The sequence below is a fragment of the Oncorhynchus mykiss genome, chromosome Y (assembly GCF_013265735.2).
Source record: "Oncorhynchus mykiss isolate Arlee chromosome Y, USDA_OmykA_1.1, whole genome shotgun sequence".
Classification (NCBI taxonomy): domain Eukaryota; kingdom Metazoa; phylum Chordata; class Actinopteri; order Salmoniformes; family Salmonidae; genus Oncorhynchus; species Oncorhynchus mykiss.
Genome location: NC_048593.1, coordinates 20,207,524 through 20,351,702, shown reverse-complemented (window position 1 = coordinate 20,351,702; position 144,179 = coordinate 20,207,524). Strand labels below are relative to the sequence as shown.

Sequence of the window (144,179 nt, the reverse complement as noted above, 5' to 3'; positions counted from 1 at the left end):
GAGGGCAGCTCTCAGCATGTCTCCCACATAGTCTGTAATATGCAGGGCAGCTCACAGCATGTCTGGCACATAGTCTCCAATATGGAGGTTAGCTCTCAGCATGTCTCCCACATAGTCTGTAATATGGAGGGCAGCACTCAGTATGTCTCCCACAAAGTCTGTAATATGGAGGGCAACTCTCTGGATTTCTACCACAGTCTCCAATAAGGAGGGCAGCTCTCTCCATGTCTCCCACATAGTCTGGAAATTGGAGGGCAGCTCTCAGCATGTCTCCCACATAGTCTGTAATATGGAGGGCAACTCTCAGCATGTCTCCCACATAATCTGTAATGAGGACGGCAGCTCTCAGCATGTCTCCAACATAGTCTGTCATATGGAGGAGAGCTCTCAGCATGTCTCCCACATAGTCTGTAATATTGAGGGCAATTCTCAGCATGTCTCCCACATAGTCTGTAATATGGATGGCAGCTCTCAGCATGTCTCCCTTAAAAAAGTCTCTCATATGGAGGGCAGCTCTCATCATGTCTCCTACATAGTCTCCAATATGGAGGGCAGCTCTCTCCATGTCTCCCACATAGTCTTGAAATTGGAGGAGAGCTCTCAGGATGTCTCCCACATAGCCTGTTATATGGAGGGCAGCTCTCAGCTTGTCTGCGACATAATCTCCATAATGGAGGGCAGCTCTCTCCATGTCACCCACATAGTCTGGAAATTGGGGGGCAGCTCTCAGCATGTCTCCCACATAGTCTGCAATATGGAGGGCAGCACTCAGCATGTCTCCCCCATAGTCGGCAATATGGAGGGCAGCTCTCAGCATGTCTCCCACAAAGTCTGTAATGTGGAGGGCAGCTCTCAGCATGTCTCCCACATAGTCTCCCATGTGGAGGGCAGCTCTTAGCATGTTCCCACATAGTATCCAATATGGATGGCAGCTCTTAGCATGTCTCCCATGTAGTCTGTAATGTCGAGGGCAGCTCTCAGCATGTCTCCCACAAAGTCTGTAATATGAGGGCAGCTCTCTGGATTTCTACCACAGTCTCCAATAAGGAGGGCAGCTCTCAGCATGTCTCCCACATAGTCTGTAATATGGAGGGCAGCTCTCAGCATGTCTCCCACATAGTCTGTAATATGCAGGGCAGCTCTCAGCATGTCTCCGACATAGTCTCAAATATGGAGGGCAGCTCTCAGCATGTCTCCCACATAGTCTGGAAATTGGAGGGCAGTTCTCAGCACTTCTCCATAATAGTCTGTAATATGGAGGGCAGCTCTCAGCATGTCTCCCACATAGTCTGTAATATGGAGGGCAGCTCTCAGTATGTCTCCCCTATAGTCTATAATATGGAGGGCAGCTCTCAGCATGTCTCCCACATAGTCTGTAATATGGAGGGCAGCTCTCAGCATGTCTCCCACATAGTCTGTAATATGAAGGGCAGCTCTCAGCATGTCTCCCACAAAGTCTCTAATATGGAGGGCAGCTCTCATCATGTCTCCCACATAGTCTCCAATATGGAGGGCAGCTCTCTCCATGTCTCCCACATAGTCTTGAAATTGGAGGAGAGCTCTCAGGATGTCTCCCACATAGTCTGTTATATGGAGGGCAGCTCTCAGCTTGTCTGCGACATAGTCTCCATAATGGAGGGCAGCTCTCTCCATGTCACCCACATAGTCTGGAAATTGGAGGGCAGCTCTCAGGATTTCTCCCACATTGTCTGTAATATGGATGGCAGCTCTCAGCATGTCTCTCACAAAGTCTGTAATATGGAGGGCAGCTCTCAGCATGTCTCCCACATAGTCTTTAATGTGGAGGGCAGCTCTCAGCATGTCTCCCACATAGTCTGTAATATGGAGGACAGCTCTCAGCATGTCGCCCCCATAGTGTGGAAATTGGAGGGCAGCTCTCAGCATGTCTCCTACATAGTCTGGAAATTGGAGGGCAGCTTTCAGCATGTCTCCCACATAGTCTGTAATGTGGAGGGCAGCTCTCAGCATGTCTCCCACATAGTCTGTAATGTGGAGGGCAGCTCTCAGCATGTCTCCCACATAGTCTGCAATATGGAGGGCAGCTCATAGCATGTCTCCGCCATAGTCGGCAATATGGAGGGCAGCTCTCAGCATGTCTCCCCCATAGTCTGTAATGTGGAGGGCAGCTCTCAGCATGTCTCCCACGTAGTCTGTAATATGGAGGGCAGCTCTCACCATGTCTCCCACATAGTCTGGAAATTGGAGAGCAGCTCTCAGCATGTCTCCCACATAGTCTGCAATATGGAGGGCAGCACTCAGCATGTCTCCCCCATAGTCGGCAATATGGAGGGCAGCTCTCAGCATGTCTCCCACAAAGTCTGTAATGTGGAGGGCAGCTCTCAGCATGTCTCCCACATAGTCTCCCATGTGGAGGGCAGCTCTTAGCATGTCTCCCATGTAGTCTGTAATGTCGAGGGCAGCTCTCAGCATGTCTCCCACAAAGTCTGTAATATGAGGGCAGCTCTCTGGATTTCTACCACAGTCTCCAATAAGGAGGGCAGCTCTCAGCATGTCTCCCACATAGTCTGTAATATGGAGGGCAGCTCTCAGCATGTCTCCCACATAGTCTGTAATATGCAGGGCAGCTCTCAGCATGTCTCCGACATAGTCTCAAATATGGAGGGCAGCTCTCAGCATGTCTCCCACATAGTCTGGAAATTGGAGGGCAGTTCTCAGCACTTCTCCATAATAGTCTGTAATATGGAGGGCAGCTCTCAGCATGTCTCCCACATAGTCTGTAATATGGAGGGCAGCTCTCAGTATGTCTCCCCTATAGTCTATAATATGGAGGGCAGCTCTCAGCATGTCTCCCACATAGTCTGTAATATGGAGGGCAGCTCTCAGCATGTCTCCCACATAGTCTGTAATATGAAGGGCAGCTCTCAGCATGTCTCCCACAAAGTCTCTAATATGGAGGGCAGCTCTCATCATGTCTCCCACATAGTCTCCAATATGGAGAGCAGCTCTCTCCATGTCTCCCACATAGTCTTGAAATTGGAGGAGAGCTCTCAGGATGTCTCCCACATAGTCTGTTATATGGAGGGCAGCTCTCAGCTTGTCTGCGACATAGTCTCCATAATGGAGGGCAGCTCTCTCCATGTCACCCACATAGTCTGGAAATTGGAGGGCAGCTCTCAGGATTTCTCCCACATTGTCTGTAATATGGATGGCAGCTCTCATAATGTCTCTCACAAAGTCTGTAATATGAGGGCAGCTCTCTGGATTTCTACCACAGTCTCCAATAAGGAGGGCAGCTCTCAGCATGTCTCCCACATAGTCTGTAATATGGAGGGCAGCTCTCAGCATGTCTCCCACATAGTCTGTAATATGCAGGGCAGCTCTCAGCATGTCTCCGACATAGTCTCAAATATGGAGGGCAGCTCTCAGCATGTCTCCCACATAGTCTGGAAATTGGAGGGCAGTTCTCAGCACTTCTCCATAATAGTCTGTAATATGGAGGGCAGCTCTCAGCATGTCTCCCACATAGTCTGTAATATGGAGGGCAGCTCTCAGTATGTCTCCCCTATAGTCTATAATATGGAGGGCAGCTCTCAGCATGTCTCCCACATAGTCTGTAATATGGAGGGCAGCTCTCAGCATGTCTCCCACATAGTCTGTAATATGAAGGGCAGCTCTCAGCATGTCTCCCACAAAGTCTCTAATATGGAGGGCAGCTCTCATCATGTCTCCCACATAGTCTCCAATATGGAGGGCAGCTCTCTCCATGTCTCCCACATAGTCTTGAAATTGGAGGAGAGCTCTCAGGATGTCTCCCACATAGTCTGTTATATGGAGGGCAGCTCTCAGCTTGTCTGCGACATAGTCTCCATAATGGAGGGCAGCTCTCTCCATGTCACCCACATAGTCTGGAAATTGGAGGGCAGCTCTCAGGATTTCTCCCACATTGTCTGTAATATGGATGGCAGCTCTCAGCATGTCTCTCACAAAGTCTGTAATATGGAGGGCAGCTCTCAGCATGTCTCCCACATAGTCTTTAATGTGGAGGGCAGCTCTCAGCATGTCTCCCACATAGTCTGTAATATGGAGGGCAGCTCTCAGCATGTCGCCCCCATAGTGTGGAAATTGGAGGGCAGCTCTCAGCATGTCTCCTACATAGTCTGGAAATTGGAGGGCAGCTTTCAGCATGTCTCCCACATAGTCTGTAATGTGGAGGGCAGCTCTCAGCATGTCTCCCACATAGTCTGTAATGTGGAGGGCAGCTCTCAGCATGTCTCCCACATAGTCTGCAATATGGAGGGCAGCTCATAGCATGTCTCCGCCATAGTCGGCAATATGGAGGGCAGCTCTCAGCATGTCTCCCCCATAGTCTGTAATGTGGAGGGCAGCTCTCAGCATGTCTCCCACGTAGTCTGTAATATGGAGGGCAGCTCTCACCATGTCTCCCACATAGTCTGGAAATTGGAGAGCAGCTCTCAGCATGTCTCCCACATAGTCTGCAATATGGAGGGCAGCACTCAGCATGTCTCCCCCATAGTCGGCAATATGGAGGGCAGCTCTCAGCATGTCTCCCACAAAGTCTGTAATGTGGAGGGCAGCTCTCAGCATGTCTCCCACATAGTCTCCCATGTGGAGGGCAGCTCTTAGCATGTCTCCCATGTAGTCTGTAATGTCGAGGGCAGCTCTCAGCATGTCTCCCACAAAGTCTGTAATATGAGGGCAGCTCTCTGGATTTCTACCACAGTCTCCAATAAGGAGGGCAGCTCTCAGCATGTCTCCCACATAGTCTGTAATATGGAGGGCAGCTCTCAGCATGTCTCCCACATAGTCTGTAATATGCAGGGCAGCTCTCAGCATGTCTCCGACATAGTCTCAAATATGGAGGGCAGCTCTCAGCATGTCTCCCACATAGTCTGGAAATTGGAGGGCAGTTCTCAGCACTTCTCCATAATAGTCTGTAATATGGAGGGCAGCTCTCAGCATGTCTCCCACATAGTCTGTAATATGGAGGGCAGCTCTCAGTATGTCTCCCCTATAGTCTATAATATGGAGGGCAGCTCTCAGCATGTCTCCCACATAGTCTGTAATATGGAGGGCAGCTCTCAGCATGTCTCCCACATAGTCTGTAATATGAAGGGCAGCTCTCAGCATGTCTCCCACAAAGTCTCTAATATGGAGGGCAGCTCTCATCATGTCTCCCACATAGTCTCCAATATGGAGAGCAGCTCTCTCCATGTCTCCCACATAGTCTTGAAATTGGAGGAGAGCTCTCAGGATGTCTCCCACATAGTCTGTTATATGGAGGGCAGCTCTCAGCTTGTCTGCGACATAGTCTCCATAATGGAGGGCAGCTCTCTCCATGTCACCCACATAGTCTGGAAATTGGAGGGCAGCTCTCAGGATTTCTCCCACATTGTCTGTAATATGGATGGCAGCTCTCATAATGTCTCTCACAAAGTCTGTAATATGGAGGGCAGCTCTCAGCATGTCTCCCACATAGTCTTTAATGTGGAGGGCAGCTCTCAGCATGTCTCCCACATAGTCTGTAATATGGAGGGCAGCTCTCAGCATGTTCCCACATAGTCTCCAATATGGATGGCAGCTCTGAGCATGTCTCCCACAAAGTCTGTAATATGGAGGGCAGCTCTCTGGATTTCTACCACAGTCTCCAATAAGGAGGGCAGCTCTCAGCATGTCTCCCACATAGTCTGTAATATGGAGGGCAGCTCTCAGCATGTCTCCCACATAGTCTGTAATATGCAGGGCAGCTCACAGCATGTCTGGCACATAGTCTCCAATATGGAGGTTAGCTCTCAGCATGTCTCCCACATAGTCTGTAATATGGAGGGCAGCACTCAGTATGTCTCCCACAAAGTCTGTAATATGGAGGGCAACTCTCTGGATTTCTACCACAGTCTCCAATAAGGAGGGCAGCTCTCTCCATGTCTCCCACATAGTCTGGAAATTGGAGGGCAGCTCTCAGCATGTCTCCCACATAGTCTGTAATATGGAGGGCAACTCTCAGCATGTCTCCCACATAATCTGTAATGAGGACGGCAGCTCTCAGCATGTCTCCCACATAGTCTGTCATATGGAGGAGAGCTCTCAGCATGTCTCCCACATAGTCTGTAATATGGATGGCAGCTCTCAGCATGTCTCCCTTAAAAAAGTCTCTCATATGGAGGGCAGCTCTCATCATGTCTCCTACATAGTCTCCAATATGGAGGGCAGCTCTCTCCATGTCTCCCACATAGTCTTGAAATTGGAGGAGAGCTCTCAGGATGTCTCCCACATAGCCTGTTATATGGAGGGCAGCTCTCAGCTTGTCTGCGACATAATCTCCATAATGGAGGGCAGCTCTCTCCATGTCACCCACATAGTCTGGAAATTGGGGGGCAGCTCTCAGCATGTCTCCCACATAGTCTGCAATATGGAGGGCAGCACTCAGCATGTCTCCCCCATAGTCGGCAATATGGAGGGCAGCTCTCAGCATGTCTCCCACAAAGTCTGTAATGTGGAGGGCAGCTCTCAGCATGTCTCCCACATAGTCTCCCATGTGGAGGGCAGCTCTTAGCATGTTCCCACATAGTATCCAATATGGATGGCAGCTCTTAGCATGTCTCCCATGTAGTCTGTAATGTCGAGGGCAGCTCTCAGCATGTCTCCCACAAAGTCTGTAATATGAGGGCAGCTCTCTGGATTTCTACCACAGTCTCCAATAAGGAGGGCAGCTCTCAGCATGTCTCCCACATAGTCTGTAATATGGAGGGCAGCTCTCAGCATGTCTCCCACATAGTCTGTAATATGCAGGGCAGCTCTCAGCATGTCTCCGACATAGTCTCAAATATGGAGGGCAGCTCTCAGCATGTCTCCCACATAGTCTGGAAATTGGAGGGCAGTTCTCAGCACTTCTCCATAATAGTCTGTAATATGGAGGGCAGCTCTCAGCATGTCTCCCACATAGTCTGTAATATGGAGGGCAGCTCTCAGTATGTCTCCCCTATAGTCTATAATATGGAGGGCAGCTCTCAGCATGTCTCCCACATAGTCTGTAATATGGAGGGCAGCTCTCAGCATGTCTCCCACATAGTCTGTAATATGAAGGGCAGCTCTCAGCATGTCTCCCACAAAGTCTCTAATATGGAGGGCAGCTCTCATCATGTCTCCCACATAGTCTCCAATATGGAGGGCAGCTCTCTCCATGTCTCCCACATAGTCTTGAAATTGGAGGAGAGCTCTCAGGATGTCTCCCACATAGTCTGTTATATGGAGGGCAGCTCTCAGCATGTCTCCCTTAAAAAAGTCTCTCATATGGAGGGCAGCTCTCATCATGTCTCCTACATAGTCTCCAATATGGAGGGCAGCTCTCTCCATGTCTCCCACATAGTCTTGAAATTGGAGGAGAGCTCTCAGGATGTCTCCCACATAGCCTGTTATATGGAGGGCAGCTCTCAGCTTGTCTGCGACATAATCTCCATAATGGAGGGCAGCTCTCTCCATGTCACCCACATAGTCTGGAAATTGGGGGGCAGCTCTCAGCATGTCTCCCACATAGTCTGCAATATGGAGGGCAGCACTCAGCATGTCTCCCCCATAGTCGGCAATATGGAGGGCAGCTCTCAGCATGTCTCCCACAAAGTCTGTAATGTGGAGGGCAGCTCTCAGCATGTCTCCCACATAGTCTCCCATGTGGAGGGCAGCTCTTAGCATGTTCCCACATAGTATCCAATATGGATGGCAGCTCTTAGCATGTCTCCCATGTAGTCTGTAATGTCGAGGGCAGCTCTCAGCATGTCTCCCACAAAGTCTGTAATATGAGGGCAGCTCTCTGGATTTCTACCACAGTCTCCAATAAGGAGGGCAGCTCTCAGCATGTCTCCCACATAGTCTGTAATATGGAGGGCAGCTCTCAGCATGTCTCCCACATAGTCTGTAATATGCAGGGCAGCTCTCAGCATGTCTCCGACATAGTCTCAAATATGGAGGGCAGCTCTCAGCATGTCTCCCACATAGTCTGGAAATTGGAGGGCAGTTCTCAGCACTTCTCCATAATAGTCTGTAATATGGAGGGCAGCTCTCAGCATGTCTCCCACATAGTCTGTAATATGGAGGGCAGCTCTCAGTATGTCTCCCCTATAGTCTATAATATGGAGGGCAGCTCTCAGCATGTCTCCCACATAGTCTGTAATATGGAGGGCAGCTCTCAGCATGTCTCCCACATAGTCTGTAATATGAAGGGCAGCTCTCAGCATGTCTCCCACAAAGTCTCTAATATGGAGGGCAGCTCTCATCATGTCTCCCACATAGTCTCCAATATGGAGGGCAGCTCTCTCCATGTCTCCCACATAGTCTTGAAATTGGAGGAGAGCTCGCAGGATGTCTCCCACATAGTCTGTTATATGGAGGGCAGCTCTCAGCTTGTCTGCGACATAGTCTCCATAATGGAGGGCAGCTCTCTCCATGTCACCCACATAGTCTGGAAATTGGAGGGCAGCTCTCAGGATTTCTCCCACATTGTCTGTAATATGGATGGCAGCTCTCAGCATGTCTCTCACATAGTCTGTAATATGGAGGGCAGCTCTCAGCATGTCTCCCACATAGTCTTTAATGTGGAGGGCAGCTCTCAGCATGTCTCCCACATAGTCTCCCATGTGGAGGGCAGCTCTTAGCATGTTTCCACATAGTCTCCAATATGGATGGCAGCTCTGAGCATGTCTCCCACAAAGTCTGTAATATGGAGGGCAGCTCTCTGGATTTCTACCACAGTCTCCAATAAGGAGGGCAGCTCTCAGCATGTCTCCCACATAGTCTGTAATATGGAGGGCAGCTCTCAGCATGTCTCCCACATAGTCTGTAATATGCAGGGCAGCTCACAGCATGTCTGGCACATAGTCTCCAATATGGAGGTTAGCTCTCAGCATGTCTCCCACATAGTCTGTAATATGGAGGGCAGCACTCAGTATGTCTCCCACAAAGTCTGTAATATGGAGGGCAACTCTCTGGATTTCTACCACAGTCTCCAATAAGGAGGGCAGCTCTCTCCATGTCTCCCACATAGTCTGGAAATTGGAGGGCAGCTCTCAGCATGTCTCCCACATAGTCTGTAATATGGAGGGCAACTCTCAGCATGTCTCCCACATAATCTGTAATGAGGACGGCAGCTCTCAGCATGTCTCCCACATAGTCTGTCATATGGAGGGCAGCTCTCAGCATGTCTCCCACATAGTCTGTCATATGGAGGGCAGCTCTCAGCATGTCTCCAACATAGTCTGGAAATTGGAGGGCAGTTCTCAGCATCTCCCCAACATAGTCTGTAATATGGAGGGCAGCTCTCAGCATGTCTCCCACATAGTCTGTAAAATGAAGGGCAGCTCTCAGCATGTCTCCCACATAGTCTGTAATGAGAAGGGCAGATCTCATCATGTCTCCCACATAGTCTGTAATATGGAGGGCAGCTCTCAGCATGTCTCCCACATAGTCTGTAATGAGAAGGGCAGCTCTCATCATGTCTCCCACATAGTCTGTAATATGGAGGGCAGCTCTCAGCATGTCTCCGACAGAGTCTCCAATATGGAGGGCAGCTCTCCCATGTCTCCCACATAGTCTGTAATATGGAGGGCAGCTCTCAGCATGTCTCCCACATAGTCTGTAATGAGAAGGGCAGCTCTCATCATGTCTCCCACATAGTCTCCAATATGGAGGGCAGCTCTCTCCATGTCTCCCACATAGTCTGTAATATGGAGGGCAGCTCTCAGCATGTCTCCCACATAGTCTGTAATGAGAATGGCAGCTCTCTCCATGTCTCCCACATAGTCTGGTAATTGGAGGGCAGCTCTCAGCATGTTTCCCACATAGTCTGTAATATGGAGGGCAGCTCTCAGCATGTCTCCCACATAGTCTCTAATATGGAGGGCAGCTCTCAGCATGTCTCCCACATACAGTGCCTTGCGAAAGTATTCGGCCCCCTTGAACTTTGCGACCTTTTGCCACATTTCAGGCTTCAAACATAAAGATATAAAACTGTATTTTTTTGTGAAGAAAAAACAACAAGTGGGACACAATCATGAAATGGAACGACATTTATTGGATATTTCAAACTTTTTTAACAAATCAAAAACTGAAAAATTGGGCGTGCAAAATTATTCAGCCCCCTTAAGTTAATACTTTGTAGCGCCACCTTTTGCTGCGATTACAGCTGTAAGTCGCTTGGGGTATGTCTCTATCAGTTTTGCACATCGAGAGACTGACATTTTTTCCCATTCCTCCTTGCAAAACAGCTCGAGCTCAGTGAGGTTGGATGGAGAGCATTTGTGAACAGCAGTTTTCAGTTCTTTCCACAGATTCTCGATTGGATTCAGGTCTGGACTTTGACTTGGCCATTCTAACACCTGGATATGTTTATTTTTGAACCATTCCATTGTAGATTTTGCTTTATGTTTTGGATCATTGTCTTGTTGGAAGACAAATCTCCGTCCCAGTCTCAGGTCTTTTGCAGACTCCATCAGGTTTTCTTCCAGAATGGTCCAGTATTTGGCTCCATCCATCTTCTCATCAATTTTAACCATCTTCCCTGTACCTGCTGAAGAAAAGCAGGCCCAAACCATGATGCTGCCACCACCATGTTTGACAGTGGGGATGGTGTGTTCAGGGTGATGAGCTGTGTTGCTTTTACGCCAAACATAAGGTTTTGCATTGTTGCCAAAAAGTTCAATTTTGGTTTCATCTGACCAGAGCACCTTCTTCCACATGTTTGGTGTGTCTCCCAGGTGGCTTGTGGCAAACTTTAAACGACACTTTTTATGGATATCTTTAAGAAATGGCTTTCTTCTTGCCACTCTTCCATAAAGGCCAGATTTGTGCAATATACGACTCATTGTTGTCCTATGGACAGAGTCTCCCACCTCAGCTGTAGATCTCTGCAGTTCATCCAGAGTGATCATGGCCCTCTTGGCTGCATCTCTGATCAGTCTTCTCCTTGTATGAGCTGAAAGTTTAGAGGGACGGCCAGCTCTCAGCTTGTCTGCGACATAATCTCCATAATGGAGGGCAGCTCTCTCCATGTCACCCACATAGTCTGGAAATTGGGGGGCAGCTCTCAGCATGTCTCCCACATAGTCTGCAATATGGAGGGCAGCACTCAGCATGTCTCCCCCATAGTCGGCAATATGGAGGGCAGCTCTCAGCATGTCTCCCACAAAGTCTGTAATGTGGAGGGCAGCTCTCAGCATGTCTCCCACATAGTCTCCCATGTGGAGGGCAGCTCTTAGCATGTTCCCACATAGTATCCAATATGGATGGCAGCTCTTAGCATGTCTCCCATGTAGTCTGTAATGTCGAGGGCAGCTCTCAGCATGTCTCCCACAAAGTCTGTAATATGAGGGCAGCTCTCTGGATTTCTACCACAGTCTCCAATAAGGAGGGCAGCTCTCAGCATGTCTCCCACATAGTCTGTAATATGGAGGGCAGCTCTCAGCATGTCTCCCACATAGTCTGTAATATGCAGGGCAGCTCTCAGCATGTCTCCGACATAGTCTCAAATATGGAGGGCAGCTCTCAGCATGTCTCCCACATAGTCTGGAAATTGGAGGGCAGTTCTCAGCACTTCTCCATAATAGTCTGTAATATGGAGGGCAGCTCTCAGCATGTCTCCCACATAGTCTGTAATATGGAGGGCAGCTCTCAGTATGTCTCCCCTATAGTCTATAATATGGAGGGCAGCTCTCAGCATGTCTCCCACATAGTCTGTAATATGGAGGGCAGCTCTCAGCATGTCTCCCACATAGTCTGTAATATGAAGGGCAGCTCTCAGCATGTCTCCCACAAAGTCTCTAATATGGAGGGCAGCTCTCATCATGTCTCCCACATAGTCTCCAATATGGAGGGCAGCTCTCTCCATGTCTCCCACATAGTCTTGAAATTGGAGGAGAGCTCGCAGGATGTCTCCCACATAGTCTGTTATATGGAGGGCAGCTCTCAGCTTGTCTGCGACATAGTCTCCATAATGGAGGGCAGCTCTCTCCATGTCACCCACATAGTCTGGAAATTGGAGGGCAGCTCTCAGGATTTCTCCCACATTGTCTGTAATATGGATGGCAGCTCTCAGCATGTCTCTCACATAGTCTGTAATATGGAGGGCAGCTCTCAGCATGTCTCCCACATAGTCTTTAATGTGGAGGGCAGCTCTCAGCATGTCTCCCACATAGTCTCCCATGTGGAGGGCAGCTCTTAGCATGTTTCCACATAGTCTCCAATATGGATGGCAGCTCTGAGCATGTCTCCCACAAAGTCTGTAATATGGAGGGCAGCTCTCTGGATTTCTACCACAGTCTCCAATAAGGAGGGCAGCTCTCAGCATGTCTCCCACATAGTCTGTAATATGGAGGGCAGCTCTCAGCATGTCTCCCACATAGTCTGTAATATGCAGGGCAGCTCACAGCATGTCTGGCACATAGTCTCCAATATGGAGGTTAGCTCTCAGCATGTCTCCCACATAGTCTGTAATATGGAGGGCAGCACTCAGTATGTCTCCCACAAAGTCTGTAATATGGAGGGCAACTCTCTGGATTTCTACCACAGTCTCCAATAAGGAGGGCAGCTCTCTCCATGTCTCCCACATAGTCTGGAAATTGGAGGGCAGCTCTCAGCATGTCTCCCACATAGTCTGTAATATGGAGGGCAACTCTCAGCATGTCTCCCACATAATCTGTAATGAGGACGGCAGCTCTCAGCATGTCTCCCACATAGTCTGTCATATGGAGGGCAGCTCTCAGCATGTCTCCCACATAGTCTGTCATATGGAGGGCAGCTCTCAGCATGTCTCCAACATAGTCTGGAAATTGGAGGGCAGTTCTCAGCATCTCCCCAACATAGTCTGTAATATGGAGGGCAGCTCTCAGCATGTCTCCCACATAGTCTGTAAAATGAAGGGCAGCTCTCAGCATGTCTCCCACATAGTCTGTAATGAGAAGGGCAGATCTCATCATGTCTCCCACATAGTCTGTAATATGGAGGGCAGCTCTCAGCATGTCTCCCACATAGTCTGTAATGAGAAGGGCAGCTCTCATCATGTCTCCCACATAGTCTGTAATATGGAGGGCAGCTCTCAGCATGTCTCCGACAGAGTCTCCAATATGGAGGGCAGCTCTCCCATGTCTCCCACATAGTCTGTAATATGGAGGGCAGCTCTCAGCATGTCTCCCACATAGTCTGTAATGAGAAGGGCAGCTCTCATCATGTCTCCCACATAGTCTCCAATATGGAGGGCAGCTCTCTCCATGTCTCCCACATAGTCTGTAATATGGAGGGCAGCTCTCAGCATGTCTCCCACATAGTCTGTAATGAGAATGGCAGCTCTCTCCATGTCTCCCACATAGTCTGGTAATTGGAGGGCAGCTCTCAGCATGTTTCCCACATAGTCTGTAATATGGAGGGCAGCTCTCAGCATGTCTCCCACATAGTCTCTAATATGGAGGGCAGCTCTCAGCATGTCTCCCACATACAGTGCCTTGCGAAAGTATTCGGCCCCCTTGAACTTTGCGACCTTTTGCCACATTTCAGGCTTCAAACATAAAGATATAAAACTGTATTTTTTTGTGAAGAAAAAACAACAAGTGGGACACAATCATGAAATGGAACGACATTTATTGGATATTTCAAACTTTTTTAACAAATCAAAAACTGAAAAATTGGGCGTGCAAAATTATTCAGCCCCCTTAAGTTAATACTTTGTAGCGCCACCTTTTGCTGCGATTACAGCTGTAAGTCGCTTGGGGTATGTCTCTATCAGTTTTGCACATCGAGAGACTGAAATTTTTTCCCATTCCTCCTTGCAAAACAGCTCGAGCTCAGTGAGGTTGGATGGAGAGCATTTGTGAACAGCAGTTTTCAGTTCTTTCCACAGATTCTCGATTGGATTCAGGTCTGGACTTTGACTTGGCCATTCTAACACCTGGATATGTTTATTTTTGAACCATTCCATTGTAGATTTTGCTTTATGTTTTGGATCATTGTCTTGTTGGAAGACAAATCTCCGTCCCAGTCTCAGGTCTTTTGCAGACTCCATCAGGTTTTCTTCCAGAATGGTCCAGTATTTGGCTCCATCCATCTTCTCATCAATTTTAACCATCTTCCCTGTACCTGCTGAAGAAAAGCAGGCCCAAACCATGATGCTGCCACCACCATGTTTGACAGTGGGGATGGTGTGTTCAGGGTGATGAGCTGTGTTGCTTTTACGCCAAACATAAGGTTTTGCATTGTTGCCAAAAAGTTCAATTTTGGTTTCATCTGACCAGAGCACCTTCTTCCACATGTTTGGTGTGTCTCCCAGGTGGCTTGTGGCAAACTTTAAACGACACTTTTTATGGATATCTTTAAGAAATGGCTTTCTTCTTGCCACTCTTCCATAAAGGCCAGATTTGTGCAATATACGACTCATTGTTGTCCTATGGACAGAGTCTCCCACCTCAGCTGTAGATCTCTGCAGTTCATCCAGAGTGATCATGGCCCTCTTGGCTGCATCTCTGATCAGTCTTCTCCTTGTATGAGCTGAAAGTTTAGAGGGACGGCCAGCTCTCAGCTTGTCTGCGACATAATCTCCATAATGGAGGGCAGCTCTCTCCATGTCACCCACATAGTCTGGAAATTGGGGGGCAGCTCTCAGCATGTCTCCCACATAGTCTGCAATATGGAGGGCAGCACTCAGCATGTCTCCCCCATAGTCGGCAATATGGAGGGCAGCTCTCAGCATGTCTCCCACAAAGTCTGTAATGTGGAGGGCAGCTCTCAGCATGTCTCCCACATAGTCTCCCATGTGGAGGGCAGCTCTTAGCATGTTCCCACATAGTATCCAATATGGATGGCAGCTCTTAGCATGTCTCCCATGTAGTCTGTAATGTCGAGGGCAGCTCTCAGCATGTCTCCCACAAAGTCTGTAATATGAGGGCAGCTCTCTGGATTTCTACCACAGTCTCCAATAAGGAGGGCAGCTCTCAGCATGTCTCCCACATAGTCTGTAATATGGAGGGCAGCTCTCAGCATGTCTCCCACATAGTCTGTAATATGCAGGGCAGCTCTCAGCATGTCTCCGACATAGTCTCAAATATGGAGGGCAGCTCTCAGCATGTCTCCCACATAGTCTGGAAATTGGAGGGCAGTTCTCAGCACTTCTCCATAATAGTCTGTAATATGGAGGGCAGCTCTCAGCATGTCTCCCACATAGTCTGTAATATGGAGGGCAGCTCTCAGTATGTCTCCCCTATAGTCTATAATATGGAGGGCAGCTCTCAGCATGTCTCCCACATAGTCTGTAATATGGAGGGCAGCTCTCAGCATGTCTCCCACATAGTCTGTAATATGAAGGGCAGCTCTCAGCATGTCTCCCACAAAGTCTCTAATATGGAGGGCAGCTCTCATCATGTCTCCCACATAGTCTCCAATATGGAGGGCAGCTCTCTCCATGTCTCCCACATAGTCTTGAAATTGGAGGAGAGCTCGCAGGATGTCTCCCACATAGTCTGTTATATGGAGGGCAGCTCTCAGCTTGTCTGCGACATAGTCTCCATAATGGAGGGCAGCTCTCTCCATGTCACCCACATAGTCTGGAAATTGGAGGGCAGCTCTCAGGATTTCTCCCACATTGTCTGTAATATGGATGGCAGCTCTCAGCATGTCTCTCACATAGTCTGTAATATGGAGGGCAGCTCTCAGCATGTCTCCCACATAGTCTTTAATGTGGAGGGCAGCTCTCAGCATCTCCCCAACATAGTCTGTAATATGGAGGGCAGCTCTCAGCATGTCTCCCACATAGTCTGTAAAATGAAGGGCAGCTCTCAGCATGTCTCCCACATAGTCTGTAATGAGAAGGGCAGATCTCATCATGTCTCCCACATAGTCTGTAATATGGAGGGCAGCTCTCAGCATGTCTCCCACATAGTCTGTAATGAGAAGGGCAGCTCTCATCATGTCTCCCACATAGTCTGTAATATGGAGGGCAGCTCTCAGCATGTCTCCGACAGAGTCTCCAATATGGAGGGCAGCTCTCCCATGTCTCCCACATAGTCTGTAATATGGAGGGCAGCTCTCAGCATGTCTCCCACATAGTCTGTAATGAGAAGGGCAGCTCTCATCATGTCTCCCACATAGTCTCCAATATGGAGGGCAGCTCTCTCCATGTCTCCCACATAGTCTGTAATATGGAGGGCAGCTCTCAGCATGTCTCCCACATAGTCTGTAATGAGAATGGCAGCTCTCTCCATGTCTCCCACATAGTCTGGTAATTGGAGGGCAGCTCTCAGCATGTTTCCCACATAGTCTGTAATATGGAGGGCAGCTCTCAGCATGTCTCCCACATAGTCTCTAATATGGAGGGCAGCTCTCAGCATGTCTCCCACATACAGTGCCTTGCGAAAGTATTCGGCCCCCTTGAACTTTGCGACCTTTTGCCACATTTCAGGCTTCAAACATAAAGATATAAAACTGTATTTTTTTGTGAAGAAAAAACAACAAGTGGGACACAATCATGAAATGGAACGACATTTATTGGATATTTCAAACTTTTTTAACAAATCAAAAACTGAAAAATTGGGCGTGCAAAATTATTCAGCCCCCTTAAGTTAATACTTTGTAGCGCCACCTTTTGCTGCGATTACAGCTGTAAGTCGCTTGGAGTATGTCTCTATCAGTTTTGCACATCGAGAGACTGAAATTTTTTCCCATTCCTCCTTGCAAAACAGCTCGAGCTCAGTGAGGTTGGATGGAGAGCATTTGTGAACAGCAGTTTTCAGTTCTTTCCACAGATTCTCGATTGGATTCAGGTCTGGACTTTGACTTGGCCATTCTAACACCTGGATATGTTTATTTTTGAACCATTCCATTGTAGATTTTGCTTTATGTTTTGGATCATTGTCTTGTTGGAAGACAAATCTCCGTCCCAGTCTCAGGTCTTTTGCAGACTCCATCAGGTTTTCTTCCAGAATGGTCCAGTATTTGGCTCCATCCATCTTCTCATCAATTTTAACCATCTTCCCTGTACCTGCTGAAGAAAAGCAGGCCCAAACCATGATGCTGCCACCACCATGTTTGACAGTGGGGATGGTGTGTTCAGGGTGATGAGCTGTGTTGCTTTTACGCCAAACATAAGGTTTTGCATTGTTGCCAAAAAGTTCAATTTTGGTTTCATCTGACCAGAGCACCTTCTTCCACATGTTTGGTGTGTCTCCCAGGTGGCTTGTGGCAAACTTTAAACGACACTTTTTATGGATATCTTTAAGAAATGGCTTTCTTCTTGCCACTCTTCCATAAAGGCCAGATTTGTGCAATATACGACTGATTGTTGTCCTATGGACAGAGTCTCCCACCTCAGCTGTAGATCTCTGCAGTTCATCCAGAGTGATCATGGCCCTCTTGGCTGCATCTCTGATCAGTCTTCTCCTTGTATGAGCTGAAAGTTTAGAGGGACGGCCAGCTCTCAGCTTGTCTGCGACATAATCTCCATAATGGAGGGCAGCTCTCTCCATGTCACCCACATAGTCTGGAAATTGGGGGGCAGCTCTCAGCATGTCTCCCACATAGTCTGCAATATGGAGGGCAGCACTCAGCATGTCTCCCCCATAGTCGGCAATATGGAGGGCAGCTCTCAGCATGTCTCCCACAAAGTCTGTAATGTGGAGGGCAGCTCTCAGCATGTCTCCCACATAGTCTCCCATGTGGAGGGCAGCTCTTAGCATGTTCCCACATAGTATCCAATATGGATGGCAGCTCTTAGCATGTCTCCCATGTAGTCTGTAATGTCGAGGGCAGCTCTCAGCATGTCTCCCACAAAGTCTGTAATATGAGGGCAGCTCTCTGGATTTCTACCACAGTCTCCAATAAGGAGGGCAGCTCTCAGCATGTCTCCCACATAGTCTGTAATATGGAGGGCAGCTCTCAGCATGTCTCCCACATAGTCTGTAATATGCAGGGCAGCTCTCAGCATGTCTCCGACATAGTCTCAAATATGGAGGGCAGCTCTCAGCATGTCTCCCACATAGTCTGGAAATTGGAGGGCAGTTCTCAGCACTTCTCCATAATAGTCTGTAATATGGAGGGCAGCTCTCAGCATGTCTCCCACATAGTCTGTAATATGGAGGGCAGCTCTCAGTATGTCTCCCCTATAGTCTATAATATGGAGGGCAGCTCTCAGCATGTCTCCCACATAGTCTGTAATATGGAGGGCAGCTCTCAGCATGTCTCCCACATAGTCTGTAATATGAAGGGCAGCTCTCAGCATGTCTCCCACAAAGTCTCTAATATGGAGGGCAGCTCTCATCATGTCTCCCACATAGTCTCCAATATGGAGGGCAGCTCTCTCCATGTCTCCCACATAGTCTTGAAATTGGAGGAGAGCTCGCAGGATGTCTCCCACATAGTCTGTTATATGGAGGGCAGCTCTCAGCTTGTCTGCGACATAGTCTCCATAATGGAGGGCAGCTCTCTCCATGTCACCCACATAGTCTGGAAATTGGAGGGCAGCTCTCAGGATTTCTCCCACATTGTCTGTAATATGGATGGCAGCTCTCAGCATGTCTCTCACATAGTCTGTAATATGGAGGGCAGCTCTCAGCATGTCTCCCACATAGTCTTTAATGTGGAGGGCAGCTCTCAGCATGTCTCCCACATAGTCTCCCATGTGGAGGGCAGCTCTTAGCATGTTTCCACATAGTCTCCAATATGGATGGCAGCTCTGAGCATGTCTCCCACAAAGTCTGTAATATGGAGGGCAGCTCTCTGGATTTCTACCACAGTCTCCAATAAGGAGGGCAGCTCTCAGCATGTCTCCCACATAGTCTGTAATATGGAGGGCAGCTCTCAGCATGTCTCCCACATAGTCTGTAATATGCAGGGCAGCTCACAGCATGTCTGGCACATAGTCTCCAATATGGAGGTTAGCTCTCAGCATGTCTCCCACATAGTCTGTAATATGGAGGGCAGCACTCAGTATGTCTCCCACAAAGTCTGTAATATGGAGGGCAACTCTCTGGATTTCTACCACAGTCTCCAATAAGGAGGGCAGCTCTCTCCATGTCTCCCACATAGTCTGGAAATTGGAGGGCAGCTCTCAGCATGTCTCCCACATAGTCTGTAATATGGAGGGCAACTCTCAGCATGTCTCCCACATAATCTGTAATGAGGACGGCAGCTCTCAGCATGTCTCCCACATAGTCTGTCATATGGAGGGCAGCTCTCAGCATGTCTCCCACATAGTCTGTCATATGGAGGGCAGCTCTCAGCATGTCTCCAACATAGTCTGGAAATTGGAGGGCAGTTCTCAGCATCTCCCCAACATAGTCTGTAATATGGAGGGCAGCTCTCAGCATGTCTCCCACATAGTCTGTAAAATGAAGGGCAGCTCTCAGCATGTCTCCCACATAGTCTGTAATGAGAAGGGCAGATCTCATCATGTCTCCCACATAGTCTGTAATATGGAGGGCAGCTCTCAGCATGTCTCCCACATAGTCTGTAATGAGAAGGGCAGCTCTCATCATGTCTCCCACATAGTCTGTAATATGGAGGGCAGCTCTCAGCATGTCTCCGACAGAGTCTCCAATATGGAGGGCAGCTCTCCCATGTCTCCCACATAGTCTGTAATATGGAGGGCAGCTCTCAGCATGTCTCCCACATAGTCTGTAATGAGAAGGGCAGCTCTCATCATGTCTCCCACATAGTCTCCAATATGGAGGGCAGCTCTCTCCATGTCTCCCACATAGTCTGTAATATGGAGGGCAGCTCTCAGCATGTCTCCCACATAGTCTGTAATGAGAATGGCAGCTCTCTCCATGTCTCCCACATAGTCTGGTAATTGGAGGGCAGCTCTCAGCATGTTTCCCACATAGTCTGTAATATGGAGGGCAGCTCTCAGCATGTCTCCCACATAGTCTCTAATATGGAGGGCAGCTCTCAGCATGTCTCCCACATACAGTGCCTTGCGAAAGTATTCGGCCCCCTTGAACTTTGCGACCTTTTGCCACATTTCAGGCTTCAAACATAAAGATATAAAACTGTATTTTTTTGTGAAGAAAAAACAACAAGTGGGACACAATCATGAAATGGAACGACATTTATTGGATATTTCAAACTTTTTTAACAAATCAAAAACTGAAAAATTGGGCGTGCAAAATTATTCAGCCCCCTTAAGTTAATACTTTGTAGCGCCACCTTTTGCTGCGATTACAGCTGTAAGTCGCTTGGGGTATGTCTCTATCAGTTTTGCACATCGAGAGACTGAAATTTTTTCCCATTCCTCCTTGCAAAACAGCTCGAGCTCAGTGAGGTTGGATGGAGAGCATTTGTGAACAGCAGTTTTCAGTTCTTTCCACAGATTCTCGATTGGATTCAGGTCTGGACTTTGACTTGGCCATTCTAACACCTGGATATGTTTATTTTTGAACCATTCCATTGTAGATTTTGCTTTATGTTTTGGATCATTGTCTTGTTGGAAGACAAATCTCCGTCCCAGTCTCAGGTCTTTTGCAGACTCCATCAGGTTTTCTTCCAGAATGGTCCAGTATTTGGCTCCATCCATCTTCTCATCAATTTTAACCATCTTCCCTGTACCTGCTGAAGAAAAGCAGGCCCAAACCATGATGCTGCCACCACCATGTTTGACAGTGGGGATGGTGTGTTCAGGGTGATGAGCTGTGTTGCTTTTACGCCAAACATAAGGTTTTGCATTGTTGCCAAAAAGTTCAATTTTGGTTTCATCTGACCAGAGCACCTTCTTCCACATGTTTGGTGTGTCTCCCAGGTGGCTTGTGGCAAACTTTAAACGACACTTTTTATGGATATCTTTAAGAAATGGCTTTCTTCTTGCCACTCTTCCATAAAGGCCAGATTTGTGCAATATACGACTGATTGTTGTCCTATGGACAGAGTCTCCCACCTCAGCTGTAGATCTCTGCAGTTCATCCAGAGTGATCATGGCCCTCTTGGCTGCATCTCTGATCAGTCTTCTCCTTGTATGAGCTGAAAGTTTAGAGGGACGGCCAGCTCTCAGCTTGTCTGCGACATAATCTCCATAATGGAGGGCAGCTCTCTCCATGTCACCCACATAGTCTGGAAATTGGGGGGCAGCTCTCAGCATGTCTCCCACATAGTCTGCAATATGGAGGGCAGCACTCAGCATGTCTCCCCCATAGTCGGCAATATGGAGGGCAGCTCTCAGCATGTCTCCCACAAAGTCTGTAATGTGGAGGGCAGCTCTCAGCATGTCTCCCACATAGTCTCCCATGTGGAGGGCAGCTCTTAGCATGTTCCCACATAGTATCCAATATGGATGGCAGCTCTTAGCATGTCTCCCATGTAGTCTGTAATGTCGAGGGCAGCTCTCAGCATGTCTCCCACAAAGTCTGTAATATGAGGGCAGCTCTCTGGATTTCTACCACAGTCTCCAATAAGGAGGGCAGCTCTCAGCATGTCTCCCACATAGTCTGTAATATGGAGGGCAGCTCTCAGCATGTCTCCCACATAGTCTGTAATATGCAGGGCAGCTCTCAGCATGTCTCCGACATAGTCTCAAATATGGAGGGCAGCTCTCAGCATGTCTCCCACATAGTCTGGAAATTGGAGGGCAGTTCTCAGCACTTCTCCATAATAGTCTGTAATATGGAGGGCAGCTCTCAGCATGTCTCCCACATAGTCTGTAATATGGAGGGCAGCTCTCAGTATGTCTCCCCTATAGTCTATAATATGGAGGGCAGCTCTCAGCATGTCTCCCACATAGTCTGTAATATGGAGGGCAGCTCTCAGCATGTCTCCCACATAGTCTGTAATATGAAGGGCAGCTCTCAGCATGTCTCCCACAAAGTCTCTAATATGGAGGGCAGCTCTCATCATGTCTCCCACATAGTCTCCAATATGGAGGGCAGCTCTCTCCATGTCTCCCACATAGTCTTGAAATTGGAGGAGAGCTCGCAGGATGTCTCCCACATAGTCTGTTATATGGAGGGCAGCTCTCAGCTTGTCTGCGACATAGTCTCCATAATGGAGGGCAGCTCTCTCCATGTCACCCACATAGTCTGGAAATTGGAGGGCAGCTCTCAGGATTTCTCCCACATTGTCTGTAATATGGATGGCAGCTCTCAGCATGTCTCTCACATAGTCTGTAATATGGAGGGCAGCTCTCAGCATGTCTCCCACATAGTCTTTAATGTGGAGGGCAGCTCTCAGCATGTCTCCCACATAGTCTCCCATGTGGAGGGCAGCTCTTAGCATGTTTCCACATAGTCTCCAATATGGATGGCAGCTCTGAGCATGTCTCCCACAAAGTCTGTAATATGGAGGGCAGCTCTCTGGATTTCTACCACAGTCTCCAATAAGGAGGGCAGCTCTCAGCATGTCTCCCACATAGTCTGTAATATGGAGGGCAGCTCTCAGCATGTCTCCCACATAGTCTGTAATATGCAGGGCAGCTCACAGCATGTCTGGCACATAGTCTCCAATATGGAGGTTAGCTCTCAGCATGTCTCCCACATAGTCTGTAATATGGAGGGCAGCACTCAGTATGTCTCCCACAAAGTCTGTAATATGGAGGGCAACTCTCTGGATTTCTACCACAGTCTCCAATAAGGAGGGCAGCTCTCTCCATGTCTCCCACATAGTCTGGAAATTGGAGGGCAGCTCTCAGCATGTCTCCCACATAGTCTGTAATATGGAGGGCAACTCTCAGCATGTCTCCCACATAATCTGTAATGAGGACGGCAGCTCTCAGCATGTCTCCCACATAGTCTGTCATATGGAGGGCAGCTCTCAGCATGTCTCCCACATAGTCTGTCATATGGAGGGCAGCTCTCAGCATGTCTCCAACATAGTCTGGAAATTGGAGGGCAGTTCTCAGCATCTCCCCAACATAGTCTGTAATATGGAGGGCAGCTCTCAGCATGTCTCCCACATAGTCTGTAAAATGAAGGGCAGCTCTCAGCATGTCTCCCACATAGTCTGTAATGAGAAGGGCAGATCTCATCATGTCTCCCACATAGTCTGTAATATGGAGGGCAGCTCTCAGCATGTCTCCCACATAGTCTGTAATGAGAAGGGCAGCTCTCATCATGTCTCCCACATAGTCTGTAATATGGAGGGCAGCTCTCAGCATGTCTCCGACAGAGTCTCCAATATGGAGGGCAGCTCTCCCATGTCTCCCACATAGTCTGTAATATGGAGGGCAGCTCTCAGCATGTCTCCCACATAGTCTGTAATGAGAAGGGCAGCTCTCATCATGTCTCCCACATAGTCTCCAATATGGAGGGCAGCTCTCTCCATGTCTCCCACATAGTCTGTAATATGGAGGGCAGCTCTCAGCATGTCTCCCACATAGTCTGTAATGAGAATGGCAGCTCTCTCCATGTCTCCCACATAGTCTGGTAATTGGAGGGCAGCTCTCAGCATGTTTCCCACATAGTCTGTAATATGGAGGGCAGCTCTCAGCATGTCTCCCACATAGTCTCTAATATGGAGGGCAGCTCTCAGCATGTCTCCCACATACAGTGCCTTGCGAAAGTATTCGGCCCCCTTGAACTTTGCGACCTTTTGCCACATTTCAGGCTTCAAACATAAAGATATAAAACTGTATTTTTTTGTGAAGAAAAAACAACAAGTGGGACACAATCATGAAATGGAACGACATTTATTGGATATTTCAAACTTTTTTAACAAATCAAAAACTGAAAAATTGGGCGTGCAAAATTATTCAGCCCCCTTAAGTTAATACTTTGTAGCGCCACCTTTTGCTGCGATTACAGCTGTAAGTCGCTTGGGGTATGTCTCTATCAGTTTTGCACATCGAGAGACTGAAATTTTTTCCCATTCCTCCTTGCAAAACAGCTCGAGCTCAGTGAGGTTGGATGGAGAGCATTTGTGAACAGCAGTTTTCAGTTCTTTCCACAGATTCTCGATTGGATTCAGGTCTGGACTTTGACTTGGCCATTCTAACACCTGGATATGTTTATTTTTGAACCATTCCATTGTAGATTTTGCTTTATGTTTTGGATCATTGTCTTGTTGGAAGACAAATCTCCGTCCCAGTCTCAGGTCTTTTGCAGACTCCATCAGGTTTTCTTCCAGAATGGTCCAGTATTTGGCTCCATCCATCTTCTCATCAATTTTAACCATCTTCCCTGTACCTGCTGAAGAAAAGCAGGCCCAAACCATGATGCTGCCACCACCATGTTTGACAGTGGGGATGGTGTGTTCAGGGTGATGAGCTGTGTTGCTTTTACGCCAAACATAAGGTTTTGCATTGTTGCCAAAAAGTTCAATTTTGGTTTCATCTGACCAGAGCACCTTCTTCCACATGTTTGGTGTGTCTCCCAGGTGGCTTGTGGCAAACTTTAAACGACACTTTTTATGGATATCTTTAAGAAATGGCTTTCTTCTTGCCACTCTTCCATAAAGGCCAGATTTGTGCAATATACGACTGATTGTTGTCCTATGGACAGAGTCTCCCACCTCAGCTGTAGATCTCTGCAGTTCATCCAGAGTGATCATGGCCCTCTTGGCTGCATCTCTGATCAGTCTTCTCCTTGTATGAGCTGAAAGTTTAGAGGGACGGCCAGGTCTTGGTAGATTTGCAGTGGTCTGATACTCCTTCCATTTCAATATTATCGCTTGCACAGTGCTCCTTGGGATGTTTAAAGCTTGGGAAATCTTTTTGTATCCAAATCCGGCTTTAAACTTCTTCACAACAGTATCTCGGACCTGCCTGGTGTGTTCCTTGTTCTTCATGATGCTCTCTGCGCTTTTGACGGACCTCTGAGACTATCACAGTGCAGGTGCATTTATACGGAGACTTGATTACACACAGGTGGATTGTATTTATCATCATTAGTCATTTAGGTCAACATTGGATCATTCAGAGATCCTCACTGAACTTCTGGAGAGAGTTTGCTGCACTGAAAGTAAAGGGGCTGCATAATTTTGCACGCCCAATTTTTCAGTTTTTGATTTGTTAAAAAAGTTTGAAATATCCAATACATGTCGTTCCACTTCATGATTGTGTCCCACTTGTTGTTGATTCTTCACAAAAAAATACAGTTTTATATCTTTATGTTTGAAGCCTGAAATGTGGCAAAAGGTCGCAAAGTTCAAGGGGGCCGAATACTTTCGCAAGGCACTGTAGTCTGTAATGAGAAGGGCAGCTCTCATCATGTCTCCCACATAGTCTCCACTATGGAGGGCAGCTCTCTCCATGTCTCCCACATAGTCTGGAAATTGGGGGGAAGCTCTCAGGATGTCTGCCACATAGTCTGTTATATGGAGGGCAGCTCTCAGCATTTCTCCGACATAGTCTCCATAATGGAGGGCAGCTCTCTCCATGTCTCCCACATAGTCTGGAAATTGGAGGGCAGCTCTCAGCACGTCTCCCACATAGTCTGCAATATGGAGGGCAGCTCTCAGCATGTCTCCCCCATAGTCGGCAATATGGAGGGCAGCTCTCAGCATGTCTCCCCCAAAGTCTGTAATGTGGAGTGCAGCTCTCAGCATGTCTCCCACATAGTCTCTCATGTGGAGGGCAGCTCTTAGCATGTTCTCACATTGTCTCCAATATGGATGGCAGCTCTCTGGATTTCTACCACAGTCTCCAATAAGGAGGGCACCTCTCAGCATGTCTCCCACATAGTCTGTAATATGGAGGGCAGCTCTCAGCGTATCTCCTACATAGTCTGTAATATGGAGGGCAGCTCTCAGCATGTCTCTCACATAATGTGTAATGAGGACGGCAGCTCTCAGCATGTCTCCCACATAGTCTGTAATATGGAGGGCAGCTCTCAGCATGTCTCCCACATAGTCTGGAAATTGGAGGGCAGCTCTCAGCATGTCTCCCACATAGTCTGTAACGAGAAGGGCAGCTCTCATCATGTCTCCCACATAGTCTGTAATATGGAGGGCAGCTCTCAGCATGTCTCCCACATAGTCTGTAATGGGAAGGGCAGCTCTCATCATGTCTCCCACATAGTCTGTAATATGGAGGGCAGCTCTCAGCATGTCTCCCACATAGTCTGTAATGAGAAGGGCAGTTCTCATCATGTCTCCCACATAGTCTGTAATGAGATGGGCAGCTCTCAGCATGTCTCCCACATAGTCTGTAATATGGAGGGCAGCTCTCAGCATGTCTCCCACATAGTCTGTAATATGGAGGGCAGTTCTCAGCATGTCTCCCACATAGTCTGTAATATGGAGGGCAGCTCTCAGCATTTCTCCCTCATAGTCTGTAATATGGAGGGCAGCTCTCAGCATGTCTCCGACATAGTCTCCAATATGGAGGGCAGCTCTCAGCATGTCTCCCACATAGTCTGTAATATGGAGGGCAGCACTCAGCATGTCTCCCACATAGTCTATAATATGGAAGCCAGCTCTCAGCATGTCTCCCACATAGTCTGTAATATGGAGGGCAGCTCTCAGCATGTCTCCCACTTAGTCTGTTGTGAGAAGGGCAGCTCTCACCATGTCTCCCATATAGTCTGGAAATTGGAGGGCAGCTCTCAGGATGTCTCCCACAGAGTCTCTAATATGGAGGGCAGCTCTCAGCATGCCTGCCACACAATCTATAATATGGAGGGCAGCTCTCAGCATGTCTCTCCCACATAGTCTGTAATATGGAGGGCAGCTCTCTCCATGTCTCCCACATAGTCTTGAAATTGGATGGCACCTCTCAGGATGTCTCCCTCATAGTCTGTAATATGGAGGGCAGCTCTCAGCATGTCTCCGACATAGTCTCAAATATGGAGGGCAGCTCTCAGCATGTCTCCCACATAGTCTGGAAATTGGAGGGCAGTTCTCAGCACTTCTCCATAATAGTCTGTAATATGGAGGGCAGCTCTCAGCATGTCTCCCACATAGTCTGTAATATGGAGGGCAGCTCTCAGTATGTCTCCCCTATAGTCTGTAATATGGAGGGCAGCTCTCAGCATGTCTCCACCATAGTCTGTAATATGGTGGGCAGCTCTCAGCATGTCTCCCACATAGTCTGTAAAATGGAGGGCAGATCTCAGCATGTCTCCCACATAGTCTATAATATGGAGGGCAGCTCTCAGGATTTCTTCCACAGTCTCCAATTCGGAGGGCAGCTCTCAGCATGTCTCCCACATAGTCTGTAATATGGAGGGCAGCTCACAGCATGTCTCCCTCATAGTCTGTAATATGGAGGGCAGCTCTCAGCATGTCTCCCACATAGTTTCCAATATGGGGGGCAGCTCTCAGCTTGTCTCCCACATAGTATGTAATATGGATGGTAGCTCTCAGCATAGTCTCCCACATAGTGTCAGGATTTGGCCAGGGTTGTTCCGGTTTTTGGTCACTAGATGCCCCCATTGTGCTTTTTGACCTTTTGTTTTCCCTTGATCCCCATTATTATTTGCACCTGTGCCTCGTTTCCCCTGATTGTATTTAAACCCTTAGTTTTCCTCAGTTCTTTGCTCTGTGTTTGTATGTTAGCACCCAGCCCTAGTATTCTGTGAACTCTTGTTGATCCCGGTAGACTCTCTTGTGGAATTCTGTTTTTGTTCTTGTTTATTTATTTTTTGAGTATCTTTTGAGGCTTTTTATGCTATTCCTACCACCTTGTGGATTTACCTTTTTTGTCTTGGAGGATTACCTTTGTTCTTGTGGAATTCCTTTTGAGTTTGTGGAGTTACATGTTTTCCTGAAGGACTTCTCTTTTTACTTCATTAAATACACCGTCTCAAGTACTGCTGTGTCTGCCTCATCTTCTGGGTTCTGCCGACTATTCGTGGCTCAGTAGGTTAAGTGACTGTTTCTCACTCCGGAGACCCGGGTTCGTAACCGGGCCCTGACACATAGTCTGTAATATGGATGGCAGCTCTCAGCATGTCTCCCCCATAATCTGTAATATGGAGGGCAGGTCTCAGCATGTCTCCCACATAGTTTGTAAAATGGAGGGCAGCTCTCAGCATGTCTCCCACATAATCTGTAATATGGAGGGCAGGTCTCAGCATGTCTCCCCTATAGTCTGTAATGTGGAGGGCAGCTCTCAGCATGTCTCCCACATAGTCGACAATGTGGAGGGCAGCTCTCAGCATGTCTCCCACATAGTCGACAATATGGAGGGCAGCTCTCAGCATGTCTCCCACATAGTCTTTAATATGGAGGGCAGCTCTCAACATGTCTCCCCCATAGTCTGTAATATGGAGGGCAGCTCTCAGCATGTCTCCCCTATAGTCTGTAATATTGAGGGCAGCTCACAGCATGTCTCCCTCATAGTCTGTAATATGGAGGGCAGCTCTCAGCATGTCTCCCACATAGTCTGTAATATGGAGGGCAGCTCACAGCATGTCTCCCTCATAGTCTGTAATATGGAGGGCAGATGTGATCGGGGGTCTGAGGTGTTGATCCAATTCACAGGCCCCTGTGTTGACAGAACAGAGGGAAAGCATTGAAACATGCTAACAGGCCCTCTCCTCCCCTTTCCTCTTTTCTACGTAAAGGCAGATAGCAGAACATTGGTACACCACACCATTCCAAGCACTTGACATATAATCAGTGACAACATGCCAATGGAATCAATGTCTGGGACTAATCACGCAGGCTGTCTCAAATTTAATGAGATTATTCTGAGTGGCACTGTCCCAAATCAAATAAAGATATCACAAGATTAATGCATCCAGTGTCAAATAGAAGAACACACACACTCAAAGGGAATTTATTTGTCAAGAGTTTTAATAATTTACTAAAAAAAAGAGTGTAAAAGTCACAGATCTCTTCTCCAAGATTGATCTGTCTCATATTCAAAGTGATGGCAGATGTAACAAATTTGCAAACTTGTCCTCTTTTGTACTTTAGTGTACAAGTATTGGCATTACACCCTTGGCTGTATTTGAATGAGACTTCATATGCATATATTTATATTTGAAAATACTTCATAGGAATCACTTAATATAAAGTAAATCAAACCGGCGTGAAATGTACAGCCTTGAGAAATTCCCAAAACACAGCTGAAAATTGTATACAAACATGCTAGGAATTGTACAAATAGCAGGGCTATTTGAGTGGAGGGGCTCAAGGAATAGGCTTTTCTGATGGTTTGCTTGACATCATTTGGGACCACCACTGAAGTAAAGCATATTAGTTAAATATACAACACCCAAGTAACTCTCAAATACATAACATTGAAGTCTATTGCCTATTTCAAGTTTATTTAGCAGGAGAAGAGAGACACTTTATAAATATATCTTTGCAGTATTGAGAACCTTAACTGAAACGGATTCAATAAAAAGGCTAAAAGTCAACATTTCAATAATTGAAAAAGTTTAAAAGTATAGAACTAAAATGCATTGTCTTTAATAAAAGATGTATACTGTATTTGCCTCTTCAAAAAGAAAGTTATGTATAAACCCCCACCACCATCACCATCATGTGGTTGTTTTAGAGAGGTAATATATATATATATATATTTATATACATATATATATTTGAATTTATATGCATTATATACTATATATAAATATGGCATTTTAACAATTTTTGTTACAATTTCCTTTAAAAGGACAATTTCCATTTCCGACCCAAAGGCGATTGATATTAAATTTGGAAAGGGCCTTGATCATTTTTCTGTGTTCAAAATTATGTTTTAAATATTAAAAATAAGTCTCAATTCTTTGCAAATCATTTTTTTTACACTATAAAGATTTGTCAACTAGTATTCAGTGTGTTCATATCTACAGCAATACAACTGTCACTTCCAAAAGTAAGGAAAAAGTGTCATTATCAAATGCTTTTCCCCTCATAGGAAATGTTTGTGTTCTTCACCCTCTTATGAATGTTGGTATGAATTTCATTACTAAACTTTGAGTCATTACAACCACAGTTCTATACAAATGTGTCAAATCGAAGGTAAGAAGCTGCTGTGTTGCTGTGGTCATTTGGTTCCCTGGTTGTGCAGTGTGGGGCAGATACAGGACTTTTATGCATGTGACTCCCAGGCTCCCATCCTATATGATTTTGGCTTTTATAGCTCCCAGGGTATCACTGTCATGGCTGGTAAGGGACAAGGTCCAATTCTTCATGCAGGACCATACTGTAATTCACATAGTCCACCCTTTAACATGTCTCCTCCATGGCTTCAAAACATCTTCAGTCTCACAGGAACAGGGTGGAAAGTCCTCCTGTACAACAATGCTGATCTGATAATGACAAGTGTAACACTGAAATGTCCTATTATGACAATAAAAAGGGCATAGTTGGATATCTCCATCTTCTCTCTCAGGCTGTATGTGCCTTTTCAACGTACAATGGTTGTTGGCACATCACCACATCTTACAAGAGACGTTTTCTAAAGGTAAGAATTGCACTAGGCTGGTCTCACGGCTGACCATACTGTTCATGTTCAAAAGTCTCTGTACTGTACATAGGCGTTTGTTTGTTTTCCCAACCAAGGACCATCTGTTGTTCTCCTGCCACCATTTTGGCCATCAATCCCCTGAAATATGGCCACGATTCGATCACAGATCGCATGATAACACCAGGTGTAAAAGGGGTCCATAAATCTCGTCCCATGCGTTCATTCATTAAAAGAAAACAGACCTCCAGCGCTCTCTGGTGTCCAGGCAGAGGCATTGCAGGCAGGCAGGCACACATGACCTCAGAGGCCATGGATTGTACAGTACTCAGTTTCCTCAGCTGTCTGTGGGTAAGTCCCATCGCTAGAGCATGTTGAGGATGGCATTGTACATCTGTGTGAGCACGGCCAGGTGGACGGGCAGGCAGGAGCGGCGGTCCTGGGTGGCAGGGTTACACGTCAGCCACGAGAGGGCGTTGTACTGCTCCAACACAAACCTACAGCAGGATGCAAGACATGAGCACCAGGGTTTGGGGTTAGAGAACACATAACATGAACATACATCATAGTAGATCAAGTGTTGTCCTCAACAGCCTACACATGATGCAGGCATACAGCTACTACTTCACCATAGAGGACAAGTCAGTGACAATGACAACCTATGTGTCGGAGTGAGAGAAGAGGAGATGTTGGGGTGTTACACAGTAGGAGAAGGTAAGATGGGATGGGCAGTGGGTACAGGGCATACAGCAGAGACCTACTAACCTGAGCACGTCAGAGGTGGTCTTGGAGTCCAGAGGGTGAGGCGTCCTCTTAGCGGTCTTGTCTGAGCTCGTCTGAGTGGGCTCGTCTGATTGGGCTGTGGCGATGGAGATGTGGTGGTGTAGCGATGCCTGGAGGGAGAAAACACACAGTAAGTGGCTAAACACACACAGACGTACACACACAAAAGAATGAATGCACACGCCCCCCACCGGCACAAACAAAATCAACGAGTTCATGGATCCCTTACCTTGAGGAAGAGTGGACACTGGTTCTGAGCCTGAGGGCAGGAGGCCCAGAACCAGTGAGGCAGGCTGTCGGCCTGGGCAGTGGAGACGTAGTATCCCAGGGCTAGAGGCTGCTGCTTCAGCTCCTCCGGAGGGTTCTCCCTGGACAGAAGCCTCTCTCCCTGACTCTGGAGGAGCACATGGGACAGACGGAACATTAATACTGGGGGCAACATGGCTGCCAAAGACCAGACCACACAGCTGCTCTATTTTCGACTATAACAGATGTCTGTGTACTGAACATTACAAGTACACCATAGGATTTTAGTTATGGACCATAGTGCCACACCATAACACAGGCGAAACTCACCCCGCTGAAGAGTAACAGGCTGACCACGTGGTTCTAAGTAAATGTAGAAATCTATGTTATTAAATTATTGCACCCACACTGCTCGAGCGCACCAAAGAGCGTCTGAGTTGCCAAAGGCTAAAATAGAAATCAGTTCTATTTCTGACGCATATCGCGCTGCAAGTCCTGCCTCTCCCATCTCCTCATTGGTTTATAGAAGCAGGTACCCACGTGCCATCTCCTCATTGGTTATACCCACGTGGGTGACTGAAAGACGAATGAGGTCTGTGGTGTTAATGCACCTAATTTATGAAAGTTGTCAATTGCAATATAAAGTCAAGAGAAGAAAAGGCCTGGAAGGAAGAGAGATGACTAGAAACGATTCGGTTGATCATTTTATGTGTGGATTAATTGGTGGAGTAGAGGACCTGCATTTCAGGTAAAATAACAACTCAATGTTTATATCCCAGGACAAATTAGCTAGCAACAGCAAGTGCAAGCTAGCTAGCTAAATTGCCATACATGTTTAATGCTTTTCGACCTGTCCCCAAATTAATATAATTGGTTCAGAGTTTGTTTTGATATTTTAACCTGCGTGTCGTGATCACGTTTGATGTGGGGGGACAAAATACATTTATGCACAATGGCGCACAGCCGGTTTGGGTTCCGTGTAACAGATTCCGTGATAGAAATGTAAGGTCATTTCCAATTGAGCCTGCATTCGCAGTGTTTCCCGTGAATGCAATCTCTGCTAAAGCGGGAACATTGCCTTCAAATTTGAATCACACTCTAAAGCTGATTTTCCACGATACAGATTAAATAGGGCCCTCACTGTTATTTTAAAGCAGGATTCTAGAACATTCCAATATTCTAGAATCCACCAACAGTATCAGGAAAAGTTCTGCATAATTCACATGAATCGAGTCCCAGCCTGGTTCCTGAACTCACCCTGTTATGCTGGAAATGTGAGCTTCCCCCCATGCCAGAGGGGGAGCCAGGGGAGGGTACTGGGGAGGTGTTGGGGGAAGGGTGAAGGTTGAGAATGTCATGTCCTATGTCATTCTCCAGCTCATCAGGGAAAGGCAGGTCGAACATGTCATCTGGAGACAAACACAGTCAGCTATAGACGTACACATGTAACTTGTCATACACAAGAGGTGTAGACTACACTGTGTAGTCCAGTGTATCTTCTTCTGAAACCATTAAGGCAGTGACAGTTCCAAAGGGAGCATGCAAACAATCCTTAGACAATTGTGCACCCTGGTGGGTTTTCATTTCTTTTTAAATCAGCTTTTTGCTTTGGTGGACGTTATTTTTACATTGACATTTGTCTATAAAACTCACGAATGCAGCTGTTTATGTCAAATGATTTTGTTTCGTACTTGTAGCACTGTTTTTCCTGAAAATAAAATGGCAAAACACTTCATTGTGAGGCTAACTATAAGGGCTGGTCATGCGGATAAATGAAGGTTTGATAAATGAAAAGCCTTTTTTTGCTGGGGCCTCGGGACTGACAGGGATAAAAATAGATAAATAGGTAGGCACTTATGTGTGAACTGCATAGAATAATAAATCCAGCAACAGCTACTGTAAGATACTGAGTACACAATACCTAGTTACTGATATTAAACCTTGCGATTTCCAGCTCAAGTATATAGTTTTAGATATTTTTATTGTCTCTAACATCTAGGTTGTATTGATTAACCTTGCATCTAAATGCACTCTGCACTATGCTCCAGTATGACACTCCCAGTTAGGGAGTGCAAACATGGAGGTCTAATGTGGAGCCCTTACCAGCGTTGTCCTCTGTGGGGTAGGAGCTGGCGGCCAGCTGGGTGGTGGCGGAGGTGGGGAATACCAGGATGTGGGTACAGGAAGCATCCTGAGGGGTGTTCAGCTGGGACGTCTGCAGGTTGAGGGCCGTGCTGCGACCAAACACCGAGCCCATTGTAACCGCATCTGCACACACAAACAATTTATTATCAATATGTTATGTAAGGTTGCATTGTGATTTACCTCAATAGAGCTTGTGGTGTGTCGGCAAAGAAATCAGTTGAGTGTGCTAAAGTTTCTATTGCTGTGCACAATGTCTTGCAGTGCAGAGTGTCTGTACTGTAAAATCCACTTGGCAGAACCTTGCAATCTCTATTATGTCTGCATTACCGTGTGCTGTGAAGTGAGTGTGGCAGAACAAAGTGCTCCTTCAATGTGTGGAAGTGTAATGTGTTCCCTGAGCGCAGTAATGTGTCTGCTCCTTGGTGTTGTGCAGAGCTAACCCTCCACGCATTACTACTGCCATCTCTATTAAGATCGTACAACCTCTGTACTGTACTGTGCATTGGGGCTAAACACACTATTACACTGTTCACCTCTGGGTCATAACATGGTGTATCTGCAACCCAAGGGCTCTTAGAGTGAGCTTCTAAAACATGTATTAATTATGTCTATTCCATTTTTAGATCTGAAAGGTACATTAAACACATCATCAATGGGCCGGCCCAGCGTGCTGATGCTGCTGTTGCTAACCTGGCATCACCACGATGGAGCCCTGGGGCTCCATGGCAACCAGGCAGGCGCTGAGGACGGAGGGGGAGTCCGCTGAGGAGATGCCGCACATACGACACGCCTCCTTCAGCTGGCGACTGATGGAGTGGAGGGAGTGCTCCCCCAGGAGAACGCTCCAGTCTGGAGGGAGGGAGGCATGGGAGAGGGGGAGAGAATTAGGTCAATACAGGGAATGGTTCTACAGTCTACTGTCATCTCCTCTGGATCAACTGAAATGATGTTGCTGAAAATATAGAGATTTAAAAAATCTGCCCTAAACAATATCAGTAACAATACCACCAGCTTCAGCTTAATTTAAAACGTTGTCATGATCCACCTTGGAGATTTCTACAGCAAACAGCAAGGGCAATGAGACAGAGTTAGGCATTCTATACTGTTCTTTACTGAACTCACCTTTCAGTTCCCCGTGTCCTAGTCTGCCCAGCCGACCAATCACGATCCTCCATGGCAGTGAGGTCATCTGGATGATGCCGACACACCAGTCCCATAACTTCTGCAGCCCCATCTTCCTGGCCGAGACCTTGGGCCGCCGCACTCTGAAGAGGAGCAGGGAGAGAGGAGAAGAACATTTGGTAATGTCTGCATAGCATTACCATGGCATAACCTGTATTAATTCAACAACCAAATAGGTGCATGCTATTCTCCTGCAGATTGTGAAATGCTACAATAGTGTCTGACTTTACTCAATTTAATATAGCCTAGCATACTATGAAGACACAATGAAGGACAAAAAAGCCCAGGGTATGTTTCACATTATCACAACTAGCACATTATCACAATTAGCACACACCTCTCCATAGATATCCTCCACTCTCCCAGGCCCTGAGTAACTGAGTGACTGACTGATTGACTGACTGTACCTGTTGGGCACGTCGATGTTGATGATGCAGGTCTCCAGTAGCTCTCCCTGTTGGTCGGTGCAGGAGACCAGGATCCAGCGCTGGTCGTGGGACAGGCAGTAGCCCACAAACAGCACGTTGTACCTAGGAGGGATCTCTGCCCACACCTCCCCTGGCTCCGGCATCTTGGCACGGGTAGGACCCAGAATGTACGGGGGAGAGTAGCCCTGTAGAGGGCTGGGGTGCTGGGGAGGGGACAGGGGGAGAGAGAGAGAGAGAGAGAGAGAGAGAGAGGTAGAGAAAGAGAGTAGGATTGTGAGAGAGTTGAAGTGTTTATTTACAAGTTAACACAATGAGTCCCACCGGATTTCTAACCCCTTCTAAACATTGTGTGTGATTGTCACGTTCGCTGGAATAATTATCGGACCAAGATGCAGCGCGATATGGTTTCCACATATTATTTATTAGAAACGCACAAACAACAAAGCAAGAACGAAACAAACAACGAACCGTAACAAAGAGGTATAAAACACAGGTGGAAAAAATTGCTACTTAAATATGATCCCCAATTAGAGACAACAATAGCCAGCTGCCTCTAATTGGGAATCATACCAAACACCAACATAGAAAAACTAAACTAGAACCCCACATAGAAAATAATAACTAGAAAACCCCCCAGTCACGCCCTGACCTACTCTACCATAGAAAATAAGGGCTCTCTATGGTCAGAACGTGACAGTGATACCAATCATAAGTCTGTGTGATTACCGGGGACTACGCTAGAGTTGTGAGAGAAGGGCTGATCATGAAGGGGCCTGGGGCCGAGTCTTTTATACTAAATCTGTAGAGTCCAAATGGTTTGAGCTACAAACTACTAAAAGCTGAGACTCATGTTCAACATGTTCTACTCTATGATGCTCACAAGCTACACAAGAGTGGTTAAAATGTAAGGAAGGGGTTATTCTACATAGATCATAGGAAATCCCAGGACATAGTGTCTATAGTACTGTAATTAGCTCACATAGTTGCTGTCAAACTCCAAACGCTTGTCACTGACTAGTTGGACATTCCTTTCCCAGTGAGCAAACAATTTCTGTACTTACAGCATTCATATACATTCATTTTTATCATGTTTTTGCTTTGGCGAACCTTAATTTTATATTGACATTTGCCATTGAAACTCATGAATGCAACTGTTTATGTCAAGTTGTTTGGTTTTCTACTTGTAGCCCTGTTTTTCCTGAAAATAAAATCGTAAAAAACACTTAATTGGGAGGCTAAATATAAGGGCTGGTAATGTAGATAAATGAAGGTCAGGTAAAAACGAAAAGCCTATTTTTGCTGGAGTCTCGGGACTGATAGGGTTAAAAATAGATGAGAGATGTATAGATAAATGGTTAGGCACTTATGTGTCTAAAGCCTGTGTCTGTTTAAATGGGTGTCCATGTCTCAGCCCCCCGGTAATCAGCCCCCAGTAATCACACAGACTTATGGTTGGTCTCACACACAATGCTTAGAAGGGTTTGGGGGTAGCAACACATCTACCACGCTGATCCTCAATACTGGAGCCCCTCAGGGGTGCATGCTCAGTCCCCTCCTGTACTCCCTGTTCACCCATGCCTGCATGGCCAGGCACAACTCCCACACCAGAAATTACGTTTGCAGACGACACAACAGTGGTAGGCCGACAACGACGAGACAGCCTATAGGAAGGAGGTCAGAGACCTGGCCGGGTGGTGGCAGAATAACAACTTCTCCCTAAACGTAATCAAGACAAAGGAGATGATTGTGGACTACAGGAAAAGGAGGACCGAGCACGCCCCCATTCTCATCGACAGGGCTGTACTGGAGCAGGTTGAGAGCTTCAAGTTCCTTAGTGTCCACATCATCAACAAACTATCATGGTCCAAACACATCAAGACAGTCGTGAAGAGGGCATGACAAAACCTATCCCCATCAGGAGACTGAAAAGATTTGGCATGCGTCCTCAGATCTTCAAAAGGTTCTACAGCTGCAACATCGAGAGCATCCTGGTTGCATCACAGCCTGGTACGGCAACTGCTCAGTTTCCGACTGCAAGGCACTACAGAGGGTAGTGCGTGCGGCCAGTACATCACTAGGGCTAAGCTGCCTGCCATCCAGGACCTCTACATCAGGCGGTGTCAGAGGTGGCCCTAAAAATTGTCACATTTCCCAGCCACCCCAGTCATAGACTATTCTCTCTGCTACCGCATGACAAGCGGTACCGGAGTGCCAAGTCTAGGACCAAAAGGCTTCTCAACAGCTTTTACCCCCAACCCCTCTTCTATGCTGCTGCTACTCACTGTTTATTATCTATGCATAGTCACTTTAACTATACCTACATGTACATATTACCTCAATTAGCCCGACTAACCGGTGCCCCCGCACATTGACACTGTACCGGTACCACCTGTATATAGCCTCGCTACTGTTATTTTCACTGTCATTTTACTGTCTTTTTTGTATTTCTTTACTTATCTATTGTTTACCTAATACCTATTTTTTTACTTAAAAATTGCACTGTTGGCTAAGGGCTTGTAAGTAAGCATTTCACTGTAAGGTGAACCTGTTGAACCTACACCTGTTGTATTTGGCACACGTGACAAACAAACTTTGATTTGATTTGATTTGAAGCCTTACCTCTGGGCTCTTAAGCACAGATTCTAGAGTGGAGGCGGGGCCGAAACCGGTCAGAGACTTGATGTGTGTCTTTGTGGGTAGGAGGCGTCTGCACTGAGAGTAGGCTGAGAAGGCCAGGGAGCGCAGGTGCTGCAGGTACAGAGGGCTCTCACCACTGGCTGGCTGGAGCAGGTACTGACAAGGCACCACCTGGACAACACATAGGGAATGAATGAACACTGGTATGAGAGCAGCTTGACCTGGGGAGATATTCATTACTGTTGGTAAGAGGAGAGGAGTGCACTATACAGGAATTAGGGTGCTACCCACAGTCTCTGTCTCTTTACAATCTATACAATCTTATTATTCAACGATACAGAAGCTATAGAGAGAACAGTAGGGTATATGAACCTACCTGTAACACCAGAGCTGGTCTCATGCTCTCCGGCAATGTCTTTAGCATCTCTGTGTAGCAACGCATCAGCCCTAGTAACCACACACTGCCCACCTCCACCTCCTCTCCCTCCTCCTCCTCTCCACCTCCTCCGCCATCCCTCGCTCCGCCTGAGCAGAGGAAGGGGTCCACCACATAGATCACGATGGCCGGGGGGTGGGCGTGGCTATCGGCCGAGTCCGCCAGCGTGGGAATGCCGATTCGCTCCCGCTCTGCCAAACTGGTAAATTAGGAGGAGACATGATTAATATCCCACTATCATAACAACATAGAATACTGAATAATAACATAGAATACTGAATGATAACATAGTAATACAATAGCAATATAGAAGCATATATGCCCTAGCATAGATTTTCACCTCTCAGGGGTCTCTGCTGGCTGGCTGGGTGGGGGTGGTGGTGGTGTGGCATTGGGGGTAGTCTTGGCCTCAGCGGCCCCTCCTTGGGTAATCTCTGCTGGGCCTGGTTGGTCCGAGGCTGCTGCCGTGGGGGTGGGGGTGCTTCCTGAGCTAGGGGCTGCCGCGGGATCTCCCTCAGCAGGGGCCCCGGGGCCAGAGGGGAGCTGGCTGGAGGAGGGGGCAGGCTGGGCTGAGGAGGGCGTAGGGGCTAAGGGAGGCTGATGCTTGGGGGGTATAAACAGACTACTGTCCAAAGACAGGGCAGACAACTGTGGACCTGGGTGGAGGAAAACATAGAGGGGAAGTTAGAGATGAAATGCACAGAGTAGTTTGTGTAATACCAATTTAGTAAGACCTGGAATACACTACATGACAAAAAGCATGTGGACACCAGTCTCCACTCTTCTGAGAAGGCTTTGCATTCAGCCACAAGAACATTAGGTGTTTGATGGAGTGAGGTCAGGGATCTGTGCAGGCCAGTCAAGTTCTTCCACACTGATCTCGACAAACCATTTCTGTATGAACCTTGCTTTGCACACATGGGCATTGTCATGCTGAAACAGGAAAGGTCCTTCCCCAAAGTGTTGCAACACAGTTGGAAGCACAGAATTGTCTGGAATGTCACTGTATGCTGTAGAGTTAAGATTTCCCTTCACTGGAACTAAGGGGCCTAGCCCAAACCATGAAAAACAGCCCCAGACCATTATTCCTCCTCCAACAAACTTTACAGTTGGCACTATGCATTGGGGCAGGTAGAGTTCTCCTGGCATCCACCAAACCCAGATTAGTCCGTCAGACTGCCAGATGGTGAAGAGTGATTCATCACTCCAGAGAACACGTTTCCACTGCTCCAGAGTACAATGGTGGCGAGCTTTACACCACTCCAGCCGACGCTTGGCATTGCACATGGTGATATTAGGCTTGTGTGCGGCTGCTTGGCCATGGAAACCCATTTCATGAATCTCCTAACAAACAGTTCTTCTGCTGACATTGCTTCCACCGGCAGTTTGGAAATCGGTAGTGAGTGTTGCAACCGAGGACAGACGTTTTTTTTTACACGCTTCAACACACGGCGGTCCCATTCAGTGAGCTTGTGTGGCCTGCCACTTCGCAGCACTTACAGTTGACTGGGGCAGCTCTAGCAGGGCAGAAATGTTATGAACTGACTTGATGGAAAGGTGGCATCCTATGACGGTGCCATGTTGAAAGCCACTGAGCTCTTCAGTAAGGCCATTCTACTGCCAATGTTTGTCTATGGAGATTGCATGGCTGTGAGCTCAATTGTATACATCTGTCAGCAAAGGTTGTGGCTGAAAAAGCCAAATCCACTAATTTGGAGGGGTGTCCACATACATATGTAAATATAGTGTCTCCACAGAGAGTTAGGTCTATATCACATAAACATCACAAGGGGAGGGTTAATAGGTACAGTAGCATAAACGATAGAATAGAATGCAATCATAAAGCTCAGTTTCTTACCTAGCTGCCTTCTGCAGGCTCGGGCATAGAGTTTAAGTTTTCTGAGGTTGTCGATGTGTTGCTGTCCAGCCCAGGGCCCTGTGAACCACTGGTCTATCTGCTCCTCCTCCTGCCTCTCCTTCTCTTTCTCCTTCTCTGTTTCTGTCTCTGTGTCCACTGCCCCCACACGCACCAGGCCATCTCTGGACACCTTGGCCAGGGGTCTGTGTTTCCCCAACCGGCATGTCTGAAAATGGACATAGGCAGGGGTCAAGGGCTATAGATCATATACGCAGTATCTCAGCTTGATTGCATACATCTTCACATATTTAAACGTCTATTGGTAATTACTGTATATTCTGAAAGAAAAAAGTAAGAATTTCCTGGACAAGAGGGTTGTGATACAGTAGATGTAGATGACAGGACCTACCTCGTAGACAGCGCTGAGCTCCTGGAAGAAGACCTGTGCCCCAGCCAGCAGGGTGTCAGAGTTGGGGCAGAGCACCAGGAAGGCCACGTCTCTCTGTCCCCCGTACGGTTCCAACAGCAGCTTCTCCCAGAAGGGCAGCGCCAGGGGCGACAGCGCCAGGAAGTTACGGTCATAGTAGTCGTAGTAGCCCAACAACAGGGTGGGAATAGGCAGAGGCTCTGGCGACTCCTCGGACCCTAGTCAGAAGCAAGATGATGCATGTGAGACATTGTACTGCATTATGGGATGCTTGACTGGACTAGCTAAAGGTCTAATTTTCTAAAATTCTTATTCGATTACATTTCTCATGTCATCCTTTGTACTGGCAATATCAATATAATACAGGGCCTACTCCTACATTGACATAAGAGCATGATCCAGTAAGGGCTGCTAAGAAACATTGCAAACCAAATCAAATATCTTTGCATTGACAATATTGTTAATATAACGTAGGGCCTACTCTGTCAGGTCGACTCCAAAACTCCTAATCTTAAATTCACATCTCACATCACATGCTGAAATCCAGACGAAAATCAGGCCCAAAGTCATCCACAGTTAATGTGGCTGCTAAAATACACCACAAAGCAAATCACTAGAGACTGAACAGTGTCCCTGGTGGCTTACCGTAGGAGCCCCGTCCAGCCATCTTGTGGAACTGTTGCCATGTGAGCGGTCCTTGTACGTGCTGGATGTTCTCCCAGGTCCGGCCCATCCGTTTCTTCTGGATGGCGTCCTGGAGGTAGGGCTGCAGCGACAGCAGCATACGCACCACGTCCTGGGATGACAGCATACTGATGTCCAGCACTGGGGAGAGACAAGGAGACACACACACACACACACACACACACACACGAGAACACAAACAAATACATACATTACATAAATACACATCATACACATTGAACGTCACATCACACAACAGTCCGAAACTAACAAAGAGAAACATGGATTTAAACTTTGAGTGAATGGATTGATCTTGCTTGTTTTTCCATTATAAGAAAAAAAAGGCATTTGTCTCTATAACTCTGTAATCAGTTCACCACACATAGACATCACCACTGGCACCCTCCTACTACTACACTCTTAGAAAAAAGGGTTCCAAAAGGGTTCAGCTGTCCCCATAGGATAACCCTTTTTGGTTCCAGGTAGAACCCTATGGGGACAGCTGAATGAACCCTTTAAGGTTCTAGGTGGCAACGTTTTTTCTAAGAGTGTATCATCTCTTGGCATCCTTTTATCATCCCAGCCAGATCACTCCTCCTTACTATTGGTGTGAGGCCAGGAATGGAGAGCGCTGCTCCTCACAACAGCCGGATCTACTTTCCCTCCGGCGGGGTTATCCACATACTGCTGTCCCTGTACCAGCGCGTTGTAACACTCCACACACGCATCACTGCCATCCGCCCACTGCTTGTCAGCCATCCAGCTCTGGAGCAGGGCCCCCTGGCGGCCGTTGCAGGAGCAGGAAGGAGGGAGGTGCATGGAGGCTAGGGAGGAGATGGGCTGGGAGCACTGCTGCTGGAGGAGCACCATAACGGAGGAAGGGGCAGGGGAGGAGTCCTGGGGGCGCTTGGCCCGGGGGTCTCCCATGGGTGGGTCTCTGCGGCAGAGCGCCAGTCTCCTCTCAGCCGCCTGGCCCACCTCGGAGCCCCTCCCAAAGATGTCCAGCTCGTCCTCCAGGAAGAGGCCCGTGCCGTGGGCCAGCCGGCGGTTGACGATGGCGCTGAAGCCGCACATGCAGCGGTACTGGTCCTCAAGCGTGGAGTCTGGGATGTACACGCCCACGTCGGCGCCCTTCACATTCATGTTGCAGGCGCAGATGCAGCAGCTGTCAAAGTTGCGGTCTTTGAAGACATTGAGGACTGAGTCAGAGAGAAGCAGGGCGGCGTACAGGCTGTGGGCCTCGGGTATTGGGGGGCTGGACGTATGGGGCTCAGCTACGGAGCTCATAGGCAGGCTGGTGGAAGGCGTGGAGGTAGGGGAGCTCAGCTCTGTCCCGGTGCCCTCCTGCTTCACCGAGCCCTGCCCGCTGGCCGTGCCAACGCCTCTGGGGGTGCGGGGGGTACGAGGGGTGGGGACAGAAAAGCGGGGGGTGGCAGGGGAGGGTGAGGGGAGGATGCCACCGGTGGTGCCCACGGACAGGGCGCTGGCACTCAACTGGGTATACTCCTGGTCCCCAACACTGGGGATGTTGCTGGAGGACAAACACACAAAGAGGAATTGGTGATCAGACAGAGCAAAATACTTATCCCCAAACCTTCAAATTATACTGTCCATAAAAACTCCTCCTTAACATTTTATTGATAGCTGTAAATTTAGTATGGTAACGCTTAATACATATTTTATGAACATCCATCCACCTTTAATAGAACTGGTACAGTACTTACACATATCCATCTCTGATGAATGGGGTGTGATGAGAGGGCGGCAGGGAGGAGTAGTGCTCCATCTTGGGCAACAGGGCCCAGGAAGGCCGGTAGTAACACTGGTCAGGCAACTTGAGGGGGGGCAGACACTGGCTGGGGAGGGTCCGCAGCGGAGCAAACATGGAGCAGCCCATCTGTGGCTGGACGGAGGGGACACGGTACACAAATGAGAAGTCCTGAAGAGGGGGATGGGGAAGGAGAGCTCATTGCAAATGGGTCCTCACAGTAACAGGTCACAATGAGAGACAATTAGCACGTAATTAACACTGTCATGAGTTCAAACAGGCTGTGTGAGATTTGAGGTGTATTGAGAGGTTCAGGTATTTGGTTCCACATACCAGTAAGTCCCCTAGCAGGCCAGGTCAGCAGGTACAGTATAAACATGCTACAGCAACATCAGATAAGATCAAACCAGGCAGTAAGGTTTACATTAAGACTGGTAGGCTGCATAGTGCCCTGTAGCTACTTTATTTTAAAGGCCCAATGCAGATATAATTTATGGGTAACCTGTAAGTACCTTTTTTTCCAATTTTTCCATAAAAATGGGAAAAAATAGTTTTTTTAGCAAATAACTTTTTCTCAAACAATAATTTTGATAAGACTGTCTGGGAGTGGTCTAAGGGGTGAGGCAAAACTGAAAATTAGATGTTATTTGGGGAGAGGTTTGGAACTCTTTGTTATTGGTTTATTAACTAATATACCACATGGTGATGTCACCATGGAAAGCCGAAATTCCCGCCCATGCAAACCTGCTGATTAGAAGGTCCTGTGTAGATTATATTTTCAACCAGCAACTATAAGGAAATAACACTGGTAAAAAAAATCACACTTTAAGCGTTAGTTTCATCACCTGTTGTACAATATGATACAAAAACAGGAAAACTGAATTTGGACTGCACTGGGCCTTTAAGCCTTTTCACCATTCTATCACTAACCATACCACTAACCATATCTACCAATTTGACAACATCAATAGATTACATGGTGTCACTTTTCATGGGACTCATCTCACTATACAAAGTCAAACATATTCTTTTTTAACATGGTAAAGTAAAACATAATTGTCTGTAATCTACAGTAGTCTTTCTGCACATACTACAGACTTAATCCTGTCCATTCCCATTGCTTCTGTGATGCCTCACCTTGATGTCCTCAGGTTTGGGACTGGCCATGCCCTCTTCCACCTCCATCCGGTACTCCTGGAGCTGGGTGGAGGACAGGGGGCCCAGGGGGTGGTCAGAGCCCACCGAGGGGGCTGGGGGCTCCTGGCTGGGGGTGTCGCGGTATGTCATGATGGGGGAGAAGGCCGGGTGCTGCTCCAGGGAAGGGGGTGTGGGAAACATCCGCTGGAGGTCTGCTACTGCTGAATGGAGAGAGAGAGAGAGATGGGGGGAGGAGATGAGGGGTGGAGCGAGAGAGAGAGAAAGAGAGAGAGAGAGAGAGAGAGAGAGAGAGAGAGAGAGAGATGGACAGCGAGAGACGGACAGCGAGAGATAAGAGAGACATAGAGTGATGATGTGAGAGAAGGAGTAGAAAAAACAGATGATTTTTCCCAGGTCACGCTAAACTCAGCTAAGATAACATGCATAAGATAACAAACAAATCACGTATACATGTAAATCTGGACTCACTTGAAGGATAGGGCACAGCCACCCTCCCTTCCCTCCGATCTTCACTTCCTGATACCAGGACCCTGGCTGTGTGCTGGTTGGGGCAAGCAGTCTATATATTATTATAAAACACAGATGTAAGTAGCCTTGGATAAAAGTGTTTGCTAAATAATATATATTATGTATTATTGTGATGTTGAGTGTATTACATTTTGTGTAAAGCGGGAATGAAAATGGAACAGATTTTAGACATGCAGTAATTCTTAGAATGTTTCTCACCCTAAGTTCCTCCTCATCCTCGTCGAAGATGTTCTCCAGGTCTGAGATGAGGACCACCAGATCAGTCTCCCTGGTTAGAGAAGGGTTTTGGGCTTTGGCCGCCGCATCATCCTCCTGCGGTGAGTCATCATCTAGAAACGCACAAACAAGACCATCAAAGACAACGCTCAGAACACACACTATGATCAATGTGTTGGGGAACATTTTTCATTTAGAATAGAATTTGTATTCCTCACCAGCTTTGGGAGCAGAGCTAAAGATGGACATGGCGTCTTTCCCATCAGGCAGTGCACCGTTGCTGATCTCCTCTCCCTGGAAGACAGACACACTGTATTTAATTTATTCGCCCTTTCTAGCTTGGGTGTCAATCAACAAATGGAACTTTCACTGGTAACAAGAGCCTTACTTTGGGGCCTCTTTTGTTGGGGTCTCTGCCCTGGCCCTTCAGTCTCTTGGAGGTGGGGAAGCTGTACTCGATGTCTCCCTCCTTGAAGTCGTAGGGGTCATCCCCGGGGTCCCCAGGCTGATGCAGGAGACCCAGGGTCTGGATGTGTGCCCTAACACACTCCTCCGAGATCTTGAAGCGCTTCTGTGTCTGCATGAATAGTCTGGAAGGAAATAAGAAAGGAAACTTAGAGTGATCAAGTCTGTGCGTATGTGTGTCTTTGAATGAGTAATTAATGCACTATGAATCTCACTCTCTCTCACCTCTTCAGTGCAACTCCCTCAGTGGCCTGCGTCTCTGTCTTTACTTCCACTCTGTCACTGGGGAGCTCTGGAGGCCTGAACCCAGCCTTATCAGCCCTGGGAGTCCTGAAGCCTCTCCACCAGCCTGCCCCAGCCTCCCTCTCCCTGGGCCCCAGAGGGGCTGCATACAGAGCCGTCTCACTGGGTTCCATCCCCCCCATCCCTGACGCCCCATCCGGAAAGGGGGCCATGCCCAAAGAGGTGTTCAGTACCTCAGGGTCCTGCCCCCCCCGTGGATGAGGGCTGAGCGTGGGGGGTAATGGGGAGACAGGGGAGTGGAGCAGGGACTCTGGAGCTTTCCTGCCGGCGGAGAGGGGCTTGGGGTACTTGCAGCTGGGCATGGGATCCAGTGGAGGGTCCAGGCTGACTAGGCCGAGCTGGGACCCTCCAGATGAGTCTTGTTCCAGGCAGGCCTCCTGGCCCACAGAGAGGCGGTGGTGGAAGGGGGTCATGGCGGCGGCTCTCTTCGGCTGTTTGTCGGCTTTCTCGGGTTTGTCCGTGGCCTTGTGCTTGGGCAGGGAGGGAGGGGGGAGGGCCGGGCCAGAGGAGGGGGTGGGGTTGGCACCAGACGGAGGGTTGGCAGAGGAGGTGTTGGTCTGCTGCTGCTGTTTCTGCTGCTTTAACCTTCAGGAAGAGAAACAGGATCAGATGGCAGACAGAACTAGAGTGGCAGGTGAGGATGCTGTTTTTAAAACTTTTCGTATATTGTACACGTTCAACCCGTATTGTACACGTTCAACATATCTGAATCATATCATATAAAAAATACCAACATTCAGAAGACAAATATATATATTTTCACCATGTTCACATTATTTCTACACAATCTATTTCAATATGCTCCACATAAGTAGCACTAGACTTTCGGTTAAAAGCCTAAAAATGAAGCCCAGATGTCTAGCTGGCTGGTGCCATGCTGCCGTGCTAAACGGCTGGGGCACTACCCCCAGATGCCAACCCCCATGCCAACCTGGAGCAGCTGCATGGTGCCCTCTCCTCTGGGTCGGTGAAGTCCCAGGTGGGCACCCCATTTGGTGCCTCCTTCTTTGGCGTCACGCTACTGGGCCCACTGTATCTATGGGCACACAGAGAGGTGTGAGGGCGCCAGTCGTGTCACCGCACATCAACAATAACAATCCCACAGCAGATGCCAGAAGATAAATAGTGCTTTGCCTGGATCTGGGCCTCAGTTAGCCAGCAGGCAATCTGGACACTCACTTGTGTTGCAGTTGGTTAAGATAACACTCCTTCCACGCCTGATGCACCACCTGATTGGTCAGTTTCTTCCCAGAATGCTTTGGGCTGTTGGTGACCCCCATGGCACTCTCCTGGGCAGGGAGGACGCTGGACACCGTTGTCACAAAGCCACTGTCCGCTGAAATAAACAACAGATGACATTCAGTGGAGTTTGCTCCCTTGGGCAAGGCTGTGGGTGGATGTTTTAATAGTGCATAGCAGGAGACACTTTACTAGGACTCTTCAGCCATTGAAAAATTGTAATAAGACACTCAAGATTTACTCTGCAGCTATAGCGGTGTTTGTTTGTTTGTATCAGCTGTTTTATCTCCTAATTTGTAAGACTTTCATTAAGCAGACTTAATTGAATGTGGATTAGGATGCTGAGGATTCAGTTTCAGTGAGTTACAAACCAATCTCATTTGTCTGAGGTCTTACATCTTCAGCAAAATATCTGTATGTGCAGCCCAATTCTCAAAGACTTTGTCCTAGATGAGGACTCCATAATACACACAGTAATCAATATAGTAACTTCTTCTGTGCGTTATTTCATATGAAGCGTATGGATTGAGTAATGAGGACAATTATATGGATTGTATTGCATTTAGAGTTGAGTCATGGATTGCAGTATTGAGTTGTTTTGTTGAGTAAATAGCGCTGATTCAGAGATTATGTTATTCGTTCTGGGAATGCAATTATTTAGGGTGAATTTCTGGAGTTTTTGGTGGTGACATGGTGTGTGTGTGTGTGTGTGTGTGTGTGCGTGTGCGTGTGCGTGTGTGTGTGTGTGTGCGTGCGTGCTTGCATGGGTGGGTGTTTGAGTATGTGCTCTATGTCTATTTAAGTGTAAATGTATACGGACATGAGCATGTGTGTACAGTATGTGTGAGCACCTGCGTGTCATGGTGTGTGTGCGTGCGTGTGTCTTGTGTGTGTGTTTCAGTACCTGAGCAGGGCTGTTCAGGTGAAGTGGGGGGTGTGAGGGGAATGCTGCAGTGAGATGGGTCTCTGCTGCCACCCTGGGCTCCCGGTGCAGGTGGGGGCTCCTCCACAGGCAGGTCGCCTTGGGCAACCAGCACAAAGGCTGCTGGGTAGATCATCCTCACACCACCTACAAGAAGACGAAAGAGTTTAGTTTAAATCCCTCCAAACACTCACACCTATACACGTCACATACTTTTCCTGTAGCCTATACACCCAGGGCTGCATTGCATTAGCTTATCCTTGCATGGCCTACAGTTGCTGGCTGGTGCTGGGGCTTAGGGAGGTCTGATTCCAAGCAGTCCTAATCAATGATGAGGGGTCAGGCAGCCAGTCAATGGGTTGATTAGATGGTGCTGTGTGTCTGTCACTTCCTGGAGCTTCCTTGAAGTCTCCTCTCCTTTACTCCCCTGGCTTCTCTTCTCCTTTCATTTTATCTCCTCTCCCCTTTCCTCCTCTCCTCTAGTCTTTCCTCCCTTCCTCTCCTCTTTCCTCCTCTCCTCTCCCCTAGTCTTTCCTCCCCTCCTCTAGTCTTTCCTCCCCTCCTATTCCCTAGTCTTTCCTCCTCTCCTCTCTCGTAGTCTTTCCTCCTCTCCTCTCCACTAGTCTTTCCTCCCCTCCTTCCCCTAGTCTTTACCCCTCCTATCCCCTAGTCTTTCCCCCTCCTATCCCCTAGTCTTTCCTCCCCTCCTCTAGTCTTTCCTCCCCTCCTCTCCTCTAGTCTTTCCTCCCCTCCTATCCCCTAGTCTTCCCCCCTCCTCTCCTCTAGTCTTTCCTCCCCTCCTATCCCCTAGTCTTTCATCCCCTCCTCTCCACTAGTCTTTCCTCCCCTCCTATCCCTTAGTCTTTCCTCCCCTCCTTCCCCTAGTCTTTCCCCCTCCTATCCCCTAGTCTTTCCTCACCTCCTCTCCTCTTCCCTAGTCTTTCCTTCCCTCCTCTCCACTAGTCTTTGCTCCCCTCCTATCCCCTAGTCTTACCTCCCCTCCTATCCCCTAGTCTTTCTCCCCCTCCTCTCCTCTAGTCTTTCCTCCACTCCTATCCCCTAGTCTTTCCTCCCCTCCTCTCCACTAGTCTTTCCTCCCCTCCTCTCCCCTAGTCTTTCCTCCCCTCCTATTCCCTGGTCTTTCCTCCTCTCCTCTTTTCCTAGTCTTTCCTCCTCTCCTATCCCCTAGTCTTTCCTCCCCTCCTATCCCCTAGTCTTTCCTCCCCTCCTATCCCCTAGTCTTTCCCCCCCTCCTATTCCCTAGTCTTTCCTCCCCTCCTATCCCCTAGTCTTTCCCCCCCTCCCCTCCCCTCCTCTCCTCTTTCATCCCCTCCTCTCCCCTAGTCTTTCCTCCCCTCCTATCCCCTAGTCTTTCCTCACCTCCTCTAGTCTTTCCTCGCCTCCTCTCCTCTAGTCTTTCCTCTCCTCCTCTCCCCTAGTCTTTCCTCCCCTCCTCTCCCCTAGTCTTTCCTCCCCTCCTCTCCTCTAGTCTTTCCTCCCCTCCTATAGTCTTTCCTCCTCTCCTCTCCCCAAGTCTTTCCTCCCCTCCTCTCCTCTAGTCTTTCCTCCCCTCCTATAGTCTTTCCTCCCCTCCTATCCCCTAGTCTTTCCTCCTATCCTCTCCCCTAGTCTTTCCCCCTCATATCCCCTAGTCTTTTCTCCCCTCCTCTCCTCTAGTCTTTCCTCCCCTCCTCTCCTCTAGTCTTTCCTCCCCTCCTATCTCCTAGTCTTTCCTCCTCTCCTATCCCCTAGTCTTTCCTCCTCTCCTCTCCCCTAGTCTTTCCTCCCCTCCTATCCCCTAGTCTTTTCTCCCCTCCTATCCCCTAGTCTTTCCTCCCCTCCTATCCCCTAGTCTTTCCTCCACTCCTATCCCCTAGTCTCCCCCCTTTCCCCTAGTCTATCCCCCCTCCTATCCCCTAGTCTCCCCCCTCCTCTCCTCTAGTCTTTCCTCCCCTCTAGTCTTTCCTCCCCTCCTCTCCCCTAGTCTTTCCTCCCCTCCTATCCCCTAGTCTTTCCTCACCTCCTCTAGTCTTTCCTCGCATCCTCTCCCCTAGTCTTTCCTCCCCTCCTCTCCCCTAGTCTTTCCTCCCCTCCTCTCCCCTAGTCTTTCCTCACCTCCTCTCCTCTAGTCTTTCCTCCCCTCCTATAGTCTTTCCTCCTCTCCTCTCCCCTAGTCTTTCCTCCCCTCCTCTCCTCTAGTCTTTCCTCCCCTCCTATAGTCTTTCCTCCCCTCCTATCCCCTAGTCTTTCCTCCTATCCTCTCCGCTAGTCTTTCCTCCCCTCCTCTCCTCTAGTCTTTCCTCCCCTCCTCTCCCCTAGTCTTTCCCCCTCATATCCCCTAGTCTTTCATCCCCTCCTCTCCACTAGTATTTCCTCCCCTCCTATCCCCTAGTCTTTCCCCCTCCTATCCCCTAGTCTTTCCTCCCCTCCTCTCCCCTAGTCTTTCCTCCCCTTTCCTCCTCTTTACTCCTTACCTCAATGCACCCTGAGAGACAACACTCGTCCCTTAAGAACTCTGGATCCACCACTTATTAACCACACATACTATTTATCCTCATACAGACAATGGCTAATTTAAGCTGAGACTAAAATCGCTGTTGTTTCCTCTTGTTCCCTCTTTTGGTCTGATAACGATAGTACATTTCAGTAACACAATAAAAATACTCTTGACCAATAGCCTATTCTCACCTATAGCATATTATTCATATACAGTGTCTATATAAACACCAAAGTGTGTCCATTCAGTTACAAGCAAAGGTGGCAACAGTTTTTTGAGTGTCACCGTACTTACCTACGATGACCTCAACGGCCACATGGCTGTGTGGGTCATATGGTCGGTCAGTGCCCTCCCTCTCAGCGCCCATGCCCCCCGTGCCTGCGCCCCCTTCTCTGTGGCGCTGAAGCACCATGGGGTAGAAGTAGCTCCACTCCTCCATCAGTTTTCTTACAGCTGGGTCACTCATCTTATAGGCTTGGCCAGTCAGGGAGCCCGCCAGACCATACGGACTCAGGATCACTGCACAGGTAACAGGTGGAAGGATGGCCAGACAGACAGAGAGTCAGATAGATGGACTACAGAGGTACAGTATATCGGAAAGGACCATTGTCATGTTGGATTTCAGAGATTTGACTACACATAGTTATAACAGTGATGCTCAGGCTAAAACAGAGGCAGATAAAGACATCCAGTGGTTGGTGGGCTCCTATGTCTCTCTGTCCTCCCTGAGTATCTCACCTTGTACAGGGGCTGAGGAGATCTGGGCCAGGCGGGTGTGGTCGTCAGTGATGTGGTAGGCAGGCTGGTGCTGGGCGACTTCTACGCTGGTGCACACGTTACTCTCCCCATGCAGGAAGAAGGTGAAGGAGCACGACAGGTGCTCACTGTAGGGACAGAGAACACACAAAGACAACATCAGTCATAGTCCTACAGCAGAGTACCCTGTTCGGAGCTGTCAAGTACAATTAAGTAACATGGCAAAGTTGTTGGCCAGAGATCTTGGCCAGAGATTTCTGGAAATACTTTCCAATATGTTGCTGTTATAGCATGTAGTTACTTGATAACTAGGGTAACTGAAATACACGGAAACTACAAATTAGTCAAATGTGACTTACAGATTTCTACATACAGTAGGTAAGGGAAAAAAAACGTATAATTTGTCTTTTAAAAACCTTGGCTTTTCATAAAAGCATATAGGCTTATTGTTCATCTTCCAACCTATAGGTCCTTGTTGTGAGGATAAATCCTCATTTCCCTATGATTGATTGTAGTAATGTTTATGTATGGCCTCTACTCTTTGCAACACTTCCTGGATTTATCACGGTGGTCTTTCCTTTATCACACATGTGTAATAGCTAACACATTACTGCAATCTACTGTTTATCTGAGGATGGGCTGGACATCCTTAACCACGAGATTGCTCCATTAATGTACTTTTTTTATTTTTTTTATCTATAAACCCCATCGCCTGGCTAGCCATATTTATACATCAGCAGTAAATAAACCCAGCATGTAACCTCCATGTGATTACCCTGCTGCCTAGTGCCTATGCAATATCTCTGTAACCCGAGGAAACTGGCCTATGTTAGAGCCATGATGGATCACCAATTCAACACACAGTCCAATACCAAAGCCACACATCTGGAATATAATGTTTTTGAATAGAATTAAGGACAATATCTCAGGGAGCCAGAAGGTACTGTATCTTGTTACAGTAATGTTATTCACTGTTGATGTGACCTGAAGATGGCGCTGAGCGATTGGGGAGAGAGGCCAGTTTCTCTCCTACATAAACATTCCTCACGCTCACCAAGAAAAACATAGCGTCATAACAGCAGGCGGTTCCAGCACTGCTATCCAGACTCACACACACTGAAGCACACACACACCACACATACACACTTCCTGATTTTCCCGTTACTGCATCAGGCCAATAAACTCCCACTGGCCTCTGTTCTATAGAACTACACCTCCAATCTCAATCCTTTCAGTCTCTACAGTCCTCCTCCACCCGCTCACTGAACGCCATATGAAGAGCTATTTATAGCTGTGAGGGGCGCCTTTGGGGGACAGTCTGTAGTCAAGAGTTCAGTCAGCCCACCAACACACACACACACACACACACACACAGTCGGTTTGGGCCTAGCCTTGGCACTACTGTATGAAAAGCATGCTTTGTTGTCTGATGCTGCCTCCCTATGGTGACCGTGCATCACTGACCAGTGTGAACTCATCCATAAGAGTGGGCAACAGCTCACAGGCGTTTGGGATGTAGTCATGTACAGAAGAATGCAGTGTGAGCACAATACCTCCCCTACTGTAGGGAACAGTATAATGCAGTATGGGCACAATACCTTCCCTACTGTAGGGAACAGTATAATGTAGTATGGGAACAATACCTCCCCTACTGTAGGGAACAGTAAAATATAGTATGGGAACAATACCTCCCCTACTGTAGGGAACAGTATAATGTAGTATGGGAACAATACCTCCCCTACTGTAGGGAACAGTATAATGTAGTATGGGAACAATACCTCCCCTACTGTAGGGAACAGTATAATGTAGTATGGGAACAATACTTATCCTACTGTAGGGAACAGTATAATGCAGTATGGGAACAATACTTCCCCTACTGTAGGGAACAGTATAATGTAGTATGGGAACAATACTTCCCCTACTGTAGGATACTTCCCCTACTGTAGGGAACAGTATAATGTAGTATGGGCACAATACTTCCCCTACTGTAGGGAACAGTATAATGCAGTATGGGAACAATACTTATCCTACTGTAGGGAACAGTATAATGTAGTATGGGCACAATACTTCCCCTACTGTAGGGAACAGTATAATGCAGTATGGGAACAATACTTATCCTACTGTAGGGAACAGTATAATGTAGTATGGGCACAATACTTCCCCTACTGTAGGATACTTCCCCTTCTATTTTCTTAGTGGCCAAATGAAAAATACTTAAGACAAACTATACTATTTTTTTTATTGTTCCCCTTAGTTTTACATACTGAAAATAATCACTTTATCAACCAATCATAAATACAATCTACATCTTAGTCATTTAGCACACACTGAGTGCAGACATTTTGGGGCTTTTTCGTACTGGTTCCCGTGGGAATCAAACCCTTGCATTGCAAGTGCCATGCTTTACCAACTGAGACACACGGGACTCTAAACTATAAACGCTATAACTTTGACAATTGTCCTCTCATACACTTTCTATCACCTCTGGAGTGTCTCCAATTCCACTGCCTCTACACACCGTTAATACGTCTGTGTCAGCAGCTCCCACAACTTCCTCTTTACGTTGGTCATTTTATTTACTCAACAGTCAACCCCCCGGTTTATACACAAAAGGACATTAGTCCTTTCCATGACCCTTTCTCCTGACCACAGCCAGAGCAGGAGATCAAGGGAAATCTCCATGAAAAATGTTCAGAACATAATATCACCGCCCAGCTAACTAGCTGGCTTCTCCCCTCCCTCCTCGTCTATATTGAGGAAGTGAAACATCCAGCAATCAGAACACTAGCTGAGTCTTTTCATATTTCAACAGCGTGGCAGCGGGACGTGAGCTGAAAGTCTACAACCCAGACAGACTGGCTAACAGCGCTTGGTAAATCTACTGCTGCACATACAGCTGTTACACTGTACCAAATACTTCCACAACATGGGGCATGATAACAATAATGACAATACATGTAATCACAACAATCATAAGATAATGCTTTGCTCCATTTCAAGCAACAATCCGGACCGACAAGATCAAAATGGCCCTTGACTGACCACAAGAGCAGCTACACAACTAGAGGATCTTATAACCGTGAGATTGATGCAGCCTGTCCTTTCCAAAGGAATTTTCCTGCAGAGTAAGCATGTGTGTGTCAGTGTGTGTGGACACTGGGTTCCCTGCCTGTTTCCTAGGGGGTGCTTGTGCAGTACCGTGTGCCATATGATGCTCTAGTGGCAGGCAGGCAGGAAGGCAGGCTTGGCGGAGATGTGCTTTGTACTGTATAAGCCGGGTATTAATAAATGATGGTGAAGCCTAGCCCCGGGGCTGACAGGACTGGAGGTAGAGAGAGGGGAGAGGGAGTGAAAGCAGCAAGGAGAGAAAGAGAGCACTAGAGAGAGGAGAGAACAGGTGAGCGATTGAGAAAAAGAGGAGAGAGCGAGAGAAGGAGAGAAAGAGAGGGGGAGGTGAATAATTCAACGCCACACACTCTCAGATTCCGCCGCACTTAAAGCTGAGATCACAGCCAGGTTTAATGGCTTGGTAGTGAGCACAATTAATGCTTTTATGCTCAAAGCAATCAGACACTGCAGAGCAGGATAGGACCCAAACACAGCCACTTCATCTGGGTTGTTCCACGAAATGAGTGCCTTTTGAGTACCTTTGATATTTTAAGTAGAAATTGTGCACCAATATTGATTTTTAAAAGCCTCTTAAATTAAATGAAGTGCCTTTTAATATAGAACACATGTAGAATGAAATCAACCTAATGTTCTATAGGAATAAAGCTAAACTGCCAAAATACTGCACCATCTGTGACTTCTAAGAAGATTTTAACCCACTTGACCCCAATATTTCTCCTCCTTTTCACCATCATTGTAAAGCCCTTGCTATTTTGTTGCTTTGAGAAAGTCATCTGTGAAGATGATCTATTTCATGTGATTCACATACGTCCGTCGCTCTTTTTAAGGTCAACCCTGTTACGTGAACTGAACTCTCGTTTTAATATGGGGAACCTATTTCTTTTTTTTTTTTAAATGTAAAAAGGAACATTGAACATCTAATAGTAATGTCTAGTGTAAAAGCAGGTGAGCTGGCTCTACTCTTTTTGTCCATTTCTAGTGTTTTGTGGTGGAAAAATGAGTGGGCTGAGCAGAACACTGTTACCCATGGATTACATTCAATTACCACACCCTGTTGCACAAAACAAGCTTCCATTCCCCCTTGTTGCAAGGGGATTCATTGCTATTTGTATTTGACTCCTTTTGTGTAACTTAAATATTTACAGTGAAATGTTTGCTTACGAGCCTTTCCTAACAACGCAGAGTTAAAGTCTAAACCCGTTGTATTCGGCGCAGATGGCAAATTTCATTTGATTTTATTTGATTTAGGATGAACTCGTCATCCCTGTTACTTTATTTGGCACTTACTAGGCACGTATTATTCTTTTTTTACCTTTTGAGATGGGAAAACGTGTTTTTATGAAGTTGAACATGTGCTCTTTATGATAGAATGTTAAAATTAGGTTACACTTCTCAAAAGGCACCGAATTGGTGGAATGACCCATATACTGTACTGTGTGTGTGTGTGCATATGTGTGTATGTGCATGTGTGTGCGCCAACATATATTTGTCTTAGCTGAAAGCCCTACATATCAACGGTTGTTTGAACTCATGTACGTTAGATTCAGTGCACACACAGAGCATGACTTTGTTCCGTACAAGAGCCACTGATGATGTCTACGAGGTGACAACGTGTTCCTGTGACATTGGCACCACACTGAGCAGCCTGCCACACAACACGGACCAGCACCACTGGGGGGTCTGAACAATGGCAAGTAAATGCATCAGAGAGCACTGTGTTCATCTCAATAGCAATCCATTCTCTTGCTGATGTTTAATGTAAAGTACTGGCTCTGAGAGAGAGAGAGAGAGAGAGAGAGAGAGAGAGAGAGAGAGAGAGAGAGAGAGAGAGAGAGTAGGAGAGAGAGAGAGAGAATCATATAGGGGAGAGTAATGAGATTGTGTTCTGGCTAGATTTCATTATCCACACTAGTGTGCATATTAAGCACACCTTGGGCATTTATACTGACTAGCGAAATGTGAATCTCCAGCCGATGAGCCCCACTAATCGGTTCCACCACTTCACTGACCTGACTTTGCCTCTCTGCGCCACCACGGAATCTCAATTGTGAATTATGTTAATCTGTCTGGGTGATGATGACTGTTACTAGACGACCGGGCCGCTCCAATCTGCTCTGACCTCTTTACAGATTAACAGAACGACGCTGGTGCTCGTAACCTGACAATGACCAATAGGAAGGCCCTCTGTCTCCTCTCCCATCCCTTCCCAACGCCTCTCATTTTAACCAGGAAATCAGGAGAATGCAGCCACCCAGCCTTCTGCATTATTCATTAGCTGTCTGGTGGGTGGCCTTAGCCTGTGTTGCTACTAGCTAGCACAATGTTAGCGCTTAAACACACAGAGAGCCATTTATATGGCTGCTGCTGTCCAATGAGGTGACTCCTGGTTCAAGGACACATTAGTTGTACATGTCATGTACATACACAGTACACACACCGGTGTCCTTTTGAATTATTAAAAAAAAGCACCACACATTTAGCCTGGTTGCCATCTCTGTTCAGCTAGCTATTACATTACAGCTCTGTTCAGCTAGCTATTACATTACAGCTCTGTTCAGCTAGCTATTACATTACATCTCTGTTCAGCTAGCTATTACATTACATCTCTGTTCAGCTAGCTATTACATTACATCTCTGTTCAGCTAGCTATTACATTACAGCTCTGTTCAGCTAGCTATTACATTACATCTCTGTTCAGCTAGCTATTACATTACATCTCTGTTCAGCTAGCTATTACATTACATCTCTGTTCAGCTAGCTATTACATTACAGCTCTGTTCAGCTAGCTATTACATTACAGCTCTGTTCAGCTAGCTATTACATTACATCTCTGTTCAGCTAGCTATTACATTACATCTCTGTTCAGCTAGCTATTACATTACAGCTCTGTTCAGCTAGCTATTACATTACATCTCTGTTCAGCTAGCTATTACATTACATCTCTGTTCAGCTAGCTATTACATTACATCTCTGTTCAGCTAGCTATTACAGTACAGCTCTGTTCAGCTAGCTATTACATTACAGCTCTGTTCAGCTAGCTATTACATTACATCTCTGTTCAGCAAGCTTTTACATTACAGCTCTGTTCAGCAAGCTATTACATTACAGCTCTGCTCAGCAAGCTATTACATTACACCTCTGTTCAGCAAGCTATTACATTACATCTCTGTTCAGCTAGCTATTACATTACAGCTATGTTCAGCAAGCTATTACATTACATCTCTGTTCAGCAAGCTATTACATTACAGCTCTGTTCAGCAAGCTATTACATTACATCTCTGTTCAGCTAGCTATTACATAACATCTCTGTTCAGCTAGCTATTACATTACATCTCTGTTCAGCTAGCTATTACATTACAGCTCTGTTCAGCTAGCTATTACATTACAGCTCTGTTCAGCAAGCTATTACATTACATCTCTGTTCAGCTAGCTATTACATTACAGCTATGTTCAGCTAGCTATTACATTACATCTCTGTTCAGCTTGCTATTACATCCCACTCCTTGCCACTCTGACAAATGACAGACCATCACACATTGATCAATGGAAATAACGCTCATTACTATTTTATTTGAGTGTTTTTAGTGGTCAGGGCTTTAGATAGACAGCGTGCGACCTGGAATAACAGATATTATCATATGCTGCATTTAATATATTACAGGAACCTGGGGCTTAAGGAACGTCTCTGTGGATGGTAAATAGCCTACAGTCAAGCTAGACAGAATTTGGAGAGCTATGAAACAAGGATGCGGTGGCTGCTGTGCTGGTGTGATATATAATCTGTATTTCTATTGATCCTCTCTCTCTGCTCAGTGACTGAGGTGTTTACTGACGCTATAAGAATCCCCGAGGATAAAGGAAATGTTTCCCTCTGCTTTTTGTCACTCAATTAACGGGCCTATTAAATGATTGATAGTGTGGTGGTGAAGGAGATGGGGAGGTGGGCAGCTAGGGGCCATATCATGGGACAACGAAGGCGCGATACGGGAAAAGAATACTGACAATTATTGTCCACATTTTGCATGTAAGAATTTCCACCAGAATTTCTGCTTGAAATGAAACAATTCTGACCCCAACCCTGACGGTGTCAAAAACAAGTCTAGCATTATCACAGGTCACATCGTCTGGTATTGTTCCATTCCCAAGTAGAGTTGTTGTTCAGCTGAACAGTAGTATGTCTGTGAGTCATCATGATGCATTAAGTCACTAAGTGGTAAATTGACGAGGCATTACTCTGACATGATCCTCTTTGAGAAATAAATCAGTGTGTGTTTTCTATGCTGCACTCATCCCATCCTTTACAATGCTTATGTAAACCACAAGGAATTAACCTGATCACATACAAATGAAGAGAAATAAAGAGAAAATTCTGATGCCATTAATAGAATTCCTAAGCAGCGGTATGCAACATGCTGGTTGGTGAATCACTGGCAGAAAAATGCATAGTGTGTCCTCTTCTTCTTTCTCTCCATGCTCTTCAGTCATCTTCCACTTGAAAGGGGGCAGAGCTGAGCAGTATCCCACGAAGAGAGCGCGGCGCTTAAAAAGGAGGGAAACTTCTTGTCACGCGACTGATCGACACAACTCTACCCTACACGTAGAAAAAAAGGTTCGAAATGGGTTCTACTGCTGGTCCCATAGGATAACCATTTTTGGTTCTAGGTACAACCCTTTTTGGTTCCAGGTACAACCCTTTTTGGTTCCAGGTAGAACCATTTTGGGTCCCATGTAGAGCACTCTGTGGAAATGGTTCTACATAGAACTCAGAAGTCTTCTACTTGGAATCAAAAAGGATTCTTCAAAGGGTTGTCATATGGCAGTGGTCACCAACCAGTTGATTGCGATCGACTGTTCGATCTCCGAGGCATTCGTAGTCGTTCACCAAACATTTCTGTAAAAAACAACAACGATAAAGCCTAGCATTCCTATTTGTTTCAGCAGCCCTAGCACCACAAAGCAGCCCTAGCATTCCTACTTGATTCAGCAGCCCTAGCACCACAAAGCAGCCCTAGCATTCCTACTTGATTCAGCAGCCCCAGCACCACAAAGCAGCCCTAGCATTCCTACTTGATTCAGCAGTCCTAGCACCACAAAGCAGCCCTAGCATTCCTACTTGATTCAGCAGCCCTAGCACCACAAAGCAGCCCTAGCATTCCTACTTGATTCAGCAGCCCCAGCATCACAAAGCAGCCCTAGCATTCCTACTTGATTCAGCAGCCACAGCATCACAAAGCAGCCCTAGCATTCCTACTTGATTCAATAGCCCTAGCACCACAAAGCAGGCCTAGCATTTCTACTTGATTCAGCAGCCCTAGCACCACAAAGCAGCCCTGGCATTCCTACTTGATTCAGTAGCCCTAACACCACAAAGTCAGTGTAACCGTTTCAAACCATTTCATGTGTCTGAAGGTAGAAATCTGGATACTCGGCAGGCCCAGAGAACAAATATATCTCAAACCACCATGCCTGTGCAAATTTCCTCGCGCCATAGGCTGTAAAAAGAAGCCTCGAGCGCACAGCAAAGTTGACACTGTGAGATTTCAAAACTTTTTAAACCCTGACTAAAGAGACTAAATGAATACAGCAAAGAGCTGCTGTTTTTAGAAGTAAATTCATGTTTAAGTTGTTATTCAGGACTGTCAACACTACTATAAGCCATAAAATGCATTTTCTCCCTACTTCCACTCACACTACAACCAGCACTGCAGTTACAATGAACGAGTAGCCTATTGCAAAGTGTTCCAATAAGCTTGAGTTGTTATTATTAGCAGCTGTGTCTTTTTTAATATTGAGGAATATTTTACTTTCTCTGGTCCTAGGAGTAACAACATGAATTGGTGCAAGAGGCAGAAATAATGCACTGCGAATTGAGTTTCGCCATAAACTTGAAGACTGTGTCCCCTTTTCTCAGCAGAGGGAGGAAGTGAGAGGCAGTTTCATCGCTGCTCCCTCCCTCCCTCCCTCCGGCTGACCATCAGATCCAGGCCAACAGTCCAGTAAAATGTTATTATGCTCATTCATTCAGCTGTGCCTCACAAGTAATACAACAAATTATTTATTACCAGTGTGATCATTTACCTAAAATTATTTTGAAATATAATTTCTAAATATTCTGAAAATATCAACGTTGACAGGGCAATTCAAGCAGAGCCAATATGCAGTGATAATCTATGTTAATGTTGCATAAGCTTGTGTTTTTTAAGTCATGATTTCAAAAAACTCTTGAGCGGTAGAGCTTGGCTTGCTTTTGGGCACAGAAAGTGATCTGAACTCGGAAAAGGTTGGTGACCCCTGTCCTATGGGGACCGCTAAAGAAGCCTTTTAGTCTCTAGATTTTTGTTCTAAGAGTGTACAAGTGTATCACCACGAAAACTGTTGGATGCACATGCCTGCACTGCTCCAGGAGCCCTACACACACACCTGCACACACACTCAAGATCACACACACACTCAAGATCACACACACAAACACACACCAGGCTTATCTCAGAGCAAGCCCTCCTCATCCCTTAGCAGTGTGCCACAATCACTGAGGCAGTCAAGCCAGCAGAATGAACTGCCAGTGATCTGTTCCATCCTCTCAGTCACACGCAATGGGAAACAATTAACATGCCACTCTGAGATGCATCTCTATGGATGTAAAGCGGAGGGGGAGGAAGGATGCGGGAGAGAGAGGGGAGGGAGGGAGAAAGGGACGAGAGACAGATGGGCGAGAGACAAGGGACGGGAGAGAGAGAGCTGGGAGACAGATTTGGGAAGGAGAAGGACGGAGGGGAGAGGGAGAGGAGAAAGAGGGAAAGAGAAGGGGAGGGAGAGAGTTCTTATTTTTTTTACTTTCCTGAGGTAGCGGCGTGACCTTGTGATGTAGCCTGACAGCAAATGTCCGTTGCCAGGGAGATGGCTAATGTCTCAATGTCATTGGCTCCCTCCTGGCCGAGGGGAGCGAGGGAAGTCATCCAGACAGCCTTACACCAGGAGCATCACGCACGCACACACACACTGTAAAGACACATGCACACACACACACACTGTAAAGACACATGCACGCGCACACACAATGTAAAGACACATGCACACACACTGTAAAGACACATGCACACACACACACACATTGTACAGACACATGCACACACACACACACACACACAGTAAAGACACATGCACACACACACACACTGTAAAGACACATGCACACACACACACACACACACTGTACAGACACATGCACACACACACACTGTACAGAAACACGCACACACTGTAAAGACACACGCACACACTGTAAAGACACACGCATGCACACACACCAATATTCATACACACATTTGCAGTGTTGGTATTATGCAAAGACAAATTAATTCTCACACACTACAAAACCCACATTGTACAGTACCTAAAAAGGGGAATTCTTTGTCTGGCAAACAGAAACAGACAGTGAGTTGAGAGGACCAGAGAATAACTTTGCCCCTCACCACTGAATTGTGAACATACTGTACAGTGTCAGTATGCATATCACCATATGCACAGAAAGAAATGCATATGAATGAAGGTAGTGCAGCCGAACAAACGTCTATGTTTAGCATGCATAGAGTACAGGAGAGGAGGAGAAGCCCTGCTGCTTGAGTCTTCAATACACTCCAATCATTCAGCTGTCTCTGGTAATGCTTCGTTCTTATCTATGTTTTAACTCTCCACAGATATCTCTCTCTCCCTTTCACTCACTCCCTTCTTCTCTCTCACTCCCACTCTCTGTTTCTCTTTCTCTCCCTCTCTTTCTTCCTCTCTCTCTCACTTCCTCGCTCTCTCGTTCTCCCTCAGCATCTGATGCAATCCGTAACCAACACACAATCTCTTCCTGACTCTCAGACACAAAGAGAGAGAAGAGAGGGAGTGTGTGCCGTGCAAGGGGAGGGGGGCATATCTCCATAGATGTGCCAATCCTTCCCATGCCCTACAGGCACACAGGAATAAACACCAGAGACACTGCCAAAGCCCAGAACACGGGCAGACAGGCGGATACTGCCCATTAGCGCCACCTATGAGACAGAGAGGGGATAGCTTCTCAGTGGACGTGTATACAGGACAAGGCAGAGTAGGTACAAAGGAGATAGCAGCAGTAGCACACGCTCAACTGAGCAATGCTCCAATGTGCATGATGTCACTGATAGATGGGCCCTGTGAATTGTTTTGTGGGTTGGTCATGTCCAGTGCATCTGTGTGTGTGTGTGTGTGTGTGTGTGTGTGTGTGTGTGTGTGTGTGTGTGTGTGTGTGTGTGTGTGTGAGTGAGTGAGTGAGTGGATGGGAAAGTAGTGTGTGTATGTGTGTGAGTAGGGGGAGAGTAGTGTGTATGTGTGTGAGTAGGGGGGAGAGTAGTGTGTTTATGTGTGTGAGTAGGGGGGAGAGTAGGGTGTATGTGTGTGAGTAGGGGGGAGAGTAGGGTGTATGTGTGTGAGTAGGGGGAGAGTAGTGTGTGTATGTGTGTGAGTAGGGGGGAGAGTAGTGTGTGTATGTGTGTGAGTAGTGTGTGAGTAGGGGGGAGAGTAGTGTGTGTATGTGTGTGAGTAGGGGGAGAGTAGTGTGTGTATGTGTGTGAGTAGTGTGTGAGTAGGGGGGAGAGTAGTGTGTGTATGTGTGTGAGTAGGGGGGGAGTAGTGTGTGTATGTGTGTGAGTAGGGGGGAGAGTAGTGTGTGTATGTGTGTGAGTAGGGGGGGAGCAGTGTGTGTATGTGTGTGAGTAGGGGGGGAGTAGTGTGTGTATGTGTGTGAGTAGGGGGGGAGCAGTGTGTGTATGTGTGTGAGTAGGGGGGGAGTAGTGTGTGTATGTGTGTGAGTAGGGGGGAGAGTAGTGTGTGTATGTGTGTGAGTAGTGTGTGAGTAGGGGGGAGAGTAGTGTGTGTATGTGTGTGAGTAGTGTGTGAGTAGGGGGGAGAGTAGTGTGTGTATGTGTGTGAGTAGGGGGGAGAGTAGTGTGTGTATGTGTGTGAGTAGGGGGGAGAGTAGTGTGTGTATGTGTGTGAGTAGTGTGTGAGTAGGGGGGAGAGTAGTGTGTGTATGTGTGTGAGTAGGGGGGAGAGTAGTGTGTGTATGTGTGTGAGTAGTGTGTGAGTAGGGGGGAGAGTAGTGTGTGTATGTGTGTGAGTAGGGGGGAGAGTAGTGTGTGAGTAGGGGGGAGAGTAGTGTGTGTATGTGTGTGAGTAGGGGGGGAGCAGTGTGTGTATGTGTGTGAGTAGGGGGGGAGTAGTGTGTGTATGTGTGTGAGTAGGGGGGGAGCAGTGTGTGTATGTGTGTGAGTAGGGGGGGAGCAGTGTGTGTATGTGTGTGAGTAGGGGGGGAGTAGTGTGTGTGCATGTTTTTTTATTGGAATTTTAATTTCTGTTCAGACATGCCATTGTTCAATTGAGTGTGATCACCATTAAGAGTGAATGTGTGAGTACATCTAGATGTGTGCGTTTGTGTTTGTGTCTGTCTGTCTTTCAGACTGGATGTTGAGGAATGGTGCAGTGTCCCCCCTCCCTCTTTTTTGTCTCTCTCTCCGTCTCACTCCCCCCCCCCTCTCTTTCTTTCAGTCTGTTCAATAATTCACAGGAAGGCAGTGGGGCAGGCTTGGCAGGGGGTGCGCCAGCTGACAGTGTATTCAGACAAAGCTGTCAAACTGGAGAAGAATCACGTGGGTGCAACAGTGGCTAATCCCCCCCCTATCCTCCCTTATCTGTCCCTTCTTCACTAGCCATTCCTATGGCAGATTTCTGCCCCCCTTAGGACCCTCCCTCATACATGCACATGCAGACGTACGCAAACACACACAGAGAGAGAGAGAGAGAGAGAGAGAGACGCACACACAAACACCCTGGCCTCTCAGAGCCTAGCATGGGGGCTAACCAAATTTGGTCTCTCTGGGAAAGGCCTGCACTCTCGAAGCCCCAACCCAGCCCCACCCTCACAACCCCCTCCCCTTCTCAGGGGAAAGACTGCTCCTTATTGTTCTAAGGAGTGTCAAGCGGTGTCACATTTGTCCAACCCCCACAGCTCCAGCCCCCTTTTCAAAGCTTCAAAGAGCTGTATCCACCCTCCACTCTAGACACACATCCTCATCATCACACAGCAGCAGCAACACACAGATCCCATCACTGTAACTCAACACATCTACCATTCCCCTTGTTCAGGACAGTTTCCGTTCCTCCTCCTTCTTCTCACTTCTTCACTCACTCACTTGCTCTCGCTCCCGCACTCCTTCAGAGTGACAGAGTTCCTCCTCTCTGTCGTCCAGCTCTTCCCCGGAGCGGAGGCATGCAAGTGTTTTTCTTTTCTCTTTTCTGCTCTCCTCTCTCTGTTGCTCTCTCTTTCTCTCGCTCTCTTCTCTCTCATCATTTTCTCGTTGCACAGTCAAAGCAAAGACAATGCCGTCTTAATAGGCAAATTAATTAGCAAGCAGCAATTTCACTCATTAAAAACGGAAACTAACTGCGGCACAATGAAGACAATGTTGGCACTAAACGCAGCGCAGAGGAAGACATGATTTAGAGAAGACATCCAGGACAGTTTAGGACTCCCACACACTTGAATTGTGATTGATTGGTGGAGCTGCCATAGCTCAAATGACTATGAGGCAATGAAAGTGTGTTCTTTTGTGAGGCTCCTTTTCTCAATTGGTTAGTTAGAGGATGTGTCTAAAACCATTACAACAAACAGAGGCTAAATGCATAGCCGCGGGAAGTACGGGTGCTGCAGCATTTATGTTTTTTGACAAATTTGCAATTTATACATTTTTTTAAACAGAAAGACCTTATTTACATGAGTATTCAGACCCTTTGCTATCAGACTCGAAATGGAGTACTGTTTCCACTGAATATCCTTGAGATGCTTCTACAACTTAATTGAACTCCACGTGTGGTAAATTCAATTAATTGGACATGATTTGAAAAGGCACACACCTCTCTACATAAGGTCCCACAGTTGACAGTGCATGTCAGAGCAAAAACCAAGCCATGAGGTCGAAGGAATTGTCTGTAGATCTGGAGAAGGGTACCAAAACATTTCTGCAGCATTGAAGCTCCCCAAGAACACAGTCGCCTCCATCATTCTTAAATGGAAGACGTTTGGAACCACCAAATCTCTTCCTAGAGCTGGCCACCCGGACAAACTGAGCAATCGGGGAGAAGGGCCTTAGTCAGGGAGGTGACCAAGAACCAGATGGTCACTCTGACAGAGCTCTAGAGTTCCTCTGTGGAGATAGGAGAACCTTCAAGAAGGACAACCATCTCTGCAGCACTCCAGCAACCAGGCCTTTATGGTAGAGTGGTCAGACCGAAGCCACTCCTCAGTAAAAGGCACATGACAGCCCGCTTGGAGTTTGCCAAAAGGCACCTAAAGGACCCAGAACACGAGAAACAAGATTCTCAGGTCTGATGAAACCAAGATTGAACTCTTCGGCCTGAATGCCAAGCGTCACATCTGGAGGAAACTAGTTGTGGCAGCATCATGCTGTGGGGATATTTTTCAGCGGCAGGGACTGGGAGACTAGTCAGTATCGAGAAAGATGATCAGAGCAAAGTACAGAGATCCATGATGAAAACCTGCTCCAGAGCGCTCAGGACTTCAGACTGGGGTGAAGGTTCACCTTCAAACAGGACAACGACCCTAAGCACACAGCCAAGACAATGCAGGAGTGGCTTCGGGACAAGTCTCTGAATGTCCTTGAAATGGCCCAGCCAAAGCCCGGACTTGAACCCGATCGAACATCTCTGAAAAGACCTGAAAATAGCTGTGCAGCAACGCTTCCCATCAAACCTGACAGAGCTTGAGAGGATCTGCAAAGAAGAATGGGAGAAACTCCCCAAATACAGGTGTTCCAATCTTGTAGGGTCATACCCAAGAAGACTCGAGGATGTAATCGCTGCCAAAGGTGCTTCAACAAAGTACTGAGTAAAGGGTCTGAATACGTAAGTAAATGGAAACAGGATGCACCTGAGCTCAATTTATTTTTTTATTGTTTTATACATTTGCAAAAAAAATTTTTTTTTAACTGTTCTTGCATTGTCATTATGGGGTATTGTGTGTAGACTGATGAGAAAAATTTATAATTTCTTCAATTTTAGAATAAGGCTGTAACGGTACAACATGTGGGGGTCTGAATACACTGTGTATATTATATATACAGTGCCTTGCGAAAGTATTCGGCCCCCTTGAACTTTGCGACCTTTTGCCACATTTCAGGCTTCAAACATAAAGATATAAAACTGTATTTTTTTGTGAAGAATCAACAACAAGTGGGACACAATCATGAAGTGGAACGACATGTATTGGATATTTCAAACTTTTTTAACAAATCAAAAACTGAAAAATTGGGCGTGCAAAATTATGCAGCCCCTTTACTTTCAGTGCAGCAAACTCTCTCCAGAAGTTCAGTGAGGATCTCTGAATGATCCAATGTTGACCTAAATGACTAATGATGATAAATACAATCCACCTGTGTGTAATCAAGTCTCTGTATAAATGCACCTGCACTGTGATAGTCTCAGAGGTCCGTTAAAAGCGCAGAGAGCATCATGAAGAACAAGGAACACACCAGGCAGGTCCGAGATACTGTTGTGAAGAAGTTTAAAGCCGGATTTGGATACAAAAAGATTTCCCAAGCTTTAAACATCCCAAGGAGCACTGTGCAAGCGATAATATTGAAATGGAAGGAGTATCAGACCACTGCAAATCTACCAAGACCTGGCCGTCCCTCTAAACTTTCAGCTCATACAAGGAGAAGACTGATCAGAGATGCAGCCAAGAGGGCCATGATCACTCTGGATGAACTGCAGAGATCTACAGCTGAGGTGGGAGACTCTGTCCATAGGACAACAATCAGTCGTATATTGCACAAATCTGGCCTTTATGGAAGAGTGGCAAGAAGAAAGCCATTTCTTAAAGATATCCATAAAAAGTGTCGTTTAAAGTTTGCCACAAGCCACCTGGGAGACACACCAAACATGTGGAAGAAGGTGCTCTGGTCAGATGAAACCAAAATTGAACTTTTTGGCAACAATGCAAAACCTTATGTTTGGCGTAAAAGCAACACAGCTCATCACCCTGAACACACCATCCCCACTGTCAAACATGGTGGTGGCAGCATCATGGTTTGGGCCTGCTTTTCTTCAGCAGGGACAGGGAAGATGGTTAAAATTGATGAGAAGATGGATGGAGCCAAATACTGGACCATTCTGGAAGAAAACCTGATGGAGTCTGCAAAAGACCTGAGACTGGGACGGAGATTTGTCTTCCAACAAGACAATGATCCAAAACATAAAGCAAAATCTACAATGGAATGGTTCAAAAATAAACATATCCAGGTGTTAGAATGGCCAAGTCAAAGTCCAGACCTGAATCCAATCGAGAATCTGTGGAAAGAACTGAAAACTGCTGTTCACAAATGCTCTCCATCCAACCTCACTGAGCTCGAGCTGTTTTGCAAGGAGGAATGGGAAAAAATTTCAGTCTCTCGATGTGCAAAACTGATAGAGACATACCCCAAGCGACTTACAGCTGTAATCGCAGCAAAAGGTGGCGCTACAAAGTATTAACTTAAGGGGGCTGAATAATTTTGCACGCCCAATTTTTCAGTTTTTGATTTGTTAAAAAAGTTTGAAATATCCAATAAATGTCGTTCTATTTCATGATTGTGTCCCACTTGTTGTTTTTTCTTCACAAAAAAATACAATTTTATATCTTTATGTTTGAAGCCTGAAATGTGGCAAAAGGTCGCAAAGTTCAAGGGGGCCGAATACTTTCGCAAGGCACTGTATATGTAATGGGCACCCAGATGCTGCGTAGGCAACACAATAATATCAGATATTAGGTGGCCCGGGGTTTTTTTGCGGCCGCCTTCCGCGTCGGCTACTATATTGCAATATTAACATTCTCGATCTCTTGCAATATTCTGAGAGCCACCTTGTTGATGCCTTGCTTCAATATTCGCAGAATGTTTCCCAACTTTGGTGGGAAGCACACGAGACATCTGCATTGTCATAGTACACTGTATATGCCAGTCCTTCATATAGCCTATAGCAGGGGGTTGGCAACATTTTTCATATGATTGCCAATTTACAATTGATCCTACTATTTATAAAGAGCTGCATGCCAGTTATGATTTTCATCTAAGCATTGTAGGCTGCTCAACTGTGCCCCAAAAAATGTCTAACTTCCCACAAATAGAATAATTCTAGCTGGCTACCTGTAGCAAGGCGCTGATAATTCAGTGGTGCTGAATCACCGGTGTGGCCTTAATGCGTAGATTTTCCTTTAGAATTTCATGATTTTCTTAATTCCTTGGTTGAGTTTGTTTGTCTTTATGTGTCTTTGTCGATTATAGGCCTAAGTAAGTCCTTTGATGTATGCCTTTATTTCAATGCATGTCCAGGATTTATCTGGCATAGTTTGCATTCACAGTCAGCTGTTTTTATGCTCCCGTTACTATCACATTGATGTCGGTATTTGAAGTCGGCCTTGATAGCGTGTTTAATGCATCTATTTCATGTTGCACTGCATGCGTGTTCCACAAGTAAATGAGTCAATGTAGCCTACTTCTCGCGGCTATGGCTGAGTGGTCTCTCGCTCTCTCTCTGCATGCTGTGTCCTAGCCCTTGAAGGAGTCACACTCAATTCTTTCAACACCTTTGGAATTGTGCCACAGCTTGCATCTTTATCACTGGGAACCTCTCCACAGCTACTTATCGTAGGAGAGGATCTCACTCCTAAAAACATGGATATGGAGAGTTCTCAAACTGCAACTCAATGTATTTGCATAATTGTAACTAATTATCATGTGTCATGATCATCTGAATCCCTCTTGCGAGATGTCTTTGAGTTAAATGTTTCCTGTAACCAAGCAGATAGGAATATGTGTCTAATTTATGAACAGCTGCAATTAATTCCATCTTATATTAAAAAAAAAACATTTTAAACTGTCAATAATGCACCAAACTTCAAGCTAAGCAAAAAGCGGAGTTAAAACAACAATTCCCCTCTCCTGTGCTCCTCTGTTCTGTATGTCTCTGGCAGGCACACACACACACAGCCACAAATCCTTCCTCTGCTCAGCTCTCACACCTCACCAACGCTCGCTACCCCTCTCTCAATAGTCTGACACTCAGGCAGTCTGGCGGACCAGTTCTCGCACTCTCACACACAGGAGCCGAGCCGTCGTCTGTCTCACAGCACGAGCCTTTCCCACCTTTCCCACCTGCGAGCGCAGTGACATGATCCCATGGGCTCACAGCCAGGTGCCGCGAGGCAGTCAGAGGTGTCACCACATCCCAGGCAGGGTGGGAGCAGCCGGCGCATGGCAACCATTCACACCGCCTGTCTGTCACACCCCCCGGACCCAGCATGGGGGCAACGTTCCCCCAATGTCAATCTAGTTATCACTGTGTCAGAGCAACGTGGCGCTGATGCCGTGAGGAGGTTGTGTGCGGGATTGAGAAGGATGGTTAAACTCACCTGGTGCCCATATGCTTCTCCTCCAGCTCATATGGCTTGACAAACCACTTCCCAATCCGCACAAAGTCCTTGTCCATCAGACACCTGGGGGAGGGGAGACATTAAACATCTGTATCACAGTATATATATAATATACACACACATATACATGCACATAGACACATACTGTACATAGAGATTGGCACACACATACCCAATCAGGGAAGAACAGAGAATGAAATAGAATAGATTTGTTTTCATACCTAAACACTCACATCAATGGAGTTACACAGTACCATTAGATGAAGACTCTATTTAAGGCTTTATGACAATGCAATATAGAGCAGAGGTATAGAGTTGGAAGAGAGGAGGAGGTAGACTCAAGGTAATAAGAAGGTTCATTCAGCCTGCCCCCCCCCTATGATGATCATTGATGTTTAACTTCATTTAAACCAAATATGTGCTGGTTCTTTTTAGCAGATGGGGAAGCTTTACTGGAGTTATTGATTCAGTCCAGGTTTTAATTGGATTATTACTTTATTAGTCTTTTAACCGTTGGTGGTCTCTATTTTTGTCAGCATTATTTCCTTAGCAGTTGGTGGGAGTAGAAATGGTTATTAAGCAGAAATAGCCTATGCCTAGACTGGGAATATTCAGCTTACTTTACGTGATACTTTACATATATGACATGGGATGAGCTGACAAGTCATTTTCCAAGTGGCTCATGGGAAATGTAGTTGTACTGTACCTCTCCAGCAGGTTGTGAATGGCCTTGAACAGGAGGGTCCGGCATTCATATGACAGCCCACACTCCCATAGTCCCTCCTCAGCCACTGGAAGACAGGAAGAGAAGATGGATGGGTCAGCAACTGGTGGATACAGTGAAGTCAACACATTTCATACCATAGAAATGGATTGAATAGAATGGGCCTGGAACCTCTAACCCTGGCAATTTGACTGGAAAACAGATGATGGGTACACTCGTAATGGCTGCCTGGTATGGTGACGCAATAATGTCCATGGTAATATAGAATGTTCATTCAAATGACTCTAACTGATTTGCTCATGCAATGGAAGGTATTTTTTGTCATGTCAGTTGAGTTGATTCAACAAATCTCAGCACAGACTGATAGGTACACTTCCTAATTTACTTCCTGCTTTGCTCCTACGTAAAAAGAAAAATACAGGTTAAGAAAATGTAATGATCCATGCGGCAGGGTTTGAAAATAAACAAATTCATGGGACGAGCGCCATTGATAATTACTACTAGCGCTGTTACTAACTAGCAATGTTGGTTCCATGTTTGCAAAGAGTTATGGTATATTAGAATCCCCTCGTCTTAACATGTGTCATCCTGAACTACATTTCTTCCACAGAGAAAGATAGAGGACTCATCTTTATATCTGTGCCATTAATGGGTCTGTGACAGCATGGGCATTGCCATTGAGGCTACAACCCCTGGGAATCCCCACCCAGTTGACTATGTTAACTACTTTAAAGCATGGAAGCATGGTGGAAGCTCTCAATGGCAATGTCCATGCTAAAACGGTTTATGAGTCCTCTATCTATCTCTATGCTTTGCTCCTATGGGAACACTCGCAATGGCCACCAGTCCACCCATTACCATTATGACTTGAATGGGGATGCCCGTTCTATTCATTCTATTTCTGTTCATACACTCAAACACATTGCACAGACACACAGGAGACATTCTCTATTGACTGTAATGCATGCCAAAAGCAGAGGAGGCTTCTAGGAATACAGATGAATTTTACCCACAGACACAAGTATCTACATGTACTGTACACCCATCAACAGACTGACTCATCAGATGCCCTGAACCACAGTTACAGTATCTACCATACAAGTTAAACCACTGTGGAGCAATGTGGAAGAACCTAGAAGTACACTTGCGTGCGCTGCATCTGTGTTTGTGTATCTGTGTGTGTGTGTGTGATCACTGTGCCTCTGTAAAGCTGTCAGGTCCACTGCACCAGCGCCACTGTCAACCCGTGTGCAGCTGTCAGCTCCAGTTAACCAGCGCTGGGAGAGACAGTGTGCTGCAGAGTGTGTGTATGTGTCTGTGTGTGTTTGTTTGTATGTGTGTGTCTGTGGGCCAGAGGCCACGCAGGGAGGCAGGAGAGGAGAGACAAGGAGAGGAGAGGCGGGCAGCACCACGCGCAGATGCCAGCCCTGACAGCCCAGCAGCGCTCAGGAGAGTCGTCAGGGTGACAGCGCTTAGTTCCAGTTCTTGCCATGTCAGCAGCCAGCTTAAATGTGACTTGTGTGGAGTAGTGGATGGATCCTACCACTACTGGTTCCCCCGTTCTTCCTTCTTCCGAGAAGAGGAACGGCTACTGATAGCTCTAGTGTTTTTTGTTCTCTGCCTTACCTGGAGGGCGATTGGCAGGGATGGGAGGCTTGTGAGTGGGTGTTGTGTTTACTTACAGGGTAGTGGCAAACAAAAAGCACTGGGTGGGTACACGGGGGAAGGGAGCAATGGATGGGGGGAGGAAAAAAGCGACAGAGCACAGAGGGGTGGAGGGCACATGGAGGATGATATTTATTTTTTCTTTGGGGGTTGTGTTTTCTTGCTTTTTTGATATTTCCCTCCCTTTTTTCACACTGGAGTGAATGAAATTTCCTTACTCGCCAGAATTCCAGGGTAACCATGGCAACACTGGCTGTGAGAACACAGCTCCCCGGTATTCAATTCCACCGCCACCCCCCCTCTCTCTTCCTCCCTCCTTCTATCCTCTCCTTCTTCATCTGTTCTATTGCTTCCAACACCCCCACCCCCTTTCCTCCCCTCCTCCCTCCCTCGTTCATTCCCGATCCAGGGCTCAAACAGGAAGCTTAGCTCCAGCCAGCTATTCTACAGGGAAGAGTGGTCCATGAGCGGAATGCCAACTCTCCAGAAAATCCAGCTCATTAGCTCGCCCCTTTCTCTCTCCAATCCCTTTTTCACAATGCCAATTCGCCGCCAGTCGCCTTCATCTATCTACCCTACCACTTCCCCTTCTCCCTCCAGTCCTTTCCCCCTTCTCTCCCCCTCTCTCACATTCACTCAACCCACCACCTCCACGGAGCACGCCCAGGTTCTCAACCCCTCTTCACCCAGGTTTGAGTCACCCTGCCTGGGGAAATTCTCTCTCCTGCCCAGCCACATCCAGCCACAGCCACACAATGAGCTCCCTACCTCTGGGAGCCACCCGTAAGGAAACTGAACTGATGTGATCAACTCGTTGGTTATTTATTTCTGACTGGTTTAGATTAAAACACTGACAACAGCAAAACATCGCTCCTCAGAGTGCAGGTATCAACTGATGCTATTCCCGAGATCACAACTTGTAAAAGAAAAGTCTGGAATTCCTTTCGCCACTCCCCGAGCCTCGTGAATGTCATTACAGCTATTGTTTACATTGCAGTCACCGAGGAGCTCGAGCTGCACCTTATCGAGCCTTCAACACAAGGTGTGACTATTTCTGTCTTGTGCACACACACACACACATACACTCACAAACGCACACACGCATACACACACACACACACACACACACACACACACACACACAGGTAGAAACTGTGTGAAATCTGATCTGAGATATTTAACTATTCAAATCCTTCCTGGTAACAGTGGGCTTATGTTTGACAAACATCTGCAGAGTAGCAACAAGTCCCCGCCAATCACTCCTCTATGTGATTGCTGTGCTTAAAGAGGTGAAATGTGTGGAACAGTGAGGTGAGATGTATAGATCCTTATCTAGATGAGTGTTACAGTATATCTGGTCCTCTCCTCTCAGCAGGGCCTCAGCAGGGCCTCGGCAGGCTCCTGGGAAGTGGAGGGAGCACCACCTCACAATGTAAGCTGTGGATGATAACCGTCAACGTTGTCAGGGTGGCCGCATAGTTTAGTTTCACTTCTCCATTTCAGTTGTGAGTGCAGCTCTCAGATGTGTGACTCTCAGATGACACAGATAAGGAGAATGAGAGAGAAAAGGGAGGAAGCATGTTTGGTGTTTCTGTGTGCTCAAGAACTGAGTGAAAGTGAGAGTACCTGTCACTTTGTTTGTTGTGTAGCGGCATTTGCATCATGTTGTGCGAACTTGTCTGTGTGCCTGGGCTCATTTGTGTTGTGTGGATTTGTGTGGGCTGCATGTGTTTGTGTGCATCTATCAGTGCATGCAGATGTGTGTACTCGTATCAGTGTGTGCTGTGTAGGGAATGAGCGCTGCTTTAGTGCGTGATGGCTTCATTCCCAGTGCAAAGACGTGTTAATTTCACATGCCCCGCCTCCCTCGCCACAATGCTGCTCTGCTGCCCCCCCCCCTCAATCTCTCAATCAATCGCTCTTTTCTCCCTTCCCCTCTACCATTACATCTATATAAACTGAACCTTCCCCTTACTCAGATTGACAGATACTACAACATACTTATCTATGCCTTTCTTTCTGAGACTGCTTAATGCTACTTAACTGTTATATTCTATACTACATCTCATATTATTTTGCATGACTATGTATTCTGCAATTCAGCTTTAAGCTGAAAATGTGTACAATTCAAAATAAACCTTAATTCCACCCCCTGTCTCTTCCTATTCCTCTACCTCTTCTTCACTCTCTGTCCCTCTGTCCTCAATCTCCCCCAATATCGTCCTCTCCCCCCTCCTTGCCTGGTCCAGCCTGTCTGCATTAGCTGACCACCACCACTAGAGGGAGTGTCCACTGTCCACACACAAAGATGCTATTGATCCAGGCTACGGAGAGGAGAGGAGAGGAGAGGAGAGGAGAGGAGAGGAGAGGAGAGGAGAGGAGAGGATAGGAGAGGGAGGGGAGAGAGAGAGGGAGAAGGAGAGGGAGAGAGAGAAGGGCAGTCTATGCCATAAAAAGGACCGCAAAATTCGACATACCAATTAGGATCTGGCTAAAAATACTTGAATCAGTTATAGAACCCATTGCCCTTTATGGTTGTGAGGTCTGGGGTTCGCTCACCAACCAAGATTTCACAAAATGGGACAAACACCAAATTGAGACTCAGCGTGCAGAATTCTGCAAAAAATATCCTCTGTGTACAACGTAGAACACCAAATAATGCATGCAGAGCAGAATTAGGCCGATACCCGCTAATTATCAAAATCCAGAAAAGAGCCGTTAAATTCTACAACCACCTAAAAGGAAGTGATTCCCAAACCTTCCATAACAAATCCAACAGCTACAGAGAGATGAACCTGGAGAAGAGTCCCCTAATCAAGCTGGTCCTGGGGCTCTGTTCACAAACACAAACACACCCCACAGAGCCCCAGGACAGCAACACAATTTGACCCAACCAAATCATGAGAAAACAAAAAGATAATCACTTGACACATTGGAAAGAATTAACAGAAAAACAGAGCAAACTAGAATGATATTTGGCCCTAAACAGAGAGTACACAGCAGAATACCTGAACACTGTGACTGACCCAAACTTAAGGAAAGCTTTGACTATGTACAGACTTAGTGAGCATAGCCTTGCTATTGAGAAAGGCCGGCGTAGGAAGACCTGGCTCTCCAGAGAAGACAGGCTATGCGCACACTGCCCACAAAATCAGGTGGAAACTGAGCTGCACTTCCTAACCTCCTGTCCAATGTATGACCATATTAGAGACATATTTCCCTCAGATTACACAAATCCACAAACCCGATTTTGATAAACTCGCATATCTACTGGGTAAAATACCGGGGTATGCCATCACAGCAGCAAGATTTGTGAACTGTTGCCACAAGAAAATATTTACATTTCATTTTTATTGTTTATATCACTTTTGTATATTATCTACTTCACTTGCTTTGGCAATGTTAACATATGTTTCCCATGCCAATAAAGCCCCTTGAATTGAATTGAGAACGAGAGAGAGAGAGAGTGTGTGAGAAAGCGAGAGAGTGCGAGTGAGAGAGAGAGAGAGAGAGAGAGAGAGAGAGAGAGAGAGAGAGAGAAAGAGAGAGAGAGAGAGAGAGACTACAGTCCTCTATTAGGTGGACTCTCTCGCTCACAAATGTTTCAAGGATCAATAGAGCCAGTGGGCCTAGTGTCTGGCGGTGTGTCTGTCTATCTCTCTGGCTGTGTGTGTGTGTGTGTGTGTGTGTGTGTGCGCATGTGACACACAGCAGCTTTATTAATGACCTGTCGGACACTACTGTATGTCTAAACAGATGCAGAAGAGAGGGGAGGAGAGAGAGAGAGAGAGAGAGAGAGAGAGAGAGGCTCATCTCATGGGCATGGCGTGTCAGTGTGGGACCCCTCATTTACTAATGGGCCTACAATGCCATTAGAGCAGATCACCAGTTTGGGTAATGGGGCAGGACACACACACCGTGTGTTAGGGCTGGCATAATTACCACATAACCATGTAACTGACGGTTATGGATGAAGCCGGTCATGAAATAAAATGTAAAAAAATGTAAAGAACATTTGACTGAAGACGGGACTGCCAGCCATTCAGGCATTTGAGTCCATTCGTGCGGTAATGTGGACTCTTAACAACGTGATAAAACTTTGTTGCTCCTTGCTGAAACAAGCAAGATGAAGTAGCAAATGATTCTCCCCTGTAGCAGAAGCAGCAGCACACATACAGATAGAATGAATAGAACGGGCTTGGAACCTCTGACCCTGGCAATTTGAGTGGTAAACTAATGATTAGTGCTCTTAGTGATGGCTAGTCCGCGGACAAATCATTATTTTTTAACTGACTCTTTTAACTGACTCGACAGTCATGATACATTTTTCTGAGTGACTCTGCTGAGACCCTGCTGAGAGGAGAGAGCCAGAGAGTGATTTTTCAGAGTACATTTTTGTCGTTCGTGTGACTTGCAATTAATTCTACATCAGTATTACCACGCGCTCCTTCGGTGACTCTGGAGACGTCCCCAGACCAACAACTGACCTGACATGCAGTATACAGTGCCTTCGGAAAGTACTCAGATCCCTTGATTTTGTCCACATTTTGATACGTTACAGCCTTATTAAAAAATGTATTACATCATTTTTTCCCCATATCAATCTACATATAATAATACATAATGATAAAACAAAACCACATTTTTGTTTAAACTTTTGCAAATGTAGTAAAAATAAAAACAGAAATACCTTAATGAAATACAGTGGGAAGAAAAAGTATGTGAACCCTTTGGAATTACCTGGATTTCTGCATATATTTGTCATTCAATTTGATCTGATCTTCATCTTAGTCACAACAATAGACAAACACAGTGTCCTTAAACTAATTACACACAAATTATTGTATTTTTCTTGTCTATATTGAATACATAATTTAAACATTCACAGTGTAGGTTGGAAAGAGTATGTGAACCCCTAGGCTAATGACTTTTCCAATGCGATTGGAGATGAGATTGGAGATGTTGGTTAGAGCTACCCAGACCTATAAAAAACACTCACAAAATTTGAGTTTGCTATTCACAAGAAGCGTTGCCTCAAACAAAAGAGATCTCAGAAGACATAAGAATTGTTGACTTGCATAAAGCTGGAAAGGGTTACAAAAGTATCTCTAAAAGCCTTGATGTTCATCAGTCCACTGTAAGACAAGTTGTCTATAAATGGAGAAAGTTTAGCATTGTTGCTACTCTCCCTAGGTGTGGCCGTCCTGCAAAGATGACTGCAAGAGCACAGTGCAGAATGCACAATTTATTTCACCTTTATGCACAATTTATTTCACCGCGACCGGGAGGTCCGTGGGGCGACGCACAATTGGCCTAGCGTCGTCCGGGTTAGGGAGGGCTTGGTCGGTAGGGATGTCCTTGTCTCATCGCGCACCAGCGACTCCTGTGGCGGGCCGGGCGCAGTGCGCGCTAACCAAGGTTGCCAGGTGCACGGTGTAGCCTCCGACACATTGGTGCGGCTGGCTTCCGGGTTGGATGCGCGCTGTGCGGATGGTTGGGTTGTGTGTGCGGATGGTTGGGTTGTGTATGACTTTCAACCTTCGTCTCTCCCGAGCCCGTACGGGAGTTGTAGCGATGAGACAAGATAGTAGCTACTGCAACAATTGGATACCACGAAATTGGGGAGAAAAAGGGGTAAAAAATTCAAAAAATATAAAAAAATAAAAATAACACAATAGAAAAATCTATGTACAGTGTGTGCAAATGTAGAACAGTAGGGAGGTAGGCAATAAATAGGCCATAGAGGCGAAAAAAATACAATTTAGCATTGACATTGGAGTGATAGATGTGCAAGTAGAGATATTGGGGTGCAAAAGAACAAGAGGATAAGTAACAATATGGGGATGAGGTAGTTAGGTATGCTATTTACAAATTGGCTGTGTACAGGTACATTGATGGGTAAGCTGCTCTGACAGCTGATGCTTAAAGTTAGAGAGGGAGATATAAGACTCCAGCTTCAGTGATTTTTGCAATTTGTTCCAGTCATTGGCAGCAGAGAAAGGCCAAAGGAAGTGTTGGCAATGGGGATGACCAGTGAAATATACCTGCTGAAGCGCGTGCTACGGGTGGGTGTTGCTATGGTGACCAGTGAGCTGAGATAAGGCAGGGCTTTACCTAGCAAGGACTTATAGATGACCTGTGAGGGTCAGCCAACGAGAGCATACAGGTCGCAGTGGTGGGTAGTATATGGGGCTTTGGTGATAAAACGGATGGCACTGTGATAGACTACATCCAGTTTACTGAGTAGAATGTTGGAGGCTATTTCTGTCATGTATTGTCATGTTGTGTCTTGTTTCTGTCCTTTCCCTTCACCCTGTCTCCCTCTGCTGGTCGTTATTAGGTTACCTTTTCTCCCCCTCTTTCCCCCAGCTGTTCCTTGTCTCCTCCTAACTACCTCGTCACCCCTTTTCCCACCTGTTCCCTTTTTCCCTCTGATTAGTCCCCTATATCTCTCTCTGTTTTTGTTCCTGTCTTTGTCGGATTCTTGTTTGTGTTATTCATGCCTGAACCAGACTATCGTCATGTTTGCTGCAACCTTGTCCTGTCCTGTCGGAATCTGCCGGTCCATCTGAGCCTACCTATGTTTTGTTATTAAAGAAGCTCTGTTTACGTTAATTCGCTTTTGGGTCCTCATTCACGCACCGTAACAATTTCGAAAATGACATCGCCAAAGTCAAGGATTGGTAGGATAGTCAGTTTTACAAGGGTATGTTTGGCAACATAAGTGAAGGAGGCTTTGTTGCAAAATAGGAAGCCGATTCTAGATTTCATTTTGGATTGGAGATGCTTAATGTGAGTCTGGAAAGAGAGTTTACAGTCTAACCAAACACCTAGGTATTTGTAGTTGTCCACATATTCTAAGTCAGAACCGTCCAGAGTAGTGATGCTAGTCAGGCGGGCGGGTGCGGGCAGCGATCGGTTGAAGAGCATGCACTTAGTTTTACTAGCATTTAAAAGCAGTTGGAGGCCATGGAAGGAGTGTTGTATTGAAGCTCGTTTGGAAGTTTGTTAGCACAGTGTCCAAAGAAGGGCCAGATGTATACAGAATGGTGTTGTCTGCGTAGAGCTGGATCAGAGAATCACCAGCAGCAAGAGCGAAATCATTGACATATACAGAGAAAAGAGACGGCCTGAGAATTGAACCCTGTGGCACCCCCATACAGACCGCCAGAGGTCCGGACAACAGGCCCTCCGATTTAACACACTGAACTCTATCTGAGAAATAGTTGGTGAACCAGGCGAAGCAGTCATTTGAGAAACCAAGGCTATTGAATCTGCTGATAAGAATTCGGTGAGTGACAGAGTCGAAAGCCTGGCCCGATCGATGAAGACAGCTGCACGGTACTGTCTTTTATCGATGGCGGTTATGATATTGTTTAGGACCTTGAGCGTGGATGAGGTGCACCCATGACCAGCTCGGAAACCAGATTGCATAGTGGAGAAGGTACGGTGGGATTCGAAATGGTCGGTTGGGTCTAGAGTGTCTCCCCCTTTGAAGAGGGGGATGACCGTGGCAGCTTTACAATCTTTGGGGATCTCAGACGATACGAAAGAGAGGATGAATGGGCCAGCTGATTTGTTGGGATCCAGATTTTGCAGCTCTTTCAGAACATCAGGTGTCTGGATATGGGTGAAGGAGAAGCAGGGGGGGGAAAGTTGCTGCAGGGGGTGCTGAGATGTTGGCCAGGGTAGGGGAAGCCAGGTGGAAACCGCGGCCAGCCGTAGAAAAATGCTTATTGAAATGATCGATTATCATAGATTTATCGGTGGTGACAGTGTTTCCTATCCTCGGTGCAGGGCAGCTGAGAGGAGGTGTTCTTATTCTCCATGAACTTTACAGTGTCCTAAAACTTTTGGGAATTAGTGCTATAGGATGCAAATTTCTGTTTGAAAAAGCTAGCCTTAGCTTTCCTAACTGACTGAGTATATTGGTTTGTGACTTCCCTGAAAAGTTGCATATCATGGGGGCTATTCGATGCTAATGCAGAATGCCACAGGATGTTTTTGTGCTGATCAATGGCAGTCAAGTCTGGGGTGAACCAAGGGCCTGCATGTTCTTAGTTCTACATTTTTTGAATGGGGCATTCTTATTTAAGATGGTGAGGAAAGCACTTTAAAAGAGCAACCAGGCATCCTCTACTGACTGCATGAGGTCAGTATCCTTCCAGGATACCTGGGTCGGGTTGATTAAAAAGGCCTGCTCGCTGAAGTGTTTTAGGGAGCGATTGACAGTGATGAGGGGTGGTCGTTTGACAGCGGACCAATTACGCATGCAGGCAATGAGCCAGTGATTGTTGAGATCCCTTTTTAAAGACAGCAGAGGTGTATTTAGAGAGCAAGTTGGTCAGGATAATATCTAAGAGGGTGCCCATGGTTACGGATTTAGGGTTGTACCTTATAGGTTCCTTGATCATTTATGTGAGAGGAATAGATTCAAGGCATAATGTACAGACAAGGGTATGGTAGGATGTGAGAACAGTGGAGGTAAACCTAGGCATTGAGTGATGATGAGAGAGGTTTTGTCTCCAGAGGCACCATTTAAGCCAGGTGAGATCACCGCATGTGTGGGGGTGGAACAAAAGGGCTAGGTAAGGCATATTGAGCAGGGCTGGAGGCTCTACAGTGAAATAAGACAATAACCACTAACCAGAACAGCAATAGACAAGGCATATTGACATTAGGGGGAGGCATGTGTAGCCGAGTGATCATAGGGTCCAGTGAGTAGCTAGGCGAGCTGGAGACACGGCGATTCAGACAGCTAGCGGGCCGGGGATAGCAGGCTAGCAGATGGGCCTCCGTGGGAGGTCGCAACGGAAGAGCCTGTTGAAACCCCCTCGGACAGTTACGTCGGCAGACCAGTCGTGATGGATTGACGGGGCTCTGTGTCGGCAGTAAAGGGTCTGGACCAATTGGAAAAAGAGGTATTGTAGCCCAAGAATTGGCTAAGGGACCTCTTCGGCTAGCCAGGAGATGGGCCCAGCTCGAGGAAAGCTCCAGGCTAACTGGTGCTTGTTTCGGGACACAGACGTTAGCCAGAAGTAGCGACTCGGGTAGCAGCTATCTAGCTGCGATGATGCGGTGTAAAGGTTCAGAGCTTGCGGTAGGAATCCGGTGATGTGGTAGAGAAAAAGCAGTCCGATAAGCTCTGGGTTGATATCACGCTATGCAGACTGGCAGGAATTGACCGGGCTGAGGCTGGCTGATGTCCGAGTTAACGGTGATGACCGCTAGCAGTGGCTAACTGACTACTAGCTAGTAGCTAGTCAGCTGGCTAGCTTATGATTGGGGTTTCCGGTTCTAAAGTATAAAAAATAGCAGATCCGTACCACATTAGGTGAGCCGGGTTGCAGGAGAGTATGTTCAGTCCGTATATGGAAATTGAGATAAAAAAATATATACAAAGAAAATGATATATACACGCGACGGGACAAGACAAAACAGACGTCCAATTGCTACGCCATCTTGGTTGGAGAATGAGGTTATTGAGGTTAAGAAGAATCTTAGAGTGTCAGCTAAAGACTTACAGAAATCTCTGGAACATGCTAACATCTCTGTTGATGGGTCTACGATACGTAAAACACGAAACAAGAATGATGTTCATGGAAGGAAACCACGGAAGAAGCCACTGCTGTCCAGAAAAACTACATTGCTGCACGTCTGAAGTTCGCTAAAGATCACCTGGACATTCTGTCGACAGATTAAACTAAAGTTGAGTTGTTTGGAAGGAACTCGCAACACTATGTGTGGAGAAAAAAAGGCACAGCACACCAACATCAAAACCTCATCCCAACTGTGGTGGAGGGAGCATCATGGTTTGGGGCTGCTATGCTGCATCAGGGCCTGGACAGCTTGCTATCGTCGACGGAAAAATGTATTCCCAAGTTTATCAAGACATTTTGCAGGAGAATGTAAGGCTATCTGTTCGCCAATTGAAGCTCAACCGAAGTTGGGTGATGCAACAGGACAACGACTCAAAACACAGAAGTAAATGAACAACAGAATTGAGTGGCCAAGCCAGAGCCCGGACTTAAAACCAACAAACATCTCTGGAGAGACCTGAAAATAGACTTCCAACTTCATTGAATGATCCCTCCTGGTGACCTTGTTGGAGTCATGTCCAACCTGGTCATCAGGAGGGATCAGCCAATCGTGAAGAAGAAAATTGACTACTTCAAACTGGAGATGGTCTCAACGGTGTTGCCCATGCTGTCACAGATGCTATAATGGCACAGATACAATGATGACTCCTCTATCTATTTGCATTACTGACTCAAATTAATGAAAAGTGAGTCGTAAGATTCGTTCTTTTGACTTAACGAGTCGAAAATATCAGTCAGTAAAAAGATCCAAACTTCCCATGACTAAGTGCTATGTGGAATCCTTGGGATGTCCATACATAAATCCCTTACCCTAACCTTAACCCTTACAATTTCAACTTCAATGGGGTAGGGACATCCCAAGGATATCGGATAGCAAGTTGTAACGTCTGCTTCCTACTCACACCCTCAAACACATAGATCCCCTGAACGCAGCTCACTTTCCAGGCTACTTTCCAGCTCACAGTCTCAAACAGTTAGATCCCTTGAACGCAGCTCACTCTCCAGATCCCAATCACCTGAATTCTAATCACCTGATCAAACACGTGTGTCATTATCACTATTTAGCTCAGTTCTTTGAACCCCATCACTGTGAAGTATTGTTTGTTTTGTGACACAAGTCTTTCAGAGCTCTGTTTTTCCAGTGACTTGCCTTTTTGCCTATTTCTTGCCTGTACTTTAACCTATCGGATTTCCTGTTATCTACCTATTGTCGGATCTCCCGGACTACGTTACTTGCGTTTTCCCTACCTGTACTGTTGCCTTTGGACCCCCTGTGTATGACCTTCTGCCTGCCCCTGGACCCAGTTACCTACTGGTCCTGTGGTCCTTTTCAATAAACACCTGCTGGGCCCTGCGCTTGAAACCAGCTCTCTGTCTCCCCTTGTGTTCATTATACAAGGACAGTAAACTAATGGGTACACTCGCAATAGCTGCCTGGTATTGTGATGCAAGATTTTCTATGGTAATGTAGAATGTTCCTTCAAATGATAACAGCTGTGGCTCATGTAATGCAATATATAGTATATTTTGTCATGTCAGTTGAGTTGAATCAACAAATCACAGGCTATATTGATTGGTACACTTCTTGCTATTACTTTGTGCTTTTACTTCCAGCTATTAGTCCAGGTCGATAATATACAGGTTAAGACAACGTCATCACAAATCTGGGACCAGCGCTGTTGCTAACTACCAGCGGCGTTGCTAACTAGCATAGCTGATTCCCTTGTTGCAAAGAGTTACGGGATATTAGAATCTTGTTAACTTAGACTTTGTCAGCTTCAACCTAGCTTTTAGTCTAGGTTGAAGATAACAAATGTTAAGTCAAGAGGATTCTTGTATCCCATAACTCTCTGCAAAAATGAGGAAGAATTCTCAACTAAGTGACCAGAGATGCTTGTTAGCACTGGTCCCATAAATCTGTTAATTTTCAAAAGCATCCACATAGAATCATATGTAGCAACCTGGGTATCTTCAACCTAGCTTTTAGTTCCTGCTTTGCTCATATGGGCACGCTCGCAATGTCAGCCAGTCCAACCATTATGCCATCATTGACTTTAATGGGGATGCCCGTTCTATTCGTTATATTTCTATGGCAGAACATGCAGTCAGGAGCGGAGGTAAAAATGTACGTCTTTTGTATTACATACACATATACAGTACCAGTCAGGTTAGGACACACCTACTCATTCAAGGGTTTTTCTTTATTTTTACTGTTTTCTACATTGTAGAATAATAATGAAAACATCACAACTATGAAATAACACACATGGAATAATGTAGTAACCAAAGAAGTGTTAAACAAATCAAAATATATTTTATTTGAGATTCTTCAAAGTAGCCACCCTTTGCCTTGACAGCTTTGCACACTCTTGGCATTCTCTCAACCAGCTTCACCTGGAATGCTTTTCCAACAGTCTTGAAGGAGTTCCCACTTATGCTGAACACTCCGGCCAAACCCTCGCCTAAGCCGGCCTACGCTGGGCCAATTGTGCGCCGCCCTATGGGACTCCCGATCATGGCTGGTTGTGATACAGCCAGCGATCGAACCAGGGTCTGTACTTACACCTTTAGCACTGAGATGCAGTGCCTTAGACCGCTGCACCACTCGGGAGTTCAAAAGTTTTGATGTCTTCACTATTATTTTACAATGTAGAAAATAGTAAAAATAAAGAAAAACCCTTTGAATGAGTAGGTCTGTCCAAACTTTTGACTGGTACTGTATATTGTGCTATTCTAACCGTATATATTGTGCTATTCGAATGGTTATTAAGGTGACCGTGGTCATTTGGCTGGCCGCCATGCAAAATTCCATGACCATCACAGCCCGTGTGTGTGTAGGGAGGGGAATCCGCCATCACACATTTAAGCAGACAATGCACACTGGCAGGTGTGTAATGTTCTCTCTTCCCATCGCTGGGATATAGACCCATGCTGGGGTTTTGACTTCACAGAGAAGTTGTAGCACGGAATGTGCTCTTATAATCTCATTGGATGCTCAAAATCTGGTTGGGTTGTTGCACGATCTTCTGAACTTTAAAGGATGTTAGGCTCTGACCATGTGTGACCACTGAGACTCCGTTCAAAATGAATGAATCAAGCAGATAACATTAACCTGAGTAGGATCTCTCGTCTATGGATGGATATGACATTTCATCCACCCGTCATGTCTATTTGAGACTGTCCTGACTAACTTGTCAGTGTTAAATGAGGATCCGTGGTTTTAAATTCCAAAGTGGTAAACAGTCTGTTGTAATATGAGTCCATACATAACAGCTTTGCAGGATAACACAGGTACTGTTGGAGCGAACACAAAAAATGTATCCGGTGACCGTATATCCCTGTGTCACTGGCTACACTACAGCCCAGTGATGTAACAAGTACCAGACAACCACTTATAAAGGAGGCAGAGAACAAAGCAAAGCTGGCCAAAGGACTGAGACTGAGGTAGAGGAGAGGAGGTGAAGAGAAGAAGAGAGGAACTCCCACTCCTCCTCTCCTTTTCTCTCATCTCCACTCTGGTGTGTGATCCACCAGCTCTTCAACACTGAGCTGAACAGCAGCAGGGCTTAAACCAGCAAACAATTGAGTGCAGAGCAAACAGAGCGCTGCTCCCCTGACAGAGAGAGGGAGAAAAAGCCGTGGCTGCTGGCACATGCCCAGGAGCGCTGAAGATGACAACGTCACTTAGATCTGTCTGGCCTCCAAAATACACCACTTTTTAATTTCCAACAGGAATTAACTGGGGATTTAAGTTCTCGCTGGCTTTCCCCCAGCGCCTTGGCGAATGAAGAGACTCTATCTCTCTTTAGCTTTCTCTTTAGCTTGGACGCAGCCCCCTTTAAACACCAATGCATTTGTTTCAGGTGGGAGTTTGGCATATTAGTGCCAAATATTGGGGCGGCAGGTAGCCTAGTGGTTAGAGCGTTGGACTAGTAACCAAAATGTTGAAAGATTGAGCTGATAAGGTAAAGATCTGTCATTCTGCCCCTGAACAAGGCAGTTAACCCACTGTTCCTAGATCGCCATTGAAAATAAGAATATGTTCTTAACTGTCTTGCCTAGTTAAATTAAGAAAAATAATAAATTGGACTCAATCTGTTAAGAGATGAAGGGCAGTCTGATGGTGGTCCAGATGACTGGGGTAGCCGACACTTTGCCTACAGCCCCTCACCTGTCACAGGGTTCAAGACAGGGGGTCAGGCTGTCACAGGGTTCAAGACAGGGGGTCAGGGTGTCACAGGGTCCTCCCCCCACTAGCAACCCCTCAACTCCCCACTACACACACACACCCTCCCCCCCTCTGTCTCTGACATCACTACAAACAGAAATGTCCAGCTGCAAAAGCACAGCCTTCCCAGCACAAGCTGTCCTCTCGTACCATCTCTCCCTCTTTTTTTCTGTCTTTCTTTATTTCTCTCCCCCTCTCCTCTTTTCTCTCTCCACAGAAACAGGCAAGCAGCAGCTCCTCCGAGCATCTGTTCTTTCTGGCTCGTCCCCCAGTTGTTCCTGTGGCTGCAGCTTTTCTCAAAAGCATTGTGCAACAACCGCCTCTCTCTGCCCTTCTTTCCTTCTCTCTCTCTCTCTCTCTCTCTCTCTCTCTCTCTTACTCTCCCTCTTTCTATCTTCCTCCTCCTCGGGCCCCAGGACCGCAACCACCCACTGCTGCCTGGCTAGCATGAAAGGTTGTCATAACGTTTTGGACACTCCACAATGCTACCCGACGGCAGTGTAAGAAACAAAAACATCACTCTCCCATGTTTTAAGTTTGGTGTCGCAGTTCTAAAAGAGATCCTGATTCCTAATGGGAGTTTTCCTGGAATGGGATAACAACCTGCTATGCTGTCATTTCCCAAACAGTTATTGCGCTGTTGAGGCTAGCTAAATAGTTTTTATTATAAACAACATGGTTTTGATAGGAATCATTCAGATCGTTTTATGGTTCCGACTTAGGAGGAAACAGTGTAGCCGTAGGGAGACTTAAGGGGGTGCCAGAGGGGCGTCTGCCTGACTTGGAGCTGCAGGGAAGGGATTGCTCCGTTCTGTTCTGCCAATACAAGGGCTGTCTCATCTGTCAGGCCTGACCCACAGTCAAGACCTTTCACAGGGAAATACCTCTCTCTTTCGTCTCTCGCTCTCTCCCTCAATTTCAATTCAATTTAAGGGCTTTATTGGCATCGGAAACATATGTTAACATTCCCAAAGCAAGTGAATAGATGAAACAAAAGTAAAATAAACAATAGAAATGTACGGTAAACATTACACAAAAGTTCTAAATTAATAAAGACATTTCAAATGTCATATTATGTGCAAATAGTTCAAGTACAAAACCGAAAATAAATAAACATAAATATGGGTTGAATTTACAATGGTGTTTGTTCTTCACTGCTTGGCCTTTTCTTGTGGCAACAGGCCACAAATCTTACTGCTGTGATGGCACACTGTGGAATTTCACCCAGTAGATATGCGAGTTTATCAAAATCGGGTTTGTTTTCAATTCTTTGTGGATCTGTGTAATCTGAGGGAAATACAGTGCCTTGCGAAAGTATTCGGCCCCCTTGAACTTTGCGACCTTTTGCCACATTTCAGGCTTCAAACATAAAGATAGAAAACTGTATTTTTTTGTGAAGAATCAACAACAAGTGGGACACAATCATGAAGTGGAACAACATTTATTGGATATTTCAAACTTTTTTAACAAATCAAAAACTGAAAAATTGGGCGTGCAAAATTATTCAGCCCCTTTACTTTCAGTGCAGCAAACTCTCTCCAGAAGTTCAGTGAGGATCTCTGAATGATCCAATGTTGACCTAAATGACTAATGATGATAAATAAATACAATCCACCTGTGTGTAATCAAGTCTCCGTATAAATGCACCTGCCCCCCCCCCCCCCCCCCCCCCCCCCCCTTTGTTCAGGTGCACATTATTCCTTTTCTGTTAGTCACATGTCTGTGGAACTTGTTGAGTTTATGTCTCAGTTGTTGAATCTTGTTATGTTCCTACAAATATTTACACATGTTAAGTTTGCTTAAAAAAACGCAGTTGACAGTGAGAGGACGTTTCTTTTTTTGCTGAGTTTATGTTGAACAGGTTGGGGCTTAAGCTGCATCCCTGTTTCACCCCATGGCCCTGTGGGAAGAAATGTGTGTGTTTTTTGCCTGCACACTTGTTAACCGCACACTTGTTGTTTGTGTACATGGATTTTATAATGTCACTTTCCATCAATTTGTATAGCAGACCCTCATGCCAAATTGAGTCCAACATGTTTAAATCAACAAAGCATGAGAAGACTTTGCCTTTGTTTTGGTTTGCTAATTAGGGTGTGCAGGGTGATTACATGACCTGTCTTACGGTAATTTGGTAAAAAGCCGATTTTCCCAAGCTTGCTGTTGACGCATATCCCACAGTAGTTATTGGGGTCAAATTTGTCTCCACTTTTGTGGATTGGGGTGATCAGTCCTTGGTTCCAAATATTGGGGAAGATGAGCTAAGAGCTAAGGAGCTAAGGATGATGTTTAAGAGTTTAAGTATAGCCAATTGGAATTTGTCTGTACATTTTATCATTTAATTGAGGATACCATCAACACCACAGTTTTTTTTGGGGTTGGAGGGTTTGTATTTTGTCCTGTAGTTCATTCAATGTGATTGTAGAATCCAGTGGGTTCTGGTAGTCTTTAATTGTTGATTCTAAGATTTATTTTTGATCATGTATATGTTTTTGTTCTTTGTTCTTTGTTATATTCTGTCTTTCTCTGCCTCTCTCTCTCCCTCACCCTGTCTTTGAAGCCTACAGACGGATAGTGTGGGTGCCCCAGCCAAACATCCCGAACACACACACACACAGGCACAAAGACCCAATATAATGGAGGAGAAGGACGAAGAGGAGAGGGAGGTAGAGGAAAAGGAGGGAAAAGAGGGAGAAATCTGGAGTCAATTAGGGGAGTGAGCCAGAGCTCTCACATAGTTGTGTGTCAGTGAGGCGGTGTAGAGTGGAGAGGAGAAGTGGAGGGGGTCTGTTCTCTCCTAACTCTCCACCCACTACTCAGAGCCACACGGCACCACTCTGGATCAGGGGTAGTCACATTACACACAACCCCTGGCTCTGCCCTCCTGAACAGGGGTCAGTGCTGGGGTTGAAGGGGGTGTCTGGCTCCCATCCAGGCCATGTCAACACAACAGGCCTGAGTCTGCTTTTAAATCACAGTCTTTTAACTCAAATATGGTACCTAGCCTTGCCTTCTAGAATTAGCCTTGTTCTACCGTGTTTCGTTTAGTGTTAATCTGTTTTATCTCCTACTGAGAAATGTGTCTCGGATCAGATTCCTTACCAAACAAGCCACGTGAAGGAACTGCTAGGCTACAAAGCTGCCATGTGAAGCCTACCAGGCAAGAGGAAAAATACAACACATACAAAGCAATAGGTCTTCCACATCACCTCTCTCTCAGACACACACACACACACATTTTATCAGGCTGCTGTGTGGTAAGGCTAGCTGAGAGGTCCCCAGGGGCCCGGTTTCTTCACCTCTGACTGGGAGATCTATGGAGTCCCCCTAACAAGAACTAATGTTGTTTTATTCATATCACCATCCACGCTGCCATGATCATTCTCCTACAGCAGAAAAAGAAAGCACTCCCTCGCTCCCTCAGACAAGCTGAACACTCCATGTGAAAATAGGGATCCATTACGCACAACCAGCTGTACATTACACACACACACACACACACACACACACACACACACACACAATGAGAGAATCATTACACAATAACGACAGAAAAGACACAGATCATGTATGAAACCAGGAGCGTAAGTGTATAATTGAGAACAACATAGAAGATTTATACAGTACAGGGCGGGACTACACTCACTGGGATTCTACATGACTACAGTGTATGTTTGATAGTCTTTCAGTTTCATTTTACCAAGAAGCTTTAATGGTTTGTTCTGCTTATTATTTTAAAGCAACATAAGCCTACCGCAGGTCAAACCCAGCACATATTTGAAGAAACATATTTGGTGTACCATAATTGTTATCATAAAAATACATAATAATAATTCCTTCATTCCAATAATTATGCCATTTTTCAAGCTTGTCATTGATTCTTAACATTAACAACCCAACACTGAACTCATTCAACATTTGTCAAATTTGATCCTCTCCGATACAATCTGATTTCCGCCATGTTGGGGCTCTCGAGTGGCGCAGTGGTCTAAGGCACTGTATCTCAGTGCAAGAGGCACTGGTTTGATTCCAGGCTGTATCACATCCGGCCGTGATTGGACGTCCCATAGGGTGGCGCACAATTGGCCAGGCGTCATCTGGGTTTGGCCGGGGTAGGCTGTCATTGCAAATAAGAATTTGTTCTTAAATGCAAATATATAAAATGTATATTTAATATGCAGTACTATATTACAGCCACATTGAGGCCAGTCTTAGAGCTGTGTAATCTTACAAACTAGCTGATCTAGTTAGGTCTGACCGCATTAAACAAACAGCAGAGGGATGGAAGGATTAAACACTAATGTAAACAGTTAATACAGCAGGCCAGCCTGACTCCTGTGTGTCTGTCAGAGAGAAAGAGAGGAGGGGGAACTCAGAGGGAGGGAGGGAGGGATGGAGGAAAAGAGAGTGGGAATATTAGGGCAGAACAGAGACAGTAAAAGAGAGCAACTATACAGAGAGAGAGTGGGGATGAGAGGGGGGAGTGTGAGAGAGATTGTGATTGACTCTCTCTCTCTCTCTCTCTCTCTCTCTCTCTCTCTCTCTCTCTCTCTGTAGGCTACACAGAGGTAGGCTCTCTCTCGTTCTCTCTCTCTCTCTCTGTAGGCTACACAGAACTAGGCTCTCTCTCTCTCTCTCTCTCTCTCTGGAAGAGCCACTATGGACCTAGGACCCCAGCCAACCCTGCCAATCCAGAAAAGAGGAAAGCCAACAGAGTTATCTAACACGGTTACATCATTTGACAGTCACTTATCTTCTCTGTCCCAGCTCAGCGCAGATGACAAAACAGACACACACACACACCCCAGAGTGACCCAATTTCCTTTAGACCTGGGTGTTGAGTGTAAATCTCGCCATTTACAGTAAATAAATAAATGCAACATAAATGCCTGTTTGGACTGACGAGGGACATTAAACTGTGATAGATCTAGACCAGGGTTTCCTAAACTCAGGACCCCAAAGGGGGCACGTTTTGTTTTTTCCCTAACACCAAACAGCTGATTCAAATTGTCAAAGCTTGACGATTAGTCGATTATTTGAATCAACTGTGTAGTGCAACGGCAAAAACCGCATGAGCCCTTTGGGGTCCAGAGGACCAATTTTGGGAATCCCTGATCCAGATATATATATTTCTAGATTCTTCTTATGTAATTATTGTCACGACTCCTACCGAAGGTGGCTCATCTCCCTGTTCGGGTGGCGCTCGGCGGTCGTCGTCACCGGCCTACTAGCTGCCACCGATCCCTTTTCCCTTTTCTGTTTGTTTTGTCTGTTTAGTTTCACCTGTTCCTTGTTGAGGTTGATTAGTTGGGCTATTTAAGCCGTTAGTCCCGCCGGCTCTTTGTGCGAGCTTAACTATTTTTCCCAATGTGTTACTGTGTGGCAGTACGTATTGTGTTGGGCATTTGTTATTTGTGCGCCCGGTATTCTTGGCGAGCGCTATTTTTTCCCAGTGCGTAATAAACGCTATCCTGAACTTTCTGCCTCCTGCGCCTGACTCCGCACCCCACAACGCCCAGATCGTTACAATTATAATAAAAGGAGAGAAGAACTATTTTAAAACGTGTATTTTTCCATATGTAGACACACCCTATGTTTGAATAAAGTCAATTATATGTAAGCTACTAAGGTTGTCGGATGCCTTAAGCACTGCGATTCAAAATGAAGACACACAAATTACTAAAGAGGCTTTTACAGATTCTGCCGTTACGCTCCTGAAGTTGCTGATAACGGGCGTACCTTTTCCATTTGGAGTGCCAAGTTATCTTACCATTTCTACTGATCTATGTGCCGAGTCGTCATCTACTGATGATTTTCATATGCACATTTTTGTGGAACAATTTTATTTCATTTATAATAAAGTCTTCATATCTCAAAATCAATGTCACGTGGTTAATGAAAATTCTACAAATCTAAAAGTAACTTCTAGTGCCATTGCCCATATGTAAAAAAAAATAGCCTACAAAAAGCCAACAAATACAAATGTTGGAGCTTGCAGGTAGAAAATCTCCTGATAAAAATATATATCCTATACATCACATTGGCTACACATAGGCTGTCTGCAAGGAACTTCAAACATTGTATTAACTATTAACTTGGTCCGGCCCCAAGCTTGCAACAACATATAAAATATTCTGGGCCCTCCAGAGTTTCCCGCACCAGTGAGCTCCGGACAGACAGACACAGCTATAGGCTATTTGCGCAAGGGATAAGAAGTAATCAGGTAGGCCTTTTTATGACGTTTCCACAGGATCAGAGCATTATATTTTTTTCTCCTTTCACACAGTGGTTATCGAAAGGGAGAGAGCAGGAAAGATTATTCAAATAGGCTACGTTGAGGAACTATTGTCATTCTCAATGGATGTAAAAACAGACTTTGTTTACTTACCGTTTGCGGCTAAGAAAAAATGACTGAAAAGCTCCACAGTGATGGTGAGTTAAGACAATCAGAAAGAGTATCAGATCTCCAAATGGGCACATTTATAAGCCCACATTTGCATACAGGCCAGGAAGCCTAGGCTTACTTTTATGCGTAATCAGGTGCGCGTCCTTAATCAAGATTGACAGGAGCGCTCCAAACAAAACACAATGAATACATTGACAACTGGTAAATGGAATGAAATAAACCCAAACTCTTTTCTCACAAGTGTAGCCTAGGTTCTGCACTCTGCAAACAACGTGTCCACTACTACAATAACAACGGTAAGACTGTAATAACAATATATTGAACGCATTAACAGAAATGACCAGAACCAAACAATGTAGATTCGAAATGATGGTAATTAACGGTACTACTGATGATATACTGGTGTGGCATCCGGCGGCCTCCACAATGGATTAGTCCACTCAGACAGGTGTGAATCAGACAGGTGTCTGGTGTGCCATAAACATTTTTTATATATTTGCCACTGCTCGACTAAAAAAAATATTGGTCGACCAACAGCATTTCGACCAAACAATTGACCAGTCGACTAAATGGGGTCAGCCCTAAATCATATACAGCCTTCTGTGACAAGCCATATGTGTGGCCAAACACACACAAGCAACGTAAAGAGGATGTGGAAAGTCAATGGTACTCAATCAAAGTCCATTATGCCGTTGAGATGAAATAACAAGTCAAGGAGTTTTTAGACTAGCACACCTTACAACCTGCTCTGGATCTAATACGCTCTGTGTTCTAACTCCTTTAAGCCATGACATTAATTCACACACACACACACACACACACACACACACACACACACACACACACACACAGGCCTGATGATGCCTGCTCAGGCCAGGATACAATCCAATTTTTTTTAAAGGTGTGACTTTGGCCTCGTAGGCTGTTCACTCTGAGAAGATGCTCCTTGCCAACAGGCCTGAGTCCAACAGGGAAGAAAAAACTGCAGGAATTGTAGTATTTATACCTTCAAATATTGTGTTTAACATTTGGCTCATGCACTTTGGAGGGACTACATGTGAAGTGGGAAAGTACAGTGGGTCTTCTTTTGTGTTGAATACCATCTTGACCATGTCACAGCTTCAGCCTTAGTCAGACTCTTCATATCCATCGTTGTTTTGCAGAGTGAAGTGATGCTTTCTTCAACATCCACTCATCTTGACGTTCCAGACACACAGGTTAGGAACCTGGAGAGTCAAGCTCTTGTCTTAAGGCACTAGTGGACATGCACAGACCTGACTCTCCACGAGGACCGCAGTAATACCGCAGTCATTATCAAAGGCCACACGGTAAACTCATTCTACCTCCGATTATAAAAATTGTCTATGTTCATAATGCAATGGCTTCATGTCTACATCCCAAGAGTGGTGGGCAAAGCCACAGGTTTTGTGTCCACATGCAACATTAACGCTATGTAAATATTACATCTGTGTAACTATGTAAATCCAAAAAGGATGAATATTCATAAGTATGGTGTTAGATTCTAGCTTGTAGTGTACTTATTCATGTTACCATACTAGAACTCGTGAATTACTTTACATGTTTAAGGAATGTATATGTTTGGGGTCAATGAAGGGTAGATGGGAACTAGGAATATGGAAAGTTACTGAGTAGAAAGTTCCTATTCTGTTTCTAAGGAGGGAGGTGAAGGGCAGTTGTTCGTGTCTGATAAGGCAGACCGGCTGCGGAACTAGGGAGGAGCGAGGAATGTGTCTCGAGGTCAAATCAACAGAGGAAGTGAGAAGAAATCTCTAGGAGGGGGGGTCAGAGAGGCCCACCACAATGACTCTCATACTACAGTCCTATCTAACACATACACTTCCATGCCCACAAAGCTTTTAGTAACAGGCAGGTCTGTAACTACACCAGTGAGAGGAACCAATTCAATTCCTGCCTAGAAACAGAGATGTATTGGTTGTCTAGATGTGTAAGGAGCCATGAACACCCTGAAGAAGGACTTCCTGTAGCACTAATTCCACAAAGTTTTGGGACACTGTAAAATCCATGGAGCACCTCCTCCCAGCTGCCCACTGCACTGAGGATAGGAAACACTGGCACCACCGATGAATCTACAATAATCTCTAATTTCAATAAGCATTTTTCCACGGCTGGCCATGCTTTCCACCTGGCCACCCCTACCCCGACCAACATCTCAGCACACCCTGCAGCAACTTGTCCGACCCCCCACCCACCCTGACCCAAATCCAGACAGCTGTTGTTCTGAAAGAACTGCAAAATCTGGATCCCTACAAATCAACTGGGCTAGCCAATCTGGACCCTCTCTTTCTAAAATTATCCGCCGAAATTGTTGCAACCCCTATTACTAGCCCATTCAACCTCACTTTCGTATCGTCTGAGATCCCCAAAGACTGGAAAGGTGCTGCGGTCATCCCCTTCTTCAAAGGGGGAGACACTCTAGACCCAAACTGTTATAGACCTATATCCAACCTGCCCTGCCTTTCTAAAATCTTTGAAAGCCAAGTTAATAAACAGATCACCGACCATTTCGAATCCCACCGTACCTTCTCCACGATGCAATCTGGTTTCCGAGCTGGTCATGGATTCACCTCAGCCACGCTCAAGGTCCTAAACAATATCATAACCGCCATTGATAAAAGACAGTACTGTGCAGCCGTCTTCATCGACCTGACCAAGGCTTTCGACTCTGTCACTCACCGCATTCTTATCGGCAGACTCAATAGCCTTGGCTTCTCAAATGACTGCTTCGCCTGGTTCACCAACTACTTCTCAGATAGAGTTCAGTGTATCAAATCGGAGGGCCTGTAGAGACCTTGGCAGTCTCTATAGGGTGCCACAGGGTTCAATTCTCGGACCGACTCTTGTCTCTGTATATATCAATGATGTCGCTCTTGCTGCTGGTGATTCTCTGATCCACCTCTACGCAGACAACACCATTCTGTATACATCTGGCCCTTCTTTGGACACTGTGCTAACAAACCTCCAAATGAGCTTCAACGCCATACAACACTCCTTCCGTAGCCTCCAACTGCTCTTAAATGGTAGTAAAACTATGCTCTTCAACCGACTGCTTCCTGCACCCTCCCGCCCGACTAGCATCACTACTTTGGACGGTTCTGACTTAGAATATGTGGACAACTACAAATACCTAGATGTCTGGTTAGACTTTAAACTCTCCTTCCAGACTAACATTAAGCATCTTCAATCCAAAATTAAATCTAGAATCGGCTTCCTATTTTGCAACAAAGCCTCCTTCTCTCATGCCACCAAACATACCCTTGTAAAACTGACTATCCTACCGATCCTTGACTTCGGCGATGTAATTTACAAAATAGCCCCCAACACTCTACTCAGCAAACTGGATGTAGTCTATCACAGTGCCATCCGTTTTGTCACCAAAGCCCCATATACTACCCACCACTGCGACCTATATGCTCTATATCTATCAGTCCAGTATGAATGCTAAATTGTAATTATTCTCAACTCTAGGGCCTATTTATTGCCTACCTCCACTGTACATAGATTTTTCTATTTTTATTTTTTGTGTGTTATTGACTGTTTATGTGTAACTCTGTGTTGTTGTTTTTGTCTCACTGCTTTGCTTTATCTTGGCCAGGTCGCAGTTGTAAATGAGAACTTGTTCTCAACTGGCCTACCTGGTTAAATAAAGGTCAAATAAAACAAATATTTGTAAAAAAATGCAGAAACATTGGTGTTTTACCCAATAAATTACTGGGTTTATACTTTTGGGGTGTGCGACACTCTTTGTTTTAATATCTTAGTTTATTCGCCGTTAGTAAGCACCTCTACACTAAATAATTTTCTCTGGGTGTGCGCCGGCTCAGTGGGTGAATAAACGTGGTTTGAGATTTTTCTAGTTGTAAGTTTGAGTTTTTACTTAGTTTGTTAAGAGCCTAACAGTTGGCATTGTCGGCAGGATTCACCACGATTTACAGTTGAACTAGAGAGTCCGAATCAGTGGAGCAGGAGCTGGCACCAAAAACAAGGTAGGCACAGTTCCTACACCTGTTACCATTCATTCTGACATATTGGGGAGATGAGAGTCATAAGCTGAATAAAAAATGATAGGATACGGATCTAGAAAGCCTGAGTTTATTCAGTAGGCCCATTGTGTTACAACCGGTTGTAGATTTAGGGTAAGTCCCAAAAGGGCCGTCACTGCGGAGGGTAAATCCCAGAAGGGTAACTCCCGAACAGGGTGGTCCTGCGGAGGGTAAATCCCAAAATGGTAAGTCCTGAACAGGGTGGTTCTGCGGAGGGTAAATCCCAGAAGGGTAAGTCCCGAACAGGGTGGTCTTTCGGAGTGTAAATCCCAGAAGGGTAACTCCCAAACAGGGTGTTCTCTGCGGAGTGTAAATCCCGAGTGGGTGAAAGCCTCAGTGGCCTTGAGGCCATAGAGTGTGTGTGTGTATGGATAAATTGTGATGCTTGTGTACTAGTATGATAGGTTATAGAGAAGTACTATATTTTTTAAATATATATTTTTTAAATGTTGTTAATGAGTAGATCTGTCTCGATGAGTGTGAAGTGAATATCCAACAGCGATTGGTAACAGTATATACAGGAAACGTTGAGATGGATTAAAACACAAACGATTAAAGAGTGGAGGGAGGACTGTGGCCTCCCTGTGAACAGAATTCATCATGTTTTGTTTTATCTGTAACTAAAACCTTTTTGTTAGTGATCAAGATTTGGCAAAGTGAAAACTAACTAAATGTTTATTTTCTCTTTTAGGAGAGGATAGGGTGTCCCTATCTCTCCCTTTGAAATGTTTCCCGTGGCTGTTGCCTGGGGAGAGCAGTTAGTGAAATTCTGTAGCTATTTTAAGTATAAAGGTACCCAGATCTAGCCATAAAGGGAGCTTCCAATTAAGTAAGGCCTGGCCATTTGTTTGTTTTTACCCTACATTTTACCACACAAGCCAGCACACATACACAACCCACCTATTATGAATATTTGTTAGTGATGTTAATACATTGTCTGATTTATTGTGTGGGTTCTTCACAAGTTAGGAAGGATGCACTGTAAAGGGCACACAAATGACATTTTCTGAAGTATCTATTGTCCAAATTGTGGTTGCACAGGTGAGTTCTCCTGATAATGAATACATTGAGAAACCCAATGTAAACTTGGTACACAGAATGTTTGAAATATTTTAAATGTCTTCAAATAATGAGTCTGAAGTACAGGGAAAGACAAATGGAAAGAACACTAACTTAATGGTGTTGAATGACCTCTGACCTTACTTTCTGATGAGGCCTGATCACCCTCGCCAGAAAGGCTAGAGACATTGAGTGAGATTTAAGTATAATATGTAAATGCTGGTAAATATGAAGTGTATTGCTGGTGTTTTGTTTGTTTTGTTTTTGTGTTTGCTTCAGTACAAATGTCACCAGATTGGGCCTGCTGTATGGTTGGGATGTCTCCCTAAGGGTTAGCCCTCTAACTCCCTGACCATGTAACTCTGCGGTGAGGTCACCAATATAAGCCAATTTGCAAAATGGTTATGCTTTTGGGAGCACAGGGCATTAAGGGTGCTCCAAGTGCTTTACATAGATTGAAAATAAACATTGCAAATGTTAAATGGCGAAACAAAAGTCATAAAAAAGTGAAAATAACATCATTAGAGTTTTATTTGATGAAACAAATAATAAAGAAACACCATTAAGCTACACAGTCCAGCGTCATGTGCTGCAGTCCAATGTAATGGAACGCCCTTTCTCCCTCCACATTAACCTTCCTGTTAAACTAGAGCCACTTCACTCCTTCATTACCTCACAATGGGCCTCGAGGTGTGATCCAGGGCACAAGGGCACCAGGGCAGCCATTGAGAAGCTTAGTGATTCCACAGGTATTCCCTGCTCCCCCTGTCTCTCTCTCTCTCCACTATTGCTGGGAGGAGCTTGACAAGAGAACTCAGCCAAGAGGAGAGGAGAGAGATAGAGAGGGGGGGGGGGGGGGGGGGGGGGGTCCAGAGAGAGAGGGGGGAGGGGGACACAGAGAGAGACAAACACAGAGAAAGAGAGGGAGAGACAGAGAAGGGGGGAGGTGCTGTACTATCCTCTTGCCAAGACTCCCAATCATTCCCAGCAGAGCGGAGCACCAGGGGAGGAGAGGAGAGCTGGCCCCTCGACAGGATCCACTCAGACACACAGCATGTTCACAGCCCAGACCGGGACCCAGACCCAGGGCTTGCCTACTTAGACAACACCAGCCAACAGATAGACCTCTCTGGACAGCACCGGTCCCTCTGGGTCTCCCTGCTGCACTCACATTAACCTTGTACTGTAAAACACCTACAGTACTAACGCACTGCAGCAACAGGCAAGGAATGGTGGTGCCTGTCTACCACTGTTTTCCCGGGGAAATGGGTTTGCCCATTTCTGGCTGCTCATTGTGGCTGAGGTGTAAAAATGAACAGCTGAGTGATTTAGCTGGTATAATAATAGCATGACATGCAGGCACTTTCATAAACAGATCATCTTTAGATGTTTACTGTTTGTGTAATGCACAAAGGATACGGATGAAGTACCCTTATGCGATTGTTTGAATGCATTAAAGAGCACCACTGATTACTCACTTACAGCATAAAACCTCAGCCATGAGTGTGTCGGCTTTCAGTATCCATTGGTGTAAATTATATACTTTATGGTAATTACTGTATTCATTAACAAATTACTGCAGTATATTTGAGGGACTAGTCTGATATGGTAGAATAGTTTCTGGTGATATTATTGCCTTAGAATAACTGTTTGTATTTTGTGATAAACCATTACTATTGACTTGTGGGTGAAATCAGTGGAGCTGTTACGGCACATTCTGGCTGAGGAGCTTATACAGTACATCCACTCCACCTGGCAGCCGACCACTGCACTGTGATCAAAGGCAGGAGGAGTCCAGGAAATGCAGTGAAGCTGAATTCCTGATTTTGGACATCGTTAGAATAACTATACACAAATGCATTGATTGTGTAGCTCTGGCACTGTGTAATGTATGACGAGGAATGTGATGATATACACAAATCTGAACATGATAGTAACAGAACATAATGATAAAATAAATAATTTGGTGGGTGATAATATTTGTCCACATGTACAAATGTGTATTATACGCATGTGTGAACTGCAAATGTGTTTTTTGCATATCCCCCTGAGACACCCTCGGAGAGTGGGGTCATGGCCAGGGTCAGCCATTATCAATGCCGACCCTGGAGCAATTAGGGTTAAGTGCCTTGCTCAAGGGCACGTTGACAGGTTTGTCACCTTGTCAGCTCAGGGATTCAAACTATTGGCCTTTCAGTTAATGGCCCAACGCTCTAACACCTGATATATACTTGTAATGAATACTCAGGGAGAAAAAGCTGTAGATTCACTCGCAGATTGCAGCAGATGTTTTCAGGAATCGTGGTCACAGGCAGGCAATGGTCATACAAAAGTAGGCAAACAGGCAGGTGAAACAAAACTAAGACTGAAGGCTATAACTGGTTCTCACAAACGAGCTAGGAAAAGGCTTAGTAGATTCAAAATGAACAATACCTCAAAGGCACAAACAGAATGAACTGAACCAAATAAGGAGCTGATGAGACCAGGTGAGTAACTAACACAGGTGAAATTAAATGAAAAAATGAAAGACAGGGCTATGTTCAAGAACACAAAGAAACAGAACACAAGGTTGACTAAGAAAATAGATACAGAGCCTTACAATACTCTGGACTTGTAAAATGGTATACCGTATCACGCAACTGTCCAATAATAATTCTGTAACAAATTATACATTGATGTCAATGGGAGATTTCTGCAAAAGTTGGAAGTTAGGACTCTATTAAGATTTTTGTGAGCTACAATTTGAATTCCTAATTAGGGCATTACATTACAACATTTAAAACCTGTGGCATTTTGAAACAGTGAGAACCACAGTCGATTGATTCATTGAAATTACACATCAAATGGAGGATAGATCACTCAGAAGTCTGTTTTATTTGATTGTGAAATGTTCTGTCAGAATAAATGGGTAATATTTCTGAAAGGGAACACAATGACAAAAACATTCACAATGTGTTCCTTTGCTGTCAGATTAAGCATATTTTGGATAGATGTAGAAAGTGTTCTCTAGATTGGCAATCTCTCCAAGACAGAGCACGGAGAGAAAAAAATTGAAGTACAGCAAGTACTTTAAACATGGGCCCAACCACAAATACAGATGCAGGATCTTAATTTGAGCCAGTTTGCTACAGCAGGAAAATAATCCTGCAGCAACAGGAAATGTGAATTATTATGTGGATAAAATGTTTTTGTACAGGTTGATACATGTTTAGTTACGGAAAATCAAGTCTGACATTTTAAAGTGGAAATGACAAACTTTAGAAGCCTTTCAAAACCTTGAATACACTACAAGTTTGCATTTCCTAAGGTGCAGGGAAATTCTCAGCAACAAAAGAGTGATCAAATTAAGATCCTACATTAGTACTTCCACCCAGACACTGGTAGACCAGCAGCTACACAACACCATGTGGGCTCTCTCCCACTCCCTCCGTCCATCAGTCTGTATGTCCGTCTCTCCTCCCTCCTCCCTGTCTTTTTCCCCTCTTTTCCTCTTGCCTTTCCCCTCTCCCAACTTGCACTCCCTTTGCCTCGTTCTCTCGCTCTTACTCTCTCACACACACGCGCGCACACACACACACACGCACGCACGCACGCACGCACACACACACACACACACAAAGCCCTCATTCTTTCAGTTGGTGGCTTTTCTTTCAAAACCGAAGGCTTGTGGAGGGAAAATGTACACTCCCCCCTCTGTGCAGCTGGGAACAGTCTCCCCCTCTACTTTGTCATCACACACACACATTCTCTCTCTGTCTCTCTCCCTCTTTCTCTCTTGCTCTCTCTGTCTCTCACACAGACACACACTGCTCGGGGTCAAGGGGGTCACAGACCACGCCCGTGAAGCCTGCGAGAGGAGGAGAGGATGGGGGAGGAAATCAGAGACACAGTCCCTACTCGCAAATTTACGTACAAATAAACAGCACTGAGGCTGTTTTTCCTCAACTTGCCCTGCTCTTTTCACTCCCTGCTTTTCTTTTCTCTCTCGGTCGCTGTACCTCCCTCTCGCCCTACTCTCGCTCACTTAATACCCATCTCTCACTCCCTACCTCCCTCCCCCTTCTCTCGCTCCTCCTTCTCCACCTTCCCCCTCTCAGTCTTTTTTTGCTATCATGGAATTGGTATTTTCCAAAAGTGACTCATTGTTTCACTAGCCAGGGCCAAACTGTAAAAAGTCAGAGGCTGCAGGCAGCAGTTTCACTCCTCTCGGCAGCGTGCATTCCTTCAGGGGGCTCTCAATTATCTCGGGCAGGTTCTGTTTGTTGGGGACAATTACCCGTAGTTCATTTTTTCTACATGACTGCTCGCTCAAAGTCCCATTGTGACATGTGTCAGAGCGACCTAGTTCACAATTCAGGCACAAACTCAAGGTATTATTCATCCCTGTTCTTTAGCTCCCCTCACAGTCACCGCCGTTTGAGTCAACCTCCAGGAACAAACATGGCCATGTTGTTAAATGTTATGAGGGTGCCCTGTTCCGAGTATACCCTGTCACTTAAAGCCCCAACATCACAGAGAACCAAAGAACAAGGGAGGAGGAAAAAGAAAGCATGAAAGAACGCCAGCCTAAAAGAGGAGGGAACGATCAGCAGGCAGAGAAGACCACGTGGATGGATGCCAAGTAAAACTCATTGACACAGAAAAGTCTGAGGAGCAATACTTAATCAGGCCTTTATTAAAATCAGATTAAAGGGGCTAGTCTCTCGCTGGGCTCCCCTCAGCTCAAGAAGAGGAACAAAATGGAGTAGGATCTTCATTTGAGCCAGTTTGCTACAGCAGGAAAATAATCCTGAATCATTAAGTGGATTATAATTTTTTTGTATGAGGTTGATACAGTGCATTTTTTGTTAGAGCAAATCAATCTGACATTTCAAAGTGGAAATTACAAACTTTAAAAGCAAATACACTACACGTTTCATTTCCTGCCGTGCAGGAAAATTCTCAGCAACAAAAGAGGGATCAAATTAAAATACTACATCTGTACTGGTGATTCAAAGGGGTCCACAGGTACTGAAGGGGTTGAGGAGTTGTTTAAACAAGGCAGAATATGCCAGCCTTAAAGTGATCACCATAGTTGTATTGCTTTTATTGTGACATCATTTTGGAGACTAATTAAAATCAGGATTTCCAAGGTCTAGGGGTTTTAAACTGTAAAGACTGTAACAATTGCAGGAACTCTGGTGAAACAGAATGCCAGTCATTCATGTGTATAATGACTAATTAAATGATCTATCATGAATAGATACAGAACTAAAAACAGATGTTCACAATGAAAAAACATAGACATTTCTCTCTCTCTCAAACATACATTTTGTTTCAGTTTAATTTATCTGCATAAGCAAAGCACAAAGCTAACCATACTGTGCATGTCATTGTTATTAAAAGAAAGTTCTTGAAACAGGACTTGAGATCGAATTACAAGAGTTCTTCCACTGATGGACATTTGCCAAACAGTGGTCATTTTCAATAAGACATTGTACATCCTGAACATGTTTCTTTCCTGTCCATTCTGCAGCAGTAGCTCCAACCCGTTCAGCCCCTTCCTGGGGTTGACCCTCTTTACCCCTATTGGACAGTTGCCTTGTTGACCTAATCTCTTACATCCAACCTCCAATCCCTTCTTCACATCTCCAGTCATACCTAGACTTGAAAAGCTACCGGTAATTTACCAAAGTTACAGGAATCTTCAGTAATTTAGGTATTTAACAGAAAATAAATGGCAATCTATCGTAACTTTGGTAAATTATACTTTAATAACTTTTTTTTTTAATGCATATTTAGTATACAATTTTAAATCTGTGTTCGTATTGTCCATGAGTTTGTAGTATATAAACAATATGGTTCAAGAGAAAATAGCTGAATTAATTGCCAAAAAAGCATCTAATCAACAATGGCATTATTTTCAACTAACTCTTCAACTCTTCCAACTATTGAAGTTTTTCACAACTGTCACCAGTTTGATGCCAAAACATTGACAACAAATACATATTGACATAGCAAAATAAATACAAGTGTGTAAAAAAAAGATATATATATTTCATGCTTAAACACCAATGGTATTCACAAAGTTGATGGTTTATATTTAGGATAAAGCTTTAAAGCTTTGTCATTCTATTTTTATTTTAGAATCATCTTATTTAATTATGTTATATGTTTGACATGTGATAAATCCACACAGAGGGACAGAGATAATTACAGACACCTGGCCTAAACTGAAGTACCCAAAAGGAACACAAAATGTATTGTGATAGATTAAATAAAATCCTTGAAAGACACCAAAATTCTGGTAGCTTACTGGTAAACTTAGAAAATGTCCAGTAATACACCCTCCCTTTGCAACTCTAGTCATACCTTCACTAAATGCTTTCCTAACAACACAACAACACTTTTCTGAAATCACTCTCCCACACACACCTTATCAGGCCCCAGTCAGAAACATGAACAGGATATTCTGCCAAAGCACACACACCATTCCCTGTTAAACATTCAATGTGCATTCAAGATCTGTTAATAGTGTTTAGACTGAATGTAATTTGTTTAGGGGTATCAAATCCCACCTTGGCTATGTGTGTAGGATCATATTTACCACACAGCTGGTAAAGTGAGGCACGCTATGACTAGGAGATTAGGAGGGGGAAAGTAACACTGTCTGGCGTTTCACCTCTATAATGCCTAGGTCACATCTCCCAGCACCTGTCTATAACATTCAACTAGCTGGCAACTTGTGGATGGAAAGACAAAAGAACACATTGAGGGGAAGAAAGAGAGAAAACTGTCAAAAGGGAAGAGCCCAATGTTTTACTTCCTCCCTCCATTCATTGGCTCTCTCTTTCTTTCGCTCAGGGAGCTATATTTAGCACATGATGTATGGCAGTGAGATCACTGAAACAATGGCAATGTCTCAGACAGCAGGACAGAGGGAGAGAAAGGAGGACAGAACAGTAAGGTATGGAGAGAGAATAATAAGGGACGCTCTGGGGGATGTACCTTCTGTCCATACAGATGTAGGATCTTAATTTGAGTTAGCTAACGTGGAAACTTAATCCAGCAGCAACAGGAAATGTGAATTATTATGTGAATTATAATTAATGGGCATTTTTTGTAGGGGTTGATACATTTTTCCTTAGGGCGTTCTGACATTTTAAAGTGGACATTACAATATTTAGAAGCCTGCTGTGCAGGAAAATTCTCAACAACAAGTGAGTAATCTAATTAAGATCCTATATCTGTACACTCTTAGAAAAAAAGGTGCTATCTTGAACCTAAAAGGGTTCTTGGGTGTCCCCATAGGATAACCCTTTGAATAACCCTTTTTGGTTCCAGGTAAGACACTATTGGGTTCCATGTAGAACCCTTTCCCTAAAAGTTTCTACATGGAAGCCAAAAGAGTTCTACCTGAAACCAAAAAGGGTTATTCTATGGAGACAGCCGAAGAACCCTTTTGGAACCCTTTTTCTAAGAGTGTAGACACCAATGCAACACCTATCTGTACATTCCAACATGCAACAATGTTGTGACCCCTCCATACTGTATATTATGTCAATCTAAAATAATTATAACAACTTCACATTTTTATCAGAGACAGTAGCTGAGTAGATTTAAGTGAATATTTAAACAATGAAAAGTAACAGAAACCTTATCTTTTATTTATTTGTCCCTTATAAATACAGGTGATCCCAATTGAGATAAAATAACAATTTTTCTAATGATTTTCAAGGGAGACATAACCCAGGATGGCAGCAACATTTTTTTAAACTACTAATAGAATCCTAGCCAGTACAAACAAATATAGCCAAATAAATACAGCCATAATAATCATATGCACTGATGCCATTCTGGCTAGTGGAGCAGGTGGTGGGAAGGACCTTGGTACAGTACAGACTACACACAAGAGATGATGTGATCACAGTGAGACCGTACAGGTGGAGGCAGAGGTGAGACTTCCTCCAGGGCTCAAGTACACACACAAATCTGGCATTGTTTATTTCAGTGAACAATTACCTGGGAACCTTACAACCTCTGGCAGCACAGAAACTCCTGGCAATTACAGACACACACACACACACACACACATCCCTTATGGCTTCACAAATCATGGCAGGCAGCTTTCCACCGAGGGCCATAGCCCCTAAGCTCTCTGCTCTTACAGAGGTAACGTTTCTGTCTGCTATCTTGCACAGGTTTCCATGCTGTTGTTGTGAATGACAAGCCTCCAGTCATATCAGTTCTGTTCATTCCCTCTCTCGCTTTATAAGAGATTTAATTATCACAGATTATTTTCTCAGGATTGTCAGTCTGATCCACTTGTTGTGTTTAGATCTTTATTACCCCATCTCATCCTACTGATAAAATCTCTCTTTATTAACTCCTTTCATGACCTACTTTCCATTTGCTGCTTCATCAATTTGCTCTCATTTCCAGTGAAAATTGGTGGTGGAATAAAAATACACCGGATTAGCCTGGAATGAGTGTTTCAGTCAGATAATGAAAAGTGTAGTATCTACTACAGTGTATTTACAATTAACTTTAATTTGAGCATAAGAATGTGGTTAAAGTAACACTGGCCTAATCAATAACCACATCAAATTAAATGATGTGATGAGATTGTCTTTCCATATTCATAACACTTGAGTGAATACGCTGATGTGGCTCCTGATCCTGACATGATGAGGTGATTCATTGCGTTCCTCTCCCCCTCTCCATTCACCTTGGACACATGCTGTTCAGGTGCAGGAGCAGAAGCAGCACTGACTGGTGCTCAAAGTCAACCATCAAGTCATAGTGCCCTTCAGCAGTCTGCCAGAGCCTCCAACACAGTGCAACCCATCATGATTGGAATGGGTTCTCCTCTCCTTGGCAATCAGCAATTAGTACTGAGAGGTGTGCTCTTCACCTCTGCTAGGCAATTAGCAATTAGTGTTAGTACTTCAGTCCCGTTTTTTCAGAGGCAGCTGTCAGCGGCGGTCGTATCAGTGGCGGTCTCGTCGCCGAAACAAAGACGGTTCTGCCAAGTTGTTCTGCTGAGTTATTAGAGGAAGGAAAGAGAGGAAGGCTCCACACCACTCTATCACTTGAGTATCTTACCTAGTTGTTTGCAGATGATCTCATTTTGCTATTTTGTAGCTTTGGAAACGATGTGTGTGTCACGCCCTGATCTGTTTCACATGTCCCTGTGATTGTCTCCACCCCCTCCAGGTGTCGCTTATTTTCCCCAGTGTATTTATCCCTGTGTTTCCTGTCTCTCTGTGCCAGTTCGTCTTGTATGTTTCGAAGTTAACCAGCGGTTTTCCTGTTCTCCTGCTTTTTGCATTTTCCTTTTTCTAGTCCTCCCGGTTTTGACCCTTGCCTGTTTCTGGACTTTGTACCCGCCTGCCTGACCATTCTGCCTGCCTTGACCACGAGCCTGTCTGCCACTCTGTACCTCCTGGACTCTGATCCGGTTTTTACCTTTTTGCCTGTCCACGACCATTCTCTTGCCTTCCCCTTTGGATTAATATACATTGTAAGATTCCAACCATCTGCCTCCTGTGTCTGCATTTGGGTCTCGCCTTTTGCCTTGATAGTGTGTGTGTTTTCTATACCTGTTCACTCCTCTCCCTGTAGGCTTTACATACGCTCCCCACCCCTTGGCAACAACCCATTGTGTTGGGAAATGTTATGTTTATGCTTTTCTAATAACCAAATCGACTGGGTTCATGCAAGTGACTGATAGATTGCCTGGGAGGAATCCTCACTATTAGTATCTGCAATTTGGCAGTACGCCCAGAACCTTGTTTTGAGAACAAAAGGGATATCTCAGTTTCAAGGTCTCAGTTTGGCGAGAAGCCTTGTGAGGTATTGGTTGGTCACATGCAAATGTTAATGATTAAATAATTAAGAATAATGAATAAGCTAAATCATGCAAATATAACTTGTCTGTGTAAGCAGTATATAAGAGAACTAACGGGACTGCCCCGGTGGAGCTCCTGACCGACATGTGTACTATGGTGCATTGAGTTGGTTGGAACCTCTCCAGCAAGCTGATAATAAAGATTATTAATTTAACCTTTTCACACATGAGTTCCAGATATCTCTAACGGTCTCACCCCAGCGATAGTTGTTCAATGCATGTGATGTCAGAATGGACTCACTCTTACAAAATGTGATAGTTACGCAACAGGACAGTTAACACGCGCTGCCTGCTAATTATCTATAGGCTATGTTTCAACTTGTCAATTTCAAATGATATTCTAACAAGTTTCATTTTCAAACCGTTTGAATTGAGGTGTGTTCTGCCTCCTCATTGATTCACAAAGAAGTAGCCCATTTCAAAGTTGCAGACAGTTTCTCCTCTTTGAGGAGAGCCCACGCACTCCACCAACGTTTCTACAGATCAAGTACGCAGACATTTGCACTGTCTGGTGCGAATTGGCACATTTTCTGGGTGGCGCTCGCATTGCCATCCTTGTTGATTTCCTTACAAATAATAACTTTGGACATGTGTGCGTTCCTATAAAATGTTTCTGTGAAAGAAAAGTGTGGCTAACTTAAATGCTGACTGTTGCGTCACCTGAAACTGGACGTTCTAAATAAGCATTCTAATCACACCGGTTTGAGTGTACGATGCAGGAACCACTGTAGAATGATCACACCCGTTTGTTGTTACCTGTGAAAAGGTTGACTTCTCGTGTCCCTGGAGGTCCTTTCCAAATCATGGTGTTGAAACTCCACAAAAATTAATTGTTGGGGAAATTACCACCAGGGACACATGAAGTCAATCTTAAATTAATAATTCTTTAACAGCGAGCTGGAGAGGTCACAGTCAAACCTAGATGCATAAAATACAGGTCTGAAGTGTGCTCCACCGGGGCAGTCCTGTACTCTTATACACTACCAGTCAAAAGTTTTAGAACATCTACTCATTCAAGGGTTTTTCTTTATTTTTTACTAATTGTAGAATAATAGTGAAGACATCGAAACTATGAAATAACACAAATGCAATCATGTAGTAACCAAAAAAGTGTTAAACAAATCCAAATATGTTTTATATTTGAAATTCTTCAAATAGCCCCCCTTTGCCTTGATGACAGCTTTGCACACTCTTGCATTCTCTCAATCAGCTTCAAAAGGTAGTCACCTGGAATGCATTTCAATTAACAGGTGTGCCTTCTTAAAAGTTCATTTTTCCATCTTAATGCATTTGAGCCAATCAGTTGGGTTTTTATTTAACTAGGAAAATCATTTAAGAACAAATTCTTATTTACAATGTCAGCCTACACCGGCCAAACCCGGACGACGCTGCGCCAATTGTGCGCCGCCCTATGGGACTCCCAATTACAACCGGTTGTGATACAGCCTGGATTCAATCCAGGGTGTCTGTAGTAATGCCTCTAGCACTGAAATGCAGTACCTTAGACCGCTGCACTTCTCGCTGACAAGATAGGGGGGTATACAGAAGATAGACCTATTTGGTAAATGTCCATATTATGGCAAGAACAGCTCAAATATGCAAAGAGAAACGACAGTCCATCATTACTTTAAGACATTAAGGTCAATCAATACATAACATTTCAAGAACTTTGAAAGTTTCTTCAAGTGCAATCGCAAAAACCATCAAGTGCTACGATGAAACTGGCACTCATGAGGACCGCCACAGGAATGGAAGACCCTGAGTTACCTCTGCTGCAAAGGATAAGTTCATTAGAGGTACCAGCCTCAGAAATTGTAGCCCAAATAAATGCTTCACAGAGTTCAAGTAACAGACACATCTCAACATCAACTGTTCAAAGGAGATTGTGTGAATCAGGCCTTCATGGTCGAATTGAAACCACTACTAAAGGACACCAATAAGAAGAAGACTTGCTTGGGCCAAGAAACACGAGCAATGGACATTAGACCGGTGGAAATCTGTCCTTTGGTCTGGAGTCCAAATTTGAGATTTTTGTTTCCAACTGCCGTGTCTTTGTGAGACGTGGTGTGGGTGAACCTATCATCCTGTCACTTCCTCCTCTCCACCTTATCTTCCTCTGTATAAGCCACTTTCTTTCACTCTAAATTTCAAGCTTCTGCTAGAAAACTCTTTTCCACCTTCGCCTCCCACCTTAATCGTCTCAACTTTGTCAACCACTTTGAAAAGAAGGTTGAAGGCATCAGCTCCTCATTCACTCATCCTATTGAGTCCACTGGTCCCACTCCCACAGAACTACCCTATGCTTTGACCCCTTTCTCCCATCTCCCTTGATGAAATCCTGCAACTAGTGAGGTCCGGCTGCCCAACAGCCTGCCCATTCAACCCCATCCCCTCGCTCCTTCTCCAGACCATCTCTGGAGTCCTTCTCCCATTCTCACTTCCCTCATCAACTCATCCCTGACCACTGGCTGCGTCCCCTCTGACTTCAAAATGTCTAGAGTCGCTCCCCTCCTCAAGAAACCAACACGCAACAGCTCTCACATAAAAAACAACAGATATCGTGTATTTATTTTCTTTCCAAAACACTTGATTGCGGTCTCTGACCAACTCTCTCACTATCTCTCTCAGAATGATCTTCTTGACCCTAACTAGTCAGGCTTCAAGACGAGTCACTCAACCGAGACTGCTTTCCTCTCTGTCACGGAGGCTCTCCACACTGCCAGAGCGTACTTTCTCTCCTCTGTTCTCATCATCCTAGATCTATCCGCTGCCTTCGACACCATGAACCATCAGATCCTCCTCTCAGGGCTCAGCATCTCAGGCTGCACACTCTTGGATTGCATCCTACCTGGCAGGCCGCTCCTACCAGGTGACGTGGAGAGGATCTGTGTCTGCACCATGTACTCTTACTACTGCTGTCCCACAGGGCTCGGTTCTAGGCCCTCTCCTCTTCTCTCTATACACCTAATCACTCCGCTCCATCATATCCTGACATGGTCTCTCCTATCATTGCTATGCGGATGACACTCAACTACTCCTCTGGCACCCAGGGGGCGGCAAGCATCCCTGCATGCCTGGCAGATATCTCAACTTGGATCTCGGCCCACCACCTCAAGCTCAACCTCGACAAGACAGTGCCGCTCTTCCTCCCGGGGAAGGCCTGCCCGCTACAAGACCTCTCCATCACAGTTGACAACTCCACGGTGTCCCCCTCACAGAGTGCAAAGAACCTTGGCACGACCCTGGACAAAACCCTGTCATTCTCTGCAAACAGTGACTCCCTCCTGCAGATTCATGCTCTACAATATCTGTAGAGTACGACCCTACCTCACTCACAAAGCGTTGCAGCTCACACAGAAACATATCTGTGACGCCGCAGCCCGCCTGGTGTTCAATCTTCCCAAGTTCTCCTATGTTTACCCGCTCCTCCGCACACTCAACTGGCTTTCAGTCGAAGCTCGCATGCATTACAAGATCATGGTACTTGTCTATGGAGAAGCAAGAGGAACTGCCCCGCCCTACCTTCAGGCTATGCTCAAAACCTACACCCCACCCGAGTACCCCGTTCTGCCAACTCTGGTCTCTTGGTTCTCCCACCCCTATGGGAGGGCAGCTCCCGCTTAGCCCAGTCAAAGCTCTTCTCTGTCCTGGCACCCCAATGGTGGAACCAGCTTGCTACTGAAGCTAAGACATTAAAGTCCCTGCCCATCTTCCGAAAACATCTGAAACCCTACCTTTCCAAAGAGTATCTTAAATAATCCCACAGCACCCCTTCTCGCACCTAGCTATTTTAAGATGAATGTACTAACTGTCGCTAACTGTCGATGAATGTACTAAGTCGCTCTGTATAAGAGCTTCGGCTAAATGACTTACAGGTTAGGTAGCATAAACATAACCACATTTAACTTATGGATTTGCAATATAATACGCAAAAATAAATCCCAATGCAAAGTTACACCATACTTTTGTATTTTCAAGTTATCACATAAAACTGATCAGAATGCAGAAGTCATGCTGGAAAAAAAACATTTGAGGACCCAGCAAGCCAGCTTATTGTAACAGATCTCTTCGTCGTCTGACGACGAGTATGAAATATCGGACCAATCGCAGCGTGGTAAGTGTCCATGTTAATTTATTAACTGAACACACAAAACAAAATAACGAAGTGAATGGAAGAAACGAAACAGTTCTGCGAGGTGACATACACTCAACAGAAAACAAACACCCACAACCAAAATGGGGAAAACAGGCTACCTAAGTATGATTCTCAATCAGAGACAACGAACGACACCTCTGATTGAGAACCATACTAGGCAAAACACATATAAATATAACAACATAGAAAAAAGAACATAGACTACCCACCCCAACTCACGCCCTAACCAACCTAACACAAAGACATAAAAAAGGAACTAAGGTCAGAACGTGACACTACAACAGAAATAACTTAAAATGTATAACTAATTTGCACTCACTACTACTGGTTTTAATAACATCAGCCAACTTACAAGTAAATACTTTAGGAATTTAAAGTTACAAATCAGCTTGCAAGGTTGTTAGCCTGCTAAACTAAAGTTTTGGAAATACATAAGGCCATCTGCATCCTATGACTCGCAATGTCCCCTTTCCTCCCGGAACAATTTCCATGACAGCTTACACTCGCGATCAGTGGAGCTTACTCAGAGGAGGAAGGGGAGGACCATCCTCCATGATATATTTTTATTTTTATGTAAAACATTTAAAATGATAATTTTTAGATAAAATATAATCACGTCAATAAAAATGTATTTAAAATACACTATTTTGCAATGAAGGTCTACAGTAGCCTCAACAGCACTATGTAGGGTAGCACCATGGTCTAGCCAGAGGACAGTTAGCTTCCGTCTTCCTCTGGGTACAATGACTTCAATACAAAACCTAGGAGACCCATGGTTCTCACCCCCTTCCATAGACTTACACAGTAATTATTTTTTATTTATTTATTTATTTTACCTTTATTTAACCAGGTAGGCAAGTTGAGAACAAGTTCTTATTTACAATTGCGACCTGGCCAAGATAAAGCAAAGCAGTTCGACAGATACAACGACACAGAGTTACACATGGAGTAAAACAAACATACAGTCAATAATACAGTATAAACAAGTCTATATACAATGTGAGCAAATGAGGTGAGAAGGGAGGTAAAGGCAAAAAAGGCCATGGTGGCAAAGTAAATACAATATAGCAAGTAAAACACTGGAATGGTAGTTTTGCAATGGAAGAATGTGCAAAGTAGAAATAAAGATAATGGGGTGCAAAGGAGCAAAATAAATAAATTAATTAAATACAGTTGGGAAAGAGGTAGTTGTTTGGGCTAAATTATAGGTGGGCTATGTACAGGTGCAGTAATCTGTGAGCTGCTCTGACAGTTGGTGCTTAAAGCTAGTGAGGGAGATAAGTGTTTCCAGTTTCAGAGATTTTTGTAGTTCGTTCCAGTCATTGGCAGCAGAGAACTGGAAGGAGAGGCGGCCAAAGAAAGAATTGGTTTTGGGGGTGACTAGAGAGATATACCTGCTGGAGCGTGTGCTACAGTTGGGAGATGCTATGGTGACCAGCGAGCTGAGATAATGGGGGGCCTTTACCTAGCAGGGTCTTGTAGATGACAGGGAGCCAGTGGGTTTGGCGACGAGTATGAAGCGAGGGCCAGCCAACGAGAGCGTACAGGTCGCAATGGTGGGTAGTATATGGGGCTTTGGTGACAAAACGGATTGCACTGTGAATTATGACAACTTCCGGAGGACGTCCTCCAACCTATCAGAGCTCTTGCAGCATGAACTGACATGTTGACCACCCAATCAAATGACCAGAGAATGAATCTAGTACTGAAAGCATAAGCTACAGCTATCTAGCTAGTACTGCAGTGCATAAAATGTGGTGAGTAGTTGATTCAAAGAGAGAGAAAGACAATAGTTGAAGAGTTTTGAAGAAATTAAAAGATTCTTCCAAAATGAAGGAGAAGCAAGAAAGAGAGAGAGATTTTGGTTGTTTTTTTTCTCACTTTGTTTCACCTACTTAGCTATCAAATGCAGCTCGCTAGTTTAGCCTAATCAAACACCCTGCTCAAACAGCGGGATGCTATCTCAACTAACTAGCTAGGACTATCCAACACAACACTGGAACTCTTCCAATCTTGTTTCTCATGGTCTGAGAGTCTTTAGGTGCCTTTTGGCAAACTCCAAGCAGGCTGTCATGTTCCTTTTACTGAGGAGTGACTTAAGTCTGGCCAAGGTCTGATTGGGGGAGTGCTGCAGAGATGGTTGGAAGGTTCTCCCTTCTCCACAGAGGAACTCTAGAGCTCTGTCAGAGTGACCATTGGGTTCTTGGTCACCCCCCTGACCAAGACCCTTCTCCCCCGATTGCTCAGTTTTGCCTGACGGCCGGCTCTAGGAAGAGTCTTGGTGGTTCCAAACATCTTCCATTTAAGAATGATGGAGGCCACTGTGTTCTTGGGGACCTTCAGTGCTGCAGAAAGTTTTTGGTACCCCACGCCAAATCTGTACCTCGACAAAATCCTGTCTTGGAGCTCTACAGACGATTACTTCGACCACATGGCTTGGTTTTTACTCTGACATGCACTGTCAACTGTGGGACCATATATAGACAGGTGTGTGCCTTTAAAAATCATGTCCAATCAATTTAATTTACCACAGGTGGACTCTAAACAAGTTGTAGAAACTTCTCAAGGATGATCAATGGAAACAGGATGCACCTGAACTCAATTTCAAGTCTCAGAGCAAAGGGTCAGAATACTTATGTAACTGTACCTGAATTTGTAACTGCACTGTACCTGAATTTGTCCAATAGAAACTCTCGTTTGCAACTGTTGGACTAATGATTACACCCTATATCAGCTAGATGTAGGCAAGAGTGTGCAAGGCGATATTGAATGTCACCTCAAATTTTTCTCTCGACCTGTGTGCACCTACGCTGTAAACTTTCATTCTAAACCTATCCATGTTACATTGAACTGGGTGAATGGAATATGAATGACAGTCATCCAATATGCTGTAATAGAAATAAGATCATACTCATGAAAAAAGCGTCCCTTCTCATCTTAACCAGTTGGATTTAGGGGGCGCTATTTAAATTTTTGGATTAAAAACGTTCCCGTTTTAAACAAGATATTTTGTCACGAAAAGATGCTTGACTATGCATATAATTGACAGCTTTGGAAAGAAGACACTCTGACGTTTCCAAATCTGCAAAGATATTGTCTGTGAGTGCCACAGAACTGATGTTACAGACGAAACCCAGATAAAAAAACAACCAGGAAGTGCCGCATTTTTTGAAACCGCCTCATTCTAATGACTCCTTATATGGCTGTGAATGAGCTATGAATGAGCTTATGTTTTCCACGTTTTCCCCAAGGTGTCTACAGCATTGTGACGTCTTTTTAGGCATTTCCCTTGAAGAATGGCTGTAAGGGACCATATATGGCATGTGGTCACATGGTGTCTCCCGCAGAAAACCTTGCGTAAAATACTGAGGTAGCCATTTTTCCAATCGCTTCTTATGAGAAACCAACTGCCTCGACGGATATATTATCGAATATATTTGTTAAAAACATCTTGAGGATGGATCCTAAACAACGTTTGCGGTGTTTCTGCCGATATTATGTAGCTAATCTTGAAAAAAGTTTGGCGTTATAGTTGTAGCATTTTTCGGTCGATTTTTGAGCCAAGCATGGTGAAGAAACGGGAGCTTTTTCGCCTACAAAAATAATTGTTTTGGAAAAAAGGAACATTTGCTATCTAACTGGGAGTCTCCTGAGTGAAAGCATCCGAAGTTCTTCAAAGGTAAATTATTTAATTTGGTTGCTTTTCTTATTTTTGTGAAAATGTTGCCTGCTGCCAGCAGAGCCTAGCATAGCATTATGCCATGATAAACTTACACAAATGCTTGTCTAGCGTTGGCTGTAACGCATATTTTGAAAATCTGAGATGACAGTGTTGTTAACAGAAGGCTAAGCTTGTGTTTGAATATATTTATTTCATTTCATCTGCGATTTTCATGAATAGGAAAAGTTTAGGGGGTATTTATGTCCGTTGCGTTATGCTAATGCATTTGAGGCTATGATTACGCTCCCGGATACGGGTTTGCTCGTCGCAAGAAGTTAAACGCCACTGTTCGCAACGTACTGGTAGGTCGGTAGGAAATAGAGGTTGCGGGCTTCACATTCAAGCTCAGCACATCACCTGTTTTCAGTCAGTCTCATTCTGAATCCTGCCATTCATTGGGTATACTAAGCCATCAAAGTCCTCTACAACAACGCTCCCTCGCTCGACTACCACAGGAGAAAAAGAGTTGCAGTTTATATGGTTTCTTCTTTGTGGATGTACATAGTAGCTCACCAGCGCATTGTCAAACATTATGAGCTAAAGAACCAATCTGACCCTGGACCAGTGAAGGGGATCAGATACACAATGTGAGTCGAAGGTATGGCAAAGCAGGGCCTAGTTGTTCTAGGTCACAGATAAGGCAAACCCGAGTAATTTACGAGAGCTCGGCCAGGTTTCAGAACGGATGCCATGTTAGCACCTTTTTTCTCTAAATGTTGGTGATGTAACCAATGACATGTAGCCCTAGATGACAGACGGGGCACTGTTTTGAAGCCACAGTGCAGCCATTCTGGTACTCCTCCATTGTAAAATATATTTTTGATTTTGGAAGCTATATAAATAACTAGTATATTTTATTAAGACACCTTAATGCATACTTTTAAATTATATTATGTGAACTGAACATACATTTGTTGATACTAATGATACTGTCCCCACTATATCAAAGAAATACATAAATACATGGCATTTTGTCCTTGAAACATTTTATTGAAATACTGTAGAAATCCATTCATTCCTATGGAGGACTGCTCCTTCTGAGGAGTAGCAATATTGCGGCCGGTGGCTTCATTAGCCATTAAATAGCATCAGCCATCGAGGATTTATACACATCGTTGGATGCAACAATAAGAGATCGCCTCGGACAATTCCCTTTGAAATGATCCGCTGTAAACAAGCAAATGAGGATGTGACTTGAACAAATGTTTTTATTTCATATCATTACGAATAATGTGTTTCCAAGTCGGTACTGTGTTGTGGTGTCAGCACATTGCATATCTGCTTTCACTGGACATCTTCATAGGCTTTGAAAACTATCCGAAATAAACAGCACAAGGTGGAAGTGTCAATTATTGCTTAGCAACGGCTATGGAGGAAAAAGTGGCACTCTCAGAACGTTCAGTCAGAATCCGCATTGGCCCAACTCTATATACTGTACATGACTCTGGGGCAAACTGGGTTATGGTAGTCATGACAACACTAATATCAATAGTCCCATCTAATAACCACACAGTCAAATGTAATCATTACAGTAGGTTAAAATATTCCGATTGCCATGAGGTGTTGACCGGATATCCGTGGACACAGATTGACTCATCTTACAGCACGTCACAGCCTCTCAGGCATGCATGACACGGCCCACACCGTAGGGCACAGGCACATACTGATAAATAACTTCTCCTCCTCAGCAAACGGCCAGAACTAGATCAGATTACCCCCTCACCACCCTTACAAAAAGAGTCATCTCAGAAATAAAGAAATAAGAGATTTTCATAAAGCAGTACTAGTGAGATAGTGAAAATATAGGGCAATTCCACCAGGTCTTAGGACCCTGGGGAAGCTAATCGCAGAGCCACATGCATTGGGCATGATGTTTAAACACTCCACTGGTTCGACATTGAGCCAATGACAATGGCATACAGAGCCGGGCTGAGAGAGCGCCTGAGACACTGATACCTGAACACAGATGGAGCATGTGTGGACTGTTGTCTGAGGTACCAGATTTATTGAGATGTTCTGCCACTGCAAAGATTACACAGCTCAATTGAATATCAGAGCTAAAGCATGAAAGTGTATTTTTTTCAGGTACCTTTGCAGTAACTTTGCAGTGATGTAAAAGCTTAGTACATCTGGCTCACAATGAGTATGTATCCATTTTTAGTGCTCAGGGGGAAAGGGCAGCTCACAGCACACCACACAGTGACCATGGGCTAGGTCAGAGGACAATCATTCTGGCAAATTGCATAATCCGGATTAAACAGAGAAATTATATTACTGGAGCTCTTTTTTCACTTAGATATTTACTGAAAACCATATACTCCAAACTGTAAATACAAGCTATGAAATAATGACATTATCATTAAATGTATCAACCTGATTACCACGTTTAAAATGAAAACTCAAACATATGCAATGGTATCACTGTAATTAATATTGCATACAATTATTTCATAATATTGAACTGTAAAAAGTATTCCGTATAACAGGCAGCCTAGGAATTAGGCTATAACATCATCCTTAGCTACACCGTATCGCCTCATATTTAGCTAAACCACATCAAAACACGAGTCAGTTAGTCAGGTTTTTTCCCCCTCTAAAGCATTATCTCTGGCCTCTGTGTTCCTGTTCTGAGGTGCTCTCCCTCCCAGAGACAGAGGTCTCCCAGCCAGCCCATTACAATGTAACCAGGTCTTTGTCCTGTGCTCTATTCAGCTCCCTCGACCTTTGGCTCCCTGTGGCTCCCGGCCAGCTGCACAGAGGTCCCTGTGTGGAGACATGCCAGGGGAAAATGCAGGAATAATTGGAGGGGGAAAATAGGAGGTTAGAGGAGGGGACAGGGTATGGTGGGGCACCCAGGGTCTGGAAACCCTCGTGCTCTTGGGGAGTTCAGAGCGGATTCTAAGGAATGGAGGGGTGAGGGGGGGTTAAGCATGTTTGGTTTGTGAGTGACCGAGTGAGGGAGGGGACTGGATGTCTTGGTAATGGAGGCCACAGTATAGCAGTCCTACGCTCTGGGAAGAAGAAAAAAAAACACTGCATATTTTTCTCCCACGCTTTATCTGATAAGCAGGAAGCCCTGCCTTCCCTCCCTGTTCTCTGCCATAAAACACACACATACACACCAGCCTGCTAAAGCCTGCTCAGACCAACAACCAATCAAAAATAATTTAAAGAAGATGTGACTTTGGCCTCTTAGGCTGTTCACTTTGAGAGCATGTTCTGTGCCAACTGTACAACAGGTTTGAAGAAACTACAGGAAACCTGAAATATTGTGCTTAATATTTGGCTCATGTGCTCTGGAGGGACAACGTGAGAAAGTGGGAAAGTTAAGTGGGCTTCTTTTGTGTAGAATACCCTCTCGACCATATGACAGCTTCAGCCTTAGTCAGACTCTTCATGTCGATAGTGTTTTGCAGAGTGAACACAGAGGATCCAAGCTTCCCCTGCTGAGTGCTGACGGACTGCCTCTGCAGCGGTAGAGAAACATCAGCAGCAGTGAAATCTTGCAGAGGTTATGCAATCAGCAGCAGCACCACAGTGTTTTCTCCTGCATACACTTTTTTGGACAATGAGGAGAATCGATAAGTGTGGCCCAGTGGCGAGGAATGACTGGGGAGATTAGATTAGTGGACTTGTTCTATGCTGCCCCCCTCCTCCTCTTCACTGTTTTATGTAACTCCAGGTCAGGAGAGAGAGAGATACACTATGAATGTTTCTCCCTCTGTTGCTTTTGATTTTCATAAATAATCCTCCTACAACAACAAACCCTTTGTTTAATTTGACATGTCAAGAGGGTCACAATTGTTACTAATAATCCAGATGCTCATAAATATCAATAGTTGTAATTTTGCACATATTAATAATGCATTTCACTACATTTCAAAGACGGACACATTTCTGAAGTTTGGATCTACTGAAGCGTTCAATATCTCTGGGACTCAAATAGACTCACACTTCCTACAGCCAACAACAACAATTGAAACAGTGGTGGTTACACATCTCTGCATTCAATATGAACAGTAGGTCTCCGACCACAGACGGGAAGACACACGCACAAGATCCAGCCACGCTGACCCATGCAGAAGCATTCCCACTCATTAGTGTCACCTTCCATTAACAAATGAAGATGAGAAAGCGGGAAGATTGCTCTCGCTGCTCCTGCCTTCTCATCTCTATCTCTCCACTAGACCACCCCTTCACCTTACTACTAGTTCTCTTCCTCCTCTATCATCCCTTCTCCCTCTCTCTGCTTTACTCATTCCTCTTCTCTCATCCCTTCTCCCTCTCTCTGCTTAACTCATTCCTCCTCTCTCATCCCTTCTCCCTCTCTCTGCTTAACTCATTCCTCCTCTCTCATCCCTTCTCCCTCTCTCTGCTTTACTCATTCCTCTTCTCTTCTCTCATCCCTTCTCCCTCTATCTGCTTTACTCATTCCTCTTCTCTCATCTCTTCTCCCTCTCTCTGCTTAACTCATTCCTCCTCTCTCATCCCTTCTCCCTCTCGTTGCTTTACTCATTCCTCCTCTATCATCCCTTCTCCCTCTCTCTGCTTTACTCATTCCTCTTCTCTTCTCTCATCCCTTCTCCCTCTCTTTGCTTTACTCATTCCTCCTCTCTCATCCCTTCTCCCTCTCTCTGCTTTACTCATTCCTCTTCTCTTCTCTCATCCCTTCTCCCTCTCTCTGCTTTACTCATTCCTCTTCTCTAATCCCTTCTCCCTCTCTCTGCTTTACTCATTCCTCTTCTCTTCTCTCATCCCTTCTCCCTCTCTCTGCTTTACTCATTCCTCTTCTCTTCTCTCATCTCTTCTCCCTCTCTCTGCTTTACTCATTCCTCTTCTCTCATCTCTTCTCCCTCTCTCTGATTTACTCATTCCTCTTCTCTTCTCTCATCCCTACTCCCTCTCTCTGCTTTACTCATTCCTCTTCTCTTCTCTCATCTCTTCTCCCTCTCTCTGCTTTACTCATTCCTCTTCTCTCATCCCTTCTCCCTCTCTCTGCTTTACTCAATCCTCTTCTCTCATCCCTTCTCCCTCTCTCTGATTTACTCATTCCTCCTCTCTCATCCCTTCTCCCTCTCTCTGCTTTACTCATTCCTCCTCTCTCATCCCTTCTCCCTCTCTCTGATTTACTCATTCCTCTTCTCTTCTCTCATCCCTTCTCCCTCTCTCTGCTTTACTCATTCCTCTTCTCTCATCCCTTCTCCCTCTCTCTGCTTTACTCATTCCTCCTTTCTCATCCCTTCTCCCTCTCTCTGCTTTACTCATTCCTCCTCTCTCATCCCTTCTCCCGCTCACTGCATTACTACCAAAACCTTTCCATAAACCAATCCTTCACTTCCTCCTCTTGTCCCTCTTATCTTTCTCTTCCCCTGGCTTAGTCAATAAGCTAGTTCCCTGCTGCAAGCGTGCAGCCAGATATTGCAAATGTTTCTATAAATAGAGGAGATAGTGCTGACAGTGGCACTCTTTCAGGTGAGATATCTCTCGGTAATGCACACACACACACACACACACACACATACAGGATCTAAACAACAGCAAAAAAAAATCGCACGTAGGGTCTTACTGTGTGCTTCATTACAGAGACTTTCCTGAGCCAGCACAATGCCACACAACACAAGACAGTAAAACACGGACCACACAACGCTACACATCACTAAACATAAAGCCCCTTTTCCCCCAAGTCACTGACCCCACAGCACAGCATGAGCACTTTTAATAAAATGCCTATTCAACTGTCACTCTCAAGGTCCACATGCAACAAACCCAGAGGGTGGTGGTAGCCTACTGGAGGGATGGGGGGATAGAAAGTGGAGAGCAAGGGAGGTCAGAAGAAGGGGGGAGAAGATGAGCGTATGACTGCGCAACAGCGATCAGCAGCGGCGGGCTCACCTTCCAGCTCGTGATGGATGACGTCGGAGAGGTTGGGCTCATCGCCCCACCAGAAGATCCACAGCTCCTTGGCGTCAGGCTTGACTTTGCGGCGCCACACACACAGCAGGTTGGCCTGCACACAGCGTATGAAGCTGCGCAGCACCGGGTCATCCTGTGCCGGCGCTGAGATCACCGGTCCGTACTCGCCACCGCCGCGGAAGCTGTAGCACCGCCATTTGATGCCCGTCAGCTCCGCCTGGAGAAGAAAAAGAGAAAGAGTGTGTTATTATTATTTCTGCATACTGTCATTATTTTGTGTTATCATAATTAGTATCAATAAAGTGAATTTAATTGAACTGCAATACATAGAGAGAGACAGAGAGCTTTGAATTATTGTATCTGAATACTGTAATTATTTTTGTATTATCGTAAAAACGAATTAGTATCAATAAAGTTGGTTGAATTGTAATTGAGTGGTGGATTACTGTAATGAAGGAGATGAGTGGCCTCAATATGACATAACCAGGATATAATACACAAGGATTGGTCCCGCTATAATTGAACATGTTCACCTCAATGACTATGCTCTCTAAACAGTATTGTACTATGGCCTTCCTGCTAACAAGGGTTCTGATTAATGCCTTGTAAAAAAAAATGTGAATAAATCCACTGCTACTACTATTATTCTATTCACATGATTCATATTTTAATTTCACCAGAGCTGTTGTAAAAATGTATATACTGTATAGTATGACACTGAATAAGCAGGTGTGAGAGAGAGAGAAAATGAGAGAGTGATTAATAGAGAGCAACAGAGAAAGAAAGAAAGAAAGACAAAGAGCGAGAGAAGAAGGGGGGAGAAATTGTGTCAGGGTCAATCACCGCAGCATAGCCAGTATCTGACATCTTCTCAATTTCATTTGATGGAATAAAACGCATTTATGTTGTCTATCAGAGGGCTGGGGGAGCGAGGCAGCAGACAGCCTTGTCAAATAGGACGTTTGTTCAATCTATCGATGAGCAGTAAAAAGGCACCCCCACTGCACCAGGGAGAGGGATCTTTAATCAGATGTGAAAACACCAATGACACCGAGGATAGATTTTCTCAGAAAGGTAAAACAGTCTGGCTTGGGTGGAATATTGTTGTCATGTGTACAGTCTGTCTTTTCCCTTCTGTGGTTTGGGTTTTATTTAAATACAATAAACAATGGGGCCATTGATCCATATTAGGGAAGTTATGGCTGAAAACCCTGAAGTCCCCACAAGAGACATTGATTTTGCTTTTGAACGCAACTCAATAACAGAGTCGTCAAATTATGATCCAGTGTGGGTGTCTATGAAGAACAAGGCTGAAAATGAACATCTCACAAAGGCTGTGTTCAATACCCACAGAAGCAGATTTGGCAGGATAAGGGAGATCGCTCTGTGAGCCACACTGCCAGGGCTAGGCTTCTCTCCTGTGTTCAGCAAGCTGTGAGGGCCTAGCTTGGCACGCCGTCCTGGCTGGCACCACGCCACCCCTCACCAACTTGGAGAAAAGAATACTATCTGTCCCATTGGAGTTTGATGGAAGAACCGGCCAAATGGACAGACACACGCAGGAAAATGTGTGTACTGTGTGTACTGTGTGTGTACTGTTTGTTTGTGTGAGTGTTTGTTTGTGTGTGTGTGAGTGTGTGCGTGCGTGCGTGCATGCGTACATGCAAGTGTGGTTGTCTGTCTGTACAGTATAGCATACGAGTGTGTCACAGACAGCCCCTGTGAAAAAACGTAGCTCGTAATTACAAACCCACTCGTCCATAATGACAGAGTGTGTGTAATCTGAGATATAAACATTGACACGTCGATAATCTGGCCTAAAAATAGTCCCGCCGGAGGTCAAGGATGTGCTTCTCCCAAAGCAGAGGAGAAGAAATCCGACATCGGCCCGAGGACGAGTCACTCTCTGTGAATGTCAAAACCTTAGAGAGAGTCTGACAGGGGTCACTTCTAAACCTGAAACAGGATCACTGGGAGGCCATGTAGTGTCTTACTATGGCTGAGACTGCACTAGACTCCCCCTACGCATCACATATCAATAACCCCCATGATGACCCCATTGAACCGTGAAGGAACTCCTGCTATAAGCTAATCTAATGGCACAGTACCTCACACACACACATGCAAACACATACACACACACACATGCACACAGTCCAAAGCTGTGATGCAGACTAAGGGCGCTCAATTTTAGAGGCACATTTTCTGGTTGACAGTCAGCGAGAATAATTTTGTCCAATGATAACAGGCGTGATGTGATAATGAGGTGTGTGTGTGCAGGCCCTGGGCAGGTTGCTGTGCAGCCTGGGAGCCAAGGAGCGGAAGTGAGAGGGCTAGTGACACTTTATCCCTCATACATCGAGGGAGCATAAATCACTCACAACATGTGCAAACAACCAGTTTCCTCCAAATCAATTTTTTCCACAAGTAATAAAAACAGAACTTTTTCATGCACCTTGTTTACTGACCCTCTGCTCTCTCATCTCTTAATGAACACAGTCACGGAGAGGACCTTCCTCTAACCTCCATTACCTCGCTTTTCTCTTCATTCGTCTCTCTCGCTTTTCTCTCTCTCTCTCTGTGACAGTGCTGCCTATGGTATTATACATCCTGTGATTGATAACAGCAACAAGTGAGAAGTGCTATCTCTCCCTAGTCTGTGGAGAAGAAGAGAGAGTCTAACTGTGAGCTTTCAGTGCATATCTGTGTTTCAGGTATCAACCAATAGAAGATCCTTCCCCAGAGGTCATACAGAAAACACTAAGCATCTGGTTGTAATCAAACACATATGGGAGTCAAAGCTTCTCCTCTGGTGAACCTTTGGCACACACACATAGCTGGAATTGCAAGTAGTGTCCAGTCAGGCACATACAGTACAGGCACACTTATATAATGTAGTAATGTAGATGTTACATCTACTGGTTTGGGTTCACTGTATTACGCCTCAGCAAACCAGCACATCTCAGTATGTTGATAGTGAGTATGCTGTATACAGTAAACATAGTGTACACAACCTAATAGAAACCTATAGACTCTGAACAGGAGACACATAATAACAGGTAAAGCCCCATAACACAGGTTAAAAGGTTTCCACACAGACAGGAAAGCACACTTGACTCGAGCTTCACCTTTGAGGTCAGCGACCGACAGAAAGGTGAAGCCACAAGAGTGATCGTGGAGCGAGAAAACATTCAGCTTATTGTCCTGCCTTAACCTTTTACTGCAGTGGGCTAAATCATGGTCACACAGAGTGTTTCTTGATAGTCTTAAACAAATCTACTTTGAAACCACAGTATACACCTCACACACATGGTTATGGGCTTAAAAAAAAAAAGACGCCTGTACCATGTCAGATATAGAGTTGAAATGTATTACATTTTGAGTTTGCATCCCAATATTACACTTTATATACATCACAGAAGACTGATATATAACAAAACCGTTTGACATAGAAAAAACGTATTTCGGCAGTTTAAAAGAAAGTATGTTTATTAATTATGAAATTATGAAAAATATGAATAACATTCCACCCATGAGGTCACTAGGTCATTTGACTGCAGGAAAGGGCTAGCAACTTGGAGCGTTGCGGAAAACGTCTACGAGACGTAGGGAATGGATTTTACCTCCATGCCGCAAAGGCCATTTTACCTCCACGCTGAAAGACACGCGTGCTCGTGCACACAAGGCACTGCAACAGTCTGGAACAGAAAGGTGTGCATTGAACACAAGGTCATGCAAGACAACACACGCAGAGGCACGACTGTATAGTTGGTGGGGAACACTTCCTTCCTTCCCCTTCCATGACAAACAACACTGTTAGGGCACTCTATTGTTTCGTTACACAAACCCACAGGTAGCCAATCATAAAAAGCAGCCTTTTGTAAGCAGCGACAACAACAAAAAATATAGCACAGAGTTGTCTGGAGTTCATACACTCTTGACGTATTATCAACACACAATGCTATCTTTTCTGTCTGAATGTTAAGTTCAGTTTAGCAAACAGCTTGAGTTTCTAAAAAAGTAACTTCCTCACTATTTAAGGCCATTTAGTATTTTTAGAATGTGGGTGTCTTGAACAGGAGCGTCTCCTCACCAGTCGGGAGATGAGGACCTGGTATCAAAGCCGCACCATCTGAATGATGAGAGAGTATAACACTGATACCACTCTAGGATCCTTGTAGCAACGTAAGAGCGATAGAGTTGGACAGAGGAGAGCACTTTAGGCAATAGAGAGACAGCTGATATATCAGCAGCTTTACCTATCAAAGCTTCTGTGAAACACTTTCTGTCAGGGTGGCATTTTCCGCCTGTCAAATATCTGAAGACACTTGCCATGCTGCCAATATGTGGGGTTTGTTTAACTGACAAGCTGTTTTGGAAGGTCTACAATACTGTAGACACGACACTCACATATCATCCAAAAGGACTCAACAGAGTCAAATCCATTTAGCTCAAATTTAGAAAATAATCTGAAATTCAAGTCATAAATAGATTTCACATGAATTGGAAAATATTTTTATTATTTTCAGAAAATTATTGCTCAACTCCTGAAATGATTTGATTTGGAAACTGAAATGACCTTTACCCTGTAGTCTGTGTTGAAAAATTTAACTATTTTGAAAACCAGAAAGAATCTATTTTCCGCATGGCCAGGGAGGGTGGCAGACACTGGAAGTCCTGAGAGCCTATAAGGACCAGTCTGATTGACTATGAGAAATCAGAACAGGCTAGATCCCCCTTCTTCAATTAGCCCATTGAATTCAAATTAACCCATATTACCGCTTGCTTTTTTCCCTTTTGCATTTTACGGTGCACAGGGAGCTCTGCAGATATGAGCATAGCAGAGGAGACAAGACAGGAACACAAAAGCACGAAACAGGTGCAGAAAAGGGCCTCTAAGGCTCTCGGCACTAAACAGGTGCTTTTATTCTGCCCTCTGCCGGCACCTCTACAAGGCCCTACAAAGGAAGGGGCGTCATTTGATCGTGTTTCTGTTGTAGGATCTGGCCCTAGGAGGCAAGCAAGCCAAGCGACCTAATTAGAGCTACACCCGTCCCCGGGGGCAGAGTGACGGATGGACCTGCCAATCAGCTGTGGCTCACACTGCGGAGAGCTGCAATCAACCTCTGACTTCTCACCTGATGCAAGGGGAGGGGGGCGGGACATGAGAAGGAGGAAGACCAATGAAGAAGGGGGAGAGAGGCCACACACAGCCAGTGTTTGGTGTGGCAAACAAATGCTGACAAACAAAGACATGGGGCCATACTGTTGGGTTCAATCTTAAACGGAGGACCTACCTAAAACAGTGGCCCTGCTTAACGTGAATTATTAATGAGCAAATACATTTACCAGAAGTGTGTCTCCAGCGCAACTTAATTAACTGTGACAGGCCAGAAGAAATACACCAGGAAGAAAAAGGGAAGTAAAAACAGTTGCTAGGCAACATACACAATCTGTAAGACTTCAGCAACTTATTCAATTTTCAAGATTCTGTCTCCAGGGTTACTGCAGAAAGATAACATTTCAAGCAGTTTAGGGGTCTGTTCTGTTGACTGTAAATTACAAAGGGATGTAATTCTCCATCTCTTGCCCTCCCCTCCTTCTCTCTCTCCGGTAACACCTCCATTAGCTACCATGCACCTGAAATTCACTGTCTCTGATTGGAATAATAATAATAATGACTATATCCAGCACAATATAAATGTCAGGAAAGCCCCTGACTTAACAGAAGCAGCACATTAATATCCAACTATACTGAACAAAAATATACATTTTCAGTAAAACGCAACATACAACAATTTCAACGATTTTACTGGGTTACAATTCATATAAGGAAATCACTCAACTGTAATAAATTCATTAGGCCCTAATCTATTTATTTCACATCACAGGGCAGGGGCACAGCCATGGGTGGGCTTCGGAGGGCACATGTCCACCCAATTGGGAGCCAGGCCCAGCCAATCAGAATTATTTTTTTAGCACAAAAGGGCTTTATTACAGACAGAAATACTCCTCAGTTTCATCCGCTGTCCGGGTGGCTGATCTCAGACAATCCCGTAGGTGAGGAAGCCGGATGTGGAGGTCCTGGGCTGGCGTAGTTACACGTGGTCTGCGGATGTGAGGCCGGTTGGACATATTGGACATACATTCCTGCAGTTGCACACTCACTCAAAACTCAAGACATCTGTGGCATTGTGTTGTGTAACAAAACTGCACATTTTAGAGTGGCCTTTTATTGTCCCCAGCACAAGGTGCACCTGTGTAATGATCATGCAGTTTAATCAGCTTCTTGATATGCCACACCTGTCAGGAGAAATGTTCACTAACAGGGATGTAAACAAATTTGTGCACACATTCTGAGAGAAATGCGTTTTTTGTGTGTAGGGAAAAATTCAGGGATATTTTATTTCAGCTCATGAAACATTGGACCAACACTTTACATGTTGCATTTATATTTTTTCAGTATATAAGATAACTCTGAAGGTTATGACTGTGCTTTTGTTACGAACAATTTGACATTATCCAGATGTACTGACTTCATTGAGCACTGCAAGGAGGCAGCAGAGACGTGTTCAACATTTAAATTGGACAGATGTAAATGAAAGTCTGAAATATGATATAAATAATTGGATGTCGCCTATGTAATTAAAAGTGAATGCAAATTGAATGCCTACAGAAAAAATAAAAAGTCCTATGTTCATGAACCTAACATGACTTGCTTCATTACACTAAGTAAACAACAGAAACAGACATCAATAGCCCACCTCTCTCTGTCTGCAGCGCTGGCATTACAGAACCATGCACTGACACCTGAACAGGTTTAGACCTGCAGCTCACTTCTCTTCTGCCTGTAATCTGCTGTTTGTTTACCAAGTGGGAGTGGCAGCATGGAATCAGAGCCCTTCAAGAGAAGAATCAGAGCCCTTCAAGAGAAGAATCAGAGCCCTTCAAGAGAAGAATCAGAGAAGTGACTGCACTGACTGAGTGCCTTGACTTCCTGTCTCTCGCAACATCTTAACATAGCCTAGCATGACCTTCAAGTACTCCAGTACAATTCACTCTGGGCTGCTTCCCTTACATATACATAGTTTATCTTGTTCATAAGGGAACATCTAACCCTTTAGGTTCTAGATAGCACATTTTTTTATCATCGCTGAGGCTCAATACGCACTGCATGACAAGGCATCGACTATATTGACTCCAACGTGTCTCCACATTATATTGGAAATCCCATTCACCGTGTGTGCCAGGGCTGAGATTGAGTGTGCAAATGTTCATTACCATGTGAAAAGGCCGGATGTCTGCTAATTTAAGATGAGAGCACACTTGTGGCAGCAGCGCGGCACAAATCAATGCGCTGGCGATGGTTTTCAAATCAACAATCTGGACCTAGCATGTTCGTTTCCTCGAGAGTCCACCGCTGATTCATTGGGGACCATTTCTCAATAGGACATGACCACATCGTTATTAGACTTCACAACCGCACAACAAAACGTATTTCACCTAGCTACTCTTATCCCGGACACTCTTCTGTGGCTTTAAACAGCCTTTAACTGGAGTATAACTGTTATTGAATCGCAGCCAAGTGCCATATATTGGCTAAACCGTCAGAAGCACAAATAATATTAGCCCAGTTACAAGCCGAGAGAGATAGCTCCTTTAAATGGAAATGCTCTCTCTATCAAGATTGCTGGGTCAATTATGGTAATTACAAAAGGCTTCTCAGTGCTGCAGTAACAAAGACCACAACATCTGTAAAACATCCTTACAGCATCTCTGGATGACACCTAATCCTCTCCCAGTCACAGCGTGTTGATACCCAAACAATCAAGCTTTTAAAACACAGTATCAAGTTCACATATGAGAAATCGCATCATGGAAATCATGAAAACAGATTTCCAAAAGCCAGCATTATGGTGGGAAAACAGTGTGGTGAAACTCTATCGAGCCATATGAAATAGTGTGAGGGGAAAAACTAAGTGTCACCCAAACAGGTTGTGTCCCTTTGATGGAGATAAAGAGGGCAGTCCTGGCTGAGGAGCATCACAATGTTAGACATCCCCTCAGTAGCAGCCACAGCATCAGCCTCACCACTGCTCATTCCTGCCAAGTCCCCTTTTCCACTCTCCCTTCTGTCGCCCTGTATGCAGGAACACCAGAGGGCTAAGAATAGCACACAGCTGGCACTGCAGGGCTGACATATTTCAAAATCAAGCCACTCCAAAAGATCTCCCACCCACCCCATTCATGCCGTTACCATCCCTGTCCCACTCCCTGTCCCCATCCCCATCCCTGACCCACACCCTGTCCCACACAGGACCAAGTTGGCTACCTCTCCCCTCTTTTTCAGTCGTACTTCAACTCTCTGGCAGGGCTGAGACAGGTCCCGCTCAGACAAGATCTATGGCCCACCACCCAGGATTTATATCAAGGGATTGGTAGCAAAGAGAGGCCTCTTTCTCTGCCTTCCCCTCCCTCAATCATCATGCCCACCCCTGTGAAATGTGAGAAGGCTCGTTAATAGATTGATTTGTAGTGGAGTAATCTATTGGGCCGGTTGTGTGTGTGTGTGTGTGGGGGGGGGGGGGGGGGGGGGGGGGGACAGAGGAGTGGGGGTAAAGTGGGTCTGTGTTGAGCTAAGGATGTTATCCTGGAAGGATGATATGGGGGGACAAGCCCCCACTGAGTAGAGCCCTGTTGTGATGACAGGGATCCCCATGCAGTGACAGAGGGAGATTAGCTAACTCTACACACAGCCTTTCCAAGTGAGGCCAGGGCAAACTGTCACTACACTATAGCAAGAAGACCAGCCAAGGAAGGCTGGAGTTGGTCTTGGTTTGGCTACTAGGGCACTGATAGACGGAGCGCTATAGCTGGCCAGATGGAGAAAGACCACAGGGCATTGGGCTAGAGATCTACACTCTTAGAAAAAAAAGGTGCTATCTAGAACCTAAAATGGTTATTTGGCTGTCCCCAAAAGAGAACCCTTTGAAAAAAAAAATAACCCTTTTAGTTCCAGGTAGAACCCTTTTGGGTTCGATGTAGAACCCTTTTCACAGAGAGTTCTACATGAAACCCAAAAGGGTTCTCCTATGGGGACAGCCGAATAACTCTTTTGGAACCCTTTTTTCTAAGAGTTAGCATCCCAGAATTCCTGGCTTGATGCTCTTTTAGTACTTAAAGAACAAAGTCCCGGGTGAGCACATAGTAGTAATCCTCCAACATTTGAATACTGGCCATTATTATAGCTCCTTATGAGCAGGGCCACTAAGTAACCTAAATACAGTGGGTCATCCTGTTCAATTGTATTAACCAGCTCATCTCTTATCTTATTCCCCTCGCTCTCCATCTTACACGGTTGGTTATCATTATACACGCATGGACCTCTATTGGAATACAGTTTGTCTAATAAGCACCTCTTAGCTGATCACATTATACCTCCACTTGACGACACTTAATTACCAGTGTTTCACTCCGAGCATCCCTGTCTGGGGGACAGGAGGACGCCATTAATTAAAGCAAGAAAATCCAACCTATGTTTGTACAAGCGTACATGTCCCTGTGTGTGTGTGTGTGTGTGTGTAAATATGTTTATGAGCATATTCTGATACCTTAGTGTGTTTTTGCAAGCATGTGTGTGTGTTTGCTTCCCCCTGTGTGTGTGTGTTAGCTTGTGTGTTTGTGCACATGCTGATGCTCCCTGCGTCATGGGCTGTGCGCTCCTTGTGTTTCATATTTTAGCAGTGACTCAAGCATGAGTCAGTATAAAGAACCTGCCCAAGCTAGAGGGACAGCCATGATCTCTCTCCCTTTCTCTCTCTCTCTCTCTCTCTCTCTCTCTCTCTCTCTCTCTCTCTCTCTCTCTCTCTCTCTCTCTCTCTCTCACTTTCTCTTTCTCTCAAATGGGCCGAGGCTAGCGCTCAGGAAATACACATCACACATAATACTTCCCTCAAACGAAAACAGATTCCCCTGCTCCGCTCGTTCACTCTCTAACTGCTTTTATCCAGCACTAGAAAGAAAGACAGATTCTTCTGCCTCAAACAAGACTGCTTAAGTTCTTTCTTCATACCCCTCTTTCTTAGGCTCCTGTTCATTCTTTTTCGAGGATTTTTTTGGTCGTACCAGTCATGATGATACTGAGATGAAAGTATTTTACATTTTTAACAGCCTTTCTCTCACAATGCAGTTGACATAGGCTGACAGTAATCTGTTTCTAATGAATATATGCTGCTTAATGCTAAACTTTTTAGGTGTTCTATTGACATGGTCAATAATAATAATAATAACACGTATTAAATCATTCAGACGAGGTTACTGCACAGGGGCATGGTGTTCAACAGGCTGTTAGAAAATTACTTTCACTGGTAAAGCACCAACTTTACATAAACTATGCTGCACATACATGACCCTGAGACCAAGGTGTGAACATATTTAAATATAATATACGTACAGGAACTGTCACCATGTAAACACAATGACAAATATGGTACACAATAGTTATTATAGAAGTATTAGCAGTAATACAAAAGCAATAGCGCATGAAACATGACTCTAAATTTCGGCTTTTCTGTTTGACATCAGCACACTGCAGTGAGCGATCTCCCCATCTCTCTCCCTCCTTGACAAGACACTGGTTTGTCATTAGTGCTCATCTGACTTTGACTTCCTGACAGCCACCACAGTAACTAACTGCTGTGCCTCTAACCACTTATAAATATTCAGAACAACAAGCAGACTTTCCTCTTCCCTCTCACCTTTCTGTTCACACAGACAGAGAGAGCGTGGAGCCTTGCCAGCCCTCTGCACAGCATAGCATAATAATGCAGGGGGAGTCTTTTGGAGGGAAAACACTGGGCATAGAAAGTTGACAAAAAAAACAATCACTCTTTTACTCTGTTTCCACAGGCCCGCTGAAAGAGAGAACCTGACAGGGGAGCTCTGGTGACTGCACTAAACACACTTAAATTTGATCTGATTAAATGAATGTATACCAACAGAGAGCACTAAATCAATCAAGAGGGCGTCCCTGAATTTGCACGGTATTGGATAAATCTCCTGCAAAGGTTTTCCTCCTCTCCTCCCACACTCGCTGGCCACATTGGTGGAAAGGTTCGCCTGCTACCGCGAAACCTCACAAACCACACTGAGAGCGTGACTGTAACTAGTGTAGTGTCGGAGGCACAATGCTACTAGAGATGAACATGACTACCAGCATCATAACCTAAAATGCCCCCAGGACCCCTATTGTTGTTGTGGCTCCTGACCCCATGCCCAAACTCAATCCACATGCCTTTCCACTTCAGTGCATGTAGTAGTAGTGCAATGCAGTTAACTCTGTGAGTGCAGGGTCAAACTCAGTGAAGTTGAGAAACGTTTGGGACATGGAGAGTTGGGATTGAATCAAGGCCATAACAGAAACTTGTGAATTCCGCTAATGCATGTAAAATGAAAGGTCTGTTTGATAATCTGAGCAAAGGTTGCATATAATCTTCCAATAAGGACTTTGAAAGTGGAAATCCTGTTGTTAACTTGAGACATGCTACTGGCAGACAGCTCATGTTTCCTTTCTAGGACAGAACACATTACTTCACCTGCACTTTGAGCAGAGGGGTAAAGGGTTGAATAAATAGCTTTTGAATACCTCTTATTTCATATCAATCCAGGTATAATAATTGCTTTGAGTACCCTTCGGTGTCATAACCTGCTGCTCTTGAGTGCTCTGTTTGGGCAGTAGCCTAGGCCTATGGTAGCCTTTGCATTGCTACTATTACAAAATGATTTGCAGAAAATCAGGAAATGCCTCACATTTTTCCACCAACTCAAAAAATACTTGAGAGGCTACAGTGGAAATGCTTTTTCCACGTGAGTTGTTGAGAAGTGCAGTTCGGAGAAAGTGTTCCAGGTTTTAGTGTAAGTCTTAATAGGCCTAGCTATTCTTCATTGTTTTGTCTGTCTTGATTTTTAAGTATGTCTGCTAGTTCAATCTGTCTACACAATGTCACATCACTAAGCTACCATGCTGTCGGCTAAGAAAAAGCAATAGTGACATAATTTGGTGAATTTAAAATAAATTATAGGCCTAGAAATTAAAGTGTGACATGAACAATAAACTGGCAATATTAGGCTACTATTTTTTATGAGGCTGTATATATTTGAACAAGCTACAAAACAATGTAGGCCTAGTGTTAAAGCCCGTGAAGTATAATATAGTATCATAATACGTTTAGTCATAAAAAATACAGTAGTTTTCCTAGACCAGTGGCTCGCGTTAATGATTGGTTAATAACTGCCCCGACAATTGGTTCACCTTTGTACTGCGAGTGCAGATCTAAAGCTTGCCTACTACGGTCTTATGACTTGTCGCTCACGCCTCGCTCATGTCTTTATGTGCACCCATTATTTGTTTTACTGTACCAGAGAGAAGAGGTTGGAGTGGCAGTCTTCAAGGCTTGCCCCGTTAGCCACCCAATTCGCTGCTGTAGTCATAATCGTCCGCCGATCGGGTCGTCAGTGCAGGGCATTTCGAAATCCTTGATCGGTATCAAAACCGAGCAGTGGTGACAAATCGGTTCCCTCACAAGTCTGCCACGCCACCGCCAAAACACGGGAAATTGTCTAACAGATCAACAGCTAACCTCAAGTAGCCCAATTATTTTGTCAACAAAGAAATAATTCCAAATGTATCAATAACCCGCGTTGACTGTATACCAAACTAATGGTTTCTTTTCGTACATCCAAGTGGGTTCGCAGATCAGAACATTGTTACAGTCCAGCTCAGGCGATCCAAACCTGATCATTGTCGAACGCAGAAAGCAGGTAGGCTAGGCTAAAATGTATCCGTGTCTTAATCCATGGAGAGAAATGTCAATCCGTTTCCATTCCAGTCTTTCTGATGGTAGCCCTACTTTAATAATTAATTTTAAAAAATGTACATATATGTATAATAGTGTAATCCATGTGAAGTCGATCTATTATTTTCTTCCAGCGCGTAAAACCCCATCAAAACGAGTGCTTAGTCCGAGAACTTCTAGAAAAACACTGTAGTTTATTACGCGTTTATTATCCCCTAATTGAACACGAAATCGACCGTTTAGGTGTTGGAGACCAGTCAGCTGCGAATTGCATGCAAGAAATCTAAATTCGATTCCCAGCCGCACAAGCTAATGCACCAGTTGTGATAGTTTTCTAGAATTGCATGAGCTATTAATAGCTTTCTTTCTTACCACCACCGTCCCCCTCACAATGTAGCCTGCCACACACAACAGGCAACTGTGACTGGAATGTTTAATCCTTGTTTCACTTTGCAAATAACATCAGACTGCAAAATAAAATATTGCTCTTTGGTCGGGTAACCCAAGGTGGACTGCAGGAGTCGATGGTCTCGCAAACAAAAAGTCAATTCAATATGTTAATGTGAAACATTTTCTTATTTCTTCAAACGAAACGTATACTCAATCCACCAGAAGGAAAACGGCAGCAGTAGACCGAGGTTTTTTTTTTTTTTTAAATCCATCCTTCCTTTCTCTTTTATATCATTACGAAATGTCCTGCCAGTTTCCTGGTAATTAGACCTCGAAATATTTATTTAGCTTGAAATAACAATAGCTGCAGTAATGTATCCAAGAAAACGTTGACAATCCAGTAATGGTGACAATCCCTGTCTGACGTTATGATTGTCAAATAAATGCTGCACACTGGTCAGACGAGTCTAGTCTCCTTATCTCCCTCTAAAAAAACGTGGAAAATTACGTGTTCCATCTTAAAGCAACATTTATGATGTGAAAATCATACATTAAACCGTCGATGATATGCGGTGTTTCTCATCAAGTAATTCAGAAGCAGCGAGTCCCTTTCCAGGCATTGTTTATGTCTCAATCAGTGTCTTTGCTGTAACATTCGTAAGTGAGCGTGTGTGTGTGTGTGTGTGTATGTAGGAATATGTGTGGCTCTCACTCTGTGTGTATGTGAGTGTGTACTACTGAGTGCTTACGCGAACAGCAGCCCACCACGCATAGCAATGTAATGGCGGCCGGCAGGCTACGAGAGACTCGCTTTCCCATTTGGCCAAATAGAGTCCTCACGTGATCAAAGTAAGGGATTACAGCACTGTTTAGATTAAAATCTTTGACACAGGCCTTGATGCGACGCTAGAGGCGCCAGTGGCTCTCACTGGCAATCAGCTGTCATCTAACCACATCACACATTATCTCCCCTATTGTTACAGTGTATTGTTGCGTTGTTACATTGTTATGCTTAACAATAGAACGGTTGCAGTGAATGTATCAATGGAATCATTACCAGGCCTACACATGTTATTGTTACATCACTGTTGCAATTCCTTCGTTGGTAATAGACTGTGTTGCATTATGATTATTACATAATGTAATCATTCACAGCAGAGCCTTCTATTTACAGGGTTTCCAGGTGATGTCATAAACAAGGAAAGTCAGAATCACCCAATGACTACATCCATGATAGTGTCACAATCAAAGGTTTTAATGTCACATCTACAAGTACAGTGAAATGCCTTTCTTGGAAGCTCTAAACCCAACAATACAGTGATCAATAACAATGTAGTACTAAAAATAACAAGGTAGAACAAAACACAGGAGATATACAAATAAGAAATAAGAAGAGCACAATAAAGTAAGTAAGCATACTACATACATGGTCAGTTCCAGCACCATATTTACAATGTGCAGGGATCCTGGATCAATAGAGGTAGATATGTATATATTTTATATAGATATATATATAGATATATTGTATTTAACCTTTATTTAACTAGGCAAGTGTAACGATAGGTGAAGGAGAGTCGGACCAAAATGCAGCGTGGTATTCTTGATACATATTTAATGAAGACGAAAAAACGAACAATACAAAAACAACAAACGTAACGTGAAAACCTATACAGCCTATCTGGTGCAAACTAACACAGAGACAGGAACAATCACCCACGAAACACTCAAAGAATATGGTTGCCTAAATATGGTTCCCAATCAGAGACAACGATAAACACCTGCCTCTGATTGAGAACCACTCCAGACAGCCATAGACTATGCTAGATACCCCTACTAAACCACAAACCCAATACCTAACAAAAACCCCAAGACAAAACACACCACATACAAAACCCATGTCACACCCTGGCCTGACCAAATTAATAAAGAAAACACAAAATACTAAGACCAGGGCGTGACAGCAAGTCAGTTAAGAACAAATGCTTATTTTACAATGACGACCTAACCCGGCCAAACCCTCCCCATAACCTGGACGATGCTGGGCCAATTGTGCGCCGCCCTATGGGACTCCCGATGACGGCCAGTTGTGATACTGGCCGGAATCAAACCAGGTTCTGTAATGACGCCATCTCTTAGCACTGAGATGCAGTACCTTAGACCACTGCACCACTCGGGAGCCTGATGCCTAGTCACCTTATAAGGGTAAGGTCAGGATATATGATAAACAGAGTAGCAGCATGTGAGTGGGTGTGTGTATGTGTAGAGTCAAATCAAATTTTATTTGTCACATACACATGGTTAGCAGATGTTAATGCGAGTGTAGCGAAATGCTTGTGCTTCTAGTTCCGACAATGCAGTAATAACCAACAAGTAATCTAACTAACAATACCAAAACTACTGTCTTATACACAGTGTAAGGGGATAAAGAATATGTACATAAGGATATATGAATGAGTGATGGTACAGAGCAGCATAGGCAGGATACAGTAGATGGTATCGGGTACAGTATATACATGAGGTGAGTATGTAAACAAAGTGGCATAGTTAAAGTGGCTAGTGATACATGTATTACATAAGGATGCAGTCGATGATATAGAGTACAGTATATACGTATGCATATGAGATGAATAATGTAGGGTAAGTAACATTATATAAGGTAGCATTGTTTAAAGTGGCTAGTGTTATATTTACATAATTTCCCATCAATTCCCATTATTAAAGTGGCTGGAGTTGAGTCAGTGTCAGTGTCAGTGTGTTGGCAGCAGCCACTCAATGTTAGTGGTGGCTGTTTAACAGTCTGATGGCCTTGAGATAGAAGCTGTTTTTCAGTCTCTCGGTCCCAGCTTTGATGCACCTGTACTGACCTCGCCTTCTGGATGATAGCGGGGTGAACAGGCAGTGGCTCGGGTGGTTGATGTCCTTGATGATCTTTATGGCCTTCCTGTAACATCGGGTGGTGTAGGTGTCCTGGAGGGCAGGTAGTTTGCCCCCGGTGATGCGTTGTGCAGACCTCACTACCCTCTGGAGAGCCTTACGGTTGTGGGCGGAGCAGTTGCCGTACCAGGCGGTGATACAGCCCGCCAGGATGCTCTCGATTATGCATCTGTAGAAGTTTGTGAGTGCTTTTGGTGACAAACCGAATTTCTTCAGCCTCCTGAGGTTGAAGAGGCGCTGCTGCGCCTTCTTCACGATGCTGTCTGTGTGAGTGGACCAATTCAGTTTGTCTGTGATGTGTATGCCGAGGAACTTAAAACTTGTTTCCCTCTCCACTACTGTTCCATCAATGTGGATAGGGGGGTGTTCCCTCTGCTGTTTCCTGAAGTCCACAATCATCTCCTTAGTTTTGTTGACGTTGAGTGTGAGGTTATTTTCCTGATACCACACTCCGAGGGCCCTCACCTCCTCCCTGTAGGCCGTCTCGTCGTTGTTGGTAATCAAGCCTACCACTGTTGTGTCGTCCGCAAACTTGATGATTGAGTTGGAGGCGTGCGTGGCCACGCAGTCGTGGGTGAACAGGGAGTACAGGAGAGGGCTCAGAACGCACCTTTGTGGGGCCCCAGTGTTGAGGATCAGCGGGGTGGAGATGTTGTTGCCTACCCTCACCACCTGGGGGCGGCCCGTCAGGAAGTCCAGTACCCAGTTGCACAGGGCGGGGTCGAGACCCAGGGTCTCGAGCTTGATGACGAGCTTGGAGGGTACTATGGTGTTGAATGCCGAGCTGTAGTCGATGAACAGCATTCTCACATACAGTGCCTTGCGAAAGTATTTGGCCCCCTTGAACTTTGCGACCTTTTGCCACATTTCAGGCTTCAAACATAAAGATAGAAAACTGTATTTTTTTGTGAAGAATCAGCAACAAGTGGGACACAATCGTGAAGTGGAACGACATTTATTGGATATTTCAAACTTTTTTTAAAAATCAAAAACTGAAAAATTGGGCGTGCAAAATTATTCAGCCCCTTTACTTTCAGTGCAGCAAACTCTCTCCAGAAGTTCAGTGAGGATCTCTGAATGATCCAATGTTGACCTAAATGACTAATGATGATAAATACAATGCACCTGTGCGTAATCAAGTCTCCGTATAAATGCACCTGCACTGTGATAGTCTCAGAGGTCCGTTAAAAGTGCAGAGAGCATCATGAAGAACAAGGAACACACCAGGCAGGTCCGAGATACTGTTGTGAAGAAGTTTAAAGCCGGATTTGGATACAAAAAGATTTCCCAAGCTTTAAACATCCCAAGGAGCACTGTGCAAGCGATAATATTGAAATGGAAGGAGTATCAGACCACTGCAAATCTACCAAGACCTGGCCGTCCCTCTAAACTTTCAGCTCATATAAGGAGAAGACTGATCAGAGATGCAGCCAAGAGGCCCATGATCACTCTGGATGAACTGCAGAGATCTACAGCTGAGGTGGGAGACTCTGTCCATAGGACAACTATCAGTCGTATATTGCACAAATCTGGCCTTTATGGAAGAGTGGCAAGAAGAAAGCCATTTCTTAAAGATATCCATAAAAAGTGTTGTTTAAAGTTTGCCACAAGCCACCTGGGAGACACACCAAACATGTGGAAGAAGGTGCTCTGGTCAGATGAAACCAAAATTGAACTTTTTGGCAACAATGCAAAACGTTATGTTTGGCGTAAAAGCAACACAGCTGAACACACCATTCCCACTGTCAAACATGGTGGTGGCAGCATCATGGTTTGGGCCTGCTTTTCTTCAGCAGGGACAGGGAAGATGGTTAAAATTGATGGGAAGATGGATGGAGCCAAATACTGGACCATTCTGGAAGAAAACCTGATGGAGTCTGCAAAAGACCTGAGACTGGGACGGAGATTTGTCTTCCAACAAGACAATGATCCAAAACATAAAGCAAAATCTACAATGGAATGGTTCAAAAATAAACATATCCAGGTGTTAGAATGGCCAAGTCAAAGTCCAGACCTGAATCCAATCGAGAATCTGTGGAAAGAACTGAAAACTGCTGTTCACAAATGTTCTCCATCCAACCTCACTGAGCTCGAGCTGTTTTGCAAGGAGGAATGGGAAAAAATTTCAGTCTCTCGATGTGCAAAACTGATAGAGACATACCCCAAGCGACTTACAGCTGTAATCGCAGCAAAAGGTGGCGCTACAAAGTATTAACTTAAGGGGGCTGAATAATTTTGCACGCCCAATTTTTCAGTTTTTGATTTATTAAAAAAGTTTGAAATATCCAATAAATGTCGTTCCACTTCATGATTGTGTCCCACTTGTTGTTGATTCTTCACAAAAAAATACAGTTTTATATCTTTATGTTTGAAGCCTGAAATGTGGCAAAAGGTCGCAAAGTTCAAGGGGGCCGAATACTTTCGCAAGGCACTGTAGGTATTCCTCTTGTCCAGATGGGTTAGGGCATTGTGCAGTGTGGTTGAGATTGCATCGTCTGTGGACCTATTTGGGCGGTAAGCAAATTGGAGTGGGTCTAGGGTGGAGGTGATATGGTCCTTGACTAGTCTCTCAAAGCACTTCATGATGACGGAAGTGAGTGCTACGGGGTGGTAGTCGTTTAGCTCAGTTACCTTAGCTTTCTTGGGAACAGGAACAATGGTGGCCCTCTTGAAGCATGTGGGAACAGCAGACTGGTATAGGGATTGATTGAATATGTCCGTAAACACACCGGCCAGCTGGTCTGCGCATGCTCTGAGGGCGCGGCTGGGGATGCCGTCTGGGCCTGCAGCCTTGCGAGGGTTAACACGTTTAAATGTCTTACTCACCTCGGCTGCAGTGAAGGAGAGTCCGCATGTTTTCGTTGCAGGCCGTGCCAGTGGCACTGTATTGTCCTCAAAGCGGGCAAAAAAGTTATTTAGTCTGCCTGGGAGCAGGACATCCTGGTCTGTGACTGGGCTGGATTTCTTCTTGTAGTCCGTGATTGACTGTAGACCCTGCCACATGCCTCTTGTGTCTGAGCCGTTGAATTGAGATTCTACTTTGTCTCTGTACTGACGCTTAGCTTGTTTGATAGCCTTGCGGAGGGAATAGCTGCACTGTTTGTATTCGGTCATGTTACCAGTCACCTTGCCCTGATTAAAAGCAGTGGTTCGCGCTTTCAGTTTCACGCGAATGCTGCCATCAATCCACGGTTTCTGGTTAGGGAATGTTTTAATCGTTGCTATGGGAACGACATCTTCAACGCACATTCTAATGAACTCGCACACCGAATCAGCGTATTGGTCAATATTGTTATCTGACGCAATACGAAACATGTCCCAGTCCACGTGATGGAAGCAGTCTTGGAGTGTGGAGTCAGCTTGGTCGGACCAGCGTTGGACAGACCTCAGCGTGGGAGCCTCTTGTTTTAGTTTCTGTCTGTAGGCAGGGATCAACAAAATGGAGTCGTGGTCAGCTTTTCCGAAAGGAGGGCGGGGCAGGGCCTTATATGCGTCGCGGAAGTTAGAGTAACAATGATCCAAGGTTTTTTCACCCCTGGTTGCGCAATCGATATGCTGATAAAATTTAGGGAGTCTTGTTTTCAGATTAGCTTTGTTAAAATCCCCAGCTACAATGAATGCAGCCTCCGGATAAATGGATTCCAGTTTGCAAAGAGTCAAATAAAGTTCGTTCAGAGCCATCGATGTGTCTGCTTGGGGGGGGATATATACGGCTGTGATTATAATCGAAGAGAATTCTCTTGGTAGATAATGCGGTCTACATTTGATTGTGAGGAATTCTAAATCAGGTGAACAGAAGGATTTGAGTTCCTGTATGTTTCTTTCATCACACCATGTCTCGTTAGCCATAAGGCATACGCCCCCTTCCCTCTTCTTACCAGAAAGATGTTTGTTTCTGTCGGCGCGATGCGTGGAGAAACCCGCTGGCTGCACCGCCTCGGATAGCGTCTCTCCAGTGATCCATGTTTCCGTGAAGCAAAGAACGTTACAGTCTCTGATGTCCCTCTGGAATGCTACCCTTGCTCGGATTTCATCAACCTTGTTGTCAAGAGACTGGACATTGGCGAGAAGAATGCTAGGGAGTGGTGCACGATGTGCCCGTCTCCGGAGTCTGACCAGAAGACCGCCTCGTTTCCCTCTTTTTCGGAGTCGTTTTTTTGGGTCGCTGCATGGGATCCATTCCGTTGTCCTGGGTAAAAGGCAGAACACAGGATCCGCGTCGCGAAAAACATATTCTTGGTCGTACTGATGGTGAGTTGACGCTGATCTTATATTCAGTAGTTCTTCTCGACTGTATGTAATGAAACCTAAGATGACCTGGGGTACTAATGTAAGAAATAACACGTAAAAAAACAAAACACTGCATAGTTTCCTAGGAACGCGAAGCGAGGCGGCCATCTCTGTCGGCGCCGGAAGTCATTATAAATGTATGTGCATATTGTGTGTGTGAGCAAATGATAGTGAGTGTTTGTATGTGTGTTGGAGTATCAGTGTGCGGAGTGTGTTGGGCCCTGTGATTACATAGAGACAGTGCAAAAATAAGAATCAAATACAAGGGTCAACACAGACAGTCCGTGTAGCCATTTTGTTAGCTCGTTAGCTATTTTGCAGTCTTATGGCACAATGATAGAAGCTGTTCAGAAGCCTGTTGGTGTCAGACATGATGCACCGGTAAAGCTTTCCATGCGGAAGCAGAGACAACATTCTATGGCTTGGGTGGTTGGATTTTCCAGGGCTTTATTTCACACCTCCTGATATAGAGGTCCTGGATGGCAGGGAGGTTGGCCACGGTGATGTACTGGGCTGTCCACACCGACCTCTGTAGCGCCATGCGATTGAGGGCGGTACTATTTCCATATCAAGTAGTGACGCAGCCAGTCAAGATGCTCTCAATGGTACAGCTGTATAACTTTTGGAGGATTTGAGGACCCATGCCAAACCCAGAAAATGGTTTGGAATGCATTTCCTGCTTCTACAGGAAAATAAAAGTAAGGCATTTGATAAATTTGACATTGTTTAATATAAATATTGTCAGCCCCAAATATTGTTGTATAATTATAATACAGTTTATACCGGTTTTATACACACTTTCCGTATAAAATAGCCTCTAACATATATGTAAACAGACCATAAGTGTCTAGATATTTATTTTCTGTGAGTGTAATAATGTAACAGTATAATTTTAAACCGTCCCCTCGCCCATACCCGGGCGCGAACCAGGGACCTTCTGCACACATCAACAACTGACGCCTACGAAGCGTCGTTACCCATCGCTCCACAAAAGCCGCGGCCCTTGCAGAGCAAGGGGAACTACTACTTCAAGGTCTCAGAGCAAGTGACGTCACTGATTGAAACGCTATTTAGCGCCCACGCTAACTAAGCTAGCCGTTTCACATCCGTTACAATAACATGACACAATATCAGTAGTTGTTGCATGTACAACTTGTCTAAGTCCTATCATCAACTGATTCCAGAAACGGTATGGCTGTGGGTTGACTGGATTGTTTATATGGAATGTTGGCATATTGGCAGTATGTAATCATTACTCTAAAACTGACTGGCTAGCTAACTAACAAACAAAATGTGTAGATAATCTTCAAATGTATTAGTTTACACAATATCGTAACACATCACTGTCTGTCCATGGTTGTGTAACGAACTTCTTCGTCTGATGAACAGGAAAGATCGGACCAAATCACAGCGTGGTAAGTGTCCATGTAAATTTAATATCACTGAACACAAAATACAAAATAACCAAGTGAAACAACTAAATGAAAATCGAAACAGTTCTGAATGGTGAAAACACAGACACAGAAAACAACTACCCACAAAATCCATGTGGGCAAGAGCTACCTAAGTATGGTTCTCAATCAGAGACAACGGCAGACAGCTGTCCCTGATTGAGAACCATACCCGGCCAAAAACAAAGAAATACAAAAACATAGAAAAAAGAACATAGAACGCCCACCCTAGTCACACCCTGGCCTCACCAAAATAGATAATAAAAAGCCTCTCTATGGCCAGGGCGTGACAGGTTGACATACTCCCACACCAAAATGGCTGACCTTTTATACTGTCATAATAGTGCATGAGCAAGGGGGGTCTGTCAGGCTCGCCGGGGGTGAAGAGGATATTTTTTTGAAGGTCTACGTCCCTAGAGTTGGAAAATGTGTGATAACAGTGCAGCAATGGCAGCTTTTATCACTCTTTCTTTCATCCCTCCATCCCATTAAGTTTCCCATATGGTATTCAACAAGTTATTGCTCATGTACTGTATACCCTTTCATTATATATCATTGGAAAGTTTAGATTCACAGCTATCCATCAGACACAGTTTTGGAATGTTCAGATCAACCAAACTTTGACCTTTGACCTCTAAGGTACATATCAGGATGACCTGTATAAATTGCTTATTAAAGGAAACTCTGATACATTTTAAACTTAGTTTGACCAGTGGTTCTGAAAAGGTCATGGAAAATGATATATAATATAACCAACTTTGAAAGCACCAGCTACAACTATTGTTTAAAAATCAACCATATTCTGTATAAAAGTGCTATATAAAATACATATATTATTATTATTATTCATATTGCGCCGTTGACATGAGAATGTTGGAAGCTTAGCCATAGATTTCCTTATAGTGGGGTGGCTATCTTTTTGGATTACCATATTTCACACACACAGCTATTACAGGGGTTTAAAAAGATGTGTAGATATACAGTGCCTTCAGAAAGTATTCACACCCCTTGACTTTTTCAAAATGGTGTTGTGTTACAGACAGTTTAAAATTGATTAAATTTAGATTGTGTCACTGGCCTACACAATAGAAGGGATAATGTGAAAGTGTAATTAGAAATGAATAGCTGAAATGTCTTACGTCGTATTCAAACCCTTTTTTTATGGAAAGCCTAAATCATTTCAGGAGTTACAAATTTGCTCAACAAGACACACA

General features: G+C 45.2%; 1 protein-coding gene across 7 annotated transcripts; it reads right to left on the bottom strand.

Annotated features, from left to right (window-relative positions):
* Positions 1 to 28,666: 28,666 nt before the first annotated feature.
* On the bottom strand, positions 28,667 to 134,991 carry LOC110509342 (mediator of RNA polymerase II transcription subunit 13-like). Of its 7 annotated transcripts, none has more exons than XM_036967288.1 (31): positions 133,464 to 134,991; positions 121,026 to 121,263; positions 70,314 to 70,398; positions 69,587 to 69,670; positions 50,959 to 51,104; positions 50,515 to 50,739; positions 47,706 to 47,870; positions 46,742 to 46,898; positions 46,494 to 46,598; positions 45,485 to 46,147; positions 45,183 to 45,384; positions 45,013 to 45,088; positions 44,777 to 44,907; positions 44,519 to 44,609; positions 44,030 to 44,250; positions 42,849 to 43,063; positions 41,727 to 42,655; positions 41,086 to 41,265; positions 40,423 to 40,658; positions 40,014 to 40,239; positions 38,496 to 38,811; positions 38,096 to 38,354; positions 37,702 to 37,890; positions 35,062 to 35,285; positions 34,595 to 34,737; positions 34,163 to 34,321; positions 33,431 to 33,595; positions 32,585 to 32,736; positions 31,311 to 31,475; positions 31,064 to 31,191; positions 28,667 to 30,795 (listed from the first exon to the last, which is right to left on the bottom strand). In XM_036967288.1, the coding sequence occupies exons 1-31, from the start codon at positions 133,533 to 133,535 to the stop codon at positions 30,663 to 30,665; spliced, it is 6,480 nt and encodes a 2,159-aa protein (XP_036823183.1). In that variant the 5' UTR covers positions 133,536 to 134,991; the 3' UTR covers positions 28,667 to 30,662. The 7 variants fall into 7 exon arrangements, with proteins under 7 accessions (XP_036823183.1, XP_036823188.1, XP_036823185.1 ...); XM_036967293.1 differs by having other exon boundaries at positions 42,849 to 43,027; XM_036967290.1 differs by having other exon boundaries at positions 44,030 to 44,247.
* Positions 134,992 to 144,179: the final 9,188 nt, after the last annotated feature.

What these genes read in the sequence shown, in the direction of transcription:
- LOC110509342 (XM_036967288.1), bottom strand. Translation starts at nt 133,535, where the DNA reads ATGACTACAGCAGCGAATTGGGTGGCTAACGGGGCAAGCCTTGAAGAC. An exon ending in ATTCACAACCTGCTGGAGAG is followed by an intron (nt 69,671 to 70,313) that starts GTACAGTACAAC and finishes CCCCTCCCCCAG; the next exon opens with GTGTCTGATGGACAAGGACT. An exon ending in CTTAACCAACTGCAACACAA is followed by an intron (nt 46,599 to 46,741) that starts GTGAGTGTCCAG and finishes GTGTGCCCATAG; the next exon opens with ATACAGTGGGCCCAGTAGCG.